A 125,860-nucleotide genomic window follows, 5' to 3' on the forward strand; every position below is an offset into this window, starting at 1 on the left:
TGTAACGGATGGCTGTGAGAATGAAAACTAAAAGGCACTGGTTTTCCCTCAGATACATCCTGTGTAAACATGTGTAGCTCGCGCTGAACGTGGCGTGGCGTCTGCTGAACTCTGAATGCGTGATCTGCGATGTGCATCTGCGTTAAAAAAAACAAAACAAAAAAAAAAAACATGAAGACGGATCCACAAGCTGCTCCGTTTTCCTTTTTCTTCCACTGATCGGGTAAATAGGTCCAGTTCGGGTCCGTTTTTGCTTTTCGTCCGTGAATCCAGAAGAAGTGAGGTTCTTTTGCATCAAAGCTTCAATCTGTCCCCTTCGTCTCTAGACTGTGAGCGACATTCACAGCGCGGAGAAGCAGAGCAAGGCCGGCAAGTTAAAATGATTTCAGCGATGTAGAGAGTAGGAGGACTTTAAAAAAAATAAATGTCTGAGTTCAAGAGGTGAGGGATTGAGGAAAACGGACAGATGCTTTAAAAACATTCAATTTGCTTCTGTGCAGACAGACTGGGGTGGCGACTATGAGGCTATGGGTAATTTCTGAGATTAGACTGAACAGGCAAGGGATGAAGGGATGAGGCTGACTTTCCAAAAATGAAAACAAACACCAAAGAACGGACAAGAATATTGGGGGGGCGGAATAAAGAATTTGAGCAGAAGGGCCTGAAGCAGGTTGGGGATTTAAGGCATTGATTCACATTTCAAGGCCGTCATTTCTGATGAAACAGCAGAGGTTTGACACTCCCGTCTTTGAATTTTGGTATCTGGTTGGTGATGATCTCCGTCAGCATCTCGGGGAATTCCACACTGAGGGTCTTATTCAAGAAGGTGTAGAAGCAAATCTGCAGGAGACCCTCCACCATCTGGAACGAGACAGTTTAAAAAGATGAGAGGCGGATTTCGGAAAGATGGATCATTTTCAAAGCATCTGCAGCTCATCACGAGTAATGAACATGACTTCAGAGGAGCTATAAAGAGATTTAAATGGAACATAAAAGCACCCATTTAAAAAAAAGGAGGAAATCTGTCAATATGAAAAAAAAATTTATTGTTCCAACCTATAAAATACAACTTAATTGAATAATATTACAAGCTGAGAAAATGTTTCTCCACCAATTTTCTACCACAAAGAATTTCCTATTAATTACCCTAATCCTAAAACTATTAGAGAGCACTTCCTAATTTAAATAAAAAGGATTAAAGTGACATTTATTACCGGCTAGTAAATGCTTCTCATTAGGAATTTTTAGTCTGCTAAAAGCGAACCTGATGCTATGGAAAAATATCAGTCCCCTCACAAATGTTTTATGTTTTTATTTATTGTTAAACTGTTTAGGTTAAACTGTTTGGGCTCCTCTTTCCTCCATTAAAGCCAGTTCATCCCAGCACTGCTAGTCCAAAGCACGTAAGATTATCAATTTTATTATCATCGCAAAAACAAAACAGATTTTAAGAGAGGATTTTTTTTTATTTTATTGAAATTTTCTATATTTTGGGACAATATAGTCTGGTAAAGAGTACATTAATATCAATGTTTAAGACAGAATAATTTTAAATTTAAATATGATTTCCCTACGACTTATACTTAAGGTATACTGTGCAACCGGTGTTGATTTTCCAGCGAGGCTCCCCCCAGAGGGCGAAAGTAAAAGTGCACTGTCGTAAATATGCTCAGCTGTTCTCCCGGTTTCTCCGTCAAGCCAGGTGCGGTTGTTTTGAGCTTAGCAGACAGGCGAACGCAACAAATCACCATGTCTACTGCGGTAAGTGACTATTTTGTTGCAATTTTCGAGTTTGAAAATTTAGCATGTTTTCATACATTATTTGTTATGCATGTGTCTAAATAACAAAGATTGTAGTTAGCCAAGTTATCGCCATAAAGCAAGACCGACTCTCACGATGCACGAGACGTCTGAGCCTGTGGGTGCGGGTCGGTGCTCCTGCAAATGCAAGTACAGTATTTCCCCTACAGACCACCAGGGCGGCCGAGAAAACCTTTGTTCGACCTGAAATGACTCATTTAATCATCCAAAACGTTATGGAACACATTAATTAACTGAAAAATGTTGCATAGTATGCCTTTAACATCTTAAGCCTATACTGTAAATGATTCTTTTCAAATATTTAGCGTTTATGTTTCCTTAATTAGTTATTTATTCATATCTCAAATTGGATGACATGAGTTTACTAATATTGTCACTGTTTTAAATGGAATCTCACTTTGAAGCTAAACAGGAAATATTTTATGTCCTTTTTTTATTATATTCAAACAAATATGTGGGAAATAGGCTGGCAGGAAATGCATCTCTAGGAGACAACTTTCACATCCTGTTTCTAGTTGATCTCAGTAGGAAAAATCCTGTAAAGTTGTGCCGATGTTACCGTTTGTGCATCACTAACCTCCTGCATGGAGTCCAGTAGCTTAGTTAGCTGGTAGAATCGCTGCCAGTTCTGACTTGTGTTCTCCTCTCGTTTCACGATGGCTTTTCCCAGCTCCTTGATGTAAGTCATCCTGATCTGATCAAAAACCGCCTGGCACTTCAGGCCTTCTTTGGGTACTGCACAAACGGGACAAGAAAAACACAGCGATGAATGAGGGTGTAGTTTAGGAGGAAAACTAAAACAACCTGAAGATAAAACAAAACTTCGTAAAACCTTTTTGTTTTGTTAAAAGTACTCCCAGTCTGAAGAGGCAGAATACAAAACCCAGCAGTTTGTCCGGTATATTCAATTATTTTCAGTCTTTTAAAGAAAGAAATCACATTTCTATGTTTTATATTATTTTATAATGACATTGGGGGGGAAAAGTAACAAATTATTCCTTTGATAAAAAATTTAGATATTTATAATATTATAAAGGATTAAGGGATAAAAGTATATTTTATCCAGATGTTAATAGAAATATGATGCCAGAAACTATTTAAGCCCTTTTCAATAGTGATTAAAATGAAATGTTAAAAATATCTAATATTAGTCCTTACTGGCATTAGAGTAATCTAACCCTTTTCATAACAGTTTGGGTTCTTATCTGGTTCAGTTAGTCTGCATGCCAAAAAACAAAAACATCTCTCTTTGCAGGTGATGAAGACAGAAGGCGTTTTATCATTCTTTCTTTCATCTTTTCCTGTTGTTCCTTCTCTAATTACATTGCAGTGTCCATATAATCTGTAATATTCCCTGCATGAATTATAATAAAGCTATTTCTATGCATAAATCAAGCGGAACTCTATGGCGATAGCCGTACTGCTCCACTTGTGAAAGCAAAATCTGTTGGGCTCTCTTTGTGGCATCAAGACAATTATTTTTATTGCCACATTGCTAGACACAGTAAAAAAAAAAAAAAGAAGAGTCCTCGTACCATAGAGACTGGAGCGCCTTCACTGTAATCTTTCCACAGATTCAATAAAAACTTTAAAACTTCTTCTGTAAGAATATTCTGGGGTAGAAATGGCAGTGGGATTTTCCCTTGGTTGTATGAAGAATTAAATCCTGTTACCCCTCCCCCACATATTTATAGGTACATTTGTCTGAAATGGGCTATTAGTGCAGTGATGGTGAGACTGTCACTACCTGATCCGTACCGGACCCACGATTCACACCATCAGCTTATTTGCACATGTGCAAGCAGATATTCATCCAGGTCGCCATAAACAACGTAATCTTGGTATTAAAACTACTTATATTTATCCTTAAATCACTAAAGAATGCTAATTTAAATCTTTAAAACATCTTTTTTATGACTTTCTGAGACAATTCGATGCTTTTTACATTTTCTGTGTTACATAGCTTGTCTGACATCATCGGACGTGCTCTGAACAGTCTGGCAAATTATGATTAAACCTTGTTTATCTGCATTTTAGTTTTTTCTTTCCTTAGATTACAAACTACATACCATAATATTAACACAAAAGGAAAAGATAAAACTCAAAAACACTAAATATATGTTTTAATCCAAAGCCAAAAACTTTAGCTCCCAGGAGTAGCGTATGATCCCATTTCCGCTGCAGACATGTGACAAAACAGAAATGGTTTTAAGGCATTTATTTTCTCAGGAAATACATTAGTAACCTTTAACCCATTATAGTTTAATGAGCTTACTATATTTAAAGAAGGTTAAAACATAATTTAGGTATCGGGTAGTGACAGTGATAACCTTCTGTTTGAAGTCTTGTTGCTAGGGCAGCTAGCCTGGCTACTAGCTGTCAAGCTAAAATAAAACTATTTAACATTACTTTGCAAGGGCCTGAATAAATACAAAAAACATGAATAAATAAGAAAATATCTCTGGAAATTTAACTTTCAGATATATTATCTTAGTTTTTTCCACTGTCTCTCCCTACTACTGCCATTTAATACAGCAGGTTAACATTTCTAAAATCCCTGTTCTAAAGGAACAAGTACTTCCGAAACCTGTCTGTAAAATTGGAGGCATGTTTGTGCAGAAAATTTTAAAAGCATTTTATTTCAACTATTAATACAAGTTAAAAAGTCTATTTTCACTTGAGAATTGTAGTATAAGGTTTACTTTTACAAACTTAAAGTAAACGGTGCTCAGACCTCTAAAGCGGCACTCTGGGACTCATTCAGTAATGGATCCGACCCTCTAAAGTTACAAAGGCAAGTTTAGTGAGATGACGCTAAGCACCGGCAGCTTGCTTAAATAACAAAACCTCAAAAGGAATATGCAGACAGGTTTGAAACGACTTTTAAAAACAGCAAGGGAGTCACCATGTTGGAAGCAGGTTAGCAGCTACCCAGAATAAGAGGAGACAGAGATATGGAGAGATATTTGTGCCATCGGTTTGAGCGCGCAGGAACCAATCCGAGCGCGCAGTGAGACAACACGCGCGCGCGCAAAACCGGTCTGGCGCGCGCTCAACCCTGAAAAACCCTCTCAACACACTGTTCTCGCGCTCAGTTTCATCTCTGCGCGTGCTCGAATCCGTCTCTGCTCGCGCTCGCTCGACCTGCTCTCTCTCCGCGCTCAACACCAGCTGTGCGCTCAGCTGTTTCTCCGCTCGCTCGACTCTCTGCGCTCGCAACTTCAGCAATGTATGTAAATGAACCATACCATCAGCCAATCACACTCAGCTTCTTTTCATCCAATGAAAGCATTCCTTCCTTCTTCTTCTTTTCTATCATGGCGGATCGCAAGCAACTTTAAGAGGTGCATACCGCCACCTACTGTTCATGAGTGTGTAGCAACATTGTTTTACAGCTATTAAATTCTATTTTTTAATTTTGCATTCTGAAGATAACTAAATAATGCTTTCCTTAATCTATAAACATCCTTTATATTTCCTTTATTTCCCAATAATCCTTTAAGACTCCATTCTTGGCCTGTCATTTCAACTACTCTTCTCAATTTTTCCCTTTCAGGTTCATATGTTTTACAGTTCATTAATATGTAAGCATTCGTTCCAAATACTACATCCGGTTAGATGAAAAAAAATACATAAATAAATAAAAACACAATCAGGAAAATCAAACAACTCTTACAGTTATTTTGTCAACATTCCTAAGATAGTACTATAAAATATCTTGAATTATCTCAAATAAACTTCAGTAAAACAGTTATTAGATCATTGCCTCATCCATCTCTTTTACCTGCTATTGACATGGATTTAAATTTGATGTTTTAAAAGAAAAATAAGGAGGATATTTCAGGTTCCAGTATGGTTCAACAATATATAGATAAAAAATATTATGGATATGTTAAATTTTTATGGATGCTTCAAAATATTCCAATATTAGGAATGGTGTTTTGTTTTAGTTTCATAATTTATTTTTAAATCGGGTAAAAGAATCAGTGATGGAATTCAGCCTACAAAGGAGAAATGTTTTGGATCATATTGGCCTTACAATGGATTGAAGAAATCGTTCCATTAAGAAGTTTAGTTTGCTCTGATTTTAGATCAGCGACTGTTATATTAATTTAAACGCAATTATTCAGACAGCAGACCTGATCTGAAATTTAACAATTATTATTTAGAAGACCTTTTACAGATGGACTCTAAATAAGAGGGTTATTCTTTATTATATATATTAAAAAGAATAATTTGATAAACAGGATTTTTCAGTTGGTGGCGGTAATTGTTGTTTGCCAACCTCCATAAAAAACAACAAAAAGAAGAAACACCCGCCACAAAAGCTAAGAGTAAGGCCAATATGATCCAAAACATTATCTATATACTGTTGAACCATACTTGAACCTGAAATATCCTCCTTATTTTTCTTTTAAAACAGCAAATTTAAATCCATGTCAATAGCAGGTAAAAGAGATGGATGAGGCAATGATCTAATAACTGTTTTACTGAAGTTTATTTGAGATAATTCAAGATATTTTATAGTACTATCTTAGGAATGTTGACAAAATAACTGTAAGAGTAGTTTGATTTTCCTGATTGTGTTTTTATTTATTTATTTATTTTTTTTTCATCTAACCGGATGTAGTATTTGGAACGAATGCTTACATATTAATGAACTGTAAAACATATGAACCTGAAAGGGAAAAATTGAGAAGAGTAGTTGAAATGACAGGCCAAGAATGGAGTCTTAAAGGATTATTGGGAAATAAAGGAAATATAAAGGATGTTTATAGATTAAGGAAAGCATTATTTAGTTATCTTCAGAATGCAAAATTAAAAAATAGAATTGAATAGATGTAAAACAATGTTGCTACACACTCATGAACAGTAGGTGGCGGTATGCACCTTGAAGTTGCTTGCGAACCGCCATGATAGAAAAGAAGAAGAAGGAAGGAATGCTTTCATTGGATGAAAAGAAGCTGAGTGTGATTGGCTGATGGTATGGTTCATTTACATACATTGCTGAAGTTGCGAGCGCAGAGAGTCGAGCGAGCGGAGAAACAGCCGAGCGCACAGCTGGTGTTGAGCGCGGAGAGAGAGCAGGAGAGCAACCGCGAGCAGAGACGGATTCGAGCACGCGCAGAGATGAAACTGAGCGCGAGAACAGTGTGTTGAGAGGGTTTTTCAGAGTTGAGCGCGCGCCAGACCGGTTTTGCGCGCGCGCGTGTTGTCTCACTGCGCGCTCGGATTGGTTCCTGCGCGCTCAAACCGATGGCACAAATATCTCTCCATACAGAGAAGGGGATGAAAGACCTGAGGGAGCGGGAGAGCTTGTGAATGTAGAGGAGCTGGGACAGGTACAGTGTGATAGGGCAATAATAGTCCTGTAAAATGATGAGAGGTAGTTTAAATTGGACAGTATTCAGGTAGTCCAATGCAGCTGTTTCAAAATAGACTAATGAGGGAAAAAGAGGGGATTAGAGACTGACCCTAGCAGCAGAGTTCTGAACCAAAGGAGGACGGATGGAGTCAGTTCATGGAGCGAAGGTGGAAAAATGTGGCAAAACTTTTTAGTTTAAACTCTAACAAAGGATATTTACTTTCTTATTATTGAAGCTTTTATTTTGACTGGCTGGTTTCCAGTCAGAGACGATCCTGGTGAAATATGCAAACCGACTGGTGCATTCTTAATTACAGGTGCTGGTCATAAAATTAGAATATCATGAAAAAGTAGATTGATTTCAGTAATTCCATTTAAAAAGTGAAACTTGTATATTATATTCATACATTACATACAAACTCATATATTTCAGATGTTTATTTTGTTTAATTTTGATGATTACAAATGACAACAAATGAAAATCTCAAATTCATCATATCAGAAAATTTGAATATTGTGAAAAGGTTCAAAATTGATGGCCCCTGGTGCCACACTCTAATCAGCTAATTAACTCAAACCACCTGCAAAAGCCTTTAAATGGTCTTTCAGTCTAGTTCTATAGGCTACACAATCATGGGGAAGACTGCTGACTTGACAGTTGTCCAAAAGACGACCATCGACACCTTGCACAAGGAGGGCAAGACACAAAAGGTCATCGCTAAAGAGGCTGGCTGTTCACAGAGCTCAGTGTCCAAGCACATTAATAGAGAGGCGAAGGGAAGGAAAAGATGTGGTCGAAAAAAGTGTACAAGCAAGAGAGATAACCGCACCCTGGAGAGGATTGTGTATGAAAGACATGGGTTTCTGCTGTCGCATTCCTTGTGTCAAGCCACTCTTGAACCACAGACAGCGTCAGAAGCGTCTTGCCTGGGCTAAAGAGAAACAGGACTGGACTGCTGGTGAGTGGTCCAAAGTCATGTTCTCTGATGAAAGTAAATTTTGCATTTCCTTTGGAAATCAAGGTCCCAGAGTCTGGAGGAAAAGAAGAGAGGCACTTCATCCACGTTGCTTGAAGTCCAGTGTAAAGTTTCCACAGTCAGTGATGGTTTGGGGTGCCATGTCATCTGCTGGTGTTGGTCCATTGTGTTTTCTGAGGTCCAGGGTCAACGCAGCCACATACCAGGAAGTTTTAGAGCACTTCATGCTTCCTGCAGCTGACCAACTTTTTGGAGATGCAGATTTCATTTTCCAACAGGACTTGGCACCTGCACACAGTGCCAAAGCTACCAGTACCTGGTTGAAGGACCATGGTATCCCTGTTCTTAATTGGCCAGCAAACTCTCCTGACCTTAACCCCATAGAAAATCTATGGGGTATTGTGAAGAAGAAGATGCAATACACCAGACCCAACAATTCAGAAGAGCTAAAAGCCACTATTAGAGCAACCTGGGCTATCATAACACCTGAGCAGTGCCACAGACTGATCGACTCCATGCCACGCCGCATTGCTGCAGTAATACAGGCCAAAGGAGGCCCAACTAAATACTGAGTGCTGTACATGCTCATACTTTTCATGTTCATACTTTTCAGTTGGCCAACATTTCTATAAATCCTTTGTTTTTATTGGTCTTCAGTAATATTCTAATTTTCTGATATGATGAATTTGAGATTTTCATTTGTTGTCATTTGTAATCATCAAAATTAAACAAAATAAACATCTGAAATATATGAGTTTGTATGTAATGTATGAATATAATATACAAGTTTCACTTTTTAAATGGAATTACTGAAATCAATCTACTTTTTCATGATATTCTAATTTTATGACCAGCACCTGTATAACAGCAACCCTAATTTAATCTGCAATGACACGTTTACTAATGTAACTGCATAGCATCGTAGGGCATGGCTATCTTGTGCAGTTTGCTCTAAAGAACTGGGAAAGCTGTAAAGCTAACATCTTATGAGCTTCATTTTACAGCTTCCTTTATAAGCCGCCAGTATAGTGCACCATGCAAAGAGAATAAACTCCATCAGCCTTTCTTTTCCTGGTGAATGATGAAATTCCAGCTTAGGGTTTAATATAACAGTGTGAATAATTCAAAAAAGTCCTTGTCTGTTTGCAGAGAGGCAAAAAGCCAATAAAAAGCAACAGGCACCTGCAGAGATTATGGGAAGAGGAGCTTACCGGCTGATTTACATAATCACACATATCAGAGACGCCAAGGGGCTATCTGGACTTTTACATGAACTCGTCTGAAACACAAAGGCAGATTTGTTCTGATCTCTGCCTATTTTAGGATTATTTTGTATTGGGCAACAAAATTGTTGATATTATTTTGGCATTATGCAAAAGGCTGAAAAATGTATAATTCATTGCATTAAAATCTTAATAAGTGATCTATGCATTAAGTGAATTTAAAAAGTGCATTATTTAATCGGTGAATAAATAAAGCCCTTCTAAAGGCATAGATCAGAAAGGTCAGGGTGAAGTGAGCAGATTAAAGCAGGTTCTGGTAATAAATCAGCATCCCTGCACATGAGAACAATGTATAACAAAAATGTAGCCTTCCTCATCAAGCCAGGCAAAAAGAGCGGGCTAACAATCCACTGTCAAGAATATGAACAGAAGCAGCTAAGAGAAAGTAAACTCGGTTAAGTCTTTTTGGGAAAGGGTGACTTTTAATCTATTAGAGATTCCATTACAACCAAGTTTGCAGTTACTGAATGACAACTCACAGTTTAAATGTACAGAGAAACAGCGAAAAGTGTTGCTCACAGGCCTAACAGCAGCAAAAAAAAGTATTTGTTCAGAGATGGCTGCCCCCACACAGGCTTCCTATTAAAAAATGGCTGTTATACTTTAAAGATGTTATAATGATGGAACTGTCTACTGCAAGAATCCATATGGTAAGAGTGTCAACCATACAAATGTGGGGAAAAAAAACTGCAAATGGAGTTTCAGGTGAATCACACACAATGAGATGTCTCACATGTTTGTCCTTTTTTATTTTTATTTATTTCTTTATTGATTTTTATGTATTGGGTCATGTGATTTGTAGCTAAGGTTGGGGTGGGGCGGGTGGGTATTGATCACTGATAGGGATGCACGATATAATCGGCCCCCTATCGGTATCGGCTTGTATCGGCCTTAAAACTGAATATCGGACATCGGACACCCCACCGATATTTAACCCGATATTTGATCAGCTTCTGAGTTTCTAAAGTCTAAAGAAAAAAAAAAAAGAAAAAAAAATACTACTACTTCTTCTTCCTCAAAGACTTCTTTTTTACAGACTTAAAAACTTCTAAAGACGAGGGGAAAACTATTGATACATTATCTTCATATGCTGATATATTGCCATTTAAAAACACCATATCAATCTCTTTTACTAATGAAGTATTGCTATATTTCATCGTTATGCTACGAAATCCCCCGAAAATTCACGAAATTTTGCCATATTTTTATATGTTGATATATTGACGCGGTATCGATCTATTTTACTAACAAAATCTCACAAGAAGTTGCAAAATATCACGAGTTTGTAACAGAACGATGAAATTTCACGAGATTTTGAAAGTAAAATAGATCGATACCGCATTTTTTAAAATCAATTTGATATCAGCATATGAAAATATATTTGAGTATATTATTTTTCAAAGTGTCAGAAATGGATAACAAAACTGCTATTTTCAATGACTACTTATTTTTGTCCAGCTTTAACATCAGTATCGATATCGGTTATCGGCTACATGAGTTTTAAAATGTCGGCATATCGGATATCGGCCAAAATCCCAATATCGAGCATCTCTAATCACTGACTTTGTAATGTTCCTGTTTCGCGGCCTGGGAATTAGTTCTTAAAAGAAAACTGTAAATCACAAAAATAAAAAAAATAAAAAAAGAGAAAGTGAACTCTGGAGGAGCTGCAGAGATCCACAACTAAGGTGGGAGAACTTTGATGAGAGAACTAGAACAATTGTGACGAGGTAATCTACGTTTATGGTTTGCCAAAAGCAATGTAGGGGTAAAATTTTTGGGAATTTTACCCCTACATTTGGGATGAAACTCACCATCATGTCTGAATGAGCTTTAGCTTTTAAAACAGCTCAGTCTGACGTAAAACTATACAAAATAATAAATCTCAAGAAACTACTGACTCAGAAAGGCTGAATATAAATGCACACCATAAAAACTAAAATAATAAAAAAAGTATCTTTCCTACCGTTTCAAAAATATGTATACCTTTGTGATGCTCTGCGACATAAAATCCTCATAACGCACATTTTAAATGCCCGTCGGAAGAAAAAGCCTGAGAGTTAAAGTGGTAGGAATAGTTTCGCACTGCAGAGCATACGGTCAAAATGCTTCTGTGGCTGTAATGGATAAAAACAAAACTGCTCCATAAATGGCTTTGCTTTTGACAAATGTCCCTGAGAAGTTATTGAATGAGCTCTTAAGAAGGCCGTCCTGACCTGATAGGTTCAACTGCATTGCAAGGAAGACAGTAAAATAGTAAAAATGCAACCTGCTCTTAGTATGGAAATGTAATCTGCAGGAGGAGCACGCTCCCTCCACAATTGCCCTTAAATGTCAACGAAAGAACAGCCTCTAACTCTGCATTTCACAGTTTACAAAAAAGGAACATTTCACCATCTGACATTTGGCTGTTTTTTAAAGTGAAGAATAACCTGTAAGGCCAACACTTTAGCATCTTTACCTCAACAAGAAGGCTGTTGACCCTTCACGTTTTTCTTCCAGTCTAGTGAAGGTCGTTCCCATTATTTACACCATTTCAACTCCATTCAGACACGATTAAGACTGAATGAATAAAAATGCTGCATCCAATTCATTATCAGGCAAAAAAGGACCGATTTAAAGCTGGGAAATGAGACTTTTGTGTAATGAGTTTCTTTCATGATGAGCTCCTATTTTGACAATTTATGACGATTACATAAGTCAGACAGCAGCCTGTTATTTATCTCCTCAGGAAAGAAACAAAATTACCTCCTTCTTGACCTCCTTTATTTCTCAAGGAAATTAAGTTTCTTTCAGGAAATTACTTTATAAAAAACCCAATCAATATAACATTTTTAAACTAAGATGTTTGGTTTGAACATTTGGCTTTTTCAAGGATATGTCTTGATGCATATCCTGAGCTCAATGCAAAAATAAAAAAACATTTATTCTATAAAGAGTATAAATTTCGTAGCCAAAGACAAAAAAACAAAAACAAACTCTGGCATAACACTCCCTCAAAATCCATTCAGAAGTTCCAACCAAGAAAAGAAAAGCATGATTAAAATACATAAACAGCTAATGGTTGGTCAGTCTTTCCAATTTTAATATATTTTGTAATTTCTGAATGAAAAGAAAACTAAATAAAAACACTTTCTCATCCTAAATGTGAAAAAAAGCCATCAATATCAGCCAGCACACATAAAAAAAAAATTAATTGCATTTAGATGAGTTGTCTCCATATAAAAGGATTCCTGCCGTCTAATTAAGTTTGCTCCTTTAGTATTAAACTCCAGAAACCAAAGGGCTTCATGTATGTGTTTCTGCAAAAAACAAAAAAACATGCAGCCTCATTTTTACAAGTTTAAAACAAAACAAGGGATGTAATGAAAATGAACGTTACGTGGAAGTGTTCAGCAACCGCGAAAACTTCCCGTCACGATAACAAGCTAAGAAACAAGACTTTCAAAATAAAATCAAATGGAGGATTTCCACGAGTTTGAGCTTTTAAAAATGAACAATAAAACCAAATCACATTTCTCCTCATATGATGGAAACTTTAAATAATTATTCGTTTATAAGCATTAAATCCATGTTTGTTCTCAAAGATTCTCCATCCTACCAGAAAAAAGGTGATGAATTATACTGTCAATTTCAAACCAGTCAGATGCTATAAGGTGGACAAGGTATAAACACACATACCTAAAGCTGCATGTTCACTGCTGGCAATACTGGAAAAAGTACAAATAAACAAATAAATAATATTCTAATAAAAGCAAAAGTATCACACTCACATTTGTACTAAAGAAAAAGTAACAAAGTACTTGCTTTTAAAAATACAATTTTTAAACATACTTTCTGGATGAACTGCAATTTTTCACGATTATTAAGTGCACCTAATGAACAATGCTGTGGATAATGCATTTTTTGGAAGCTCTTTTGTAGATAATAGCTGCGTTGGGAACGCTCTTTAAGTGGGCTGTGTGGAAGGATAGTTTCTAATTGTGTTCTATCTATTCATGCTATTCTGAATTGCTTTAAACATTAAATATAATCTACCTCACTAGTTTGCGTGGTGCCGCCGTTCCTTTTAGAAATCTATGGGGTTACGTTCAGGTACTAATACAGATTTATTAAACTTTACAATCAGGATGAAGTGAGGAAATTAGCTGGACTGAGCCGCAGGCAGCACCTTTTGGACTTCAGTCTTTGTAGAACAAAAACAGAACTGGCACATTTATTTTCGATCAATTGTTGGTTGGCTGTATTTCATCTCCCTCGGGTGTGTTAATATGTCTGTCTGTGATGGCCTTTCAGCTTTGTTGCCATGGTTATTTTGACATACGGTAGGAGCTTTTCAGCTATTTATGCTGCTTTACATATTTCTTTGCAGGCTGGAACTGGGTAGTTCCTACAACTTTTTTTTTTTTTTTCCACAAATTGGGATGTATAAAGGAAATGTGTGCATTAAAGAGTATTAAGTTTCTTACAGTATTTTAAAATTATAACTTTTAAGAATTCTCCCTACCACCATCTATTAGTTAAAAAACTTTGTTTTCTTATTAGCCCAGTCATGCATTGATCTAACCTGCTTTTGAATGTACAGAATTAAAAATAATTTTTTTTTATGGCAATCCTTTAGATTCATGCACATCAATGCATATTGCTGGTTAGTCATTTAAAAGGAGCCGCGCTCCTTCTAAATGCAATACATGCTTTTATGAGCATAAAATTGGAATACTACTAATAACTAATAAAATACACACTGAATGATTTATTTCATTAATTTATTTCTCGGTTGAGGGGAGAAGAAATCCCAAGTTTAGTTTTTCAGTTAAATAAAATAAAAAATGAATACAAATAAAGTTCTCTGAGTATTTGTATGCGTGTTTCTACAAGAATGATAGAGCTATGAAGGAAAAAATTATTTTCTTTTTTTATTTCAAAATCAGAGGTTGGACTCTGTGATGGAATTACAGCAGCTTTGTGGCTCCATGATCAGCCGGATCCATCTGTACCTGCGCAGCCTGCAGTCTCCCCCTCTGCTTCCCTAACCACCAACCAAGCGTTATAGCAGGAGCCATTCAGACTCTGGTAGGTTGAACATATTCCTTCCTCTTCACCAGATTGCTGCGTTTGTGTATCAGCCCACAGCCAACTTTGTTACTATTAAGTGTCGATAAGCTTCCAAGCTTTCCAAATTATTCTGCTTTTCCCGTCTGCCGCCATGAACTCACCAAAGTACAAAATGTTACTCTTTTCATACTTTATTATTGTGGCAGGCAGGGGAATTGATAAAGTTTGTTCTTTTATGAGAAATACATGATAAAGTAGGGCTGGGCGATAATTCAATAACGATATATATCGATCGATAGACGTGTGGCGCAATGGAAAAAAAAGAGGGTCGATAAAAGTTCGATAAAAAAGAAACGCAGTTTTCCTTCCTTCTCATTGTAGCCTAGCATGTAGGTTTATGCTAGTCACTGCTTCCTCCCAACCAATCACAATCGCGGACCCAGGCACGCCGTCACCAAGCGCCGCCCTCTCAAACCACAGCACAGAGCACATGAATATGTCGAAGCAAGGAGAGTCGGAGGAACGGAGGAAATTGTTTCAAAGAAGGGTTTTTGTAGTTCGGCAGTCTGGCAGTATTTCGGTCATGGCAAGTCGGACCAAAAACAAACCACAGTCATCTGTAAAATGTGTCGGGAACCAGTGAAAACCAAGTCTGATAACACAACCAACTTTTTTTTTTTTTTTTATCATCTCAGCCGCTCACACCCGCAGGAGTAAGAGCTGTGTAGGCCCCGGCGCGGCTCTCCTCCGAGGAATCTTCGGTAAATATATATATATTTTCAGTTCTGGGCAGTTTCCCACGTAGTTCTAACAATTGAGAGAAAAATGCTGAGGGGCCAGAAACTTCAAAGTAATAACTCAGGTTAAAGCAGGAAACGGGGGCGGCGGCGGGGGGGCATTTATTTATTTGTTATATTTATTTTGGTCACTTTAGTTTATTCTTTGTCAGTATTTAATAACATAACTCAGGTCTCTTAAGTTATTTTTCTTTAAAACAATTCTGTTATGGTTAAAAAAGTGGGTTAAATAAAGATTTAATTCGAAGTCTGTGTTTGTGTTTTTTATTAAAATTAAATCATTTAGCAATATTATAAAAAGTCCAGGCAGAGCTGCACATAAAATATGGTTTCAAATCTTTTCAATAATTATCGATATCGATCAATATGCATTTTTTTTTATCGATAAGCTTTTTTTCTATATCGCCCAGCCCTATGATAAAGTACCCATTTTAGAGCCATCATTACTGAATGCAAATAAACACAGACCTTACTCAACCCGATATTAATAATTGAAATGGTGTGGAGGTGGAAATAAACCAGAAATTCTCATTAAGCTTGCCAATAAAAAAAAAAAATAATAATAATAATGAGTGAAACCAAGGTAATGAAGGGCCCAATAATCATAAATGTATGTTAAAAATGAGTGAAAATTGTTGAAACTCCCCTTACTTTTCTAGTAGTAGTAGTTATAATATGCAGTAAAAACACTTTTTTATTTGTAATGTTTATCAAGCTAATAAAAAGTGCTTTACCTGTACCGAGGAGTAACAGGACCTTCATGCAGAGGTACTCTTCGTAGGAGACCTGCAGTCTGACAAACTCGTTGCAAATCTTCAGCATCTGCTCGCACTGGTCGCCCATTAAAGGCAGCTTCATACGCTCCCTACGACCGGACACAGGAAGTAAACATGACAATGGGAAGACAGGTGGAACATAAACAACATCAAAGTTATTCACTAATTCTGCCATTCTTTCCTCACACTGAAAGTTATTCAACAATACCGTATTAGAACAGAAGAGGAGGAACTTCACACTATATTTTTACTCTTAAATACCACATATAACAATTTATCAGCAACAATTCAAATGGCACCAGGTATGACTCATACCACTAAAACTTGTTTTCTTTTTCTTGTTGTTTTTTTTATCCGCTGTGTACATTTTAAAGGTTGAAAGACACTTGTGTTCTTTTTATTTTCATAGTTTTTAAGCAAAAGAACAGCAGTAATTGTGTGCTTATCAAGGATGATACCTTTCAAAACATTCCAGCATTGAACATGACTAAGAAGAATAATGTTACACAGAAGAAAAAACGCGTGATTTTAAATATTTCTTTCATGACATAAAAATCGGAGACGGTGTTTTCATGAAATAAATTTGAAGGTGTAGAAAAATTAAACCTGCAAACCAGCCAAATCATTGCTTTAGTAGCTTTGGATGTCCAGTTGATGCAAATAATGCCTGTTTTTCTCTAAAACAGTCCAAGCTTTATCGGATTAACTGAAGAGCATCTTTAAACAGCAGATTTTGCAATCTTGCTACAGTGACATCAAATTAAGATCTGGACTCAGGGCCATTCCTGTACATGACTATTGTAGCTCTGACTACTGTATGTTGGGATCCCTGACCTTCACCAAGTCTAAAGCGTTTTGCAAGGTTTAACATGTTTTCTTCCAGGATCGATCTGTTTGATATCATTCTCAGGACTTTCTTCTTCTACCGTTTTCTCATCAACTCTGATCAGCTTCTCTGTTATTGCATCCCCACAGCATAATACTGCCACTACCATTCTTACAATGAGTAGAGTACTTAAAATGCCCCATGTTCATCTGATATGAGTGCAGCAGAGGTTTGCTATATCTCATACTTGACTTGACAGCTATCTTAGAGATGCTTATAGTTGATGGTGGTCTTACTATTTAATTGGATGGTCATATCTTGGTTCTTTTTGGTGCCATACTACTTTATTTTTTTACTGATGAGTTCTCAGTCAGGCTTTGGATATTTTACACAGAGCGAAAGAAGCTAAAACAGATGTTGAGACACTTAATATCTTGTTTAAAAAAATAAAATAAAATCATGCAATACTTCTTTTAAAAGACTAAACAAGGACAAAAGCAGACTTCTCCTAAAATCAAATGTGTTGAAATAGGTTTCTAAGGTCTTGTTGTATGCCGACTGAGATGACAAACCCAGTTTTAGAGTGAGTCTGAAAAATCCCGTCTTCCTTCTGCATAACGTTATTGTACTTAGTCATGTTCTATGGCTGAAAGGTTTTGCAAGGTATCGTCCTCGATAAGCAGACAATCACTGCTGTTCTTTTGCTTAAAAACAATGAAAGTAAAAGCAGATCTATCTGATAAAGTAGTCTTCATACGCACTCATTTATGACGAGATCTGGGGCAAAACAGAGCATCCTGCCGTTACACTGCTCATAGGATCTCCAACCAAGACCAAAGGACATCAGGAAGAGCCAGGAGCACTGCAGCAAAGTCATCTGGTCATCAAGGTGCAGTTCACGGAAGCCTGGCAGGGACAGAAATGCATAAAGATCAGACCTGAGCAAATAAAGGGAATTCCTGCATACAGTATATACATTTTAATAAAACACATGTACGGACCTGTACATTTGTTTTGCATTAAAATATCTGCAGTAGCTATAATTAATGTAGTGTTCTGTTTGTTTAGAGAAACCCCACCACCCTCTCTTAGAAGGTGTAGCAGGGATCTGATGGTAGATTTAATCTCTAGGAATTCCCCTAAAGAAAAACCTAAATTACAACCAATAAACTAGTTTTATTCTATACTGTGTTTTTCTTAAGGTTAGATCCGGTTTTTTTTTTTTTGGTAATTTATATATTGTCGAGCATTTTATCCAGTATGGAACATGAACCATCGAATGCCTGGAAAAAATATCTTACTAATGATGTTTACAGCATGCTTAGTATTTGCTTTATCTTTTTTTTAATTTTTTTAGTACATATTCTGATGTAGTAACATTAGTGGGGATTAGAGCTGGACAATTTATTGCAAATGAAATATAATCACGACTTAACAAAACGTTTTTTTCCCATATTACAGAAGTACTGTTATGATAGCATTACATTTACAGGCTTTCTAACTGAAGCCCTTTAGATGGCGGTAATATGTTTAAAGCAGGCTTGCTGTTACAAAGAAATGGACAGAGAGTTGCAGCTAGCATGCAAATCAATGTATATGGGTAGAAGTTAGCATTTGTCCACACAGCAGGAACAATAAAGTCCTGAAAGAAAGGGGTCTTGACGTCATGAAAACAAAATGGCTAAACTGATCAGCTCTATTTAAAATTAAAATTTAAGTTCAATCTTGGTGCAATTTCCTGCAATACAGCTTAACACAAAATTAAAAAAAGCAACATGTGAAGCATATTAATGAGCAACAAAAAGAAATAACAGAGTGAAATATGATTTTTCTTGTTTAGAGAATACATTTGAACACCTAAAACATCAACTTAGTTAAAAAGGTCAGCTCAAACGTCATCTAGATTGATAGTTTAGCTTCTGTAATTAAAACTTGGTTTGAGCTCCTTTGCAATAATTACTGCATCAACACGGCTTGGCATGGAAGCAAGAAGCTTGTGTTATTGCTGAGGTATTAAGCAGAAAGAACTGTTTTCTGTCACAGCAACATTCAGCAGGACAGGCATTGAATAATACTAAAAAACAGCAGTATTTATACAAATTTGCTAAGATGCAAATTTGCTTAGAAGTTATAAAGATAAAATTCAAATAAAAAAACAAATATTTATCTGGCTTTACTAAACAGTTTATACAGAAATCAGTATTCTGCATTTTATATCTAACAATTTCTTTTATCATTAAGTGCTTTTTATCTTGAGTAGAACATGTTTTTTTCTGGTTTTATGTAATACTTCAAGCCTTTTTTTACTGAATCGACCTAAAAAAAAAGGTTTTCCCTACTGACAAAAAATAAGCTGTAAAACATCCCATTTGTTCACATTTACAGAGGAATTAACATTGGCTAAGATGCTTTTACCGTCAAATCGCTATTAGTTGGCATTGTTCTGATCAAATCATGCTTTCCTGAGCCACAATTACTCTGATTTCATGCATCTGGTGCAAATCAAACATTTTGTTACTTAGATGCTGAGTTTTTTTTTCTTAACTGCAGAGTAGAGGCATTAAAAACATGTCAAGTCTTACTAATGAAGATAAACTGAATAAATGCAGAGTGAGAAATCAGTGTTCTGTGTACAGGTCGCATTAACATCGGGGGACCTTTAAAAGTAAAACAACTAAAACAAATTGCTTATTTGGGCTTTTACATTGAAGGACACATTAAAACAAACATAGCTGTTAAGAAGACGTCGGTACCTGGCAGCGACTTGGCCCATTTGACGGCGGAGATGACCTGCTGGCCTCCCAGTCTGTTGAGGGTGCTCAGGAGACGGGACGAGGTGTCTGGTAGCGTGCTGTCGTAGCCTGAGAAAATTATCTCAGGCTCGATGGCCTTCAGGACAGAAAGCATGGTGGGAACCAGCTGGGGCATGCTTCTGGGTATGATGGCCACAGACATGTTGCCGGTTGGTTCTGGGGATCGCTGCTGCACTCTTATCTTATTCTTCTTGTTTTTCCTCGCTATGGAAACGAGATAAAAAAAAAATAAATTATTGGTTGATGTTTAGAAGGACGAATTTCATTTCAAACACAACTTCAAAATTGCGAGATTATGTATCATAGCTTTTCAGGTTTATAAATTGATAACAGTACATTTTAGAAGCTTATCAGAGTTAAAGTACATTTCTATTATCCTCACTGTTTTACCTTCATGAAACATTGCTCACTGTCATCTTACTTTTAGGGAAACAGAGTTCTCGCAGTGAGGGTTACTCAGAGTGAGCTCAGTTGCAAAGGAACCACAAAACTAATTAAAAGTTTTTCCACCACAAATGTGCAAAAAGAAAACCATGATGCACCTGTGACAATAGACAAGAAAGTAATCAGAAACTGTCTGTCAATAGCAAACGCCTTCCGTGCACATAGCCAAAAGGAGCCGATGTTAGATACAGATCATTATCACTGTAGGTAACGCAGGGTAATTCATACTGAGGAGTAAAGCATCATGGTTTCTTTTCCATCAAGAGTAAGATGTGGCAGAAGATAGATAAAAACACAGAGGGCTTCTTCTGCAGATGCTGCTCTGGTCTGCACATAAAGTTCTCTATGTACTGCTCAGTCTAAATTCCCAGGCTCCCCGATAGTCATAAGATATGGATCATGACACAAAGAACAAATTCTTTATACAAGATAGTTAATCAGCTCCTCAGAAGTTACTGTCAGAATTGCTCATCGCCTCTGGGCTGTAAATGCCTTGGAATTTTGCAGAATGAGCTGGTGTGTGCGTCTATAAAAACGGGCGTCTGCGTTCCCCTGATGAAACGCCTCTTTTGGATAAGCAGAAAACAATTGATCGATGACAGTCTGATTGCTTGAACTGCCAAAAAAATGTTTGGCTATCTGACACTTAGCCAATACTGCAAACAATCACATCTGCATTGCAATATGTAGTATCCAACAGCAACAGAGCTGTTAAAGATGATGAAATATTAAATGCAAATGCATCAACTAATACAATAGTTTGTGTCATATATATATATATATATATATATATATATATATATATATATATATATATATATATATATATATATATATATATATATATATATATATATATATATAAATGAAAGCCTTTGGCTTGTGTAATACGGATTTATTTATTTAGAATAAAAGAAATGAGGAAATTGAGTCAGGCAGGTCATGTAGCTGCCTTCTATCCACTGAAAATGTGTACTGTCATATACACTGATAAAACTAAGATCCTACTCTTGCTATTTCTGAGTTTCTCTCCATTAATGCAGCAGTTTTTGCCCGCGCTCTGTACATTACTTGTTCGGCATTTTGACATTTTCTGTAACTAAATGTGGAAAAACATATCAAATGCTGAGAGGTTACCACCAGAAAAAAAAAAAAAAACAAGCTTTTACTACTCTCTGCCTTTCTTTAATTTCCTCTCCTGGCGTTTCTATGGCAACAGCAAGCCTTTCAATACGAAGCCTGTCTGTTGATGTGCTGACGTCCATCAAATCCCACTTTCGGTCTTCCTGCCTCTCTTGCAGAACGCTGGTTTGTACAAAGTACCGTGAGCAATTTAATGTCCTGAAAGGAACATATGCTTAAATACAACATCTAAGTTTAACACAATCAAAGCAATTGTTGTGTTGGACTCCCATATGCAACCTTTTTTAAAGACTCTCACCTAACAGCACAAACAGTGATAATGAAAATAAATTACTTTAATAGGGTTTAAGCAATTTCTTTGTACATGCTCAAAAACTGAATATTAAAACTGTAATAATAAACATTCCTTTAAAGAGGAACTCTTTTATGGTCTTAAAGAAAAATCATAAAAACATTCAATTTAACTTTTCAATCTGCAGTCTATACGAAGGTTTTCTAGTCCAAAAACCAAAGCCTGATATTTTTAGTCTTAGAATAAGCAAATATAAGGATAAACAAATAGTTTTGAATTTACACATAGATGTATATATTCATTCATCTAATAGGGATGCATTGATCAGGTTTTTGGTTAGCAATACTTCTTTGACCAGCCTTTTATTGATTTTCATAAATAGGAGAAAAAAGTGCTTCAGGTTCTTCATTTAAGAACTGACATTTTGTGATAATGGATTCTTGAGTGGTCATCTGAACAATAAGCTCCACGGAAGCAGCAACTTTATTGCTGTTTACAAGGAGAGTCAAAGCAGACTCTACCTGCTAAGGAGGCAGAGATCTTTTATAAAGCAGGGGGGGCTACTTAAGACCGAACCCCACCTTCTATGGTGTTGGAGCAGCTGTTTATTTACAGCTGAAGGAAAGCTGTTAGATCATTTCATCGGAAAGCCTACTCTGTTCTATAATGCCCCCTAGACACAGTGCAGCTTATTGTTGACAGAAAAAAAAATGATGAACATCACTGTTGGACACTGTCTACATTCCATGCATGAAGCTGATGCAGAGCTGCAGAGATCCTTCGGTCAGTGTGCTGCACCTTAGGTGCAGGAAAGAATGTAGAATGCAGATCCTTCCTTCCAGTAAACTGAAGGAAGCTGTTTTGCATCATTGCATCATTTTTATTGCAAATGCATAATGCATTTTGATCAAAATCGTGACACCTCTTCATTTTGATACAATAAATATAAAAGAACTCCCAAACACTTCATCCCCCTATTTTTAATTTTTGTTGGGTTTTTTTCCCCGTTGAACCTGAAGATCATAAAAAATAAAGCCAGATCAAACCTCTGGCTGTGTGATTTATGCACTTCTAAAACCAGCTTATTAAAACAGTGGTTCATTATTTTGTCTGTGCAACAGCATGCTATAAAAATAGCACCAGTGTATCAGGTTTAGTCTCAGTGCTTTGGCAAACAAAACAGGAAAAGAATCGCAGCCAAGAAAGGACAAGCTCTACTGGGAGCCTTTTTCAAACCGTTTTTAAACCGACCAATATAAAAACAAACAATGTCTGTTGAAGTAACATACTGACAGAAATATAAATCTTTATTTTCATAAAAATGCAATCTAGTAAACCACCTCTCTGAATGTAAATTTTCTTTCAAATCATTTTTTTCATTTCAGCACTTTACGCAAATTATTATTATTTTTTTTTTTTGAGTCAGATTAGGTTAGGTTACATTCTGGACAAAGTCACAGAGTCCTTCCTAAAAGTGTTTCATCATTTTTTTTGCATCAGTACTTTTAGTGAAACGAGGGATTTTAGGAAATGTCTTTGCCGAAATTATTTTGCCTTTATATGGCAAACCATCATTAAATCTTTCCCTGACATGCCTTTGTTGACTCTTTGCAAGAGCTGGTAATTTATTAATAGACTCTAAGGTCTCTTTTTAGACAACCCACAGACCATAGAATGTTTATTATATCAACTTCAGTTTAGATTATTTTCTAATGCATTTCAAAACTGTCTTCAATCAGCAGAAGCCATCATATGCATAGATTTCCACAAATGTACTAAAGGAATGTGAATGTTACCTAATCTGAAAAATTTGCAATACACCTTCTGCAGAATACATTGCACACTGCAGCTTTTTTCAGTGCTATGCAAACATTCTAATCAGCCCTAAATATTCTATAACTTATTTAACCAACATGCCTATGCATTCAGCTCACAGTAAGCTTTAAGTTACCTTAATCAGGTCATAGTAAACCTATGCATGGTTTGATCTCAGAAAATCTATTATTTGTTCCGTTTGTTTGAGAATATTAGGGCACAAACAGCCTTATATAGACCAAGGAAAACCTGAAACCTACAGGTCAATAAAGAAAAAGCTGACTTAAAGAAGCAGCCAGGAGGCCTGTGGTGACTCTGGAAGAGTTGCACGTCTCAGGTGGGAGAATTTTCAACATGATCTCTGGTCATGCATAATGAGGAGGAGGAGCAAAAAGACAGAAGGTGGGTGTAAAAGGAGTAGGTGGAGGGAAACGGTCCTACTACTAATCCCTTAGCTTACCATTTTAATCAGGCTATGTGAGGTCATGCCAACATTTCAGTGAGTCAATGAGTTCAGTCCTATACCTACAGTAACTGTGGCCAGGTAATGTGTTTAATAATAAAGATGAAGACTAGAGCAGGTCTCCTCCTCTTACCTTCCAGATTCATTCCTGCCTGGAGACATTTCCTGAAGCGGCATGCCGGGCAGTTCTTCCTGCGAATCTTATCAATGATGCAGTCGTTTCTTCCAGCGCACAGGTAGTTGTGCTGACCTGTACAGAAAAAAAAAGAGAGAAAAAAAAAGGAGGAAGAGCAGAGTGGATAAGGGGAGACAAATTAGCCAGCTAAGACTGTTTGAGGAGGATTAGCTTGAGCAGCCTGCAAAAACCACACTCGCCACCTGTTGATTTTACAGTAAGCCTCCACAAAGTTGTTGCATCCCAGCAGTGTTGACAGCTTCACTCTCAAAGTTTGTGTTCCTACCACCAGGCACAATGGTTGTGTTTGAAGATGAGGGCATAGCGCCACCACTTCTACAGCATTTTGACCTGCTTTTTTTTTAGCAGACTTAAGATGATTGGCCTCTTTATAATTGTTTTCCTACACAAGCATTGTGCCATAATCTCTACAGATGTGGGGGGGAGGGAAACGGAACAGAATCTTTGATTAGATGCAAGTTAATAAGAAACAGAACCAGTGATAGATGTGTAACCAGAAGGAAGAAATGCAATGAATACCCTTTTGCTTATGTGATAAAATAAAGCCAATCACAGAAATGTTTCTACATCAGGATGTTATTATGGCCTCTTAATATCCTTTTATGATTTGATGCTGTGCAAACAGTTAACTCTTAAATCCGTTCCCGTTCAGGTCAGCTGTAAAGCAAACATATGTTGCTTTTAAAAATGTAGTTTGGTCTAGGATCAACGGCTCCTCGCCGGTTTAAATGAGGGGATGCCCTGTGAAAGATTTCTTATGGGACTCAATGGATGGCCCGCCGTCTTCCCGCCTGTCCTAACAGGGTTTGCTAAGAGTTGTGGATCAGTAACATAAAGATACAAAACAGATGGACAGTGATAGATTTATATACAGCGTATAAAAAAAGGAAAAAAAGAAACCTCTTTTCTCATTTTTCCTGTTTCTGATTAGAGGTGTTAACCCACGAAAAAGAGGGTGACCCTGTTTTTTTATTTCAAAGGTTTTAAAATTTCAATTTTAAAAACACCATTACTTAAAAAAAAAAAAACGAGATGGCCCATTATTTGTTCCAAATTTTAATTAAACTGGGGAAAACCTTTTGCAAGTATTTAAAGTTAACACCCTTAAAATCCCCTGTTTTGGTGTTAATGCCATTGGGGAAAAAAATAAAAATGTTATTTATCCAAAGGGAAACCCCGGGGCATAATTTGGAACCTCTACCAGTCTTTATTTTTTCCCAGGGTACAAATTTTAAACCCCGAAGCCAAAAAAATTCTTCTTCCCTTTTTTTATCCACTTTCCTTTTCAAACAACAAGTTTTTTCCCTCAGTTCAATGTTTGGGTTTTCTTGTCTTTACCCCTAATATTATATATATACTATATAATAATATTTTTTATTTTATACCCATATATATTTAAATATATATATATATTTTACTTAATTTATATTAAAATACATATATATAACTTTTTAAAATATTATAAAAACCAAAATACATTTATTATATAATTTTACAATAATTTTCAAATACATATTTCATATTTCATTTATATATATTTACATTTTACCCTATTTCATTTTTAAAATATTTTTTAAAATTTTATATATTCTATTTACAAAATACATATTATATATATATTTTATAAAACATATTATTAAAATTTTAACATAATTTTTTAGAATAATTTTTAATATTTAACTTTTATATACATTTTTATACATTTTTTATAAAATTATATACCCAAAATTCCCCCTTTTATATATATTTTATAAATAAAATTTTTATATAATTTTTTATAAAATTAATATAAATTTATATATTTTTACATAATATACAACATTTTTTACATTTTTATACATTTTTATATATATATTACAATTTTATTAAAATTTTTTATAAAATATAATATTTTTATACTTTTTGATTTTTAAAAATAAAATTTCATATATAAATACATTTTTTTAAAACATTTTATATACCCTTTTATATTATATATAAAATACAAAATTTTAAATTTTATACAATATATATACTATTAATATACCAAATATATATAATATACACCCCACTTTTTAAAATATTTTATACACACATATATATATTTTTAAAATTTTTATATTATATATATACCCTTTATTTTATATTTCAAAATTACATTTATATACATTATTATTTTACTAAAATACATATAAAAATTTTCATTAACTATAATTAAAACCAAAATAATATATATACATTACAATACATATATATACATTTTAAAAAATTAAAATACAATTTTCATTTTTCAAAATATATATTATATATTTTTTACAAATATAATAGATAAATTTAAAATTTCATATATAAGTATATTTTAAAACATATATTTAATTTTACAAAAAATGATTGAAATTATATTTATTATATTTACTTTTTATTGTATATAAAATTCCCTATTTTTTTTAAAATTTTTAATTATATCTTTTATTTTATTTTATTAAATTTTAAAAAACATATATACCTATAAAATTTTTAAAATATATATATATTTCATTTAAAAACATATAAATTTTTATATATACATAATTTTTTTATTTATTAAACACACATATATTTATATATAAAACTTTTATATGTATAATATCATATATATAACCTATACATATATATATACATATAAAAATATATATATACATATAATGGTATATAATTACATATATATCATTTTTACTTTTAATACTTATACATATACATTAAAAATACATTTTATTTTACATAAAACACATATATATATATACTTATAATATTTTTATATATATACAAATACATATCCATTTTATATACATATACATATAATACTTTTACATTTTACCTAATATTTTTATATAAAATTCAAATATATATATAATTTTAAAATAAAATATTTATGTATATATATTCCCTATTATAAACAATACTATGCATTTTATATAAATAATTATATATCATATATATGTATATATAAACATATTTTATATATGTATTTTTATAATTTTCCCTAAATATTTTTTAAAATTTTATTAAATACAAAATACTTTAAAATCAAAAAATACTTATATTGTTTTTTACATAAATACAAATTTTTAATATAAATATACATATATGTATATATTTTTATTTACCCCCCATATAAATATATATTTACATATATTATGTATCATATTCTTTTATATTTTACATAACATATATATTTTTAACCCAATTCCCTATATATATACATATAAAGTTATACAATTTTTACATTTTTTTACATTTACAATTTTTTTATACATTTTACATTTTACCAAATTTTATTAAAACTAAAATATTTTTCATATAAACATTTATATATATATATTTATAAAATATATTATATATATAACATATATAATTACATTATAATTTTTATCATATATATATTAAATTTTAACCCCCTTAAAATATATTTTAAAAAATATTTTATTATAATACATATATTTTATACATCATTTTTATATATATTTTTAAAATACCCATTTATATTATATATAAATTATAATTTTTTATTTTATTTTTAAAATTTTATATATATATTTTAAATTAAAATTAAACATCTTTAAAGGGCCCAAAAAGAATTTTGTATAAAATATAAATGAATAGCTTAAAATATATATAAGAAAATTTGTCCTTTTTTTTTTTTTTTCCATTTATCACTTTTTCTTATCTAACTTCCTTTTTTCTGGGTCGGATTAAGTTTTTTAGAAGTGGTTTTTTCTGCCTCCCGAGAAGCCGGGGGCATGCTGCAGAGGAAAGTCATCTTTTCACAGAAACAAGGCCCGCTTTTTAAATACTGCTTGCATTACAAAAAAGCCCTTTGGGGGGCCCCAATGACTGCTCTAATTTAAAAACATTCTCCCCTGCAGATCTTTGATATTCCCCTTTGGAAGGCAATGTATAAATCAAATGGCATTCTTTAATTCTTTTATCAGGATGTGAACTATTTCTGCAGTTCTGTAGTGTAGAGGTGTAAATATTGTAAAATCATAAAGTTTGGCAATGTACAACCTATTAAAATTTAATAGTTAATACAACCAATGCCAGGAAGGGGGAAAAAAAAACAAATTTGTGTTTGTTGTGAACCGTGAATAATTGAGGGTTTTTTTCCTAATTTTTTTAAATTTTCCCTTTTTTCAACAAAAGGAGGAAAAAGAAAAGGGAACCCCTTTCCAAACGGAAATGTGTTTTTTCACAGGGGAAACGTCTAATACATTTGTAACCCACCCAAAAATTTCTGTGTTACCAAATTTTTATGGTTGGGGTTTTGTGTTATGTACCGTTTTTTTTCTTTTTTTTAAAGGTCTAAATGGCTCCCCAAAGTTTTGGTTTCCCGGAGGGCCCACTGTCCAGCCCCGGGTTTAAAAAGGTTCCTCTCTTTAGCACAGCTTTCTGGTTTAATTTCAGTTTTTAGCCAAAAAGCCTGTTAAAACAAAATATTTAATTTTTTTGGGGTTGTCGGGCAGGGGGAAAACCCCTAAGACCTGGGAAAGGGCAAACGGGCCCCCTTTGGGGGAAGCCTGGTCTAGAAAAAATTTAAGGGGAATGCTCTTAAAAACTGGAGGTTGATTTTTCCATGAGGAAGGTTTGCCCCACAGAGGGTTTTAAATGCGAAAAAATTTAAAACAATAATTATTGATTTAATTTTTTACGGGGGTTTTTTTGAATTTTTAGACTATTTTTGGGCTGAAATTTTTGCCCAAATTTTTAAACACCACCTCTGGGAAATTGTTTGAATTTTCAGTTTTGGGCTGTTGCTTTTCCAAGGGAAAAAAAAAATCAAAAAAACTTAAAAAACCCCCCTTAAATTTAACTTTTGGGGACTTTAGGGCCCAATAAAATTTTGGGTTTTTTTTTAATTGGTTTTGCCAAAAAAAGAAATTTATATTTAATTTTTATAAAAGGGAATCAAAAGGGTTTCCCGCCTCAAGGCTGTGAGCTACCTCTGAGTAAGAAAATAAGAAGTTATACCAGTTGTCTGCACATCAAAGTGCCTACCTACACTGTGGGTGCTTTGAGAAAAAAAAAAAGAAGAAAAAAAAATCTTTGTGACTGATTAACCATTCAAACAATGCTCCAAGGGACATGCCAATTTACATACTTATATAATTTAATGGAGCAATGTTAATCTTTTAATTGTGTACATTATATATCTTTGCAATCACTGTTCAGTTGTCATCGGTTATGCACAGAACGTACAAAGCATCACAGTCAGGGTTTTCGGTTAACCAGGATGAGTCACAGCCATCTTTGTTTCCTCTAAATGACGCATTAAGTCATTTTCTTTGTGAATAGCGACTCCAGTAGCGCTGCATTCGTGATGCCCTGATCATCAACAAACACTGAATCTGGGACATAAAGCAAATGATTAGCTCAGCCTAAAAGGATGCCATCTCCTGCCGTGAAGGTTGCTGATATGTGGACATTTGTAGATGGCAAAGCAGATTTTAATATTTTTAGTTTCCTATATTTGAGTGTGTAAACATATAATTACACCACTTTTCATAAATGTGAAAAAAAAAAAAATATATATATATTTCTCATCCTTTAAAAAAAAAAAGAACAAATTTTACCATATCCATGACAGCTCATTTATTGACACCCCTAACTATTTGCTTTAAATTATTCAGCGTTTTAGGGAACTCATGTCCAACTGAGCATAGACAGAGTCAATATCTTCAATATAACATTTTTGTTTGGACATATAAGACTTGTTGTCTTATATGTGTTGTCTTATTGTTGTCAAATATGAAACCAATACAATTCCAGAGAGACATTGATTTTCTCTAACTACATAGAATCCCTCTTCCACATTCTTTTTTCTTTTTAACAAACTAGGTCATCCTGCTTGGAGGGTTATGGAGTGAAAATCTAAAGAGGTCAAAACTCAAGGACTGTAATATTCTCTTAAAAGTAAAGCTGCATGCTAGGAAAGTAGTGGCATGCCTATTTGATGCATGAAAACAGAGCCAGGCTAAAGTGCCTCTAAATATCCAGCTTGTTAGGCTCCCAGCATTATTTTGTGAAGAGTACTAAAAAAAGGTTGAGGTTATATTTTCTCAAATCTTCCACCAAAGTGCACATCTCACAAATATAATGACAAAAAAAAACAGAAATGTACCTGACAGTGGGCCTCATGCAAGCGTTTTATACAATCAAAATGTTCTACAAGTGATTTAGGAGAAAATTTAGCATTCACCATTTTTCTCCTAATTCTAATCTGCTCTCGGGTACAAACTAATTTTAAGAGTGCTTTAGACTAGACGTAAGTACGGAAGAGGATTAGGGCCACTGGAAAAAAAGAAAAAAGTCTACTGATTTAAAATTTTTATTTCAATTTAGTATTGGAAAAAAAGTCAGAATTCTGACTTTAATTTCAGAATTCTGACTTTTCTCAGAATTCTGACTTTAATCTCAGAATTCTGACTTCATTTCAGAATTCTGCCTTTTTTCTCAGAATTCTGACTTTAATCTCACAATTTTGGATCTTAATGTAGATGGGCACCATGAAGGAAGAGATGTGGGAGCACTCAGCTTCACTGACAAAGATGTGAGTTGATTGAGAGTGCCATTGACACATTGATGGAAAATGACGGAATTAGGCAACTTTCACGTCCCCTCATTAATAGAGGAGCAGAAGGTCATTAAAACAAGACAGCTAGTCTCTAAAACAGACATGGCTATGGCTTGATGCTAACATGTTTGTTAGCTGTCAGAATTCTGAGAAAAAGTCAGAATTCTGAGATTAAAGTCAGAATTCTGAGATTAAAGTGAGAATTCTGACTTTTTTCCCCATACTAAACTGAAATAAAATTTAAAAATCAGTTAACTTTTTTTTTTTTTCAGTGGCCCTAATCCTCTTCCGTATGTAAGAGACGTACAAGTCCCAACCCTAGTTTTTTACTAAACAACCACATTTGTTGTTACTTAAAAGGAATTGCCAATTTTATAAGGCTACATGTCGTTATCCAGAGGTCACTGCTTTAATTTGCTGTAATTTCCTCAAAAGAAAGAGCAGTCAGTGAACTCTTTGCGAGATCAAGCTATTAATGAAATAAAAAAAGGAACAGAAAATATAAAGTTCAGCAACATACTAAGACTTGCATTCATTTCACTGCATGGCAGCTCCTTGGCTTTGTTATTACACTAAATGTGAAATGTGAAAAAAAAACTTTATGTAAGAACAACAACTTTCTATTCAATGCTTTATTTTTAATTCATGGTTTAATTTTGATATATCTGTCAAGGGGTTTGAATAAATTCCATTTTGGCTTTTAGTTTTGCTTTTATAAAAACCCTGGAAGAGCAACAACCTTTAAAAACCCATTAAGAAATTAAATGCAACTAAAATCTCCTTTTAGGATTTCCTTATTGAAGTTACCAGTGTGAAGGGGATTATAAATAGTAGCTAATATCCAGACTCACTGTGGTGCAAACGAAGGTGACGTATACAACCTTTATAATCTTCAAAATTGGGATGACAAGAAAACATACAGCAGAGATTTTACGATTTCTAACACAGCTTCAGCTACTTCCAAGGAGCAGGGATATGCAAAGGGCCGAGTAATGCTGATAATACTGGAAAACACAGAAAAAACAGGCAAAAATCCCAAAACTTGGGTGAGCAAAGCTGAAAAAGGGATCAAGTTATCCTACTTCACACGCAGTGTGGAGGATGGGAAAGGAGAGTAAATTAATGACTCCAAAGCTCTCTGGTAGAGAACTGCAGCAGTGTGATAATACTACCGTAATAAAATATGAGTTAATATGAAGCCTTTAAACCGGGGGTCTCAAACTCAAATCTTCTAGGGCCGATGTCCTGCTACTTTTAGATGTGTCCCTTGCCCTTAACACCTGAATCAAATAGCTTAACTACCACATGAGCAGCAGTCAATCCCTGCTAAAGAGCTCATATTGGAGTCGGTTGTGTTGAAGCAGAGACACATCTAAAAGTGGCAGGACATCGACCCTGGAGGATTTGAGTTGTGACCCCCCTGCTCTAAAATGTTTAGATGTCCAGAGACCTTTGTAAGGAAATCCTAAAAACCATATTTAAAAAAAAATTAAATAAACTAAAGCCTAGAAAGCTTCAAAACTGGAGAGTGATCTTGTTCAAAACAGACAAGTTATTAGTGTGTAGCGTGAGTGTTATAAACACAAAAAGACGATGCCCAGGCTGTCATCTGAAGGCATCACTAACACGGCAGATCATCCAAGCAAAAAAACGTAAACAGCCATCTGTGGTGTCAAATGTGCCAGCTGAGTGTCTTATCATGGTCTGATCTACTGACCAGAGTTTAGAGATGTGTCAAGTGATGGAAAATGGGGTCGATGAATGGAATCAATACTGAACGAAAAAGAAATATTACAATATAGGTCAGTTTACTGAACATCGAAATATAGTTCTTAGATCAATTTAAGCAGTTAAATGACTAAATATTAAAATAATCTAAATTATTATGTATAATAATAAATGATAATGTATGGCTGGGCTGTAATTTAATAACCAAAGAACAAAAAGCATGAAAGGGATTATTTATTGCAACCAATGTACCTCTAAAGTCCCACCATCACAGCTTGTAAAACGATTCCTTTAAACACCTGAGCATCATAGTGGAATATCAGGAGATAAAGTGGGTCAACGGATGAGGATTAAGCAAAGTGGAGGGTGGTTGTGACATCAAATTTGAGATTAAAGATCATTAGAGAAGAGGTGAAGTAGGTGAAGTTAGAGCTGAAGAGCACAATAATCAATCAAAGGAAACCAGCGCTTTTTAACTCATCAAGTCAGAGGATCTGCATGCATTCAGAGACAGTTGGCAGCAGAGGCTTGAGTGCATGTGTAGGCAGACTGCTCATATTTTAGTGCTGAAGGAATGCAGGGACATGAGCGAATCAGAAATGACACAGTTTTCATCATAATCACAATTACAATGATTGTTACCATTATTATTATTAATGCAGTTACAAAGTGCATTTATTTACCATCTGTGTTTTGCCGTGCTCTCCATCCTTCACCATAGAGATGATGAGAAGAGAACAGACAAGGGGGAGAAAAACAAAAATGACAAAACATAACTTTCTCAGTGCGATTTCTTTTTCAGATAAAGTGACAGTTCAGTTCTGTCTTATCCGTGAGGACATCAGCACAACATTGTAAAAGCAGGTAAGCAAAAGAACAACATAAACAAAGACATGTGTTTAAAATGCGGTTAAAAGCTCTAGTACTATGGAAGAAAAACCAGAAACCCAACTCTTATTTAATGCTCATAATCAAAGACAAAAATAGGACCTTTTTCTTGTGTTTCCTCCCACATACAGTAGAAAATGTCAGTAGCATAAAGTAGTTCTGGTTGCATCAAATCCCGTCTAAGTGGAAAATGTCTTAAAATGTTGACTTATTGGCTCTTTAAATGATTAAAAAACTAGAATATTGCCTGATCACCATGAACATTTTTAAAGTATCTTATCTTTTACCAAATAGATAAAAATGTCCATGATTACTTAATAGAAACATAATAAGCTATTATATAATAGAATGGTGAAACTTAAGAATTGAATGTATTAGATCAAAAGCTATATAAATTTAATCAAAATACTATACAGAAATGGTTGCGCTTCTTATTTTTAGGCAATCTTTTAAATGCTTTATGGCCTTTAGAAGCTTTTCAACAATTAAATGCAAGATTTTTCATAAAGCCTTTCCAGTATTTCTTGCGGGGAGAAAATAAAAAAGGCTTTATTTCTTATTATCAATCGAGAACAGCTTTAGCACATGTAGTATTTTGTATTCTTCCTAAAATTTGCGTAAAAATTTAAAGACTGCTCTTAATTCAAACTATTCTTCCTTGTGCCGTTTTGTTTTGCGCTTTTAAATAAGACTGAAAAAAATTTATTTTCTTCATTTTTCTCAGTCTTTTAGCATTCTGAAAGCATTCTCAAAACATGCTTTAGCCCTAGTCTCTGTCTTTCACCAATGTTTATAATGAACCTGAGCCATCAATTAAAACATATTTAATTTATCAATTTTGTGTGAACAATATTTCATGTGGTTAATACATTTTTTAAGTCTAATAAGCATGAAGAAAAAGTATACTTCGGTCTTGCAAAAGCTAGACAAACATGTAAAATAAGGAGTAATGATTTGTGAAAGCAGGTTTGTTCATAAGCTATTACCTCACCCTGAATGGTAGCTGTGGTTACAGAGGAAGCGGACAGAGGTAGCAAATGAAATGGAGAGAAAGCAGGAAAAAGCTACTGGTCTCTCAACCAGGGAGAAAAGGATTAGTGAGGGTCATCTCTTTGCAGTTGGTTCTTTGTTAGCATTGGATCAATACAAATTAAGAGACTAGCTTATTTATTATTCACCAAGGCTTTGCAAGCTGATGAGTGCAAGCAATGATCAATTGTGGAAAAACAAAACATCCAGAAAGTAAGAACATATCTACAGGAACAGAATGTAAAAAGACAGAAAGGGTAAAACAACAGGAAAGAACACAAGAGAAAAAAAGCATAGACCCAAAAGTTATTTTGTCCATCTGCCGCGTTCCTTTTGTCGCCAATATTATTTCAGGAAAAAGAAAAAACAGGCAAATTGCTTGCCTGCATAAAATAAGTTAACACTCTACTGGATGATATAGAGGGATTTTGTGGCATGGAGAATAAAAAGGCTGTGTTAATAGTCTACTGTACTGCAGGAAAGTATGAGGGATGGAACGGTTCGTTCTCGGTATGAAAAAAAAAAAAACTATGCTGCACAGCTCAGTCCATTAACTTAAAAAGGCTTGGTTTTCAGACTTAGATTTCGTGGAAATGCAAACAGCAACGCTAACTAGTATAAAGCAGATCTACATCAGAAAAGGATACAGTATATTAGGTGATATATTCATCAACAGTATCCAATACTTGATAGAACTTGCTAGCATTATTTGTTCCAGCTGGCCGAGGCACATTTGTTTAGAATGTCAACAAGACGGATAGTTTATGGGTGCTGAAATGTTGCACTTATAAACAGCCATATGTTTTTCAAAAGCAACATGGTTTACTGACATTGGCAGTGATACGATTAGCTCATACAGGTAGTAATTTTCTCAATGTTGCAATCTTAGCGATTGTGTTGCTTCATCAACTGAGTAATCAGACCCTTTAACAACTTAGAAAAAACTCAGAAACTACTAGCTAAATGACGCCGTGTTACTTGAGACTTTGATGGCTACATGTTGAGCACCAATTATTATCTTAAAAGAGCCGCCGTGAGCCCATCGCACTTCCCAAGCACTGACAGGTGGTCACAGCAGTGTGCAGCACTGCATTCAGAGCGGAGAGGAGACAGTCGACTCCCCGACTACATTTCAAATAGATTATACAGCTGATCCCGCCCTTTATTAACACACTATAAAACCATAATGTAAATAAAATTTCTACAGTTATTTTCTACTGACTTTATAATACTGAATTAAACTCTTATATATGAATGTCATGAAGTAATTGTATAACTGTAAGGCTTTGTCTGAACCCACAATTCATAATTCATAAACATATTAGTATATAATCAACTTTTAGGGGGAAAAAAATGCTATGTGTATTACTTAAGAGTTTTTGCCACAATAATTGCTCAAGCGAACGGGAACAAATTGCTCAATCTAGCAAAAACAGGTTAAATATGTTGGCTTTAAAAAAATGTCAGGAGTTTGTGATTCATCAATAGTTCAAGGATGAGGAAGGAAAGAGATTCTACTTCTTTTGAAAAACAGTAAACCTCAGTAAAATGTTAGAATATTAAGAAACCAAACTAAATCACTGAAATGACTATGTATTTGTTGTGTCAGAAGTGGGCCGATATTGGCTCTGCAGTGAAATTATATTTGTGATGAACATCCTACATTGCTGTTGAGGTTGAGATTAAGTGACTAAGTTTTTCCTCTTTAATGAAAATTGAATGACTTCCTATGTTCAAGGCTACAAGGTGAGGCAAAAAATATTTTATATAAACACCTGAAACATTATCTATTCATAATGTCAGGTATTTCTAAACCAATTACCCGATACAAGGGGTGAATTCAAGTGAAAATCTTTGGTCCCTAATCCATTACTTCAACGGTAACTTTTTCAACCGTTCCACCCCTAGACAATCCATAATTACTTTGGAGGTTTTTACTAATAATTAAATATGACTAGTCAATTAATCTCTGCAACATTGAGAAAGAAATACAAACGGTGACCAGATCTAAACAAACACTAAGAAAACAGTCCGTCGACAACAATTTAATACTTTGATTTAGAAAAATGAATTTAAGGAGGATTAAACAAAGAAACCAAAAAGCTTAAGATGGAATAAAACCGTAAAAAACTGACTCTTGCAAAAATGTATATTTTATGATTGCTGCTCATTTAAAACATTTTGACACCTTACTAAAGCTGCATTAAAGGAATAGTACACCCAAAACATGATTAGCCTTCATTTTCTAATCACCCCGAGGCCCTTATGGACCTTTCTGCGCCCGAGGCAGAAAGGTCCATAAAAGTCCACAAAAAACGAGTCAATATTCCTCCATACTGCTCGTCCAATGTATTCAAAGTGTCCTGAGTGGGTAGCATCCAGAATTTACTCGAAACGAAGTCATTTAGAATGTTTTTAGAGCATAAACAGTAGTGTATAGGAGTTCCTAAAAGCGCGTTCATGACGCTACGGAAACCGCGGCAGACCAAGCCAGATGAAAGTGCGCATTCAGCTCGGCAAAGAACTCATGCTCTTCCTCAACACTGAAGTCCTCAGACATTTTTCTTTCGTTGTTTTTTTCTTTGCACAGGTAAACAGCACATTTCTTCTTCTACGCTTGCATTATTGGCAGAGCAGACGCTGAATGCGCACTTTCATCTGGTTTGGTCTGCCGGCTTCCGTAGCGTCGTGAACGTGCAGGCGCGCGCTTTCAGGAAATCCTATACACTACTGTTTATGCTCTAAAAACATTCTAAATGACTTCGTTTCGAGTAAATTCTGGATGCTACCCACTCAGGACACTTGGAATACATTGGACAAGCAGTATGGAGGAATATTGACACGTTTTTTGTGGACTTTTATGGACCTTTCTGCCTCGGGCACCATAGACCTCCATTATTTGAATGTCAGCAGACAGCAAGAAGCCTCCCAGATCTCCAGATGCATTTGAGATATCAAAAAAGTACTCCAGAGTGTTGTTCAGCATGGGGGTGAGTAGAAAATGAAGGCTAATCATGTTTTGGGTGTACTATTCCTTAAAGGCCACGCATTTCCATAGAAGCAACTTGTTCCGCCACTAATGGAAATATTAACCGTTTACAAAGAGTGGGTCATTTACAGAAATCAATGAACTGTGATCGCAGTGGAGTGGAAATCTAAGACTAACCTTCGACAGCCCTCTTGAAGAAGACCTTGCAGCTGCCACAGGTAACAACCCCGTAATGGCATCCAGATGCCTCGTCTGAACACACCAGGCATATCTTATGGGCTTGCCCGCCAGGCTTGGACTGGCCGGTCGCTGAAGTGCTGTTGTTTTCTCCAGTTCTGGCTGATGGGCTGGAATAAAAACAGAAAAAGATATTAGGGTTTAATAATAAAAAAAAAAAACACATGCTAAGAGTGTTTAACATGAATGGAAACTTGACAGAGTGACGGAAAGAATGTAGCTTGCAGAGGCCTGATTTGCAGTATAAAAAGTTGTATATTGTATTGTTGCTAGGAGACACAGAAGTCGTTTTGAGGGGCGCAAAGGAAAAAAAAGGCATAATTTTATCACTTCCAAGCAGACCGATGTAAAAAATGTACATACTATATTTTAAAAATTTATTATAAAATAGAAGAAAAAATACATTTGGAAGCACATTTATATAAAAAAAAATAATTTAAATGTTTTATTTGGTTTAGCATTTAAAAAAAATATCGACTCAGATGAAGTGATATACAATTAAGAGTATTTGTTGTAACAAGCTCTCCGCTTGTGTTTTCACGAGCACAAAAGCAAATAAGCCAAACCGTATACAGCTTATCCCTGGCAACAGTTTTTTTGTCCGGTGACTAAGCTCGAAATCTCATGCCATGCCTCCAGTTGTACTATAATGCCTATTAAACCCTTGCTAAATCCTTCTGTGTACACACTTGTGGTTTTCGTTCTCCCTTTCCTTATAATTGATGTTACCATAACATCTAAAACGAAGATTAAAGCCAAAGTTACAGCAATCATTTGTACTGCAATTGTAGATGAAGCAGAAACGAGTACCGAAGGATTATGACAGGAATTTGATCGCATTAAACAAGCCTTACTCTCCTCTGGTATTTCATAGCACACAGAATGGAATGCACATTAAAATTATGAAGCAATCCTTTTGCTAAGCTTGCTTATGAAGAAAAAAGTAGGTCTATATGTACCCCTATAGGAGCACACAAAGGCACTAAAACCCACTTTTTTCCACAATACTACTTCCTAATTATTTTCAAAAGTTGTTTATGGAGTAAAAAGAAAACATTAGTGTTCAAAATGTTTTTCAAATTAAATATGAAGAGCGTTGCATGAATTTGTAATCGCCCCCTTCTACTTTGATACCCCTGAAAAGGCTGAAACTAAGAAATGACCTAAATAGTAACCAGAATTAATCTGTCTACTTTTATCACTTAATAATCTCAGCTTTTGTTTAAAAGAGCTATTTTAGAGAACATTAGAAAATAAAAATGAAGACCAAGGACCAAAGCAGGACGGTAAGAGATGAAGTTTTGCAGAATAACCTCTCAAGGCAATTAGCCTCCTAATGGTGCGTTCACACAGGAGGAGGTGAACGCATTGATTTCCGTGAGCGCTGCAGGGAGTTCACCAATCTGCATTTCAGATGCACAGTGTTTACACTCTGGACCTCATCATCTAATAGGAGGAGCTTCAGCTGCATGAAGCTGACACCCTATTGACGACAAAAATTCTCACCAAATAGACTAAAAGGTTATTACTTCTAGTGCAGGTTTGTGCACTTAACCCTGTAATGCCAAATGTATCATATTTGATACATACGGTTTCTGAAACGTTTTGCGTCTGACACCTTTTGCATATTTTAATGGTAAAAACTTTGCTCAAAATCCTATTGTACACAATCAGATATACCTGATAACAGAGGGCAGAAGACTACACAAAAAATAATCTTGACTTATCGCATAGTAATAAATTATTAATATCAAAAATGTATTTCTGTTTTTCTTTTTAAATATTTTGTTAAAAGGCCAAATAAGGACTTCAAACCAAAAAAAAGTAATTTTCTGTTTTGTTTTATTCTTGGACCGGGCTTTAAAGGGTTAAAATAGTCCTTTGTATAAATCAATGGTCACATGTGCTGCTGTCGTTTCAGAGATATAAAATATTATATTTTTAGTTCATCCAGAGGTCAACTATCCCCTCATTAAGCTCCGATTTGAATCATAATTTCCTGGTCTACTTTTTCGTTTTGCTGACTGTCGGCATTTCACAATAAAAGCACAGGTGAAACTTAACATCACCAACTATTGTTAATTTATTCCTTATGAAAAACTTTATAATTGCCTCAGCTCTATCTGGTAGCACGAGGTGAGAGAGGAGCAGTGAACGCTTTCACTGAGTGGAGTTCACCGCTGGTCGCTTCACCATGCGATTTATATACGCATTCTGTGAATCCAGTGCGTTTACCGCAGCCACCGCATAGAGTCTGAATGCACCATAACGAGGGGGCTTGTCCTGTTTAACAACAACAACACGCTCATAGCTGACCAGCTGAAACACACTTGCATGTTTAGATCTGTGAGAGGCAACAAAATCGTCTTCATTCTTACTTCCACTAACCACAGGTCAAACATTATGCAGAAAAGCACACCACTAAGTACTACTTATGACCGTCCGGTCAACTCTTATCGCCTTGGCCTGGGGTGTCTGATCTCCTTGAGATTGGTGGTTTTCCATCATAACTGAATGCTTCTGTAATATGATCAGAGAGTCATCTTGGCTAGGAAGTCCTACACTCTATATGTGACACAAACACAAGGTAACAATTGTAGCCATTTCCCGATCCAATATATATATTTTATATTGGTCCGATATTAGCCGAAATCCTGACATCGGATTTTATCAGCCAGCATCTATAGTCTCCGTTCTGTTCTTGAATTTTGTTTCTCTGTTTAACTAATATTACTTTATTAAGCATTTTCTAACATTCAAAAGTATAAAACAAGTAATTAAAGACGGTACAATTCATACCAATCTCATATTGGGTCAATATTGGTATCATACAAATTTTAAGGCTGCGATATCGGTATCGTAATTGAAAAAGTTGCATCAGGACTCCCTTAAACAATACAAGACTTACTGAAAATTTATGTTTAAGTCTGATTTATCGCTGGATGAGTAATCAGTTTAATGAATTCATTGAATTTCCTGTCTTTCGTCTTCATAGAGTTGAAACCATTTCCACACAGGTACAGGAACTAGCAATGGTCTCAGATAGCCATAAGAAGTAATCTATATGATAACAGGCTTCTATGTTAGATGAGCTGGTCAGAGTCCAAACAGATCAAATTTAAAATATGTTGTCCGACTTGGACATTGATGTCCATAGAATTCATTCATTTGATGGACTTTTTTAACAAAGATTTTTACAAAGAACAATTGGTAAAAGGTCAAGTTTCTTGTGTAAACTAGATGGCAACTAAATGGAGCAGAGGTGGGGGATCTTGGAAGGCATTCAGCTAAATATGTTTGCTTACCAGTAAATAAGTCAAAATTTTACTTTGGAGATGAAGACCAGATAAGGTAAGGAAATTGGTAATAAAAATATACAGATAGCAACAGAGTGGTAGAAGCGAGAGCAGAAAAAGCAGCTTAACCAATGTATTAATCAGATATAAATTCCAATACTTTCAGTTTTGTAAACATGAACTCATTTAAGAAGAACAGTTTCTTCTACAGAAAAGTTTCATTATGTTACCTGTTTGTTTACTTTAGTGGTCTGTATAGACGATGATTCAGAATCAAGTTCATTAGAACAATGTTTATAACTAACCAGAACATAAAATATAGGTTAAACCTGCGAGTCTTCAGTCATTAACAGTCGCATGACTAGGAACTTAAACGACTAAATGTGGCTTATATCGAAACTTTGAAAACCACAACCTGTAACAGTTTGTTCTGTTTGAGCTGTGGTTAAGTGTTTCACTAAGAATCTGGGTCAAATTTACAAGTATGTTTTTCATAACTAAGATCTACCATCTGATACTTAAGAAAAAACCTTTCCAATATCGCCGTCATATAAGCCCTATTTATGCCACTCAAAAGATCATTGTTTTGACATCGCCATCTTACGTTAAAACCACAAACTTAAAGTACAATTTACTGTAATTTTTTTATGTTAAGCTACTGTATCTCATATTAGAGCAAAACTGCGGGGAAAAAAGAAACCTTACAATTTCAAATATTTTCACAAAGTCTAAAAAATACGGGGTACATTCGTATTAAGCCTCTTTTACTTAGATTCCCATATAAACCTTAAAATATCTGCCTCTAGATGTAAACAAAATCTACCTTTATATAATCTAACATAAATGTAAAAACAACAGCTCTTGTATGCCTTGAAGTTTTGATAGAAACCATCAGTAAACAAAAAGCAGCATTTAGACCAGACGGGGATAAAATCGTTTGCAGGTTTAAAGCCAGATTAGCGTTTAAAAAATATCTCAAGCTTTAAACTTCCCACCACTTTATTCAATAATCTGAAATAGACTGTCTGGCAAACCAGCAAACCTATGATGACAAGGAGAGTGGTGAGAAGAAGGAAAAGCCTAAGACAGGCCTGATTAAATTTAAGCTCAACTGATGTAGTAGACACTGCAAACATGTGGAAAAAGGGGCTCTGATCAGACTAGAATAGAGGTGACATTTATAATTTGCATGCAAAACATTGCATATGGCATAGAAATAACGCTGCATCATGCTGCGGGCTGATTTTCTTCATCAGGAACAGGGAAGTTGGCTGAAATACAATAGGATAGAAATATCCGTCCCTCCGAGGGGAAATTCAGTTTGGCCAGCAGCAATGTGACAGATAAATACTTCTATATTGACGGGGGGGGGGGGGGGGGGGGGGGATCCAAACACAGGGGCAATCCTGGTCATGACTTTTGAAACTTGTTCACAAAAATTCTGACATCTCAATGAGTTTGAGCTGTTTTGCAAGGAGAATTGGGACAGGAATTTCTTTCTCTAGAGGTCTAGACATGGCAGTAATCAACCCCCAAAAATATTGCACGGCTTTATGTTTGTCTCTCATCCCAATTAAAACAAGTGGCACAAGGCATGTCCGACATCTGAAAAAGCTAAAGAGGTTAGAACAGTTTTGAAGGACAATCTAGCTCTGAAAGCACAGAGCCTTGGACTTTGAGCTCTGCCTTGTTGGGCTTACATGGACTGAACTGGTTTAAAGGCTGCTTTATGGAATTGGAACCTGAAGAGATCATGAGCATGTACAGCAAACAAATTCCTCGAAATGTCATTTTTCCTCTGATGCTCTTCTAGCTTTCCCAGACTAACATCATTGTCACAACATAACTGATACAGTGTTTTAGTTAATCAGTGCATGTGATACCAGTAGTAATACAGCTATTTTAAATCATGCAAATATTAAAAACCCATGGTAATTGCACACTGTGCCAAAGCATTGCCTCATTCAGTCAAATCTTTTCACGGTAGATGCAAACTATGCTCAGCCTGCAAATGCAACACCATGTATACAGACTGTGAATGTTGGCGGCTGCCTTCTGCAATGTCCTGGTCCTAAGTTTGGATCACCAGTCTGGCAGCGGGGTATTTATAGAAAATATCCTCCTTTAACCTCTGTAATGAGGAGCAGTGATATTACACTGTGACAGTACAATCATGTCTTCATGCTTCCTTATTGACAACTGAGGTCAGATTAAACGGAAAATGCTGGGAAAACTAACCCCCAGATTCTACATCCTTGCACAGTCATGTTAATCAATGAGAACCCGTTCCACATGCACTGCTACTCCTCTGCACGTCAGTGTCCACGTACGTCTTCTCCGTCAAAATACAGAGCCAAGCTATTCTTGCTCCACTACAAGATCTGCAATTGCATTCGCACGAAACGTAGAGAAAATCTGCTAGAGTTTGCTTTTCAGCCCCTTCCTGTACACCTCCTTTCTCTTGTCCTTAAGTTGCTTCCATAACCGATAAACTGTCTGCCTTCCTCAATACTCTCTTTCTTCTTTAGCAGTTCTTTCATATGGGAGGTTATCCAGGGTTTATTACTGAGGAAATATTTCCATATTCTAGTGAAAATGGTGTCATCTACACTGGGAGGCACTGTGTCAGCCATTTTAGTAAAGAGCTTAACTAAACATCCCGTTCAAGATCATTTAAAGCATCAGGAAATAGTTAATCAAAAGTGCAAGCCATCTGAAGCACTAGTCTTTGATAATATAGTGTGACTTACTGTAGCTTACATACTTTCATCGTATAAAGGCCAAACATGTCAATGATGACATCTATTAGGCTATAAGCCAAGTTTCATAACCCTGTCAGGATAATTATCATTGGTAGAGTGTGAAGTTTTTTTACACCTTATTATTAGCTAACTGTAGCGTGTCAGAACTGATGTTTTCCCCCAGTAGTGTATCTAATTAAATAATTCCTCTGTCCGGATACACAGTTATAATCTTCATTCTGTACATGGCAAAGATTTGGGAATGGTAGTGAGCAGTGTCCTTTAGGTAAAAACAAAGGGTAATATTTTGCTAAGGCTAGAGCCATGGGTGTCTCCTCATCTGCAAATGTGAGTGATGTAAAATGTGATGATGTGGCAGACTGGAGTTGTATAATATGCTTCTTTAACTGTTAATCATGGCCACTTCCCGAGAAGTGAGCCCGGTTGGTAAGCAGCTGCCTTCTGTAACTCGGAGCAACTTCTCTGATCTGAGTAAGATTACAATTCCTATCAAAATCTGTTGTCATGTCTCATGGTTTTTTAATACATATACGTTATGAAGTGTTATTTAAATAGTTTGTCCCGAGTGATCTCTTTTCAGGAAAACAAACCGGAGAGAGAAATCTTCACGGTGCAGACACAGTTTTCCTTTAACAACCCTTTGAGAGGCTTTGCTCTTGTTTTGAGGGTCCAAAAGCCATTCAATTAATTGAGAATAAGACCAATTTGAAAAGGTTTACGGTCCCAGATATTTATTAAAGGTACATGACTATATAATTAGACCCCGTCTTAGTTGTTTAAATTTAAAATTGGTAAAAATCTAAAGCAGAATAGGAATAAAACATCCTAAAATTAGTTAGACAGGCCTTCATGACAAGCTATAACTAATAAGGTTTCTGCAAAAACTTAAGAGATGCTGGGAACTGGGTTCACCTGTTATGTCACTGGAGAATCATTTATTGTAGCAGTTATTACAGTGGGAACCAATACAAGCCAAGTTTTTTTTTTTTTTTTACTAGATCAAAGCTTCAGATAATTAGAGCGAACAGAAAGTATGGAGTGATCGCAGGAGAATAAAGAACTAATTTACTGAGGAGAAATGTAGCTTAAAAAAATACAGCACTAGAGACCGAGTCGAATATGAAAATTCAGCTTTGTTTTTGTGTGTTCTTTTTAACAGCGGCTGATTGCATAAAAGTTTAACATTTGTTCTAAATGTTTATCATGTGGGGAACAATAGTTTTGAGAGATAGAACTCATTTGCATTTTTTTTCTAAAAACAGGTAATGTATATGTTCAGCTTTTAAAGATTTATCTTTTCATGAGTGTCTTAAGGCAGCCTTAGCATTAAAATGTTTTTTTACATTTATGCATACTTTATTGTAAGTAGCAGGTATGGAATAATATGGAAATATAATTTAGATAAACTGGTTCACGTTCAAGGGAAAAAAGGGGGATCCTTACAGTAGGTTTGAGTTTAATGATATTAATTAAGCTAAAAATGAGTTGAGATCAACTGAAATTTTAAAAATGAATAGAGCTGAATTTGGTTGTAATGCATTTACAACCAGTATCTATATCGCATGTGCTTGTAAAATGCCTCTTTTGAATTTAAGCAAATGTTTTATTCCTCATCTTTTAGTGTGAGGTAACTGTTTCTTAACTTGCTCAAAGTTACACATCTTTGCAAAATACTTAAATTGGTTCTTCATATTTACTGAGAAAAGGAGTTTCCCAGCGGTGGCTCTGCTGCATAACTAAGGCTGATAAAGAAAAGAAAAAAAAAAACTTGTAGAACAGCTAGCTCACTTTCCCACAACCAAACGGCCAGCCTTCTGCCACATCATTATGTGACCTAAAATGTCTCAGCAAGTAAATCTTTCCTCCCTCTGATGATTTCCAAATTTTTTAGATGACTAAAGTGCGGAAATGCCTCGTTGTGGGAAAGTGTCCTCTGGCCCCGACAAAGAGTGTGCACAGGTTTCTTCAGGTTCACTATTCTAGTGCTGCAGCTTGCTATCAGCACTATAAACAAATAAAAAACAAGAAATAACTGCCTCTGACAAGTGGAAACTAGCTGGTTAAATAATTTAAATGTTACAAGTTCAAAGCTTAACTATATATTTCCTTTTCTGAGAATTTATAATCCTCACTTTGTCTATCCAAGCTACTGTATATCTATTTCACCAAAAATCTCTCTCTTTCCTTTTGTTCTGTATAAACGCTCCTTCCTCCCTCTTTTTCCTTCCTCTTCCCCCCCCTGTGTCCCGCCTCATCTGCTAGGGGTTATATAACACGGGCATTACTGCTACTGGAGCAGACGCCTCCTATCCCCACCCCCACTCAGCTCTCCTGGCCAATCCTTTCTCATTGCCAGCAGGGAGTTTGGAGGAGGTCAGACAAGTCATAAGATTATCCAACTCACCTACTTGGAGATAAGAGTGTATGTGACACCAACAGGGAAACTTGCATGTGCAAACAAACATGTCTGTTTGTTGATTTTTTGTTTTGTTTTCAGGGAGCAGAAATGATGGATATTACAAATCACACTGCATTTGTGTAACACTTCATTCCTTTGCTTTTCTCTAATTCCTAAACACGACACTCAGACGCCTACCTGTCTGAAATACCAACATTTCTGCATTAGCTATTCTCTACTGTTAGAGCAAAATCTCTTAGGTTTCTTTTCTGGGAGAAAGTTTGGTTAGAGGAATGAATTAATGATAAAAAAAAATCATTGACACAAATAACTCAAATCAAATGAGCCCTCTTTCATGGGCTATATAAGATAGAGAACTTTGCGCCAGATTCAACATCGCTTACAATATTACTCATGCAAACTGCTCTATAATATGTAATAATAGCCTCTGCGGCCTTGTTGCGAGCTTGTGAAGGTCAACAGGAGTGAGTCAGCCTCGAAAAAGGAAAAACTAGTATTTCCAGGAAGTGCTTTGACTTCCTCTTTCACGACGAGGGACAGTTGTGCCATCCCACTGGCCCTCCCCGCCTTCTTGTGCTCAAAAATACACGCTGGCAACAGGCAGACACTCATGCAGAATAATTAACCAAGCAGCAACAACGATAACTCCATAGAGCAAGTTTCCAACATGCTCACGGTAAATTGAGGGAGGCTTTCGGTCTGCTGTAATTATATTTTTATTGCTTTTTTTTTCTCTGCAACAACAAAAGAGAAAATGAAGTAATAAAAAATAAAAATAGACTATGGCGTGTGAGGCCACACGTTAAAAACAAAGCTATGGTCATTCGGAGGACTAATAAGGGTTATTTTACATCAACTCTTATGGGAGCAAAGGAAGAAAAAGTGAAACAGAGACAATCGAGTTGCAGAAAAGACCCATGTAGTAACTCTGCATATAAAATATAAAGTCAAATAAACACAAACTGGAGAAATTAAAGCAGGGAAGCTGCAACACAACTATTTAAACTGCTTTTGTATATGTTGCAACAGAAAGGACCTGATCTGCAACGATTCCCTATAAATTTCATGTATGCTAAATTGTAAATGCTTTCTTTTTTTTTGTACATGCAATAAAAGCCCATGTTGCAGGCGATCGAGAAGGATTAAGGGGCAAATGTCAAGACGTGCAAACTGATCTGGTTGTGCCCATAAAAGTGAGCAGATTGCATGTTCGACTGGGCATTTAAGAGTTGCTGTAAAAGAAAGATGAGGTTCTAAACCATGGAAATGGAGGCTATAATAATAATCACTTAAAAAAATGGAAAAATACTGAATTACATTTATAGTGCAGCGGGAATAGATAGTCAATGTTATAGTGCTACAAACAAAAGTAAAAAAAAACTAATATACCATAAAACATTTGTATATTCTTTGTTTTATAAACATGCCACAATATTAAAGACTTTTTTTTGGTTAAATTAATGGATATTGTCTGCCATCCCACTGTATTTATTATCTGTAAGCCTGGTTACTTTTTTTTTTAATTAATATTATTTTATGAATGTTATTTATAATGGTATTCAGCCCAAATATGTTTACATGTGCATGGAATATCTCTCCGTCGTCTGTCAATAGCTACGTTTACATGCGCAAAATTTCCCCGATCCGATCCAAACCTTGGTTGATCGGAAATTCAAAATCTCCGTTTACATGGACACTAAATGATATGATCCGATCATGACGTGTGTATACATGTACCAAGCGTTGGATCAGATTAAATCTTTTAAGCATGCGCAGAACTTCCTGCCAAACTTGGCAGTTCTGTCTGCGTCTGGTTTTTGGGAGGCCTGACAAACGATGCGCTCGGAGCAAGCAGAAAGAAAAACGGAGAGGAGGAAAAAAGCGCTTGGCAGCGAAATGTACGAGAGAAAATGTAGAGAATGAGCGATTGAACCGGCGTGGGAGAGCGAGTGGGCTGTGGAGAGAGAAAAGAGGAAGAGGAGGAGGATAAATTCCTGCTTCCTGCAGCTTTAAATGAACTTGAGTGTATAAGTCGGCGTTCCTAGACTCCTCCCGCCATGTTGTTCACAACAAGAGCGAGAGCGACCGGTGGTTTCCTGTTGTTGACAAGGTGGAAAAACGTCACGCTGACGTCGCACACATGCGAAGTGAAGATTATTTTACTCTTAAGATCCGAATGGGTGTTTACATGGACGCCAATCAGAATGGCGATCGGCAAAAACCACCTCTCTCTTTCGGAATTAAATTTATTTCCGATCGGACCGAATCGGATTAGAATCTTCAGTCTGACATGTTTACATAAAACATTTTTGATCTGATCAGGCCTTCAATCCGATTAGTTGTGTCCATGTAAACGTAGCTATTGAACCGATCCCTGTTCCGTTGCAACTATGACTGCAGAGTGTTGTGTGTGGGAATTTGAACTCGAATTTCTGCAGCAATAGTTGAGTTTCTGATTTGGAAAAAAAAAAAAAAAACTTTTTTTAATCGCTTTACAAGTGGTAAATGTTTACATTTGTGCATCCTCCATAAATAAATTTGTCAAATCCGGTCACTAGAATATGACCTGCATATTAATAAAAGTCAATTACGCAACAAAACGTTTGCAGACGCTGTCTGCTGAATTGCAAACGTATATCATTTTACACCTTTGAAGATGTTCTCTACAAACATATTCGCACTCTTATATTAATGTTCTTTTAATTACATGTGTGAATTTTGACAATCCTGCTTACAGTTGATGAAAATCTTAGATTTTTTTTTTAAGAATTTGCATATTGTACAAAAGCAATCAAAAGACCAACTTAACAATATGTCTTAACAGAAATAATATGGCTGACAAAAAGTAGAATAAGGTCAAGTTATTACTGTAGAGAGCAAACAGATTATTCCACATTATATATCTGTGCTTTTTATAAATTAATGTTTTCATGCAGTTATGGAGAAATTAAAATACTTTTTTCACCCAATTTTTTCTAGGTCTTAATTAGCTGTAAGACAGAATTTTTAAAATGTACTAAGCTAATCCTTTAATATGCGTCTCTACTAATTTTGAATTTCTTATCTCTTAACAGAAATATACTAATTGTATAATAATTTATAAGGATACTTTATGACTTTTAAAGACAATGCAGAAAGATCATTATAAAAGTTATATTTAGTTCCATTTCATAAAAGTTCTGTTTATGAAATCAAGCATCTCGACAAATAAAAAAAGTCAACTTTAGACATACATCACTGAGCTAATACATCAGCAAGACGCTCAACCAAAAGACATGAGCGAGCAGAGACCAGCCACAAAAGAACAAATCTGATTGATTACTAAGTATGCAAACAGGAAGGCTGAAGTTATTTTTTTCCTGCCACTTGCACAAAATAGCACCGAGAACAAAAGTAGGCAGTGAGATGCAGCTTCACAAACCGTCTACTGATCCTTCCTGAGAATGGTTGTGTTTAGGCTAGATGGGGTCACATGTTAGATCCCTGGAGTGAAGTTATGCTGAAGTGGAATGTGGAGCATTACAGGAAACTGGGCCACATGCTTTAGACCAGAGGGAGCGGATCAAGTTTATATCTGTTTAAATAAATATGTACAGTGGAAAGCATAAATGATCAACTCATTTTAGTGGGGGAACATTTTATGGCACCACTGGCTAAACATAGAGATAGCTTGAACAGATGTCTTTTATATAGAGAGATATTTTATCTCTCCAAAAATAATAATAATTAAGCCTAACTTATTTTGTCCACAGAAATGCTTTTAAAATACTATTAAAAACTGTGTATGGTAATCAAATGATATGCATTTCTGCTTCATCATCCCACTAACTCCTTTGTAGATCTGTATGGTTTAATATGGATGAATTACAGTTTGCAGTATTTCCTCCTCTCCTGCAATCATTACAAAGCAACACCTCTACGCCGGTTGTTAACAGAATATAAAAAAAAAGTTGGGCAAAGGTCTGGTTTAACTCTTTCTTTACTGATGCCCAGAAGACATGCTTTTTTTTTTTCCCCTCAAAACTTTGAAGCTGAACAACATTTTCTATAGTTTTTCAAATTGACTTTATTTTTTACTTCTTCTGATTTTAGCTCAGCTTTAAATCATATGTGCTCTATGCCACACAACTGTTAATTATTGTTAAGGATGCTCGATATTGGGATTTTGGGCGATATCCGATATGCCGATATTTTAAAACTCATGTAGCCGATAACCGATATCGATACCGATGTTAAAGCTGGACAAAAATAAGTAGTTATTGAAAATAGCAGTTCTGTTATCCATTTCTGACACTTTGAAAAATAATATACTAAAATATATTTTCATATGCTGATATCAAATTGATTTTTAAAAACGCGGTATCGATCTATTTTACTTTCAAAATCTCGTAAAATTTCATCGTTCTGTTACAAACTCTCGTGATATTTTGCAAATTCTTGTGAGATTTTGTTAGTAAAATAGATCAATATATCAACATATAAAAATATGGCAAAATTTTGTGAATTTTCGGGGGATTTCGTAGCATAACCATGACATATAGCAATATTTCATTAGTAAAAGAGATTGATATGGCGTTTTAAATGGCAATATATCAGCATATGAAGATATTGTGATATTTTAATGTATCAATATTTTTTCCCTCGTCTTTAGAAGTTTTTAAGTCTGTAAAAAAGAATTTTTTGAAGAAGAAGAAGTAGTATTTTTTTTTTTTAGATTTTAGAAACTCAGAAGCTGATCAAATATCGGGTTAAATATCGGTGGGGTGGCCTATGTTCGATATTCAGTTTTAAGGCCGATACAGGCAGATACTGATAGGGGGCCGATTATATCGTGCATCCCTAATTATTGTAATTATTAATAGTAATTTCCCTGTATTTTATCTTCAAATAGGTGATTAGAAACAGTTATAGATTCATTTTACACACTAACAAATTGACTTAATTGTTCAGTTTTGACAACTTGGAAAACAAAGTCCAGTGGATTGTTTTTTTTACTTTTTTGAATGGTTATATGTTGAATGCATATTTGACCTACTATGTATGGATGGAGATTCAAGCATAGCTCTAAGTTTAACAGCTGAGGTCACGAAAACATTAATGTTGAAGAGACGGTGAAATAAGATTATTTTGGCTTGACCTAAGAATGTCTGGAAGGCCATTTTGAAGCGACTAGCTGGAAAAACACAAAGTCAAAACTAATGTGTTCTTGTGTGCAATATTTGTCTTTCCTTGTTACTGAAGGTGCATGCTGCTTGGAAATGTTTTCATTTTATCTGAGAAATTTGGTTAAAATATTAAAACTGCCTCGGTCTTGACTTAAAGGTTCAGATCGTGGAACTTTATGCTTTTATGACAACGATCAATAATATTCCTTCTGCTGTGATAAAGCACTCAGCTGTGTATTTGCTTTAAATTCCTGCTGCATCCAGAAACAAGAGAATTGGCTGCACAAACCTCAGTTGCCCTTATAAAAACTGTAATTATGACTCCACTTTAATGCTGCTAACATGATTATGAGAACGCTGGTGGAAATAAAGCAGTTTAATTAATCAAAAAATGGGTTGAGAGTAAAACGCTTTTTATCACATGAAAGCAAGGCAGAAAAAGTGGGTGAAAAGAGGAGAGAGGACGTTTCTTCTTCGTAATTCGCGGGGGCTAAAGCATTTAAAGTTCTAAATGAAAGCTAATTAAATAAGAGGAACTGGGGAAATGGGAGCTCTGCACCCTCAGGGTCCTGGTCATTTATCTGATTTAAGACACACAATGTGCCAGCACCAAATCGAATCTGCTGGGAGCAATTCAAGGTTCCCTGCACCACACACACACTTACATATATATATATAAACACGCACATTGACACACAGTCAAGCATTTCCTTGTAGCTAGATGAGGTGAATAACACTAGCTATATTGCAGCACTGGATGAGTACATTTTTCATTCATATTTGGTATCGTTATGTCTTAAAATGGCAGTTTTGAGCAGAGTTAAACATAAACTGAAACATGAACTGCAAACAGTGAAAGCTTTTTTTTCTTTGAAGAACCGTTCTTAATTAATTGGAGGATAAAAGTAGTAATCAAGAACTGGTGCTGAAAGACATTAAGGAATCTTGGAATGGCAACAATATTAATTTAACTCTTCCTTATCTGTGCATAAGTTTTACACCGCTGGAACCTCTAACATTTTAGGCGAATTCAAGTGTGCACAGTTCAAAGACATTATCTTAAATTTATGTTCAAAGCATTTGGGAGATATTAATCAACAATTATTGGACTCCAAAAAAAAAGAAAAAGAAAAAAGCACACACACTGATATTGCGACGGCACTATATTCCTGATATATTTAGTGCAGCTTTAATGCAATTGATGAGACATTCTCACAAGATTTAGTAACCAGCCATCATGTCCACACCTGCTAAGCTGTACATAAATCAGATGATGAGCAATAAGACTGCTCGACACAGTTCACATTTCAGGAAAGGGAGGTGCAAAAAGGCTTAGAAGGTCACAATGCCCGCTAAATCTGTGTGTAATTGGAAAACAATCTAGGCAGTTAACACAAATTACTAGTTCAGTACCAACCCATGGCCAAAAATGAATTTGCCTTATAATTAAGGAGTAACAGAAACCATCCCATGGTTTGGAAAGCCAACAAGCCATCTCCAGACATGTAAAACCATCCATCAATCTCTTCCTGCTTATTCTGTCAGCGTCGCAGTGATGCAGGTGCCCATCTCTGGCAGTCTATGGGCGAGAGGTGGGGTACACGCTGAACGGGCTGGCTGTCTGTGGCAGGCCAACGCAGAGACACACAACCACGCACACACACACACACTTAAGGAGAATTTAGAGAAGCCAATTAACCCAACATTCAAGTTTTTGGTCTGTGGGAGGAAGCTGGAGTACCTAGAGAGAACCCACCCATGCAAAGGGAGAACATGCAAACTCCATGCAGAAAGATCACAGGCCAGGAATCAAACCTGGAACCTTCTTGCTGCAAGGCAACAGGGCTACAAACCATGCCACCGTGCAGCCAATATGTAGAACCAAGGATCCCAATCTAAAGAGGTAAGTCATGCAGACCTGCACCTGAGAACTGACAGCTGCCTGTGACAGAGCAAAATTCAGGCAAACAAGTTTTACAACAGAAACGGAAAACATGGAGACCTTCATCTGAAAAAGACAAGAAGCGGGCAGAGACACCTGCCCAGAATGAAAAGCTTGTCAAACCTAAAGATTTATTTTATTCATATTTCAGGCCGTTCTTGGGTTAAAATCTTTTGGGCTTAAGGTGCATCCTGGTCTTTCTCCCTTATTTCCATTTTTTAGTATCAAACATAGGAATTTTAGTGCAAATGTTATCAAACCCATGACAAAAGTTACAACTCCTAGGATTGACAATACTTTGACATTTGACTTCCCTGCTAACATAATTCCCCCTTTAGCTTGCAGTAGTAGTTTGAGATTTTTTTTTTTTTTTTTTTTTAATGCAGCCTTCTATGTTATAGAAAAAAACTTTTTAGAAATTCCAAACATACTGCTAACAGCATGTCTCTCCTCACACTGAGTACTGGATTCCACTACATATAGAAAGCTATATCACAGTTACCATCCATTTCATTGCAATAAAGTGTTTCAGACAGATATATCTTTAAAGGATAATCTGCATCTATTTACAATGAAAAATCAGAAGAGTTTCACATGTTATTAATCTTTTTTCATCGAGTAAACTAATCTATTCCTGTTAATTTAGAAATTAAGTTTAATAATGTGTTAGAAAACATGTTTGTGTTTATTCAGTCAGTATTCAAAACATTTAGCAGAAAAAAAGTTATATAAGAAATATAATGATGCACATTTTTTTTATTTCAGTATATTGTAAAAAAAAAACATATATATATATTCTTCTGATACAAGAGAAAATTGATTTTTAGCAAAATGGCCGCTTATTAATTACTGGTTAGGTGAGTGATGAGCTCAATTATCTTATGATTTGTTGATTAATGGATAACTTGCTTCTGTAGTTTAAACAGGAAAATGTCATCCTTGATCCACTTATTACATCCTCTAGATAATTTAGAGGAGTCTGTCTATTTTAACTCTCCCTCTCCTTTTGGGATTCTTAATAAATTATCCAGCTATTGCTCAATGCAAAGGTCAAGATGAATTTTGACAGATTGTAAGGCTTGTTTATCTTAAAAATGAATATAACTGCAAAGCTAACTGATAAAGCAAATAGAGTAAAGATCACAAGAAATATTCAAGTGAATAAAAATGTTGTTTTTCTGCCAGTAGACAGAATTAAAGCAGAAAAGTCTAGGAGATTTGTTTGGAATTACCTTTATTCTTCAACTCTTTTGAGTTAGAATCCGAGCTTGAAACAAAAGTAAAGCATCTGATCCACTCTTCAAAGTCAGCACAGCGTTGCTACAGGAATGCGCTTATTTTGGTAACCTTATGTTCATCCAAAGCTTAACAATATGTTTCAGAACAAGAGAAGAAATGGACCAAAATAAAAATAACTGTTGGCATCAGGAGAACAGATGACAGCGACTCCTGTTGTTTAGTAGACAATTAGATTACAGCCTGTTAGCATCTCTCTGTTACATCTATGCTGATACATTGTCATTGGGTTCAATGTGGGGATGGCCTGCAGACTTCTGATGACCGACTTTACATTTGTCTTCATTAAAACCTTGTTTTGAATTTTGTGGCTGCAGCCAAGTTCGTGTCGCAGAGCAAGCTGTTGGAGCAAGTGGGCTAAGGTTCAAAGGAACGTCTAAGACAGCAGCAAGCAGCAGAGAAAGCTTAGGCTTACTAATGGAGGGTTACATTTACATACGCCCACCATGTCTGTCTGCAAAAAGATTAATGGCGTTGAAGATGCAAACTGAATTCTGCTGACATACAAGGAAGGAATCATGTGAGGGCAGGAGGCCAACCGTGTGGGTGCATAGGCTGCAGAATGGGAATGAGCATGAAGAAAGCATTTTTAGATTTTACACAGAGCCTGATATTTTATTTTTTTTTTCAGGGAGCTACGTTTTACATTTTCTTGAAACATATCAGGGGTGATGCAGAGGTAAGGTGTGTGACCCGTGAACAGAGGCCTCTGTCCTCATAGCAGCCGTCACGGGTTTGAGTCCAAGCCTTTTGACTTTTGCGGCATGTCTCCCCCTTCTCTTTCAAGCCCGTTTCCTGTCAGTCTACTTGAAAACAAACAAAAAGACGCAATTATCTAAGCTTTTAGGCTGCTGAAAAATATTCAAACCCGGCCCAACTGGTTGTACTTGATAAAGACGTGATGAATGACAGAGCACTCAGCGATGTTGAGGCAGGTTTCAGTGACGCCACTCAAAAATAGAAACCAAATGTATCACAGCCAAAGTCAATTACCAATTACGATTTCTCCAAAACATTTTTTTTTATTCATCATCAACGACTATAGGTGGAGTTTATAACGGAAATATGGATTTATTTATTCTTTTAATATTGGCGAGCTAAGTTCCTTACGACCGTTTACTCATCATGCTAGCATGGTTCCTCGCCTCGTAGTGCAGATCTACGGTACTACTGCTCTCTAGGGTTGAAGGAGGGAATCAAGCAAATCAGTATGGCAGCGCCTGTAACATTCATAAAATTATCTTTGGTTATAATTGTGATATTGCATTGTTTGCGGAGATTCAGGCGAAGAAGGCAGCCTTTGGTGAATTTATTTAACAGCTTTTGGGAATTGGATAAGACAAATGATAAGTCTAATCAGGGCTTACAGATGAAGGAAATAACGACAGACGTTGAGGTTCATCACACTTCTAAGCAGAATCATCACTGGAAATCGTGTGGCACGGTAGGAAAGCTAGTATTTTTATGATGTCTGAGATGACGCGGTGTGCTCTTTGTTATCAGAGAACCAAGCAACAACTGAACCGTCCCGAGTACTACTGTGGTTCGGTTGTGTCTGGCACGGTCCAGTTCAGTTGCATGACATTTACACTCAACCGTCTTCGGACTGTTCTCGGCACGCTTCAGAAGGTAGCATCTTGTTTCAGGTCAAGACTTTGACTATGCCACTCCAAAGTCTTAGCGTTTTTCTTCAACCACCTAGAGTCAGACTTGCTGATATGTTTTCGACCATTGTTCTGTTGCAGAATGCAAGTTAGTGTCTCCCTTGAATAGACTGATGAACATTCTACTTCAGTGTTTTGTGGTTGACAGTAGATTTAATGGTTCCAATTATAACAGCATGTCTTCCAGGTCCCGAAGCAGCAAAAAACATCCCAAGACCATCATAATACTACCAACATATTCTACTGTTGGTACAATTTTCTTTTTCAGTGAAATGCCGACACTTTTACACCAGATGTAACGGAATAAACAGCTTCTGAAAACTTAATGGTTGTCTTACAGCCCACAAAATGCCTCCCAAAACATTTTGAGGATTATCCAAATGTGTTCTGGAAATGTTAAGACGAGCCTCACGGTTTTGGTTTTAATACTCAGCCATGCAGGAATATATTGCCCAGTCTCTTTTGTATAGAAGAGGCTTGAACACTGACCTTAAAGATAAGTGGAGAATCTCTCTATGGGTACTTCAGGTTAGCCTGCAGTTAATTTAGCTAATTTGGCTTTGTTACCCTTTCAAGAATGAAATCTCTCAATATCTTTTGTTTCTTATTTGTTCTCGATTCTTTTTATTTTTAGTATAGTTTCTAGACTTTAAGATTTTTTAGACGTACTTTACTCTCTAAGGCAATTCCTATACGTGATTACTTGATTAAGAACAGGTTTGGTAAATTAGCCTGGGAGTGGCTAAACGAAGTAAATTCCATCCATTCATGCATCTATCGCTGATTATCCGTCAGAATCAAAGGCAGCTGTTGTATATCTCCAGCATGTGTGAAAGGCAGGGAGGAAGCCATAGTACCCAGAGAGAACCCACACATGCAAAGAGAGAACATGCAAAGACCATGTAGAAAGACCCCAGACTGGGACTTAAACCAAGGACCCTCTTACTGTGAGGCAACGGTGCTACAAATATATTCATATACAATACATGTAAGATTCCTGGCAGAGTAAGCCAATATTTTACAACTGTGTTATAAATGTCCAAAAGAAATATGCTTTCATGCAGCATCCTTAAGAGTTTGCAAAGACATTCCAAGCCTTCTCCACTGGCTGATGCTGTCTCCTATGTCAGCCACTTCAATAACGGTTACTTTGTTTCCCGTACACGTATGAGACTGATTTAACTGTTCAAAACTATCTTGATTTTGAAAAATCAAGATCAGTCATAGATAGAATGTAAGGATCCAACACCCAGTGATTTATTTAATATAGCATTGATTCCAGACTTTCAATTGGAAATCTCCAAAAAATCTATCAACCCATGAACCACATTGGGAACAGCGTTTTTGAAAACATGCGAGTCTTATTTAATATAGGGGATAATTTTAGGCCTGTACTACATTGGTGAGGGCTCTACACACCATGTACTGTAAATACATACTTATTTCAAAAGGTACAAACATTTAAAAAAACGCTTTCAAAGAAAGAATGCTGCAAAGGAGAGTGAACTGCAATCAAACAAAATAGAGACCTGCCAAAAGGAAACATGCTGCAAAAAAACAAAAAAAAACGCTGCAAATACATAAAAGATGCCAACACAAAAACATACAGAACACAAAAGCGCTAAAAGAAAGCTGTAAATTACTGCATCATAATGGAAGTGCTCCATACCACTAGTGGGAGATGATTACCACCTTCTATGGGCCCAAACCCTTGATAAAAGCATGAATGAAATTATTCAGGGGAAACGCACCTTTACTTTCCTCTAGTTGTTCCCTGAATGGATTCCCATTTATGTTTTTGCTAAAGGTTTATTCCATAAATATTTGATTCGTAGTAATGTCTATTTTATATATATATATTTTGTTTAAATCCTAGGACATAGCTCTCACACATTTATTATTTAAATTATTACACAAAGTTATTTTATTCCTCTCAGGTTAGAGGTATAGTAGTGCAGTCCTATACTTTGCTGCTGGACATAGTTAAATATTTATCAATAATTACAAACTTGATGCAATGTTTGTTTGACTGTTACAGCAACCTCTGATGAGAGTTATGTTAACTTGGCCTGAAATAAACTTGGAATAAATTCATAAACCTAATATTGATAGAAACATGACATTATGACAGAATAAGTGAAAAAAAGGGATTTTTTCTGTTTTGATCTCCATAACCTTTAGATTCCAGTTTTTTCTTGTTGCTGCATCTGATGTTACTGACAATAAAGGCCAATTCTATTGTTCATGTCCATCTGTAAACAGACACACATTTGAGGAAAGAAGACAATCATTAACTAGAAAAAAACACAATAAAATTTCCTCCAAGAAGCTTAGAATTCGTTTCTCCCTTGGGTGAAGACCAAACGAGTTTAAAGGAATACATATGCCAGAGATAAGGTAAAGAATGAGATTATGAACATATTTTTCACAGATTTCGTAACTGAAATTTCGTCAACGCTGTCGGTACTTTCATAAAAACTTTGAAGACAGATGAGGTAGTTAAGATAAAAATAACAGAACAGCAGGATGAAGCAATAAAAGCTGATCTAGCAGGGGCCGGTGCAACTAAAAAGAGAGAAAGCCGGCCAAGTTTTTTTTTAGATCCTGACAACCGAGGGGAGCATTGCAGGCCAAAATACCTCCCATGCTAACATGACTGCTTCGTATTGGAAGCCTGGTGATATGATCCCCACAGTGGTGATCTCAGACCTTGCTGAGGGAAAAAAAGGCTCTTTGATTTGAGTATTCTCTCACATGAAACCACAAACAGCTGACTTGGATTATGTACTTTTGTTATTGTGATCTACATATGCACAAATCCACAAATACAAATAAGCCACAAGCTTGTACATAGTGACAGGCATGTAATTTTGCTGTCAACAAATTAGAGGATATTGCACCGGCTGAATTAAACATGATTGGGTTTGATGTTAGACCATAGGAGGTCATGTTTGTAGGGCTGAAACTATCGGATTAAACGATTATTGAAATAATAGTCAACTAATTTAGTAATCGATTCATTTTTAACTGGAGTATATAGACTCTAAAATATGCCTTTAGCTGACAGAACCCGCTATAGCAGTAATCATTAGAAGAAAAAAAAAACTACTCTTGTTTGTCAGTGTGCTCTATTCAGAACTCCTTAAAGTAGACATGTTTTAGTTTCACCTGGTAAAAAATCCTCCTTAAATAAGTATTAAATGAAAAAATACAATAAAAAAAGTGATCGATTTGCAAAATAATCGCTAGTTTCAGCCCTAAATGTTTGTAAAAATAAATAAAGAAATCAATTTCTATTTTTAGAGATAAAAGGCTTATAAATCATCTCTTATTTTCGTAAGGGTAAACCTTTACAGCAGCAGAGAAAATGAAAATCCAAATAAGCACATGTGCAGTCAGAGAACACAGTTTAATGTCAGCAACTATAAAAAAAAAAAAAAAGAAAGAAAAAAAGCCCATCATCTGCCGCATTGACTTAATGGAGGTAAACAAAATCATTAGTGATGAAAGTAGCACTTTTTTTTTTTTTTAAACCACGGGTTAACAATAATGGATCAAACATAATAAAGCACCATCTCTGAGTAAACGCTTCAGTGGTAAGCTCCAGAGAGGATGCATGTATTAACTTGTCCCTGACACAAACACACCAATATATTTACTTCTCCCTTCATCTCCACAGGAGCTCCTGCCTTCTGAATTTGGAGCTAATCAGAGCTCGCCGTTCCTGGGGTCTGTTCGTTTTGGTCAACACATTTGGCTAAGAGGAAAAAGGCTTCCGGCTCTGAGACTGAATCCCAACTGAGAATCAGAGCAGTTACATAGCGTGGTTTGATCATTTCAAAAATATTTATAGGAAAATTCTGGTCATATTCAGAATTGATACTTCTGAAATTACTTTAAGTATGAAATTATGACATACTGTTCAATAAATAAGTGTTTTTAATTAAGAGTAATTCATTTATCTATTTATTAAACTCAATGATATTCATTTTCTAATTACTGCAGTATGAATTAAGGTTCTATGTAGCATAGGAATGGTTTGATTTAGATTTCAGCACATTTAGGTAAAAATAAAAAAGTTTATTGATCCAGTAAAAAAGTATATAAATAAAACTGCTCTGGATTAATGCATCTATGAATATCACTATTGCTCAAAATGCACAATTTGGAATTTTGTGGCCATATTCAGATCTGTGGTTTCTCCGGAAATTATCTTAAAAAAGGAAAGATAAAATTCTAATTTCTATGATCAGTATTTAACATAAAATGCAGATTTTGTAGAGACCTGTCCTACTTATGTTCAAAACAAATCCTGTGTAAGAATAAGTACACCATGGAATACAGCAAGGTTTTGCTTTTAAAGTAAATTCAAACATTTCCAAAAAACATTAGCATTTGTTCAATAGAAGGTAACATGTGAGAATGCTTTACTTGAACGCACACCCGCTTTGAATAGCAACAGGTTGGGGAGCACCACTCTACGCTACATGAAGATTCAGGTTTTTTCCTTCTGTATATACAAGCAAGTCGTTCATGCAAGAGGCCTGAAAATAATCCTTACATTCTTTCCATAAAACCCTCTAGCAGATATTTTCAAACTGCTCCGAGTTTGCCTCTTAACACTACATGGTGGATTTCACCAAACCTCAAGGATTTATAGACAAAAATTGGAAAACTATGAGAAAACCTCAAACTATGCTTACTTTCTTAAAACTACTACTTTAGGAATATGGTTTAGTGAAGAGTTTCACACCAGATGAGGTTTAAAGAAGATTATTCTGTGTGTGTGCTTTTGTTTTTTTCAACAACCACTACTGTTATTACAGCTGGTATTCAGATGTTACCAGAATGCAGCTAGGTCTTCAAAAACATGTCTGGTTACGCACCAAAAAAAAAAAAAAATGAACATCATCTGGCACTCATTAGTTTTGAGTTTAGAAACGTTAATGTTTGTTAAAAAAAATCTAACTAAAACAATACGTTCTCAACTTTAATGTAATTTTATGAAATGGTGAAATGAACATTACCATTTAAAGTGCAGCAGTGATCATCATGTAAATGAGAAAAAGAAAACCAGTTTAAAAGTTCATGGTGAAAAAGGGCATTAATTAGGAGAGCTTCAGTGCAGTGCATAATAAATATGGTGCAAAATGGACAATTACATTGAGTTGTGTCTTACTTAAAAGGATTATAAAAGTTTTAGCGACGTCGGTGGTGCAAAATAAAGTTATGCTATTATGGTTTATCCTTCTGAATGTAGCTTAATCTGCAATGCACAATATAAAATTAATCATACCCTCATCTTGACTCGTTTGCTGCTAAAACGATGCGGAAAAGAAGAGAGCCCCCAGTGTCCTGCACACTTAAAAAACATGTGCCAGGATGCCTTTGCAAAATCTACTACTGTAGTTAATCTGATACTGCAATAATAATGTTATGACACCTATATTTCTCTTGCACTGTGCTTTGGAGAACTTCCTCGTTCACTGTGTGTCTTGGTCAAATAAAGGCTCTGCTCCAGCTGTAAACGTTCACAGTTTTAAAAACAACTTATAAGATGCTGTCGTTAGAGATGTCAGCAAGTTTAGAAAGAGATTTTTTCTTGTATTCATTTTCGCCCAAATCCTCCAACTGAAGCTGAGAGGAACAAGGCCTATAAATCACGCTTTCGCAACAAGAGGAAGACATTATTTCAAATTAAAAGTGTCACATGCAAGATGTTGGTTTATCTACTGAAAATACCCAAAAATATTTTCCTCCCATGTGAAGTTTTGTAACTGTAATAAAATACTACGGTAATATCCTGGCTCATTATCAAATGCAAATCTCTCTATAGGTGGTAATGAAAACATATGTGCTCAAACTATTTACTAACAAATTGACTTTGTCATCTACATATGCTCTTACTTTGAAATTCAGAATAACAGACTCCAAAATAAGGCCATAGTAAGTCACTGATATAAGAGACAAAAAATAATTTATTCACATAAATCTATTTAGTTGACATAGAAGCTTTAGGACCTCATCTATGTTATATTCTTAGTATTTTCCAAAAGGCTTCAAACCGTTTTCCTCAGATTCCCATTGCAGCAGGAAGACTGTGCCTTTAATTTTGGCTCCAGACGACGGCTGCCTCTTTTCACAATAAACATGGCGGACAGAGCATCCAACTACTCTCCAGAGAGCCTCGTACCAGTTTTTCAAAGTCAAAGCATTTCAAAGGTGGGAAATACTACAATGGAAAATAAATAGAGTTTGAGTTGGCTTTTTGCAAGAGGATTTTATTTTTTCTTTTATTTTGAAGTCAATTCAGCAGAGCTGCTGGATGCACTCTGAGGGCAAGAGTCCTCCGCACTTTTATTTAACTGCACTGAATTATGCTGTTCCTGAATGTTTTACTATCCAGACTTTGTAACAGCCAAATTCATTTGACTTAGGGCTACAACTAGTGATTATTTTGCAATCATTAATCTGTCAATTACGTTTTTGATTAATTGATTAATAATCAGATAGCCAAAAGGTTTTTAAGAAATTAAAAACAAGAGAAACTAAAACTTTTCCACAAGAAGAGTTCAGGATAGAGCATTTAGACAGACAATTATACCTTTACAATTATCTTTTTTTCACAATTTTAATACAACTACTGCTCTAAGTAGGTTTCTCTGTCAGCTAAAGACACGTTTTACAGTCTCTATACTCCATTTAAAGATTAATCGATTACTAAATAAGTTGCTGATTATTTCAATAATTAATTAATCACAATTATTCCAATAAATTGTCTTTTTTATGTAAATATCTCATATGCATCTACTTTGTACCTTTGAGGTTTTCTTCTTAGCCACATCCAAAAGATTGCATCAATTTGTGTTTTTCCCATATCTAAACTTTTCAGAAAAAATATGGAAAGTATTCCACCACTCAGGCAGAACTATTGTTTTCCTGTTTGTTTTTATTTTTTTTAAGATAAACTTTGAACTTTGCTTAACATTAGGGCTGCAACTGAAGACTATTTTGCAAATCTGTTAATCTGTCAATGATTTTTTTTTCGATTAACTAGATAGCAAAAGGTTCTTTAAAGCTACAGTGTGTAACTTTTAGCGACATCTAGCGGTCAGACTGCAGCAACATGAACATCTCCCCCCCACCGCTTCTCCCCCCCAACAGTACGGCGAGCGTTACGGGACAAAATGTCTTCCACGACGTCCGCATCACCTACCTTCTCAAGTGATGAGGTTTGTTTACATAGATAATTTTACAGATAGTATTTCATTAGTCTGTGTAGGGTATAGATTTCATGTAGACTTAAGATAATAAATATACCCGTTATTTTTTCTACATCGTTGTGACGTTTTGGCGATCTCGCAATCGCTAGTTTGTTGGCTCTACGCTGCCGTAGCGCAAAGATGTCTGCCTCCATGGCTGCGAGACCCGCTCTTATGTAATTATAAATAACGAATTCTAAGGCAACGCAAATATTAGGGTTAAGAGGCTGAGCTCATACATGATGATAAATAACATAGTTATGTATAATATATTACATTTCTGACTGTATATCCCTGTAATTATTACACACTGTAGCTTTAAAGAAAACGTATTGCTAAACTAAACCAAGAGAAACTAAAACTTTTCCACTTGGGGAGTTCTGGATAGAGCATATTTACAGAAAATACTTTTTTTTTTTTATATTAAATGAGAAAATGTTTATATATTTTTCAAGTTTTGGTATGATTAATGCTCTAAGTGGGTCGCTCTGTCAGGCTAAAGGCATGTTTTAGAGTCTCTATACTCCAGGTAAGGATTAATCGATTACTAAATTAGTTGACAATTATTTCATTTAAGGATTAATCACTATTCATCTGATTCATTGTTTCAGCCCTACTTAACATATAGTTATGTAAAAAAAAAGGTAATTTTATTTAAAAAAGGAAGAACAAACGAAGACTTACTCTCCACCAACGATTTTCTGCCCAGCTGTGCAAAAAAACATAAAAAAAAAACACAAATAAATTGGTAAAACATAAAACTTTTAAGCTTCTAACTGGTCACTGTTCTCAAGTATACAGCAAAAGGAGCAGTCCATCAAACCTGATAAATATTTCAACACAGTCTGTCTGATTTTTGAGTAAGAATTATGCATGAAGTCTTGAATAAAACCTCCAGGATTATTAGCCCTAATTCTACACTGATGATTGATGGTTGCAAACATTTTGTTAATCTGCATGAATCTTACCATTTATACTTTGTGCTTTATAATACTACTTTAGCCCTAGCATTTGACGTAAAAATCCGCTTACCTACATCTAAAAACAAATACGTTATTTTGCACAAATATGTTCTAATAGACGAAAAGAGGAGCCGGCGTTCTTTGATAAACATAATTTGCTGCTCTGCTGCTGCGAGATGGGGGTAGATAGACAGGAAAGAGCGTTGAATCAGTGGTGAGATAGCACTAAACACAGAGAAGAGAGAGGAAAGCGAGCATATTGAGAAAAACCAGGGAGAGTGTCGGCTGTAATTAAGAGCTGAAAGGCTGATGTACCATGTAGTAAGGAGCAAAGTGTGGTGGAGAGGAAACGGCAGACAGTAGAACAAAGCCTCACGCCATCACAGTGGGAGCTTCGTTCACTTAAAGAGCAGAAGCAGAGCACAAAGCAGCTCCATCAAGAGCATTCATCATCATACAGCAAAAACAGAACATAAAATAAAAGGCACTGAAAGCTAGCTTGTATTTTTTCTATGTAAAAAAAGAAAAAAAGAAAAGACATTTGTATTGATAAAACTATTAGGCATTAGCTTAGGCAACTGATGTTGGTAAATTTCGACCGGTGGCATTTGTTAAAATAAAGCATCCAAGTTTCAAAGAATGTTTGATGCTAAAGGGAGGCAATAATCAACAATTCAAAAGGCTTTCCTGCTTCCAATAATGGAGTAAATCACACGTATTCTCTTCATTATCTATCTTAAATTACATATAAATAAGCAAAAACGAGAACGATTCCAAATCTGATCAAAATCAAAGTTAGGATTGGACAATATTAGACAATCAAACCTCATTGATTATGTTGCTAAATAATAAAGTGGGTTGCTGTCTCATCCATTTCTCCCCGTGTGACTTTAAGCACCTTGGGAACTACCAACTGTGTCCGCAATACGACTCCATCCCAGGCTGAATATAAACCAAAGTGTGTATTCTTGGCACCTAGATACTACCAGCAAATATAGCAACGCAACTAGTGTGAAGGTGCTTTTAATGTGCACATTGATAATGTGATGACAATTTATTTTTGATATGCCATGTCAAAGTTGTCTGTAACTGAGATGACCTGTAAAAATAACTTATATTTAGGAAACCAGTTCATAAGCAGACTACTAACTCTTTACAATCCATCCATCTTGTTCAGCTTATCCGGGGTCGGGTCACGGGGGCAGCAGCTTCAGAAGGAAGGCCCAGACGTCCCTCTCCCCAGCTACTTGGGCCAGCTCCTCCAGGGAAATGTCAAAGGCGTTCCCAGGCCAGCCGAGAAACATATTCCCTCCAGGATGTCCTTGGTCTCCCCCCGGTGGGACGTGGCCGGAACACCTCACAAGGAAGACGTCCAGGAGGCATCCTAACCAGATGTCCGAGGCAACTTTACTGGCTCCCCTAAACGAGGAGGAGCAGCGGTTCTACTCTGAGTGAGCACCTCACCTTCTCTCTAAGAGAGATCCCAGACAACGGAGAAAACTCATTTTGGCCACTTGTGTCCGGGATGTTGTTCTTTCGGTCTTCACCCTAAGCTCATGACCTAGTTGAGGGTAGGAACTCTCTTTACCACACTGGACCGGTCATAATCCATTTATGAATCCATTTAAGGGCATCAAAACTGGTCTTAATTATGACTATAAACTAGAGGTGAGTATTGGCATGAGTGTTGCGATTCGATACATGTCGCGATACTTGGGTCGCGATACGATGTTATCACGATATTGCAGTATCACTATATATTGCCATATTTTCCCCAGCTATCAATATCAAATGATGAGATAAAACAGCAAGTGCTGTATAGTTTCATCGGAAAATATTGATAAGGTATTATTATCCATGTTGTTTGGGGTTTTCTTCCACTGTGACTGCCTCAAATACAGATTTGGTGCTGCACGCACAGTTAAAGGGCTCCACAGCACTTTCTGCCAGAGTGGTGGTGCAGAGGTAGCCCATTTTCCCATCAATGTTTTATGTAACCATTTTTTTTTTTTAAATCGATACTAAGAAGTGAAAGATCGATATTATATTGGGCAGCTGAATATCACGATATATCGCCAAAACGATTATTTCCCACACCCCTACTATAAACTGTACATAAAATAAACACTGTTTAAGTGGGTCGTTTAAAGACAAAAAGTGACATTTCTTTATAAAGTAGTGAGTTTACTTTCACATAATGAAGCTTCCGATGATAGCCGTTTAGCTGCTTCATTTTCCAGGGATCATCTTATCATTTGGTTGTGCTACATGCCAGTATTGGTAACACGCTTTTTATCTCCTTGCTGCACATGAACCCTTCAAGTGTTTATATATCCAGCTGTGGTATCGGCCATTAATGTTAGCTCTCCATCATCGTAACCGTATGTTTTGAAAATGGCTTGAAGTTGCAAGAAGCAAACTGTCTTTCAAGTTTATGAAAAGTAAAGGGAAGCCTCATAAGACAGTAGTCTTTCATACGATGTTGGAAGAGCAGATAGAAGATCTTCTGCATGTGCAGTTATTCAGAAATTAGTTATTCCTGACATCAATAAAAAAAAAAACATTTTTACCTAAAATAATGAGTGAAAATGGGCTACCTCTGAACTGCCACTCAGCTGGATAGAGCTGTGGAGCCTGTTTTCTGTGCGGGGACGCACCATTTCTGTAGTCGAGGCGGTCACAGTGGAACACGTGGACTCTCTCCAACCTCAAACAACATGGATTCCAAAATGACTAAATTATCATTATGTTCTGATTTTCCGAAATGCCGCTCTGAGTGCTCAACTAACCAATTTAAACCCGCCAGTCTGGTTCCACCTATTAAGAGATTAAGGTTGATTTAGTTTTTGTCAGAGGTTCTCTTCGTAGTTTTGAAAGGAATCATAACACTAAAGCAAATAGCAAATAGCCTTTAAACCAAGCTTCAATTTTTAGTTTCAGTTGCTTTTAGCCATAAAGCTGACAAGTCATTCACTAGTATACAATTCCTACTACAATAACACCTTCTTTACACAGAATTTAAAAAAGGTTAAACATGACTTGACTCCATTTTAAAACTAAAAAGCATTTTTTTTCCCGTACTGCTGCAAATACACCATTGGTATAATGGCCGCATTTGAAGTTTCAGGGTTCAAGGTTTAAACCTGTAACAAAGTAATAATTTGCGCTTATTTTGCATTTTTTATAACTTTTAGACATTCTGCTCTATACAAAGAGAAGGTATTGAGTCATTATTAAGGTATTTCGAATTATGAACATCTACAACACTTGCTTTTTTATTTTTACATCTAATTTTGATAGCTGGTAAAAAAAATATTGCAATTTTGTGATATCGTAATGATTTTTTACACTTTCATACATTGTATTTTCCACATGAAGTGCATCACAAACGACATACTGGGTTAATCAGATGAACTTTCACTGTTCTAAATGAAACCGCCAATTTATCTGAGAAGCAGTAGAGACACCTGAAGAGTGAGTACCTTAATTACCGGTAACTTAAAGAAAACAACATCCTTGCCGCCACAATAAAAACAACACTGCACCTTTAAGGTATCTTAAAAAAAGTCTACTTAGCCAATCACTCTTGCATTAACAGTTATTCCTTTTAACATCACAAAAAAACAAAAAACTTTTGACTTTTCTCAAGCAAGAGGAAAACCTCACAAACAAAGGGTATTTTTTTAAAACAGGAAAGGCTCTACTGTGGTGAAACTACAGATAAGGGTGAATATGTTTTAACAGATTCCAAGATTTTTGCTCATAATTTACAGCCTTGGAGGAAAATTAAAGCTAAAACTTTTTTAAAGCCATTTATCTGAGAAATTAATAGATAAATCCCAATAATATATTCAAATGTATAAATATATATATATTTAGCTTTGTTTTACACCAGCTCATATGTTTAGTAACAATAGCATCTGCTTGAAAGATTGATTTATGGATATTAAAGTTTTGAAAATCATTCCTTTGGTTTAAGCCTGTTCAACCAGTTCCTCGCAGGCCATCAGTAAAAGGCCTCTGGGGTTTTTTCCACTCTTTCTGGAACCACCTTAATCTGCGAAACGGACGCAGAATACGTTCAACCCACCTACAGAACATGACCTGTGAAGTAGGAAAGTAATGCCTGGTATTGAGACATAGTAAAAGGTCTTTCTAAAATCTTTTAAATTCATCTGTGTCTCTCAGCTGTTATTGTTTCGTCTGCGTTTGAATAAATGGGTGACCCATAAGTGATGAACAGGAAGCCCTGCTTAAATGCAGCTCCAGAACAATAGAAACATTATATTTGGTTTCTAAATGGCACAAACTTTTACTCTCTTAAGAAACAAAAAGAAGTATAAGGGAAAAAAGCAGACAGAAAGGATAAAAATAGAAAAAGAGGGAAAAGCTTCAGTCAGGGAAAGACTTTGGCCCAGCTGGCATGGAGTCAATTTACAGTGAAGCTACTCCTCACTTTATTTTTCTTTATAGTCTCCACACAGAATGACCACTGAAGATTTAGACCTGTCCGGGGAATAACGCCTCTCGCCTAATCAATGCTGGGGCACCCGCTTCCCTGTAAACCCTTCCAACAAATAAAGGTATAAGCAATGGATGCATAAAACAAATAAATAGATTTCCATAGCTTTTCTTATATTGTTACCAAACAGACTAGAAGAGTAATGCTGCAGAAGATTAAGTGAAATGCGCTCTAAGCGCTGAACTAACCAATTTAAACCCGCCAGGCTGGTTCCACCTATTAAGAGATTAAAGAGATTAGAGATTATTGAGATATTTTTTGTCAGAGGTGGAGGTTCTCTGTAGTTTTGAAATGAATCATAACACTAAAGCAAATAGCTTGAGTAAAGCAATATACTTTGTCTTTTTAACACATTCAAAACTGTATAAATCATATAAATAGTAATTTTTCACATAAACCAAACTTAAACCAAGCTTCAATTTTCAGTTTCAGTTGCAAATTATGCAAAGATTTAAGCTCACGTGTAGTAAACGTGCAACAGAGTAAAGCAGATTTTTATAACTTTAAGACATTCTGCTCTTTACAAAATAACAGCACGAAGATAAAGAGAAGGTATTAGGTCATTATTAAGGTATTTTGAATTGTTTAGTCAGACCATCTGCTCGGCCCACATGCCTAACAAGCAGTGGGGTTTCAGTGGATGTGGAAGAGGTGCGTTAAGCGCCGTGCTTTCTGCCAGGCCCCAAATTCCACTGGGAGCATTTTTAGAGCAGAGTGACTCTGCATCGTTGGACTCTGAGCGTGCCAGGATTGCATCATCTCACTATAGTAGGTACATACAGGCTGTAAATGCAATAAACCAGTGAAGTGGTTATTAAGTCAGTAGTAACAAGGTCTCACCTTACCTTGTTTACTTTGGATCCAACATGAGTAATTCAATTCAAATATTTTTTTTATTCACTGTTCTGCTGTTGAATAGAGATTCTGTATAAAGATTTTTTTGTTTACATGAATGTCCAGAAAATGCAAATCAAAGTCTACACATGCAGTCTTTTATTTGTAAACTAGCTTTAGATTAACCTTTACATGCTTATGGGGAGAAGGCAAAGTTGTGTGTCTCTGCAAGTCATCTAAAAATCTCCTCTGTGATTAGAGATGAATACAAACTAAACCCATTAAATATATGTATTAATTTATATCAATATTGTGCAGAATCATCATCAATTAAAAGGTACAGTGTACAATTCTTCCGGAAATGTAGGTAAGAAAGGCCCAAGTCACTTTTTGAGGGACACATACCATTTGTGACACTTCCTCCTTCACCATTCTAAAAAATAATCTCCCAAATAAAACCTGGTCTCATTACGTTTTGTGAGGCCTTTACTTTCTTCTCATGAACTTGTAAGACAGCTTGCAATCTTTAACCTTCAGCCATTTTAAAGCGTACAGTGAAAGCAGTGGAGCTACAATGAAAGGTGCCGCAGTACCCATGTATGGAGGCCTTAGTCCTCGACGCGGGCAACCCGGGTTTCGAATCCGGTCTGTGTTCCTTTCCCGCATGTCTCTCCCCCTCTCTAATACCCCCTTTTCTGTCAGCCTCCTGTTGAAAAAATGAGCAACTAGTGCCGTAAAAACTGAAAAAACTGTTTTGTTTTTGCTGTACAAATTGGGTTTACCTGGTTGACTGTATGATAAAACAAACGTAACTACTGCAATGGACTAGCGACAGTGTACCCCACCTTTTGCCCAAACACTGATGGACACCCAGATGGACGGAGCGGGAGAAGATGCATGTACGGCTGGATGGAGGTACATAACATAATTAACCTGTTTTTAGTAGTAAATGTAAATATGAAGTTATAAAGCAGAAACTATGGCCAGAAGCATATAATAAAAAAAATTCAATGTCAAATATTTCTTATTTTTTGCTTACAGATTTATTTCCACCTCATCTGCAAGAGAGAATAGTAAAGAACCAGCTGTGTGTTCTTATTACCGCCACCCACTGGGCTGGAGGTGTGGTGCAGTTTTCCCTCGGAATTAATATCCTGAGGCTTTTAGGGTAATGGGAAACCACACTGAAGAATTCCTTGGGATTCCTGTTACTCAGGTAATAGAAATCATGGGATCCCGGGGCTTTAAACAGAAAATGGGCTAAGCACGTCTAAGAGATTAGCATGTGGGACAAACAGTTAAGATGATCCCAGCTGAACTGGTGAAAATCTAGTCTGATTTCAGTGTTTCATTTAGAAGACATAGTTTTTGTACTCTGTAATTTCCGTGGTGGTAGAGTGTAGATTGATCCCGAATCAGTTCTGGTGCCTAAGCATTTTCAGCCACTTGTTAATAGATATTGGTACCTGCCAGGCCAACCTACTGAATTTGCCACTGAATTTGACTCAATTTTAATCATATTAGTACATTAGTTAAGGTACCCCAAACTAGGCGGAAAAACTGAGTTTGTAGGAAATTGTATAACTTTAATGTTTGGCATATCTTGTTTCTCAGTCATCCAGGTCATAGCCAGTCCAAAAAAAAGAAGGTTTTATGCACTGTATAAAACCTCGAACTCAATGCCATTTCTGACTATTTGAATTGAAAAAACTTCCTGGATGGGAAGCGAAACATCCTCAAACTTGGGAAAAAGTTCTAGTGGATTGTTTTTCATTTTCTTTTTTGGTTTGACATATCTTGATTAGAGTAACTAGCCATGCCTAAACAATGAAGCCAAATACAGATATATATTTTGGTGCATCACAATTTGACCTTTAATCATTTTTTACTTGCACAGATTAACAATTACTTTTTATAAAGAAGGACCCCCCTAAGAAACGTGCTTCTTAGTCAATTCATATCTAGAGCACAAAAAAAAGTCTGTCTGCTTTGCAAAACAAAAAATATCACTCATGAATTTGCCTCATTTTAATGTATTTCATAGGAATTGCTGTGGACACCCTTTAACTGTCTCCCTTCAATTAAAGGGGCTTTTTTATACAATTAAAATGTAATTAAATTGAATGATTGATTTTATTTTGTTTCAGCAGCTTATACTGTTGATCTGTTGGATTAACTGTAAGGATTTTATACAACATACAGAACATTTTATTCTAAAGGTTCAACTACATCAACACAGAGGTGTGAAGTCAAGTAGTACTCTAATACCAAGTTCTTTGTACCATGCAACTTTGCAGAATAATATGAATAACTAAGCCGGGGTGGAAAAACTCTTTTTGTGGTGAAGAAAGGGCAACAGCAAAGTCTTCAGTTCTCAAGACCTAGTAGATGGTGACGTGATAAAACGGTTCTTGAGAAATAGAGACCACTCCCTTCAATCGAAAGACTGATTTCCAGAGATGAGCAATGACCACACCAATGCATGGCCCTTCATGTTGCAGCATGTAAAAGGTGACTAGTAATACATTCCACTTCTATTTGAACCATTCACGCAGACAACGTTCCTGGAAAAATTTAACTCGCATAAACATTAAATAAGCAAATTAAAACAGATAAGTCTTTTGGTTCACATCAATACGATCCTTTTAGCACATGTGTTCTCCTTACTGTAAAAAATTAAAAGCTGAAAACAAGGAGGGAAGGGAGTGTAAATGAGCCATACCTTACTGTTGTAATAAATGTCAAGACGTTGATTTATTGCGAGCAATAATAGAAGCTGCCTTGCGTGTTTAAAATGGGAAGGAGCAGTCTGAGAAAATATGTCTCCTGCTGAGAGGAGTTTCATTTTTAACCCACATAAAGAACGCGTATGTTGCAGTGTTGTGTTCACTGCAAATACATCAACACATAAGGGCGAAGAAACTTTGCCAACAAGCAGGAGACCTGCACTGCTTTTAGTCATCTGGGCTGGGGAGAAAAATGCAGAAAAAATAAGGGAGATGAACACAATTAAGCTGGTGACGTAGCTTGCAAAACTGAAGCCCTCAGATAGCAAAAGTAGAGGAACTGAAGAAAACAGAGAAAAGAAGGAGGAACTGTCCAAAGCTTTTACGGTAGTTTCAAAGCACCAAACCCTTAGCATTTCTTTGTTCAAACAAAACAAAGCCGCAATCTTTGACCATTAATTTAAAGAAAGGCAGTAATGCTTCAGTCCACCCGATAGAGGGAACATACAACTCTTTAAAAGCAATGGTTTTAGTACAAACATGATCAGGTGTTTGCCAGTTTCAGAAAGCATTTAATTCTGTCCTCAAGTTTACAAAAGCAGGAACCTGATTGCTCTTTTAAATTATTCCTCTGTATGGTTTGTTTTCTTAAATAAAGATGAAACAAAGCAATGGATGGGCTCTCTTTAGTTTGATTGCAACTTTAAAAATACGGAATGAAGGCTTTAAGCCTTTAATTGTCACACTGTTAAAAGAATGAAATATAACATAATAAATGTCATGTATCCAATTCATCAAGAGTATATACTGCTAGCAAAATAAGAAATGGGTATGAAAAAGCAACAATGAAATTAATTAAAATACATTAGAAGCAACGCTACCCTAATGACAGGTGGATGACTTTTCAACTGCTTCTTCAACAAGTCTGTGGAGTCCAAACAACAACATTATTAAAAGCTCCACAAAGCATAGAGATTACAACTCTATCAAGCCTGCAGAGGCCCTGTCACCTTTAGGCTACGTTCACATGGAGGGAGCTGAAAATGAGAAGAAACGTTCGAGTGTAAAAATTCAAATGCAAAAAGACAGTTTAAAAAGACTCAATATCGAAGACCACGAGGTAATTCGCTTCAATTTCAATACAGAGTATCTTGATTGTGGCTTGAACTCTGTAATTGCAAACAAAGGCTACTGTACCAAATAAAATTGGTTTATCTGGTGTTCAAATACTTATTTGCAGTTGTATCATACAAATAAATAGTAAAAAAAAAAAATCATACATTGTGATTTCTGAATTTTATTTTTTTTAGGTTATGACTCTCACAGTGGACATTCACCTACGATGACAATTTCAGACCCCTCCATGATTTCTAAGAGGGAAAACTTGCAAAATAGAAGGGTGTTTAAATACTTATTTTCCTATATATATATATATATATTAGGGCTGCAACTAACGATTATTTTAAAAATCGATGAATCGGACGATTATTTTTTCGATTAATCGATGAATCGGACAAAAAATATTTTTTATATTAACCTCTTTATTCCAAAATAAACATTTTAGACATAACACACAAGCACACAAGTACAGGTTGCTCATTAACTGTACTGGTGCAATATGAAAAATAAATGTTTGTGTTAAAACTACGCAAACTTACATGAGAAATGTAGATGTACATCCACAAAATATAGGGTACTTTGTTTCATAAAGCGCAAAAAAAGACATTTTTGTTTTTAAAAGCCTCTAAGGGGTTCAAACAATAGGCCCCCCCATTTCAAAAAATGAGTTTTTTTTAGACTAGAAGAGTTCTGCCTTTTAAGACAGGAAAGTACAGCAGTTAAAGTTGCTACTTGAGAAAATACTGAACCATAGAGATAAAAATAGCCCTGTGATTCAAATTATAAATTGTATTTGGAATAAAAATGAGAGAACTAGGGGTGCTAAAAAACACATCCTCCAAAGACAGATATTTACATGGGAATGTGGCATATAATTAATTGACATTACTGATCTTGCTGGATTTTATTCTGCTTTACTTCTATAAATTGCAGGATCATCTTTACTTTATCTTTGCCAGATTTAAACTTTAAAAGTCTTGCCCTCATAATTTGCAAGTTAATTTATTTATAAAGTAAATGTAAACGCTGCTTAAGCTAGTTCAAATGAAATTTAAAGTAAAATAAGTAGCCAACCTTATCACTGTCTGTAACCTACTAACAAGATAAGGAAAGCATCAGATGAGCTACCTGAGAAACTAACGTAACGTTTCCCCACTTTAAAACCAAACAAACATGGTGGTTCCGTGCCATGTTAATTTCTTTTGAAAAAAGTTGCATGTTATCACTTTTTTCACTTTACAAAGCGCAGGCTATTTTAATTATTGTGATCAATTTGCGCCGTCAATCCCGGTGCATGCGCGCTTCATTTGCAGTCTGGACGCTGAGGCTCTGACTGAGAGGGACTCCTGCGGGAAAACGCGGTTGGGGTGGGGGAGGCGCCCAACGGCAGAGTAGGAATGATACATGCTTTCACGTAAGAGTCTCCAAAAGCCACCAGTGACACCGAAAAAAGTCGCCAGATTTGTCGCTAGTCGCTTTTTTGAAAAATAGTCGCTGGAGGGGTCTGAAAAGTCGCGGAGTTGGCAACACTGCTCCTGCGGCGCTGACTCGCTCTGCCGTATTTTTTTTCCTTCCTCTTTCAGTCAAGAGGCAGTGATGACGGTGCAGCGGATGACGCAATAATCGCGCGACACAACTAATCGATGATGAAATTCGTTGCCAACGCTTTTAAAAGTCGATTTTTATCGATTCGTTGTTGCAGCCCTAATATATATATATATATATATATATATATATATATATATATATATATATATATATATATATATATATATATATATATATATATATATATACACACATATTATTATTGGTTATTTATTGGTTATACAGCAATATAAGGCTAAAAGCTATACTGTGAGATATATGGAAACTTTTGCTTTCAAGTTTTTAAAATAAAACTGTTCCTTTTCTTTTAACCAAGTAAGGTTTAAGTTATCCTGAAATGTGTGGATGCTTTAAACCAGTTAAAACACAAAGCAAGATCAGTATGCTAAAAGGTATTAAGTTGTGTTTGAGAAACACTGATGCAATTTATATGACATACTTGCAAAAGAACAACTCTAAAAATATTTTAACTCTATTAACTAAGTTCCTGGCCTCTATGATGCAGTAGCTCTTCTGTATGTCCCCCCCACCGTCCTGGCTGTCACGTAAACAGCCATCCAACCTCATAACTTTTATAACTTCGCCATGGAGTACCAACATGCTATAAAAATCTAAATTTACAGCCATTCTGTCATTCCAGCGTTGCCTCATTATCCTTGGAGCTTTTGAAATGCGTGTGGCAGTGTTAGCACACCGTCAGGAGGCCCACAGCTAAAAGACAAACAACAAAAACTAACCATTCTTAACTAATTTATATTAGTCTCTTATAATGATTCACCATCAATGAAAACCTTTTTTTGACAAAAATTCTTCACAACCATCCATAAAAGTGTATTAAAGCAAGCAGGACACTTGTTACATTTTCTATAAAATAAATATTGGTGACAAGACAAGCAAATTGATTATCTTAAAATTGTGTTTTGTTTTGTTTTTAAGGAAGGGAATAAAATACCGTTCTGGTACATGTGGAAGAATCACTCACTCATTCAGGTAAAAGAACTTAATTTTTTTTTTTTATAACTTAATCTGCTCTGATTATAGTTTTTCCAAAGTTGACCAAATCTGAAAGTTGCAAGAGTAGTTCCTGAATGGTAATTTATAAGAAAAAAAAAAAAAAAAAAAGGAAATCTCCGTAATACTTCTTCAATAACTAACTAACAAAGGCCTTTTAAGTTTATTAATGAATTGACCAAACTTCTGTTGTAATTAATAGAAATGAACATAAATACAACAAGCTAAGAGATTCTGAAGGAAATGTGGCCTTGCCTTACCACTGGCTGAGCTGAAAATAGAAAAAACTTCAGACATAGAGGAGTGTCTATTTTAAAGGATAACAGAGAGCCGATTGAGAGGTGCCTCCATGTTCCTTCATCAATAAATGAACCAAAGTAAAGGGATGCCAGAAACCTGGCAAATAAAAAAAATAAAAAACATTTCTTTAGCTTTATCTTCCGTAGACACCAGTCAAACACCAGTGACCAGGCGGGTCACGCAGCTGCTGTCTTAGTTTGTTTGAGAAAGTTTAAACTCTTTCTGCTTCACAAGTACTGACACCAACATATGGTGGATCCACATAACGACCACGACACTTTAAATCAAAGCAGCTTTAGGAGCTCAGGGACTGAGAAACGTATCACAAAAAGAGAAGCATGAACTCTTATAAAGAAGCACGACACCTTTAAAGTCATAGGAAAACGGCTGTTCAAACCGCTGCATTTACGAATTCTCCCCAGCAGTGACGGACTTGACACGAGTTAATAAAGTGATTGGTCGTTTGTCAAGGGGAAGGGATTGTTGTGGTGGAAGGTTTGTTGTGGTCGGTTTCTCGGAAGCATCTTGCTAACCAGTTAGCAACTTAGTGCTAGTAGGTTTTCAATGGGAAATTCCATTGGGACCAAGTAGCACTAAATTGGTGACTTAGAAACAACACTGTGGCTATGGACAGTGGAAACATGAAAGTTGAGTGTTGTTTTGTGTCGGAGGTCGTGGATGAGTCTTCTCCGTCATACTTTTTTTATTTAGAGGAGGAAAGCGAGGATGAAGATGTTGTGGAAGAGGATACAGGGCGGCAGAAGCTTGGTTTGGTGTAGAAGGCTTACAGCCGTAGATGTTTGAGCCCTTGCCTCCTAACTCTGCCAGTTCCGTTAGCTCTACGCCTGCCGAAGACACAGACGTCCATCCCCGTGAACACTGGGACAGAACTTAGTGGTAAAGTAAATGATTCTTATTTCAACCGTTGCGTATATTAGCTGCGACATATGAATCAAGATGCTATGGCCAAAAAAATGTGATTGACAGATGATCGTTGATATATGACTGGCTGAATTTAGGTGTACAAGCTGACTTATAACTTACTGGCTTGCATAAGATAACGAAAGAAACCCCCACAGATTTTAAGACAGGATTTCTTTTATAGAAATGTTCTAAATTTTGGGACGATATCATCTGATAAAGAGTACATTTATATACATGTTTAAGACAGAATGATTTGACGTTTAAACATGACTTCCCTACCAATTTAAAAACTATTTCAAACCATGATTAAATGATGGAGAACACATGTCCCTCAATCAACTGGTTAGTTATTGCTGGTGGTTCTTTTCTTAAGAATTTTGCAATGAGTGCCAGTAAAACTGTAACATTGGTTTATTTACGGAAAATGTAAGGTTTTTTTTTGTGTGTGTGTCATTAAAAAACAACAACATAAAACACCAAAGTAGGACTACAAGCAAAGTTTCTATTGTCCCAGAAACTGAAAACCAATTCTGGCAGGCGTTTCTAACGGTTTTCCATTTCAGGTACAGATCCTTTAAGTGGGCAGACACAAACAGCCGGCAGACGGAGGAGAAACACTGTACCAGCTACATCAAACACGAACTGAAACTCCCTATATTACTTATAAATTAGGCCACTGACATAATTTTTTTTAAAACAACCCGTCATGGATCATATAATTACGTAAAGAGCGAGACGGGCTAAGAGCTTCAGAGGTTCAGTGTTTGTTCTCTGCATGTACAGTAACCTTGCTCAGGTAAATCATTTACTCACCAAGGGCACAAGGTCCGCTGTGCTGCCTGCCTGGTGGCAACATATATTATAACCAAGGCTGATCAAAGATCCATCGATTTCGTTTTACATTCCACCCCACAAAAACATAGAAATTCATTAAAAAGTGTTGCAAATATATGTATAATACCCATTCAATACGGGACTATAACAATGTTTACAAACTTTTGCATGAGGGGCACATACCATTTGTGACACCCAATGAAAATCTCTTAAGCTCTGCAAAGGACTTTTATTTTGTAAAATCAACTAAACAAAAAGATTGGCAAAATAAACATCAGCATAAAAAAGTGGCATTTAAAAAAATAGCATGAAAACATTCTGAATTAATGTAGCTCATATTAAATAAAAAAAACTATTTTCTTTCTTTAACTTTATCTGTTCAGAATAATAATAAGACAAAAAATATTATAATACACTAGCTCCAAAATCATCTCTCATTTATAAAGACATTCAGTACTTTTAGACAAGTTACATGCAAAATTCAATGCAGTTTGCTCCAATTTAAAGACATAGCAAATGGTCTCCAGGTTTCACGAGCTTGCACAAAGATAAATACAAAGAACAATGGCTTTTAGCTGGAGCGGCTGGTTAAGTTTCTTGGACTTGAATAGGTGGCAGGTTGCTGTTCAAAGGGCTTGAACCTGTGACCCCCTGCTGACAGTCTCCTTGGTAACACTGTCATCCTGCTCACACTGATCATGTGTCAAGAAAACTCCTTAACCCTTGTTGCTAGAACAGCAGGGGTAGGAAAAGAAAGCCCATAATCCTGATCTAGGCCTCTCTCTCACATGTTGGGATACAATTCTCGGTAAATGCTGAAATCTGCACAAAATGCTATTCTTGCAAAATGGCCATGAGTTAATCATGCAGAAAATCATATTTCCACAGTTTGCTACTACATTTTGGAGAGCTCAAAAAAATATGCAAGAACCCTTAGGAGGAATGAAAACCCTTTTAATTCGAACTGCTTCTCCTTCTGGTTCTGCAGTGGAAAACAAACTGCTGAACCCTGAACTCTGGCTGTCAAACCCGGACACACCCAGACGAGTTTTCCTTTATTTCAACGTGAAACACTGCGAGGGCAAGTAAAGTGTGTAGAGAAAATATTTAGTTTTCCTCCTGCAGTCTCACAGGTTTCGCTTCTAGCTGAACACATGACCCTTAAAGCTGGCTACCCAAAAGCCGAGAAAAGTAGAGAATGTCTGGAGTTTTGTGAAAAACCAAACAGCATGGCAAATTGGCTGAAGAGGAAAAAATGAATTTGTAGGAAGGCAGAAAGCAATGCTTGCTTGTTTTTTTTCCCCCTTTTGCTTACAGGAAATTCCCTCACTTGACTCATGATCTCCAAAGCAAGTTAAATCACGTTGGAGAATTTATTAGAGTTGTGATAATGCCTAGTTAGTATGAAAGTCTGTTAGTGTTGTTGGACTTTTTCTCAGAAAGCATAACCAAAAGGATAACATTTCTGAAACTTTGGTTTGTTTGATCAGAATGAAAACTAATGGAAAACAGTTCTATCGAGGGAAGTCAAGACAAGTAAATGACTAAGAAATAACCACTTCAGAAATATTGTTTTTCCCATATTGAGAAAACATCCCACTGTTTGAAAAAAATTATTGTAGTTCTCCTGAAATAACAGAGCTTGGGATGAGTTACCAATCCAGGAACTATGAACCCAGCAGAAGGCAATCTATCTGCTGCACGGTGCAGCTAATTGTTCAGTATTGTATTTTTAACCTAAAGTTATCATGCATTTTCTGCTCATTGGTCATTAAAATTCACAAACAAAAAATTTAGTTTTGACAGCTTTTAAACAGTTTTATTGCTGTTTTGTGGTCGAAAGAGCAACAGAAATGCCAAAGTGTTTTCACCTTCCAAACACTGCCCATTTATATTTAGTAGGCAAACAACTAAGGCTACGTTCACACTGCAGGCCTTGAGGCTCAATTCCGAATTTTTTGTGAAATCTGATTTTTTTGCGTTACTGTAAATTTCCAAATACATGTGACTTTTATATGATCTCCTGTGTGAACTGCAGTCATACAACGCAAGCGTTCCTATGCGCAGTAGAGGACGCAATGACGTCACAAGCAAGCGTGTTCTGTGTTTATGCAAGTAAACATGGATGATAGTCCCAGAGCGCATCTAGCGATCTTTGTTGTTGCGATGGTTGTTGTTGTTTTTCTTGTCTTCATAGCAAGAACCACAATAGTGACCTTTGTCGGGTATTAATGGTGTTCCAAGTCGGATTGATGTGACCTGGCCGTTCAGACACAGGTCGCATCTGAAAAGATCAGATTCGGATTGGATTCAGGACCACATAGCCAAGCGGCCTGGGTCGCATTGGAAAAAACGGATCTGCGCTGTTCAAACTGTAATGAAAAGATCAGATACAGTCGCAAATGGGCCAAAAAAAATAAATAAATAAAAAAATCGTATTTAGGTCACTTCAGGCTGCACTGTGAACGTAACCTAAATGGCAATATTGAAAAAAAGAAAAATGTTAATTCCGAAGCCTATTATGTAATTAAAGATCTTTTAGAAATATAGTTGCAGAAATGGGATAAAACAGCTATAGAAAAGGTGTAAGAAAACAAAATGTTCAAGCAGTTAACATTCCTGACCTTCAGGGCCACATGTGCTATGCACCAGATGTACCAAAAAGGATTGCTAGGGGCCATTTGGTCCATGGTTTGCGATCAAATTCAAGGCAGACATGTTGCCACGTTGGACCTGCCACCTGTCTTCTCCATAACTATTTATGGAGAGATTTTTAAGCACATTTAAGGGCCGGTGAGGTCTAGGAAAAGAAGACAAAGACCTATAGTGTGCAGTTAGAGACTTAACAGCAAAGTTCCCCCAGATCCTACCAGAGGTGTCAAGTAACAAAGTGCAAATACTTTGCTTTAGTACTTAAAGGTATAGTGGAAAAAGTTGTTTTAAAGTTGCTATATGCATCACTCAAAAAACTTTACTTTCCAAAAGAAGATTTGCAAGTTTTCCACTCTGTCAGACTCACCACTAGTAAGGGAAAATTGTGACGAGCGCATAGGACAGCCTCACGTAAACATATCACCAGAATGATTGACAATTAGGAGGACCACTTATTTTGATGATCCACCTGGAAAAAGAAAATCCTCCACTATAACTTTAAATAGACATTTTGTTAAGCTTTACTAGACTGCTTTTAAGACAACATTTTTCTCAAACCCTTACTTTTTTGCATTTATCTCTACTTTTTATTCATTCATTTTAAAAATAGACTTGTTAGTTTAGTTTCATTTAAGCTCATTTTCGTTATGGCCTGTTAGTATAAAAAAAAAAAAAAAAAAAAATTTATGATCAACATAATTTGTTTCATCCAGACCATTTATTTCTTTGTGGTTTGACAGGGTACTGCACCTTATTGTTGTTCGCCACATACCAAAATAAATTGTTTTTCAAGATGAAAGTGAAATTTGAAACCAAGTCAAGTATGCAAACCACCAATAAAGCTGTCATTTTCCTTGGACTTCACATTTATTAACAATAAAATTAACATATGTTGGTTTTAATCTCAGAAAATATTAAATCTGTGTTTAAGTTGACACCTGTCCAAGGTGTACCCTGAAATTCACCCCATAACTGACGGAGATAGGCAACTATCCCAAAGCTACTCTGCAATGATAAGTGGGGTATTGACAATGGATGGGTGCAAGTTATCCAAAAGTTTAAGAGGCATTTGAATTTTTGCAAGGCACTGCATTATAAGTTGTTTTCTGATTGAGTGTTTTTATGTCCAAAAAATGATTTTAAAAATAATTGGCTTTCATAAATGAAGTTTAAATAAATGAAAATATAACATAAATATTAATATTCAAAAACACACTGCTGAAACATAACATAATTTATTTAATCTAAAACTTTCTTGTTTTATGTTGTTGATCTTTTACGTCTCTGTAAAGTCCTGAACAAAAGAAAGCAAAACTTTGTTAGAAAACATTGCTATTAGTAGATATTTTACTCTGATTTGAGACCCAAAAAACTAAAACTTGGCTTCAAATGTAAAGAATTTACTTTGTACAAAATTGATCAACAATGACAGAGTCTGTATTTTTATGGCATTCTGTGAAAAAAAGAAGTAGGGGTTTAATTTTGACGGTATGAGATAAAAAAAAAAAATTGTATTTTAAATTTAGGTTATTTATTTTTCAGGGACCATGTATAAAACATGACAGTGTTTTAAGATAAGATATTGTAAACCAGACTTAAATCTAAGCTATCGACATGCCGTGGGCACAATAAAACTATTCACAAATAAAACAATTCAACATGTAGTCACATAAAAATACTTTGTAACTTATTTAAAATGCAAGACACATCTTAAAATGGAAAATTAATGCACTTATATTGATCAACACTAAAAATACTTACGTTTATAAAAACGTAAACATAGAATTAAAGGAATTCAGCCTCAATAATAAAACCATTCTTCATTTGTTTTAGTTTCCTACAGAATGGTCGTTGGCTTTTTTGAGTTTCTCTTTTTTGCCATCGACCCAGTAACAAAGGCAGCGTTTCATGAGTGTGTGTGGTGGTGCGGTGATAGGTTGCACCGACACCTCCACAAAACCAGTTTCCTGTGGAAAACCCTCAGACAAGCTCATGTCTTTACTCCAAAATCTCTTTTTAAAACTTTATGTAAAAATGTCTGGAGAAGTTTCTGTTTCAAATATTCCAGATAATCCTAAAACAAGTGTGTACCAGGCTAAGCATTTCCTGTATATAAAACAAAAAAGAAGAGGATCTGATGCAATGCTGCAAAGTATTAAATAGTAATCTTAAAAGCACAAGTGAGGCATCAAAACTTTCTGACTGAATGTAACTTTCCCATCCCGATCTACTCAGATTATTACTACTTTTGCAAATCTGCCGTGGCAAAGAGATGGAGGGCCCATCAGACAGAGCCACTACAGCCTTTAGACTCGACACTTCCTGTTTCCTGATCGATTCATTGCCAAACACAACAAGCCCAATCCTGTTTGACGTACAGTGAGTGACTTGTTATATTTATGCTCACTGCAGACATATCCAATCACAGTTTACTTTATATACATTTTCTTTTCATATCAGCATAGTAGAGGAAGTCAAATACTTGCTGCAATTAGGTAAAAAAAAAATTAAAAGTACTATTGAGGGGAATATCAAAAAACGTCAGAAAATTTAAAGTTTTCTGAACAAAATAAGCTTTTTCAGTAACAGCTTCCATACATATTCATACACATATATATATATATATGCAGAATTTCTGCAAATGCAGAAAACGTGATTGAGCTTGGAGGGATTATGACAACAGATCTATCACACTCCACAAATACTTTCTTCACAGGACACACATTTATTTTATCCTTTTTCTCCAGGATTACGAATTACCTAGAATCTTTGATTCTTGGCAACAAACAACAGGAAATACTGTAAGGGATGATGGAAACGTAGTTAAAGCCTCAGCTTCAACAGTAAAATCAATGAGGCATGAAAATACTAGCCTGACGTAGTCCGACTCAATTCTAGGCAGAATATGAGTCTGATACTGCTCCATAGAGCTGTGATTATGGGGCGTGTTTCAAACGAACCAGGAAAAAAAATGCCTCTGCACTCAATTGGATAGACCTACAACCAATAAGAGCAACGGAGTGCGTGACGTATGTTAAGCGAGGCATAGTTGTTGTCCACAAAAATCAAAGCGTGCAGTTTCACGCCTATAATAAGAATATGAGACTTGATCGCGTTTCTCTGTTCCTCTTTTAAAATTAATTTGCTGTCGATATCTTCTAGAACAGACCTAATAGCAGAATCTACTCACCTCAACTCTCCAGCAGCAGCCATTATTGTTGTCACCCAAGCGCGCATTGGTCACGTGGTTGATTACGTTACTGTTTGTCATCTGTCCATCATCGTATAAAGCCCGCCCTGACAATTTGATTGGATCGCCTGACAGTGGGCGATAATACTCGCGCTACTATGGAGCAGAGCCAGACCGAACTTCCCCGACCTCAAACTTTGTGGGCGGGACTAAGTTCGGAATGGCACCCAGGCTATGAAAATACTGTCTTACAGCAATAATTAGTGGCGGCAAAATATAATTTCTCTGTCTCAGAGTCAAATGAAGGAGAACCTTTTACTGCACCTAATATCTAAATATCAAACATTTCTATAGAACCGTTACAGATGCACAGTATGTAGATGTGTAATAATAAATATAATTTTCCTTTGTACAATATCCCAACTGTAAAGGATGCTTAAGACATGTATTATATAATCATATATTTATTCTTTGATAAAAGTCTCATATACTAATATAGTTAAGGCATTTAAGCTTTGCCTGTTGATCATATACTTTGCCAGATACATAGACTAACTATTCTTAGAGCCTACACTAGAAGCATATATATTTAGACTAAAGAGCGACAAAAGAACTGAGTTTTATTGAAAAGAGAAAAGTTTAAACGAAAATGTCAGCACCATGACAATATAGTACAACAATTAAGTGTTTTTCTGATATCACGCAGCTCCAAACATCATATTAGTGGCTTAAAGTGACTTAAGAGACAAACGAAAACGGACTTATAGAGTTGAAATGGAAAATAATCTCTTTAAAGAGAAATGTACAGTTCTATTACTTTAATGCAGTTAAATCCTAAGGAGCAAATATAATTATAATGCAGAGAAAATTTTGCTTGCATAATCCTTGAACAGCTCTATAACATCTAGTGCTTTGGTGTCAGGTGTTAGGGGAAATGAGGGAGTGAGAATCAGAGTATGGAAAAAAGCTGGTCAGAAACAGAAGGAAATGCAAATTAATAATTCCAGCAAGAATTTGTTTGCATTAAAAGCCTCTTTTCTCTGACAAGCGTGACTTGTCCACTGTTGGGACTTGAGTAGGCTTACAAAAGTACGCTTAAAAGCTTAAAAAACAATCCATTGACTTTGTTTTCCAAGTTTGAAGATGTTTCGCTTCCATCCTGAAGGTTTTTCCAATTGAAAATGCCTGGATTAGCGTTGAGTTCCAACCTTTATAGAGTAGCCCAAACAAAAGCTTCGTTATCAGAGGCATAGGCCAGTATGGGGTATTCTAGGCCAACAACAACCTCAATGACTCCCGATTACTAAGGGGTGGACCTGTTTTTTTCGGTTTAATTTGCATGTTTTCTAAACCATAACAAGGCTGTTGTTTGTGCCACTCTATAAGCCTGGAACTCAACACTAATCCAGACATTTTGATTTGAAAAAGCTTCCTGGATGGGAAGCGAAACTTCTTCAAACCTGGAAAACAAAGTCCAGTGTTTTTTTTTTCTTTAACTTTTTTAACCTTTTTTGGAATGACTATGACCTGGATGACTGAGAATCTTCACTAGCATACGCTCTTAATTCTGTCTTAGAATGCTGGTTTGTTAGATACCCATCTACTTCTCCCAAACATCACTTCTCCTGAATATGTCGTCCTAACTGGATAAATCATCATCCAAATCTTAGCTTTACTAACTCAACTCATAGCTGGTGACATCGCTGGTTTTACTTTTGTCCTAAGTGGCTATTGTGTTAGGCATTGATGTTAAGTTTGGCATTTCAAACCGAATGTTTCAAACCAAATCAGTGTTCTGTAATCATCACCCTTTTATTGGATGCATCAGGCTGATTTAACATTTTAAATATTAAATATTTGCCATTACAAATACATTTATATATCATATAATATACATTTCTTTTAATTGTCTATTTTCAAAATTCAAATAAAACACATAAATGTCCTACAAACTTTTAAAAAAGCAAATGTAAAGTTTTAAAAATTACGAAATACATATTTTTCAATGACATCTCACTTTTAATTAAATACTATCTGTGTCCCACTTTAGTGGGCATGCTGTATTTTGATGGCTTTAGAAATAACGTGGTATGATATGCGAAGTGCTACTTAATAACTATGCAAACCACTTGATTACTAAAGATATCTGCGTAATAATCCAACATGTCCATTGTGGGTTTTTTTTTTGGTTTTTTTTCTGGAAATGGTAAAAAAAGATCGCTTTGTCATGTAAAGAACCTTAAATCAGTCATATGGCCTATACAAAAGAGGTTAATATGAACACAAGACCAAACAAGGTGATAAACAAGCCAGCAGGCAACAGAACAGCCTTATTAAAGGAAGCGGCTAGGCTGCTTAGAGGCCTCAACCTCCTTTGACTCTCTAACCTCTGACCCCAAACCTAAGCCTCCTTCAAAGACTCTGTACATGCAGCTCAAAAGAGGGAGGGTGGGTCAACTCCACAGAGACAGGCGAAAGATAAGCTTCAGAACAACAAAAACAAGAGCGGACCTTTTCATAAATAAAGGGCTGTGTATGAACGTAAATCGAAACAATCCTTTTAAAGCAACTATGAAAGACTAAATAATCACTTCCATGGCTCCTTTCGGATAAACTTTAGTTTGGATCAAGTTGGGCTGAAACAATCAATCAGATTAATCGCGATTAATCGATTATTGAAATAATTCATCAACTAAGTCAGTAACTGATTCATTGTTAACTGGAGTATAGAGACTGATTAGCAACCCACTTAGAGCAGTAATTATATCAAAATTGTTTAAATATATATATATATATATATATATATATATATATATATATATTTTAGGGGTGGAACGGTTCACAAAATCCACGGTTCGGTTCACGGTTTCGTGGTCACGGTTTTTTCGGTATATGTTTATTGTTACACCGAAAATAACAAAAATTATAAAAAATTTAATGAGAAAATTAAAATGAAAAAATCCCCAAAAATGTATGAACTGTAACTATTTTTAATGATCCGCTGAAACCATGGTTAATTTCCACATGTTTTGCTGCTTTGAATTTAATCATCTTGCGCATGCCCTCTACAATCTGGTCTGGAGTGCAGCGGGGCGGAGCGCTGACGGAGTATGTGGGATTTCGGGGTTAGCATGACATGTTGGTCGTGTTGCTGTTAGCATAAACAATACGTGTTGCACAATGCTTGCACACTGTTGCACTTTTATCCACAACTTTCTTTCCGCCGTCATCGTAGATCACTCTAAATGCAAAGTGGTCCCATACAGCAGACCTATAAAGTGCTGCTGGCGCGTCTTCCAACTCCTGTTCTTCCCCACTCACCATACCCACACAATTCTCCACAACAACTGATTTTTTTCTGCTACACCCGGCTAAGCTGCTTCGCTTCTTCTTCTTGTTTACTAGTGGTGGTTGGCTTTAGTCGCAGTACTGCCACCTTCTGCTCTGGAGTGTAAACGCTTCCTCTATGAGAAAAAGGAGCAGCACATGAACCGAACGCAACACACACGAACCGAACCGAGACAGTCGAACCGAACGGTTCAGACGGTTTTCATAAACCGTTCCATCCCTAATATATATATAAACATTTTGCATTTAAGGTGGAAAAAAATTGTCTGTCAATATGCTCTATCCAGAACTCTTTAAGTGGAAAAGTTTTAGATTCACCTGGCTTAATTTAATAAAAAGTCTTCTTTCAGGACCTTTGGTTATCTGATTATTAATCGTTCAATTAGGAAAAATAATCAACACATTAATTTGTTTGCAAAATAATCGTTAGTTGCAGCCCTAGATCAAGTTAATCTGCTTACAGAGAACTAACTTCAACATTATGGGGCACCTTTTGGATGGAATAAAGCAACTATGAACACATGCCTAAACCTTGTGGAGGCTGTTTTTAGAATATTTGAGAAATCACTATTGGAAATTGGACACCACAGACTGGGAATAAGCTGTCAAAGTCTCATCCAAGGGGTTATTGGTAAACTTAAAAACTCTCAAAATGTGCTTTTTTTTCTTGATTCTTATACTGTCAGGATAGGTGATATAATACTTAATTCCTAAAATGAAAATGGAAAGAAAAAATGTCTGAGTAATAACATTCACAATAAACAATCAAATAAAACACATATAAAGGCAGAAATGGATATTTGGAGCTGACAAGTGAGTAAAGAGCAGGTAAAAGTGAAACTATAAACTAAAACACAAGATTTAATAATGGGCAATAAGCGGAGTATTCCAGCATACAGTGAAGGCAATGCATTAACATATCACATAACAGGAACTCAAACAACACGGGTTAACTTTGGCAAATTCTATGAGATCCACAAATCAGGAAAGAAAGTTAAATAAACAAAATTGACCTAGTTCTGCCAGCACAGGGTTTCCTGATACTTTGCTTGGAAGACCTACGATAAAATTACAATAGATTACATATAAAAAAGGGTTTTACGTTTTTTTTTTTTATCTCAAAAAATTTAAAATGGTGTTTTATAAATCCCTCCTAAATTGTAATGATAAAATAACTCAATCAAAGGAGATATTTCTAGCAACAAAAATTGTGATTGAATAGATGCCATCTTAACTGTCTTCCTCAGGTAGGCCTACTTTATCATTCCATTATAATACAACGTACAAACTCTGAAAATACAGTTGCATGGTCTTACAAGATGACATCTGCAGTCTTCACAAGCAGCAACATGTGAAAATATGCAGCATTAGATGTTTCGGCTCAGAACTACAACAAAAACGAACAAGCGGCTCCGAATGCTGCCAAGGAAATGTTTTTTCAAATGCAACAGTTATAGTAAAAGGCAACAGTTCCCTTCATTGCTCAACCGTACTGCTTTTTAATTGCTATTGTATCAAGAAATATTTTTATTTCCTTCAAAACACACAAGACTAAAAATGGTACAATTATATTCCAAATGTCATATGCATACTACCATGTATGCAAGCAAAAATCCTTACACCAAACATCTGTTAGACATAGATTTAGAGCAACTAGAGAAAAAAAAAGCATGCAAAGCTAAGAGCCTGTTTGGATACTTTTAATATTTCCTCTATTCTGGGTTAGCTACTGAATTAACTGAGGATTTAAGGTTTAAGACATAAAAGCCAGTTGTTTCTTTTAGGATAAATATATATCTATTGTTGGTAATGTAGGATTGGGAGACATTTTATAGTTTATACGCCTTAAGTTTCCGTTTTTGTAATATTCGATGACTAATATGGGATTTGTTTTAGCTTCAGGAGCAACCAAATGGGAAGACAAAATAGTCTAATAAGCATGTCCTTATAGCAGCCTTGCAGACTACTTGTAAGAAAGGAAAATTATTTGAGTTTCTCAACATGATGGCATATGAAACAAAAAGTAATGCAGAAAGTGATTTTATTTGTTCTTTATTACGTCCTCTTTTTTAAAATGCTGTTTATGATGGTTAAGTGTTACATTCTACCATTAAAGATCTATTACGAAACGAATGTTTAACAGTTTCCCATTCCATGCAATCTTAAAGTTACGCAAAAAGAAAAACTTATAATGGGTTTTAAAGAGGTATGCTGAAAATCTGCTCAGGTAGGTGCTCGTTATAACTGGGAAAATAATGAACAGCAGTTGACAGTTTGTAGAGCAGGAGGCAGCTTTTACTTTATTGTAGGCCTGCACACGTGGCCATGCAGGACACGTTTGCGCACAAACACACACAAAGTCCCTTTTAAAGCCCTCAACGATGCAGAAAGCAAAGTAACAAGAGTCTGGAAATAGCCTGAATATTTTGACACTAGATAACAGAAAAGTTAAGAAAATAATAATCATTTTAAGCGGATTTCAGCTGCAGCACGCCTTAATGTTTACTTTCATTAAGCATGTATTAAACTCCAAAACTCTATTTTACTCCAAAAATCAAATATAATCAAGGCTTCTGCTAAGCTCATTCAAATTTGTTTTATATTTTTTGATTTCTTTGTATCAACATACCTAGATCAGAATACATTTTGTCAACAAAACATTTATTATGTTTCTACTTTTCTGTTTACGTTTCTAATTTAAGTCGAGCAAGGCTTTTTTTATCCTTTAGCTAATGCTTGATGAAATGACATGCAGCAGCAGGAAATCAAAGGGCTTTTAAATGTAATAAAGGTTTCTGTTACTTTTGTTTTAGTTCCCACATTGAGTTTAATTTGATGTATTTTGAGAGACGCATATGACATATAACGCAAGTTAGAGCAGATTATATTGCATTTGATCTTAACCTTGCAGGATTAAACCAGATCCCCCCCTCCTAATTCCACACATTAATACTTAAAACATCTATACGCTTAAGTTAATTATGTGTTTGCATTCACAGAGCTTTCCCTAGCATTGGGATCAAAGAACAACAGCTGGGAAATGACCAAACTACTAGATGAAGGTATTAGGAACGGCTCCATGAATCAAACTCAAGTACAAATATTTTTTCTTATTTTCCATTTTTCTTCATGGCTATAAATTTGGAAAATGTTGAATGGCGGACCTATGATTTTTAATGTAGTTTCATCAATTTATCCATAAATTGCCTCTCTATTATCTGATTTAAAGTCAAGCTAAAGGGTCCAGGAGAGACACTCAGACATCTCTCTGTGATCCTGTGATGTTCATAGGTTAGATTGTACATATAGTCCCTCCAGCAGTTCTGGGTCTTGCCCAAGATCTCTCCTCAATGGGACGTGCTAGGAAAAACCATCAAACAGAGGCTCCAACTGACTGATTTTGATGTGAAGAAGCAACAGTTCCACTTTGAGCTCCTTAGCCTTTCTCTAAGGCAGAGGACCGTCACCCCTGCAAAGAAGCTACTTTTTTTGAGCATGCATTTTTATTACTTTTTTAAGTACATCTGTTCTCATGCTAAATGAAATGCACAAAGCAAATCATGGTGCAAGCTTCTTCAGGCTATGTCCCCTAAATGCACCATGCATTACAACATTGCGTGAGTGAATGTGTGATTTCTTGAGACCAGGACTACTGCAGCTAGCCAAGAGCCAGAGACTACCGAGGTCTCCTTTTACAGCCCTTGAAATACATGATCTCAAGTACATTGGAGAATTTGAGTTAACATATTGATGCATGATCTCAATATGCCCACCAATAACAAAGCTAATTTGATGGTCGAAATAACCTTTTGCTTGAAAGACTCAAACATTTTTCCTGTTAACTCCCATTAGTTCCAAAGAAAGGTCTATATATTTTTTTTTTATGTCTTTAGACAGTCTACTTAATTAGCAGATAGCTCAAGTAATTGCCCAGCAAGTATGAGCATGTTATACACCTAGTGTTATACTGCACAGAGCAGAACGGCAACAAAATACAACATTTAATAATAAGTACTTCGAACCTAAAACTACAAGTTGTTCATACAGTAATGCATTCATACTTTATATTGTCTGTCTAAGCCAAGGCAACAACAATAGATCAGTAAAAGAACATTAAAAAAAGGGAAATATATGGCTTTCGAAGTAAAAAAAATAAATTGAATTTAAATATATAGAAGCTAATAAATCAGGACATAAGCGACTAGTTTAGATTTCTTTTGCAAATGCCATTATAAAGTGAAACTGACACTTTTCTTAAGTTATAAAGTACGTTTCCCCCCTTGTAGACGATGCAACGTTACAATCATTTCTATTCTCTGTATGCTAGATCTTGTATCACGAGGCTTCCGTTTAGCACATGAGTGACATGCATGCATGCATCAAAGAGACAATGTCATACCTATGATCTGGAAGTTTGACACAGCGGCAAATATTAGCCTGATAATTAAGAGCCAACAGAAGCTGAGCGCTTTGTTCATCTACTGTATCACTTTGTCAAACCTAAAGGAATGTAGCAAGGCATTATTACAGAGCACCGTTTAAATAACATCTCGTCATCTACTCTCCTCGACTCCGTCACAAAATGCCTCATAAAGCCTAAAATGAGTCTCTCTCTTTTCAAATGTTCCACTACAGTGTTTGAAAAGTTATTAAACAGGGCTGAGAGTGAGGTGTGCCCACCAGACACCTCTTAATGAGTTGCACTTCCTCAACTTTCTCACAGAGCTCATTTCCTTTGTGTTAAAAAAAAAAACCTTGCTGCATCTTCACCAATGTCAGAAAAATATGATTTAAGAAAAAAAGGCCTTTCACTTGTACGTCACGGTTTATGAAACTGTTAAATCTTTCAAATGAAACGGAAACTCTTTGTTTGGGTAGTATCTAGGCAGAGTTTCGAATGAATTTAAAACAATGACAATGAAACACAAGTAAATCCTAAGCAAAGATTAAAAAAAATATATATTTTTTTTTTCTGTAGCCAACTTCTAATCTGTCTGCACTAGTTCTCCGACTATGCCTGACCTCTGACATTACAAAAGGGGAAAAAGGGCCTAAAGTTCATCTTTGGCATTCCAAAAATGTGACACAATGGGAATAAAGCAGAGGAATGTGTGTCAAACTGGCTCTGCCCGTTGGGAGGTGATAAGCGCCAGATGCCCCGCACCCCAGGAGTGATCGGACTTTGCTAAAGAGTGTCATAAGCTGAAGCAAAGCTGAAAAAACATTCTTCATTGATCGAATTCTGAGAAATCAAACCTTTCCTAAGCTCATTAATGCAAGATAAATCCAACAGAAAACAGACAAACCAAAGGTGGACTGGAGAAATAACTCTGTTCATACCTTGGAAATCCGACAGAAAAATTCCCCAAAGCTCCAGGAGAGGAGAGGCGATCACTAGTGCCTTGAATTCCAGAGGAGTCTCCATACCTCTTCCCACCTACCCAGCTCTCTCCGACTCCTTGCAGGTTTTGGTACGTGCCAAAAGGCTTCTGGTCTTGTATGCCTACTGTACCAGGATTGGCTCTGTAGTGGTATCCAGTTCCTGCTCCAACATCCATGGGAGACATGTTTCCCACTCCATGCAGAGGGCTCATGCTACTCTGCAGACACTGGGACTGGCAGTAACCGGCACCGTCCTGCTTCTCCTGCTTAACCACACCAGGGGTATGGATGCGGATGAAATCGGGATCCTTCTCTTCCTTTATGATGACACTGGAAAGCATCGCCGGAGGTTGTTGCTGCTGCTGAAGCTGATGTTGTACCAGGGGGTGTGGAGACTGCTGCTGCTGCTCAGCGCCATTCAAACCGATACAGTTTGCCCCGTTACCCAAAAGGGACTTTTCAGGACCACCACCACCACCACCGCTACTCTCCTGGAGGATAGTATCCAAATGTGCCACTTCTGAATCCAATTCAAAAGCGCTGATTTCTGGCAGAGAGTTCGGAAGGTCCAGATCTTGCCAGATATCTGCATCATCCAGTACCGGAGCGCTTCTGTCATCCAAATTGTAAGCAGCAGCCCCTGTCTGTCCACCAAAAGTTCCTAACTCCTTATGCAGAGAGAAGGTCCCCTCCTGCTTAATTTGCTGCGAGAACAGGTCTGGCAAAGGTAGGTTGCCCAAAACAGAGTTTTCTGATGTGTTAATGACAGCGGCAGGCATCTGATCAAAGTCAGAAATACTCTGGTTCAGCAAAGGCAAATTGTCCCCATAGCTGAATAGATCCTGTTCTTGCTTATGTATCCTGCTCATTTTACCCTCCTTATCTGACTCAAAGAGTCCTGAGTGCTCCCTCTCGTCTTTGGTTCCCCCTCGTCCATTCGGTGCTACTGTGCTCTGATTCATAGACCCTGGACCGGGTAGATGCATTGCAGATTGAAGCCGTAAATCGGGTGTGTCCACTGTGTCTCTAACTACTTGCGGTCCAAGTCCTACAAATGTAAGGTTGTCGTTCCGATTACCATTGTGCTTTGGTCCTCCCTGATCCATGTCGTCATTCTGCGAACAAAATAATCAAAAAGCAGGTAACTTATAAGGAAGTGAAAATAATGAAATATCTTTGAAAATGACAACAGAAACCTGGAAGTGATCAATAAAGTTTCAATAAAATATCTGATTAGAGTTCAGCCTCTTGTCCATTCATCTTTACCTTAACAAATAAAAATGACAACACAGAGTTATCATTGCTATAACAGCGTTAAAGTAGGGCATCAAATGGGTCCTATGGGACTATTATAGTGCAGAAATGACTAATGTGTGCATGTTTGATCTTAGAACTGCAACCTCTTGTCTGGTTTAAGAGTCAAGAACTGAAAGACATGCCCAGGCGCAAACTTGCTTTGCAAGTGAAACTGCTGACTGTACCACTTACAGTGAGCGTGTGTGCAATAGCATGCATCTGTTGGAAGAGATTAACCAACTCAGGGGCCTTTTGCTGCAGGCCTCAGTGGGTGTCTATCTCCTTTAGCAAACAGAAGCATAACAGTCAAATACAAACCAATTTAGGTGGCATATCAGAAACCGAAGCTGTAGAACAGCGTGTCGGCGAAGGCAAACAGGTCTCATTCAATATGTTCTGATTTTTCCCCTTTGACTAATGGGGGATCATGTCAACCACTGTGAATTCATATTTGTTTAATACCAATGTTGCCTTTACTCCCTTGAATCATAATGAATCTTATAATTAATGACAGCAGAATAAAGAGAGTCCTGACATCTTTTTATGCTCTTTTAACATTCAGGTGATACTTTTGTTTAGGATTTTGATGAAAATATCTACTGTGACTCTAAGGACATCCCAATCACTGCTAGTTGAGTTAATTGGTTAAATTGAGGGTCTTTCAGAGCATTAAGATTAGTAAAAATACCCCCAATTGGGCAAAGATGTAATTATTTGCACTTTGCAGTAAAAAAGTATAAAATTGTCTTTCAAATATTGCATCACACACACATCTAATATATATATATATCTATATATATAGATATCTATAGATATAGATATAGATATCTATATATATCTATATCTATAGATCTATATCTATAGATCTATATCTATATATCTCTATATCTATATCTCTATATCTATATATATATATATATATATATATATATATATATATATATATATATATATACATATGAGATAAGTGCCTGGAGGAGCAAATAAAATGTACCATAACTGATTTAGTTGAAACAGAACAGACCATCAGAAAATATATAAGATAAATTGGATCTGTCAGCTAACTTAAATAAAAAAAAATAAAGAGAGTTTTTGCCTTTAATTTGTCTTCCTTCCTCCCTGCCAATCTGAGACAATATTACCAGCCTTCTAGTATGAATTTTTTTTTTTTTTTTTTTTTTTTTTTTTTTTTTTTTTTTTTTTTTTTTTAAGTATAAATTAAACCAGTGGGATAAGGGACAGACAAAAAGTTAAAAGACACAAATTTGTTTTAATCTAAAATACAAAAAAAAAAAAATAATAATAATAATACATAAATAAATTAAAACAGGGTGCATTTTCAGAATTTTTCCAGACTTCAGATTAAATAAATAATTAATAACAGTTAAAAAATTCGGATTTGAAAACAGCAAAACAAAAAGTCACATTTACAGGATCTAGTTTGTACTGTTTTAAGAATACACGATTAAATAAATACAAGATGGCTATTTTTGCAAAGCAAACAAAGCTATTACATAAGGTACAGTTTATAAATAAACAAAAAACAACATTAAAATAATACAAATAACTTAAAAATAGCATTTTGCGGGAAAGAGAGTCACGGAAAAGCGGTGGTTTGTAAAGTTTGAGGTTTCCCGTCTTTCCTACTGTACTTTTCCATCTAGCAGAAAAACCTTTTCTAGATTAGTGCAACCTGTTGGCTGCGGAGGGAAACTGCAGTTAGGGGGACGAACAAATGCTCAGAGATGTTGTTTTACTTCAAAAAACTAAATTCTACTTCGAACTTCAAAAAATAAATAAATAAATAGTGACTTCTGTTCCCCTGCGTGTTTAAGTGTGCCACTCAGCGCGCGGTCCTCAGTGCGCTTGTCACGCGCCACTGTGGACGCTCCTCATCGGCCTACTTGACAGTTTTTAACCCACCACCCCCCCTCCAGAGAGAAAGAAAAAGTAGCTGCACCTGAAAGTAGCCCTTACCTGTAGTAAGAGAAAAATATTATTAGGTCATCTCCTGTCTGAACAATTTTCCCCGAAATGAAACATGTTAGGCGGTAAAAATCGTCACTTCTTGCAGCGCTGGTGTTTCACGCTGAAATGCCACAGCAGTTCGCAGCGGCGTCTCTGACCGTGTGACAGGAAAACAATCTCCGCAATATTTTCTAACTCCGCCGCCGCGTCGCTTGAGCGCCGCTTCTTGGATCCGTCGACAACTTTTAATACGCCTCGTCAGCAACAGGGGGAAGAAGGGGAGAGAAAAAAATAAGAGCAATAAAAGTCAGTCGCTCCCGATCGTTTGGATTAATCCATAACGAATCGACAAAAATGCGACTTGCAACGAATTGCCGCTATGAGCGGTTAACGAGCCGTGAGAACATTAAAGTTATATAACAGAGCCGCGGAGCAGTGGCCCACTCAGCTGTAAACTCAGACAGGGCGATCTATTAGTGTAGTGGCAGCAAGCTAGCCGAAACTATCGGTGCGTTTCCGCTTTGGTATTTCAAAATAAAAGTCGAGTGACTTACAGTGTCGTTTAAATACTTTATTCACGCTCGTAAACCCTATCGTTAATCCTAACTGTTATCAATGTAAAACAATGACCACATTCATATTCACGTTTTGCTGTTTTTTCACTCTGATCAAGATTAGGTTATTTTACTTTGAAGGAGCAAGACAGATATCCTGATTTGTTTGGAAAGCCTGTCGGGAGCAGCTTTACCTCACTATGAGTTTGGCACTTGGCGGTTAACGCCCCTTTACCCACTGAAGCTCAGTCTGCTGCGGAATCTGTCATTGTCACCTCTAACCTAAGAAGGTGGAATTTAGGAGGCCGAGCGCATTCAGTCAAACCAGAGCCCTTTCTGTCTTTTAAATTTTTATTTTTATGAAATAAACTGAGGCTGGGGATTCAACTGCCTTTGGATGAGGTCACACACATACTGTATTTCCTGTTTCTCCATGTTGTATTTCTTAAACAAACTATGAAGAAGATTCTTTTCACAGATAAGTCCATAAAATCTTAGTCTGTGATATTATATGATTCATAATGTAAACATTTCGTAGTGTTTATGTTTTTCTTAGATAACACTCAGTTTAAAAGGAGGTGGAGGAGTCAACTTTTCTTACCAAACATTCCAATTTCAAAATGTTATAGAGATTAATGCAATATAGCCTACCATAATTGTTATTCACAGTGTTTTCACTGCGGATCCAGACATTAGAATTGAGAAAGCTTCCTGGAGGGGAAACGAAACATCTTCAAACCTTGGAAACCAAGCCCAGTGGGTTGTTTTTAAACTTTTACGGAATGACTATGACCTGGATGACTGAGAATCTTCATCAGCATAATTGTTATTATACGGTTAGATTAAATCTTAAATGTCTAGTGAAATTGTGAGCAGAATCAATCACTCCTGTTTTCTTTTTGTTTGTTTTTTAAATAAGAAATAATCAAAATAGCTATCTTTATTTTTTTGCTGACGTTCTTTAGAAGTGGTGTAGAATTTGTAGCAGTGGTTCTACGCATCAATACATCAGGTGGAACTTGAAAGTTACAAGGTTCTTTACAATTACTCTGAAATCAAATCAAATCATACAGATAATTACTGATAAGTCATTTTAAATGCATGTACTTTTGAATACATAAGTATTTTCAAAAATGAGTATTTCAATACTTTAACTTGAGTAGATGTTTGACCGATTAACTTAAAGTTGAGTAAGATTTAACTATGAGTATCAATGCTTTTGCTCAACTTCTACTGTTGTGTACTCCATCCACCACTGCTACTGTTTCATCAGGCAGTTGCTCTGACAGAAATACTTTACTTGCCCTGTTCTCATTAGGTGTTTCAATGAGAAAGATCAACTGGTGAATGACCTCACCGTTTCCCACATAAACAATTATCTTCTCTATAAATAACCATACAGTGCAATGGACTCAAACTTAATCCTCAGGGGTCAGAACCTGGCTTGATGAGTCTCGGGCTGAACTTACCCAAGTCAAATAGCTGAATTCAACATGTAGCTGAGTCCTACAAATTCCTGCAAATTACCACTAAACTTGTCAAGATCTGTCAAAGCAGATACAAATCTAAATGTTGCAACACTCCAGCCCCCCGGGGACTGAAGTTAGAGACTCCTAGTTAGAAGGTTCATAGTTGTGCATAGCGTTGGTATAAAACTACTGCTCCATTTTTAATATTGGAGTTTGTTTACAGTAGCATTTTATTTGTCTCTTCCAGCGCCTGTTTTTAAGCTCCATATAATCTGGATTTAGATTATATTATCATACCAATAGAGCCTTCTAAGGTCAGATTTCAAATGATCATGCACATTTTTTTAAGCTAAGATTTTCAAACAGATAAAGGTACTGAAGGGTTAATAAAGCCTTTTTAGGCCTCCAGACTAAAATATTTCCTCAATGCACCAGATAGTATTTAAAGCTGATTTATATATATATATACCCTGGTAAAAAAAAAATGTGCTTTATTGTATTTCAAGTATATTCATATTTCCTATAGTTTACTGAAAATGTACTTAGACAAATTGTACTTTTTGTAAATATATAAAAAGTATACTAACATTACGCTTTCATGCTAATACTTTTAACACACTTTAACATAATTACACTATGTTACACTTTATAGAAATATATTATTAAAAAAGTATACTTTAAGTGAAAGTTATGTGTAATTTCTAAAGTGTACTTATTTTAAATTTGTTTTTACATATATTTTTGCTATATTTTAAATTGTATGCTCAAAGTTGTCATTGTAACGTACATTGAAAGCATATTTTAAAAGTACACATTTTAATATCGACACTGTAATATTAAGTTTGAGTGCATTTTAAGTTACATTTGAATCTAATTATGAAGTGAAGTTATATACGCTTGTACTTCAGGTAATTCTTTTGGAAAGTGTTCAATAGTATAACTACAAAAATGCACTTAAACCCTATTATGCAATTTTGTGCTGTGTGTAAAGTACACAGATAGCAATTATTGCAGTTGTTATGTAATGTTTAATAAGTTTTGAAAAAGAAATATGATACAATACATCTTACACACAAAACCACATTGAACAAAACACTAAATGTTCACTTCAAAAGTACAGGTGCACAAAAATGTGTGTTCTGCTGAAAAGCAAGTGGTTTAAAGCTGGTGCAGTGCTACATTATGATCTAACAAATAGCATAACCCACATTGCAACAGAAAAGTTAATACTGGCCAAATGCAAAAGAAATAAACTTAACACATTACAATTGTCTCAAGTGTTCAAAAAAGAACATTTCATTAGTATTGTTTAATGGATCAAAGCAGGGCTACTGCAAACAAGACCAATTGGTGAGTGCACATATTTAAAAGTCGCTGACAGCACTTCATGCATATAGGAGTGATATGTGGAGGTTGTTTGGCCTTGATGTCTGTAAAGTAGTAGCTCCCCAAGAATTTTAGTCTTGGGGAGTTTTTGGTTCAGTACTGATATCAGAATTCCCATAGACTTTGAATGCACCACACCTGCACAGCAGTTAGTCACGGCTCCTCCCTGCTCAGAGCTAGCGTGCTTTTCTTTTAAGGCCTTGGTCTGCATGGAGAGAGGTAACTTTCAAAACATTCCCATTTGGTTTTGAAATCTTAAGATATCTGTATAAAACGCGATTTTGATTATTATATTTGTATTGTAGAAACAGGAGATGTAATCGGTTGAGCAGGAAGATTTGCTGTATTATTGTGTTGAAGAATATCCTGGTGAGTTCACATGAACCTGTGAATGAAATATATATATTTTTTGAGATGTAAAACCAGTCAGGATATAATGTTTTGTAATATATGTAATTTTACTAGCTCTTTTGATTTATTGAATGCATTAGCACAGTGAGAAGGAGGCTAACACACCCCCCATGTGCTCTTCTAAAAAAGAAAATGCACTTTCAAGCTAGCTACATCTTGTGTGATGTTGCTGTAAAACCCCCACAAGGGGTTAACGTAAAATTAACCCTTCATAGGTGTCCTGGATTGTTTTTTCCAGATACAAGTATTGACTACTGACCATAATGATTTCTTAGACAGTGAACCACATGTAAATTGATAATTTTACTTTATATTTTTGTCTGTATAAATGTGGTAAAAACCAATTTATATTATGGTGATTACATGATTTATTTTCCAATTGAAGTAATTGCTCTGCACATTTGTGTGCAGGCTGTTTTTTTTTTTACATAGTTGCAGAATCTGCTGTTACAGCTGAGCGGTTCATTGTATGGACTGGACTAGACTCCACCAGAGATGTTGATGCAGAATGTTCCCAATGTGAATGCCATCCGGTTCCCTGGAGGGTGGTAGGAAAAACAAGGAAACTTAAGGATTTTTCTTCCCTTTCTTTCTGCGGATTCATAATTTTTTTCTTTTCTGAGATCTCTGACAATTTTTGTTGTTACTTTGTTTAATTTTTTTGATCAGATCTGATAAAACCACTTGATGCATCAGATTTATTTAAATTCAACTGAAATGGACAATTTTTTTTTCTGGTGCACTTATGGACCCTGGTATATCATACTGATACAATTTGTCAGACTTTTCTGATGTACTGCTCAAAAATACTATGAATTTACAGTATCTCTCTGTTTGGTTAACAGACGCTGTTCTTCTGGAGTTTCCGTAGACAAGTGTCTCTGATGTGCGCACGGCCATCAGACGAAAATGTAACAATGAGCAGTTCAGCCAAAAAAAGGAAAATAATGTGTGGTGGGCGTGTTTTTGTATGGTGCGAGGGTTTAGGGGTGCAATAATAAGGAATGTTGTTTTTCATTGTTCAGTATTCCTCTGCGTTCTTTAAAGTTTATTTGTAATGTTTAGGTCTGCTGCCTGAAATTGACATATTTCTACAAAGTGTACTAAAGTACCAATATTTGAAAATGTGTTGTAAGTTTTATAATGAAAATGGTTAACGTCGATATGTAAATGTTTATACATTCTGAGATAGTACAAGTTATATTATTTGTAATGTACTATAATTTGGACATGTTTCAAATACATTAAAGTATATTTTTTCATCTGCACGGAAGTATATCCACAAGTCTTTCAGCATTTAGTATACTGTTAATACATTTGCAAGAATGTGCAAGGTAGAAAGTAGTATAGCAATGTAATGATAAAGTATATTTACTATTAACTGCAAAGTATGCTTTTTTAGTAATTGGAATAAGCCAACAGTATAATTAAGCATATTATTACCACAGTAAGAGTATATTAAAAGTATAAAGCTTATATATTTTTAAGACACTAACAAATCATTTTTAATGTAGTTATAATACAACCATAGTGCACTTTAATTTGACTAATTAAGCATATATTAGTACATATAAACTCATATACTTAAAGTATACAAAATATACTTTAAGTTGTTCCACTTTAGCACATCAAAGTACACTAAATACACTTCAAGTTGAGCTTGTCCACAATTTAATTACAATTAAAATATATTTAGTACAAAATTAGTTGTTCCAAAATAGCATCCTTCAAGTTAACTAATCATAAACACACTTAAAGTATAGTAATGATTAGTGTGCCTTCAAGTACACAAAAGTATGCTAAATTTTAGTACACTTAGCACATTTATTTTTCAGCAGGGTATATTGTGAATATTGTTGTGAATTAATTATTACCCCTATCTAGGTACTGTCCTGTAACTTAATGCTAAGTTTATGTTTGAGGGGTTTGTGTTGGCTTTTTTTTTCTCCCTTTTATGCTGGAGTACAGGGCGCAGGGTCAAAGGGTAGGTGATCAGCAACCACCATTATGGAAACCTGAAACCTTATCCCTACAGCTAGTCCTACATGGTAACTCCCTGCATAGATAATTAGCTGATAGGTATGGTTTCTGACTGAAGGAATCTTCCTTGAATAGTTCTACATTATTCAGCTGGTTAATAAGTGTAAGCGAACCAATATTGAAGATGTACTCTGAATTCCCTCTTAGTTGCTTATTTACAAAGAGAGATCGGACATTATTGAAGCTATTGTGAAGATGCACTTTTCTAAGGTATCAATAACCTACTATCTTTTTTTAATGTAGGCCTATGACACCTTGCACAGGTATTTAATATTCTTTGTCAAAACAAAAGATTTAGGGGGACTTCATGAGATGGAGAGACAAAAATTAGTGAATAACTGAAGTGGAAAGAAAATTGTACAATAAAGCTTGAAATATATTGGAAATCATCTGCCAGTAAATTACATTGAAAATAACAAAAGTAATACTAAATAAAAATGATTTTAGAAAATGGAAATCATGACATTGATTTTGAATATACTATATATACCTGTGTATATAATAATAATAATAATAATAATAATAATAATAAAATGAAAATGTATAAAATTAAATTACTGAAAACGTTCAGTAATACTTCTGCATCTGTTGACAGGACAGTGCGGATTTTTTGCAAGTTCTCCCACTTAGAAATCATGGAGGGGTCTGAAATTATAATCATAAGTGCATGTTCACTGGAGAGACATAATCTAATGAAAAAAATCCAGAAATCAAAATATATGATATTTATCTATTTATTTGTGTAATGCAGCTGCGAATAAATATTTGAACACCTATCAGCTGCAATTCTGACCCTCAAAGATCTGTTAGTCTGCCTTCAAAATGTCCACCTCCACTCCATTTATTATCCTAAATTAGATGTACCTGTTTGAGATCATTAGCTGCATAAAGACACCTGTCAACCCTATAAAATCAGTAAGAATCCATCTACTAACATGGCCAAGAGCAAGAAGCTGTCCAAAGACACTAGAGACAAAACTGTACACCTCCACAAGGCTGGAAAGGGCTACGGGAAAATTGCCAAGGAGCTTGGTGAAAAAAAGGTTCACTGTTGGAGCAATCATTAGAAAATGGAGAAGCTATACATGTCAATCTCCCTCTGACTGGGGCTCCATGCAAGATCTCACCTCTTGAGGTCTCAATGATCATACGAGAGGGGAGAATTCAGACCAGAAATACACAGGAGGAGCTGGCCAATGATCTGTAAAGAGTTGGGACCATCATTTCCAAAATTACTGTTGGTAAAACATCAAGACATCACGTTTAAAATCATGCATGTCAAGCAAGGTTGCCCTTCTTAAACCAGCACATGTCAAGGCTTGTCTTAAGTCTGCCAATGACTATTTGGACGATCCAGAGTCATGGTATAAAGTCATGTGGTCAGATGAGACCAAATCTACAGGAAACGTTTGACTGGAATTGCAAAAACAGGGCTACTGTACCAAATATTAACATTGATTGTTTTGCCGGTGTTCAGATACTTATTTGGAGTTGTATCACACAAATAAATTGTTAAAAATTCATATATTGTGATTTTAGTTTTTTTTTATATACACTATATTGCCAAAAGTATTTGCTCACCTGCCTTGACTCACATATGAGCTTAAGTGACATCCCGTTCCTAATCCATAGGGTTCAATATGACGTCGGTCCACCCTTTGCAGCTAGAACAGCTTCAACTCTTCTGGGAAGGCTGTCCACAAGGTTTAGGAGTGTGTTTATGGGAATTTTTGACCATTCTTCCAGAAGCGCATTTGTGAGGTCGCACACTGATGTTGGACGAGAAGGCCTGGCTCTCAGTCTCCGCTCTAATTCATCCCAAAGGTGTTCTATCGGGTTGAGGTCAGGACTCTGTGCAGGCCAGTCAAGTTCATCCACACCAGACTCTGTCATCCATGTCTTTATGGACCTTGCTTTGTGCACTGGTGCACAGTCATGTTGGAAGAGGAAGGGGCCAGCTCCAAACTGTTCCCACAAAGTTGGGAGCATGGAATTGTCCAAAATGTCTTGGTATGCTGAAGCATTCAGAGTTCCTTTCACTGGAACTAAGGGGCCAAGCCCAGCTCCTGAAAAACAACCCCACACCATAATCCCCCCTCCACCAAACTTTACACTTGGCACAATGCAGTCAGACAAGTACCGTTCTCCTGGCAACCGCCAAACCAAGACCCGTCCATCAGATTGCCAGATGGAGAAGCGCGATTCGTCACTCCAGAGAACGCGTCTCCACTGCTCTAGAGTCCAGTGGCGGCGTGCTTTACACCACCGCATCCGACGCTTTGCATTGCACTTGGTGATGTATGGCTTGGATGCAGCTGCTCGACCATGGAAACCCATTCCATGAAGCTCTCTGCGCACTGTTCTTGAGCTAATCTGAAGGCCACATGAAGTTTGGAGGTCTGTAGTGATTGACTCTGCAGAAAGTTGGCGACCTCTTCGCACTATGCGCGTCAGCATCCGCTGACCCCGCTCCGTCAGTTTACGTGGCCTACCACTTCGTGGCTGAGTTGCTGTCGTTCCCAAACACTTCCATTTTCTTATAATACAGCTGACAGTTGACTGTGGAATATTTAGGAGCGAGGAAATTTCACGACTGGATTTGTTGCACAGGTGGCATCCTATCACAGTTCCACGATGGAATTCACTGAGCTCCTGAGAGCGACCCATTCTTTCACAAATGTTTGTAAAAACAGTCTGCATGCCTAGGTGCTTGAATTTATACACCTGTGGCCATGGAAGTGATTGGAACACCTGATTCCAATAATTTGGATGGGTGAGCAAATACTTTTGGCAATATAGTGTATGTCTCTCACAGTGGACAAGCATCTACAATAACAATTTCAGACCCCTTCATGATTTCTAAGTAGGAGAACTTGCAAAATAGTAGGTTGTTCAAATAATTATTTCCCTCACTCTGTGTTGGTTCACTGTTTATTGTTCATAATTTAGATCACTTCATTTTCATTTTGTAATTTTTTTTTTTTTTTTTGATCACTTTTTTTATTTCAATTGCTGTGCAAATTTAACTTTTCCTTTAATGGGGGTGCATCTAAGCTTTCCTGCTCAATTGATATGATTTTCAACATTATTCATGCATAAAGAATTTAGAAATGAATTTTAAATGGAATGCCTAATTTTACGATTGCACTGCTCAAGGTAGCTGTACCTTTAAGTAGATCTGTTAGCTTTATTCGGATATTTTTTATGTTATTTTTTTTTAAAGAACTCAGTTCATCTATTTGTGGATCAAAGTTTATTTTTCCCATTTTTTTCCTCTGCTTTTGAGGATGTGCTGCTGAAAGAATTTTATCAATATCTTTTCAATTTGGGGCATTAACATCTCAAAAGCTAAAATAATACCGTATTTTCACGACCATAAGGCGCACCGGACTAAAAGGCGCACTCTCAGTTATGTGTCCCATTTCTGTATTTAACACACACATAAGGCGCACCGGACTATAGGGCGCGTTTTTTATATACAGGTACATGTCCTCTACTACCTTTAAATACCTCTACTGCGTATTTAAAAATACAGCGGGGGCAAAACTGAGTATGATTGTGCTTTATTCATGTATTTATTACAAAGTATTAATCAAACCTGGCAGCTGGCCGTGAGACAGACACATCGCAGATGACACAGCGCTGTGATCACTCCTAAATTAACTTAAAATCCTAAAACCTGCCGACGGAATATGTTCGCTTTTATTGCCGGTATCCTGGTGCCTGCAGTTTAAATTATTTAGATGAAAAACACCTGCCAGCAGCCGCGGTGAGGCTGCTGTTGAAGGGATTTACTGTCGGCGCACCGCTGGTATGTGGGGGTCTGAGCGCCTCCGACAGAAATAGATAATCTGGATGAACTGACTGCAATTATTAAGTTTTCAGGTGGCCTTTCTCACTTAAAAACATATTAAAACTACTTAATTCCCACTGATCACAGCAAATATAGCTGCAAGATTTAGATTATTTAGATGAAAAAACACCTGCCAGCCACCGCCGTGAAGAGGAGGAGACCCGGCCCAGAGGCTGCTGTTGAATTAAGTTTTCAGGGAGAAAAATAGAGCGGGAGCAAAACTGAGTATGATTGTGCTTTATTCATGTATTTATTACAAAGTATTAATCAAACCCATCAAAGTCATCATCCTCTGTTTCTGAATAAAACAGCTGCGCTAAATCAGACATGCCAATTTCCCCTTCTTCGCTGTCAGTCACTTTCCGTGCAGCGCGGCTCCTGAGAAATAATGCCTGCTTTTGCAAAAGCTTGAAGAACAGTGCCAGCAGACACTTTAGTCCAAGCATCTACAATCCATCCGCAAACGGTGGCGTAACTTGCCCGGCGCTGCCTTCCACTTATCCTGAAACTGTGGTCTCCGTCTGTCATCCATCGCTCCCACGCCGCTCGCAGCCTTACTTTGAACCCCCGGGATAACGGCGAGCACAGCGTTCATTTGATTCACCTTTTTTTCACATCGGCTGTGAGATGGGCACGCAGCAATGGTGATGCGTGGAAAAAAGCACCTAGTCTTCTCAGATACACCTGCCTCAGCCACGCATCCACCCAGCCTTTTTCATTTAATATCATATGTCATCAGAGCGCTGTGTCTGTCTCGCTGTCAGCTCCCAGATCAGCTTCTCTGATTGGTTGATGCGGCGCGTCCAGCAGCAAAACTTACATTTTTCCATCTCGAGCAGCAGCAGCGCGTTGGCGGCGCTTCAGATGCTTAAACGCTCCCGACGTGCTGCACCAAAACGCGCTGCGGGACCTTTTGCTGCACCTATATGCGCGTCAACCATTGACTTTGCATGTAAACTCGCTGCTTCTGCTGCACCTGCTGGGTCCGGTTCACACCGATATCGAGCGGTTGAACAGCGAGCACAGCGTTAATTTGTTTCCCCATGTTTTTCACATCAGCTGTGAGATGGGCACGCATGGAGTTACATATTAACAGCGATGGTGAGGGGTGGAAAAAAAAAAACACCTGGTCTCCTTACATTCAGCCACTCTTTCATCATCTCCTCAATGAGGTGGTCTCAAAAGTCGCACTTACAACACACATAGGGCGCACCGCACCATAGGGCGCACTGCACATTTTGAGGGGAAAAAAAGACGTTTAAGTGCGCCTTATAGTCGTGAAAATACGGTACATTAACTACCTGCAAGTCCCAGCGAGTTGAAAAGGAGGCACCAAAGGATTTAGAACAGGAAAAGCAAGAGAAGGATGAAATACAAGCCATCTCGACCACCAGTCATTGTGAGCAATGTGAGATCTTTTGGGAGAACAACAAAAAAAACCTCAAAGCCCTAATGATGACCCAACCAGAATATTGGGATTGCAGAATTATGCATAAAACATTGCTGCAGAATCATATCCAGTGTCTGTTAGGCTTTCTGGCCATGTGAGTAGATAGAGATTTAAAGAAGGATGGAAAACTTGAGGGAGGTGGTTTGGCCTTGTGAACAACAGATGGCAGGATCCAGGACATGTCCTCTCTGCAGCCCAGATATTGAAAGCTATTTTCACCCTTTTATTTACCAGAAAAGTTCACTGGTGCTGTTCTACCAACTGTTTACATTCCACCTGTTGTTGATAGTCTACAGACAGAACAGATAAATATATCTGAGGCAATAATTTAGGTTTTAATAACACCTCACTCTGATTTGCTACTGTAGTTCCAACAGTTTGTCGACTGCTGTAAAAGAACAAACTTAACATGAAATTTGTTTCATGCAAATGCAGGAGCAGTCAAAGCCCATTTCACACCTTGGGCAAACTACCCAAAAGTACATATAAGAGCAACCTTTATTAACCCTTTAGAGGGTGAGTTAGCGTTTTTGATAACTTGCATACCCCTTACAAATTGAGCCCCCCCGTCCCTCTGTGATGCCTAGAAGCACAAGATCTATATCCAGCTATTCAGCAAAGATACTGCTACATGACTGTACATCTTATTTGGCATTTGAACAATTAGATGAGCCCTTGAATGATATATATTACCTACTGAAAATTAAGTTGGAAAAAAAGTCAAGAAAAAAGGTAAAAACCTCATTGAGAAGTTAAAAAGTAAAGTTAAAAAGTTAATAAGCCTAGTTAATAATTATATTTAGGTTTATAAACTAAAAAAATTTACCAGTATCAGTATTAATGCCTCGAAGGTTAATTTGGACCAAAAAAAAAAAAAGTGTTTTTCATGAATTTCTTATAGAAGTACTTTTCTTATTTTTCTTAATATATTCGGGCAAGTTGGTGTTTCTTGTTAGACATTAATTTTTGCCATCAAAATATCCATATTTTCCAAATGTTACAAAGGTCTTGTCCTGGATTCCAATAACAGTCTTGGCTTGAAATTTGGATTTTCAAAGTATTTCACTAAGTGCACTATAAAGGGTTAAAGGTAACTGTAGGAAGATGATCACAGGGAGCTAAGGAAGCAGTGAAAGGCAGTTTGAAGACAGCAGACTGGGATGGGCTGTGTCAGCCACATGGAGACCTTAATTCAATGACTGACAGTTTAACTGCCTATAAAAACTTCTATGTAAAAAAAGAAAACCCCATCCCCAATAGAACACAATGATGCTTCTCCAATAATAAACCCTGGATCACTATTTATCTGAAAGAACTACTAAACCAGAAATAAAGAACCTTCTATAAGGAAGACCGTGAATTATTGAATAAAATACCAAACAACTTAGAGTCAAGATAAGAGAAAGCAAGAAGACATACAGGAAGGAGCTAGAAAGCAAGCTCCAGCAAAACAATATCATAGATGTCTGTTTAGTGATGAAAAAAACAGGCTCCAAGCATAGGGAGGATCAAGCATGTGGAAGTCTGGACAGAGTCAATGAACTGAACACCTTCTTCAGTAGGTTCTTTTTAGGAATAATCTCAGCATCCATCTCTCTTGCCCACAGTCAGCTAGACATCCTGCACTACTTTGACCCAAAGCTTCCATCTAACACCTAAACTTTTTGATGTTCTACATCTTCCAAGGAACCTCTGTTTTTATGCATTTGTTCTTAAATAAAACAGAAGACCCATTGCCTTCCACTGGTCTCTCACTACAAGTCAAGGAAAGAGACAACTGGAGAGATAACAGGGCATCAGGGCTCTGTGGGATCTAGAACGCCCCTCTTGAAGTTTAGCCTGACCCTGGAGACGGTTGTAGTGACACCGAAGACCATCTGTCCTAATCAGGAACCAAAGAAAATGCAGTCATTAATCCTTAATGACTATAGACCTGCTGCCCTGACACCACAGCTCATGAAGGTCGCACAGAGACTTGTTGGTCCACCTTTGCAATCAAACAAGCAGTTTTAAGGACCACCCTGCAGAGGGCTTATTACTGTGGAGTTGGAGTTAAGGATGCAATCAAAAACCTGCTTTAAAAAACCCACTGTCATTGAGACAAGGCAGACAGAAATGTGAAGATAATGCTCTTTGATTTTCGAGTGTGTTAAAACCAATTCAGCCTCATTTACTTTGTCAGAACCTGCAAAAGCATCTACAGATGCCTGGGTGTAAGACTAACACCCAAAAATGTCAATTTCTCTTAGCCACTCTTCAAAATAGGAAAGACAAGTAAACATGTGATTCAAGTAAGGCATAAGGGTGTTATGATCCTGAGATTTCACTGAATGCATTAAGTGCTACGTACGCACCTCGCTGCCATGGTTGATTGCAGCCACTATAGACGCTTCTCTAAATTCCGTGGCTGCTTTTAGCTCTACGTCAATCTTGAGCACAACCAATCGTTCAGGCAGTAAGTCAGTTGCTAAAAAGCAAATAGACCGGATGAAGTTTCAAAGTTAAACACTACACGTTCAGACTGTAGATCGCATGTTTTTCTGAACCATCAAAACAACATAACAAGTAGGTCAAACACAGTCACTGGAGAATCACTTTTCATGCAAGCCATAGATGACAACATTTTTATTTTGGAGGTGGAAAAACACAACATTCTATATGATCTGTTTTATAAAGACAACACCATAAATGAAAAGGCATGGACTGTAAGGCAAGGTAAAAAAAACAGTCTTGCGAGACATGGGTGGTACAGGCAAGATAATTTGTTGATTGTTCAATTTAAAGCATACATGTTTACAACAATTGCAAGTTGATCAAATCCTTGGGTGATCTAATCAACTCCAAGATGCTCCGCTCATAAACACTTCCTGTGAAATAGGGTGTTTGGAAGAAACCGCGGCGCATACGATCCGCTGATGCTCTTTAGTGCTTGCACATTCAGTGGAACTATTGGGTAAGAAAACACCCACTTATGTAACCATACTGACATTAAAATACGTGATAAAGACAGCTGAATTTGGACTAAAGTTTGTAGCATGAAAAGAATTGGTATTTATCATTTTTACACTCCCCCATCAATGATGCCTGTAAACGTAGAAGATGATGTATTTTCTCCAAAATTGTTCAGTGGATGTTAGGAAAAAATAAGTTGCTTCAGATTAAAAGAGTTTGTGTGTGTGTGTATTATGGAGGTTAAGGGTCCAGTCTGTGCAGACAACCAAAATAAACAGATGAGCTGACTGGGACCAACAGCCAGAAGAAGAAAGGTAAATCGGCGGCAGGGGACTGGGGGGAGGGCATGGGTGGTGTTGATGTTGAGGTGTGGTCCTCCATCCAAGTCATTTGATTAGAAGGAACAGAATGTGTCCTGGGCATGCAGATGTCTCATTAAAAAGCAGTGGAGCTGGAGAGAGGGAGGAGCTCCCAAGGGCCTGTAAAAACCATGCTGTTCTCAAAACATCACAGAGAACACTGTGAGTTTTTAATGCCGAGTAACAATGGGTGAACCTATTTACCAATAAATAATGAAAACATTGGACGTGCCGTGCTCCATGCTTCTCTGGTTTTATAATACAGATTACATTTGAATGCCTGGAAGAACTCATTGGTTGAGTGAACGTGCTGCTGTAAAGACAGCTACTTATGCATATCAACTTATAACCATTTTGGCTGCTCAGGCTTGAACAAATTGGTCAGTAATGATGACGAAAATGCTAAAAGAGCTGAAACAATGCCATGTTCAAAAAGGTTCAAACCACTGAAACAGCTGAAAGCAGACCTGCAGACTGGTCGATATGAATATATATCTTCTCAGAGGATTACAGGTAGGTAAATAGACTACAGATGGAAATTTTAAGGTGACTATTAGGACATATACTGAGGTGGCCTAACTAAGTCCCTTGCATGTTGCTTGATCAGTTTGTTGAGGATGTGCAGTGGTACTAGGGTTTTGTGAAGTTTCAGTGAAGTAACCAGATATTTATTGAGGAGGAGCAGCAGCTGTGAACCGAGCCTCACACATCTGACACTCAGCCTGTAATTTAGGACAAACAGAAAGCAAGACATGCAGCAATGAAGCATACCTTGCAATAGTACCATATCTCCCATGGCTGCTCCTTGTGGCAAGAAATTAAGCATTGGGATGTAGGTAAGATAAATCTTGAATCTGAATATTGAATCGGTGTTGTGGCATACAATTATTTAGACCACAGGAACTAAAGCAGATATTGCCTGGGTTTCAAAATGTTATTATAAACAAATTCATCCCTTTGATTTACAAAAAGTTGAAGATATTTGATGGAAGTCTTGTTGAAGAAGGACAAAGTGGGCTTCCTTCCATACTCAAAAACATATTTTCCATACTGATACTCATAATTTTTGAATTTGAGAACATAGGTTCTAAGATGGAGCTGTTTTCAGAACTAAGCTGCGAGTAAATTGAAGTACAAACGTCTTGTTGTCACTAAGTGGTGAGTCATAACACTTGAATGACACATAGCTGAGGTCATTATCTAATTATCTCCTATATAAAAAAACATATTTTACAAAAGAAGTTATCCTGTTTCTATTTAACTGTAATATGTACAATTTTCGACTTGTAGACTGAAGATAAAGATTTGGACTTGAATTTCGTCAAAAGATTCTGCAGAGTGGTAGAGGGACCGCCTTCCCTGTCCAGGCTCAGCAGCGTCGCACAACCTTCCATCCTGAACCACCAGCACCGCACAAGGGCTCCAAAACTGACCGACAGCCTTCACGCCCGACCTCAGCCGCCACAGAACCAATCCGAATCCCGTGATCTCCTCTTCAAACAAAAGGTTAGACTCTGGTTTAAACTAATCAAAACACAGAACCATATGGAAAATGTTATGAAAGATAATGAACTTCCACTGACTCTGCGTAAGATTAAAAAACATTTAGCAGCAGTTAGTAAACCGGCGTGCATTAATAAAACCTCTGATTGCTTCATATTTGTCCTCTTTAAATGATAACTGCATCACAAAGGTGAATAAATATTGAAGCGCTATGTAAAATGACTACTTCCTGTCACGGCAGTGGGTCACGTGGCCGAATGAGGAATTTTGTGTTGTCTGAAACTTTTTATGCTATAAACAACAAAATGCTTGAAATTTTTTCACTTGTGATGCATTTAATTTTGTACATACTATCAAACTAGAAAGTATAGGTAAATGTTTTCTATTTGAACTTTTCTATTTGAACATTTGAACTAAAAGGACAGTGCGTAACAAATTTTTGCTCTTTATAAGTTGAAATCTAATATTGGTTTAATAAATAAATACATACTCTGTGATAATTAAATAATGTAAAAACTGGGAGCATTCACATAGTTTAGAACAAGTAGTTTCTAAGTACATAAAGAATGGTGCACCCGATGGGAGATGCCATGTTGTGTCAGCAAATTTTGATTAGAGAAGCCGAAAGGGGACAAACTTGGCCGACAAACTTGTCGGCCTTATGTGTTGTTGTGGGACGAACAGTTAAAAACAACCAAAAAGAACTCTATGATTCTATCTTCCACTTTCTATTGCAATGGAGGGAGATCCTTGCTTTTTGTCAATTGAGAGGCACAAGAAACAAATCAATAAAAGAAAGAAGACTTAATAACAAGTAAAAAAAAAAAAAATTGGTGCAGATTTTACAAGTTAAAGCTGTGTCCAAAAGTCTGCTCTAATCACTATACAAGGCACTATAAAGTGGTTACGACATTTTAATTGAGTGTCTGATCATGTAGTGCAGGGGTAACCAATAAAAAATCAGTGGGGTCCGAATAAAGAAAATCAACAAGCAGTAAAGGTCTGGAGACATTTTTAATTATAGTCTGTTACTTTAAATAGAATTTAACACTGAAATAAAATGAGCTTTTTATGCATCCATTTTATACATTGAATAAAAAAAAAATAAAAAATAAATAAATAAATAAATAAATAAATAAATAAATATATATATATATATATATATATATATATATATATATATATATATATATATATATATATATATATATATATATATATATATATATATATATATATATATATATATATAAAGATATAAAAAGGGCCAGAGCCGCCTCCACCTCCTGAGGAGGCTGAGGGCCTTTGGAGTCAGCAGGCCCCTGCTTAAAATCTTCTATGACTCTGTGGTGGCCTCAGCCCTCCTCTGCGCTGTCGTCTGCTGGGCCCCTGGCAGCTCAGAGCGGGACAGAAAGAGACTGAATAAGCTGGTGAGGAAGGCCACTTCTGTCCTGGGCTGCCCTCTGGACTCGGTGGAGGAAGTGGCTGAAAGGAGGATGCTGTCCAAACTCACATCCATCATGGACAACACCTCTCACCCCCTGCACCAGACTGTAGAGGAGCTGAGCAGCTCCTTTAGTCAGAGACTTAGACACCCTGTCTGTAAGAAGGAGCGCTACCGCAGGTCATTCATTCCTACTGCCACAAGACTCTATAATAATGCACTATAACAACAATAACTCCGGTAAAAACCCCTGTGCAGCTATATTATAGTTTTTTATTTATTGACTGTGAACAATATCCTGTGCAATATGCTGAATGTGCAATATTTCTCCACCTGTATATAAGCCATCCGGATTGTACATATTTTCATTTCTTATTTTTTTTAATTTCTTATTTTTATTTTGTTTTTCATTGTGTGCAATACATGTACACTTGCACCTTAATCCTATTTATCTTGATATACTGTATATACCTGGATATACTGTATATATATTGCTTATTCTTAATGCACCTTTTCCCTCCCTGTTTGCACCTTCTGTAACTTCTATGCCAATATGTGACGAGTGAATTTCTCCGCTGTGAGATCAATAAAGCTCATCTAATCTAATCTAATCTAATCTAATATTTTTCCATTTTAAAATCTAAAGTGTTTTTTCCTGGGGGCCATCTTTCCTCCTCCCTTGGTTGGGGGTCGGATTTCCTGGGTTTCTTGGCGGCTTTGCTCTTTGGGTCCCTTTGGGCGTCTGGGGCTTTGGGTCCTCCCCTCGGTGCTTGAGGCCTTGTAGGTTTCTTGAAACCACAATGATACTTTTGCAGAGCCACCTACTGCCCAGAAAGCTGCAGACAATTTTTATGCGGCGGATGTAAGTAGTCTCTGAAATGTGAAGAGGAAATCCAGCTAAAATTAAGCTGAAATTAACTGGGTGGCAAAGATTTTTTTTAAGGTTTTCTAAGAAATGTCAAACAGGGAATCCTTACTGTTTTCCTCCCAAAAGCTATTCATTTGTCAAACACAGTTATGCTGGACAGGAAGCACAGCAAGGAAGGAAGAATTTCATTTAAGACGGAAGAACCAAAAGGAAACAATGAGTACTTATTTAAAGCTGGCCAGGTAGAATAAAACTAACTGCCCTTCTTAACTGTGAGAAGGGGTAACTCTTTGTTTAATGGGTTGGAAACAGCTGAAGGAGGAAGCATGAAAAGGACAGCATGACTTTCTAAACAGACCGCAAACCAGTGATTTCTTTCTGTGAGGCTTATGTGCAGCAATTGCAGCCAAGGCAGCGGCAGTTGGAGAATCCTTTGAAGGCATTTCCTCTTTTACATTTTAGTTTGTGCATTTTTAGTTGGCAGAACAATAACAGCATGGAAAAAAAACAATTGTTTGGTTTAATTTCACAACTAAAAGCCTAGATGGTTTGGTGTACATTCATATTCACCACAACTGATTTAGTTTTGTAGAACCACCTTAAGTTTCAACCACCGCTGCTAGTCTTTCTAGGTGATCTTTATCAGTCACGGCTGATAATCTCTGAAACAGGGGAGGCTCAGTGGTGTTAATTTAATTGAAATATAGTGTATTGCTTTAACAAATTGTAAAACAGATAAAACACATTAATACAACAGTTTAAAAAAGCTGTTGTGAAGCACTCAAAAATGACAATCTCTTGAAAGAATGGAAACCGTGTGGCATAACCGGTGTTGGGCACGTTACTTTGAAAAAGTAATTAGTTATAGTTACTAGTTACTTCTCCCAAGAAGTAACTGAGTTACTAACTGAGTTACTCCACAATAAAAGTAACTAGTTACTTGTAAAAGTAACTATTGCGTTACTTTTGCGTTTCTTGCCCCCGTAACCCTCACCACCTAGCCCCCACCTTCTCGCCGTGTGTTTCAAAATCCAGCTGAATAGAGCGGATGACAAAGACAAGAACCTGCAGAGAGTTTAGCATTTATTGCAACTCAACATAAATAACATCAGGGGGGAACGCGATGTGAAGTTTTTTAACAGGGCATTCAGATCTGGTGAGTGTATAAAAATAATAACTGGGGATGTCTAATTCTGAAATCCTGTGTGTTTGGGTTGTCATAGATACTGCAACATCTATCTATCCACCTATCTATCTAGATCAGGAGTGGGCAATTCCAGTTCCTGGGGGCCGGTATCCTGCATCTTTTAGATGTGCCTTTGTTTCAACACACCTGAATCAAGTAATCAGATAATTGGGAGGACTCTGCAGGAACCGACTGCATACTGAGGAGGTAACTCCGCCGTTTGATTCAGGTGTGTTGGACCAAGGATGGATCTAAATGTTGCAGGACACCGGCCCCCAGGAACTGGAATTGCCCAACCCTGATCTAGATGTATACTCTGTGTGTGACATAAAATATGGATCTCCATCCCTGCCACAAAGGCCATCAAATAATGTTTAAAATAAAAAATACAGTAGGTTGAAAAGGCAGAGTATCCATCCATCCATCCATCCATCCATCCATCCATCCATCCATCCATCCATCCATCCATCCATCCATCCATCCATCCATCCACCCATCCATCCATCCATCCATCCATCCATCCATCCATCCATCCATCCATCCATCCATCCATCCATCCATCCATCCATCCATCCATCCATCCATCCAGATTTCTCCCTTTCTCCATATAGGCTATCATTTGATAGTTCACGCTCTCCATAGTTCTCCTGTGGCACGAGCACAGGGCGACTGTTGCGCGCCTTTAGCGAGCATGCGCGTTTCCTGACGCTTGCTCTGTGAATCTTGCCGCCTGCGCTGTGCGGAGATGCAGGTGAAACCGTATGTGATGGGGAAACGCAGCTCGATGTAACACCGGTATTTCCATCTGGAAAACTCTGTTTTGCTGCTGGAGTCATCCTCACTCTCCATCTCTCTGTGTGTGCTGTACGTTAACACTCACCAGCAGAAACACCCACCTACCCAACTGACAGACGGAATCTCACTATACATCAGCCATTCTCATCCTCCCCTCTCTCATGACAAGGCAAGCACAAGTCCTATCATGAAAAAAGGTTCATTGTGCGACCTGAGTAACGCGCAGTAACGGGGTGTCTGCAATGGTAACTGCGTTATAGTTACAGTCAAAGTAATTAGTTAGATTACTCGTTACTAAAACAAGGTAACGGCGTTAGTAATGCTGTTACTTTCAACGCCGTTAGTCCCATCACTGGGCATAACACGACTGTTCTGACTGTTTTTCTCTCTTTTTTGAGTTTCACCTGGAAAAACTCCCCTAAGTCAAATCTTTAGGCGTTTCCTGCCAGTCAGCATGGAGCAGCCAGTTTCCCAACCCGCCCTTAGCCCGCCCCTGCTCCATAGAGCCCATAAGAGGCTTAGCCTCACTGAAAGTAATGGATTTTTTTGTTTTTTATCCAATCAGGGCCCTACTTTTTTCACTGGTTGCTTCAATGCACAGAGGCTCAACCCTCAAAGCCTGTCAGTCTCCTATTGAGTGGTCTTTACCGAGATTAAGCGTATTATAAACTATGTTTTATTAAATGTAGTTGAATGACTAAATTTAGGAACTAAATAAATGCATATTTGACAAATTATTTTCTGAAATTTACAGGGGAGGTTTAGCATCTCTACTATTCACTGAGAAATTGCAGCTGATCTATATTTATGCTTTGCACATCTACTGACTGTACCTTCTGCCTTTTCTCCATCACATATTGTTTCTGAAGCTCATTTAAATTAGCTGGAGCAAGGTGAGTTTGTAAACAGCAATTTCTTGAAACAGATTCTCAAAAACATTTAGGTCTAGATTTAGACTATGCAACATGAGGCCATTTAATTAAATTTATTTACATAGAACCAACAATAAAATATTAAGATTATTAACCAATACACAATAATGTGTATTGTGGACACATTATTGATTAAGAATATGTACACAACAAAGTTATATAAAGACTTTAAGTAAAAACAAAAATAAAAAAAATATATATATATAAACTTCAGAAGAAAGGAGGATGTATGTACAGCCATTTATTTCTTATATGTAAAACAGTAGGCTGTGCTTGCTATGTTTCTCTTACTCAATCTGGGATCCTGCCCATGATGTGTGGGATCTGCAGAAATGTTCGCTGCTCTTGTTTTGACCTTAGACCTGTACAAATCTTGGATGGAGAGCAGGTCAGCTTTGATGGTCTTCTCTAGAGACCTAATTGTTCTTGTTGCAGTCTGGCACTCTCCTGCTTTGTGCATAAGGTAAACTACACAGTAATGGACAAACTAGATGGACTGTTGCCCTCCTTCCAAAGGGTGTCTATGGGTGAGGACAAGCATAGTTCCCTAGAATTGGTACTTCTAATCTAGTTGTCCACAGTAGAATCAGTGATGCTAATGCCCCATTCACACCAAAGGCATTTCGGGCATCAAAAATTCTTAAACGCCGAAAAACTGTATGCTGGACAAGTCGCTGGATCAATCTGTGGTCGCGTTGCTTTGATGATTCACTGGATGCTCGGCACTCTGGGGTTGTCTATCTGCTCCATTCAGTAGCTACAAGCTAGAGATGTTGCAACAGAATGCCTCAATACATAACCTGAACTTTTTTTTAGATAAAGAAGCTCATCGATTATAAGGAAAGATCAGGATTGATGACTCTGGCATTAATCTGCTAATGTTAGACAGTGAGGGAGCCATACCACCACCAGTGATTTGCAATTCATTGAGAGAGCATAGGCACCTGGAATAGTAAAATCAGGTTGAATGAAGGCAGGCTAAGCTGAAGATGTCCATATGCATAGGGGCAGAATTGAAGCCAAGAAACTCTAAAAAGGCAGAATCCTGAAGGATGTTTGGCTTATATGGGGGTGTGGAGCTTTGCCGATATTATGGAGCAGCTAATCGGGATGAATAGATCAGTGGCAGGTAAGGGCCTCCCAGTGTGATTTTGCACCTAGGCTTCTTTTAACATAGTAGATTAGAGCTAAATGGATCAGGAAATGTTAATGATATATGTTAGTGTTTATGAACCTTTTCTTTTTTTTTTTCTTTTTTTTTTTACAATTTTTCAGGTAAAACAACAGATTTTACTTTTTGCTTTATTGTATGTCTCGTACCATGTCTTTCGGTTGTGCGGTTCTTTTTTCATCTCGTTACAGGTGATGAAGCAGACTGAAAATGTTTTGTCATTGTCTCCTTTCTATCTCCTCTTTCTTTCATCTTTTCTCTTTTTTTTTTCTTTTTTCCTTTTTCTTCTTCTGTTTTTCTGCTCTATTTACATTGCAGTGTCCATATAAACTGTAAAACTCCCTGCATAATTATAATAAAGCAATTTATATGCATGAAACAAGTGGAGCAATAAAGCAATTGCCATACTGCTACACTTTTGAAAGTAAAATCTGTTGGGCTCTTTTTGTCATCAAGACAATTATTCTTATTGCCACATTGCCAGACAGGACACTGTAAAAAAAAAAACGACTCATGAAGTTGGACCAGCTAAAAGAGCGAGGCGCACAAGAAAGCTGGGACCCTTTTTCCTCCTGGATCCCAGCTCTTTTTTGCCCTCATGTCCATCCGTTGTTGCACAAACTTGCCCCCACTTCCTCACGGACTCGGTCGTATCTAGACCCTACAGCTAGTTCGTGATTGTCCCTCTTGCATTGTGGTATATTATAACATAGCGTAGACAATGCTTCAATATTGGGCATAAATCAAAAATATCAGCGACAAGCTCACTGCGACACATTGCTGCGGGACGATAACCAGCCCTTTAGAAGTAATTGTACTACTATAGGATGTTACTCATCAGTCTCACAATAAACTTGCTGTCAAAGCAGTTTATGTTGGTATTCATATATTTGGTTCTAATGAGGAAAGGTCTTACAGATAGGCAGTTTGCAAAATGTTTAGCAACAACACCAAAAAATTTGGAATTATTCAGCCTATTTCATAATTCTACCCATAAATAAAACCCACCTAAACCATTTTCCTTCTAAATATGTAAGAAAAATCCAAATTGTGCAGATTAATCTCCCTCTTTTTAGATCGTTAGTGAGTAAAAAGAATCATGAAAACCAAGCAAAGGTCAGAAAACAGCCAAATATATAAAACATTTATTAGAGAAGCAGTTAGGATATGACTGGTACCTGTGGGGGAGCTGCAGAGATCTCAGGTGAGAGAATCTGTTGAAAGGACAATTATTATTTGTGCACTCCATAAATCTTCCCTCAGTGGCAGAGTGGGGTTTTGTGGAATTGCCAAAATAGTGACAAAAGAATTCATCACATCCGTAAGCCACAAGTCGAGGGAATACATTTCTTAGTTTAGGCTCTCAGTACGGATGTGTGCATTAGTTAGACTTGGTGTGAGCATGAATGGGGACAAGAACAGGAAAATTTGGGAACCAGACCTGTTAGAGCAGGGGTCACCAGCATGGTTCCCGCGGGCACCAAGTGGCCCTCAAGGACCACATGGGTGCCTTCAGCGTCTCCTGAAAAGAGCAAAACCCACCAATGGTCTAAGTTTGAAAAGTTATTTTATTCTGATGCTCCTCTTTTTAATCACACTTACATTTATAGAGCATTAAAATGGAAATATCTGTAAGAAAATTAGAAATGAAAAGAAATATATAAAATCTGTTTATTATGCGTAAAGTTTTGGTGAATGTTGACTCCTCCATTCATAGGTCCGTATTAGTAGCTCTTCCCATGAATCAGTACCCATGAAGGAGCTCTAAGCCTTAAAAAGTGTGGTGATTGCTATGTTAGAGGCTACAAAAGACTTAAGCATTGTAATAATAGTAGATATTGACAAGTTTTAAAGGTGAAAAGGATATTTATGGCATTGCATCAGTTTATTATTTCAACAAAAACTAAAATAATATATTCAAAACTTGCAGAATATTGTATTTAGTTACATTTCAATAAATGAATCGAATTTTGTCTCAAATTATTATCATCCTGCTGGTCCTTCAGTTATTAAATTTTTTATTGTGCCCCTGCATGCATGAAATCATCTCATATGACCAGCAGTCATGAGAGTTTGTTGAACTTTCTAAATGCTAAGGGGTTTAGAAAATCTAGTATAGCCACAATGCATTCATTGAGCCTCAAAGACACGTGTTAACGACATTCGAGTAGAACTGCTAATAGATAAGGGGTACATCTTACTTAATTACTGTATAAGAAAAAACAATGGGATACCAAAAAGTTTACCCAGCACCCATACTATTTCCATTCTTTCATTATTGTTGATTTCCATCTTTCCCTTTCTCTCCCTCTCTTTCTTCCTCACACCCTCTCCTATTTCCTTTGTAGAAATAAATGTCCCAGTGTTGATCTCCACACTGAACACAATTTCTCTTAATGAGTTGAAAAAAAAATCTAAGCAAAAAAGATTTGGCTCCCCAATTTAGATCTCTTTTGCATACAGAAAAGAATGAGGCCAGCAGTTAAGTAAACTAAACAGACTGACTTTTGGATTGAACAGCTGACAAGGCAATATGATCTATTAGCTGCAAGAAAGGCCTTCAGAATAAAACAGCCTTACAAACAACAATTATCTGACTACAAAGTAGGTGTACAGTATAACAGAAAAGCTTACTAACCAACATCTTGATTCAACATTTTCTCGTTTTAAGCAGAAATTGTGGCATTATTTACTCTCATTCAGACTTTTCATTGCATGATAACATTACAACATTACACTCCCCTATATTATATCCATGCAGTCAATACATCGTAACTACAGAGTAATTTGATTAGAGACCACAGGTATTCACACCATTTTATGTTTAATTAATTTTATGTTTAATTAATTTAATTTACTCTTTTGAAGGGTAAATGGATAATCAGTGGTTTTACATTTGGTCAATGTACAATATCTAATCACACCCACAGACACTCATACAATTAGAACTGTTAGGAATCCAGTTTGTGTTGGTTGTTTTTTTGTTCTCTTTTTCCACCAATAGATGGTGCCCTGTCCTTATTTGGGCCTCCTCGCACACCTGCGACTCGTTGGGTCATCACCAGAGGAGTATTTGAGCAGCAGGCTGTCACCACCTTGACGCCAGAGTGTTTGCCAGTATTGGGTACTCTAGCCAAACTGAGATTAGCTGAGTCTAACCTTTAGCCTTGTCTTTCTGAGTCTACGCTTGCTTTGTCTTTGTTCTCTGGCAGGAAGCCTTCCTGATCCACTGGATAAGCCTGGACCTTCTACCCCTTTGAAAGGATAAACTGAGTCACAATTGAGCAAGGGGAAACCTCCACATATTCCGTTCAAGTCCTCTTCAGGAAAACCCGGTGAAAGTCCGCTCCATTGCTCCTCTGGTCCCAACGTTAGTCTGCCTGTCCTTCCTCCAATGAGTTCTTTTCATCTCTGGATCCAAAGATTAACCAAGAGTTCCCCAAACGTGAGTCCCGCTCCTGCAAATTACAAGCCTCAGTCACTTTTCCTACGGTCCCTGAACTGATCATTGTGATCTCCCCTTCAGAGGTTCTGGTTCACCAGTCTGCTGAGGTCCAACAGTGTTACCCAGCTATATATCTCTCAGTCTGTGTTTTTGTAAACCACAATAAACCTGTTAACTTTTTCCCTTGGCTTTGGAATGTGTTTCTGCATGTGGGTCAGATCCTTAAAGCCCATGATGACAAGAACTGAGGGTAACTCAGAGTTCAACAATCCTTATACGTATCTAAACAAAAAAGTAATTCTTAAGCATGTCATTAAACTGCTGCCAAATTATATCGTATTTCCACTTGTAATGTATTTTGCCTAAATTCATGTTTTATAGGGTTCCAAAACAAGGCATATTTTTCGAAATGTCATAGTCTGTATTTAACCTGGCTTAGGTTATCTGGAAAGGCTCCTGTGGAAGGTAAGGAGCAACAATCAGTGCTGTTTTCAAGCTGATTGGGTAAATAACCAGGTGGCACTTGCCTCCCATGTCAAGCTTTTAACCAATCACAGCAGCAGTAGCAGATGAGATGAATATACTTGTGGAGGTAACTGACAAATCATCCGCTCGGGAGGAACATGCAAACATCTTTCCCATCCACAAAGGCAAAAATCACATCCTTTTACTCTTTTTTAAAAAAAGAGATAGAGGGTGTTCCAGATAAAACCGACGCAGCCATGCTTGTGGTGCTTCAGCCTTCCTCTTCTGGTTAACATAATACCTTCACTGCATTTCATTGGTAAAATTTTTTGACTGAGGCTAATGCATCTACTAGCTTCTGTGAAGATGGATTTTTGGGACTTTGTGAATTCTTTAATCTCGCAACAATTAATCTTGCTTGCAAGGTAATATGAGCAAAACCCTGTAGTGTGCCAGTGTCCATGTTTCCATCCAACTGAAAACTTAAAAAGTTCAACAAAAATAAAGTGAAAATTTGTGGTGTCTCCATTTGGGTTGAAAATAATTCGACCGACCATCCATCCATCCATCCATCCATCCATCCATCCATCCATCCATCCATCCATCCATCCATCCATCCATCCATCCATCCATCCATCCATCCATCCATCCATCCATCCATCCATCCATCCGTCCATCCGTCCATCCGTCCATCCATCCATCCATCTTCTTCCGCTTATCTGGGGTCGGGTCGCGGGGGTAGCAGCTTCAGTAGGGAGGCCCAGACGTCCCTCTCCCCAGCCAGTTCGGCCAGCTCCTCTGAGAAACATAGTCCCTCCCACGTGTCCTGGGTCTCCATCTGGGCCTTCTCCCAGTGGGACGTGCCTGAAACACCTCACCAGGGAGACGCCCAGGAGACATCCTAATCAGATGCCCGAGCCACTTCAACTGGCTCCTCTCGATGTGGAGGAGCAGTGGCTCTACTCTGAGTCCTCCCTGGATGGCTGAGCTCCTCACCCTATCTCTAAGGGAGAGCCCAGACACACTACGGAGAAAACTCATTTCAGCCACTTGTATATGGGATCACATTCTTTCGGTCATGACCCAAAGCTCATGACCATAGATGATTGTAGGAACGTAGATCGACTGGTAAATCGAGAGCTTTGCTTTTTGGCTCAGCTCTCTCTTCACCACAACAGACCGGTACAGCGCACGCTTCACAGCAGGCGCCGCACCAATCCACCTATTGATCTCCCACTCAATCGTCCCCTCATTTGTGAACAATAGGAAAAATGTGGAACATGTAAACCAATACTGGTAATGTTGCTTCCTGTTAAAGCATTTTAAGGATTTCGTAAAATGGATTTCGCAAAATTTAGCTACTATAGCTAGGAATCAGTAAAAATACATGATCTATAATATTACCAACATTTGCAGTGTCAAATTTAATTTGACCCCATTATAAAAGCGCAGCACTCTTCAACACACCATTCTCTGGTGCGGCCAGAGCAGGACTGAAAGATGCACCAAGAGCTAGAGAAACAAAATTTATTGACTACAGTGTTTACAATACTAGAGAGGGATTAAAGATCTTATTAGGGAGGGAAAAATTAGTGCGTTTCTATTTAACCTAATTACATTTTTAGATTTTTCAGATCTTTTTGTAAGCAAAGAACTTAGAGTGTACCTTTTTTTATCCATACATTTAACTGGTGTATCCATTCTGACTGGGAATGAGGTTAGCTCAGGCTTAGCTGCTGTTTACATTCTCCTTGAGCACACAACAGATTTCACAGGTGGTGTAACCTTTAATCAGAAATACTGCGCTGCTGGTGCAGCAGACAGTTCAAAGGTGCAGAAATGCAGCACACTTGGCAGGAAGAGGAACAGGTTTCACTTTCATGGTGCCCTCTACACCACTTTTTAGAAATTATTTTAAAAAAAAGTCTAAGAAACCCAAGTAATTTATTCCTATACCTTATTATGCACTACTTTGAGTGAATCTAAATTATAGAATGAAAAAAATATGCACACAGGTTTGTTGTTTTAACATGACAAATATTAAGAAGTTCAAGGGGATTTAATACTTTTGCGATGTAGATATACTGTGAAAGCTTAATGCAGCCCTTGGTGTTAAACAGCGGATAAAAACAAATGAAATGATGTGTTTTACTGACAATTTGTTCCCCAGAGGCACATCATTTGAATGACTAGTATAGTGGATATTAATACATGTTTTTAAACTAAGTGCCATCAGGATTTCCAGACATGAACAGCTCATACAGAGTGCCTGCATAACATAGCATTAAAATTTATTAATGGTGTTATGAAGTTATTAAAATCTGTATAGATTGTATATCTTTCTGCTTGTGCAAATCTATATTCCAATAAAAGCCTCTGAAATGCTCATGCAATGTCATATTTCGATGTATCGGAAAAAACTTTGGAATTCTGAAGATCGTGTTGCACATGCAGCATCAAATGCATAAAAAGTAAGCCATCAGTAAAAACTAATGTAGGAAGGTTTGGAGGAACTTAACTTTTACTAGATGTGTTTTAAGGAAGTAGTTATGCTCTCTACTCATAGTCCTGACTGCATTTACATCACATTTCAAGAATAACAAAACCTATTCAGCATCCATCCAGCACTATTCACTATGCACTATTCCAGTATTTCTAAGCAGCATGTTGAATTACCGCCTTTCTATGGTATGCTCATTTTGCAGCTCCTGTGTGGAGGTTAATGGAACTGAAGGTAAAATAAACCTTGTGATTATTATTTAACTAGTTTCAAACTGACTAAACGTTGAAGCAAATTAGTCTTTTAGACTGAGTTTGATTGCTGTCTTGTTTTGTGACACTGAAAGCATTATTGAATAAAAATTAAACAAGTGATGAAGAAACTATTCCGACTGCAGTTTATCTTGTTTATTAATCGTATTCATGTGTTTCTGGAGCCTCATATTCCTCAATTTATTTGATATCCAAAGACATCGAAGCTGCTGAACCTATACAATCTTGATATTTTACAGTTTTAAAATAATCATGCATTGTTTTTAAAATCATAAAATCTAGTCTATTGGTATCACTACATGCAAAACTGAATCAGTAATTTACTTTGTATTAAAAGATAAATTCATTAATCTCACTTAGTGCTCTCACTGGTCGGATCACAGCTACTTTACACTGTTACTCGGTAACATGAATGTCAATGAATTTGTAATGAACAGTTTGTTTTGTTTCACGACAAATTGGAAAGGTTACACGCACGTACAACAGCTCACTATTTTTAAATCACCCCTTTGCTGCTAGCGGTTCTCTGTAGCTCCAAATAGCTTTTTGGTCTATTCTGTTTTTCCAGGGTTAAGACAGCTGTTGTTTTCACAGGTGACATGTGGCAAACAGATGTTCTATTTAACAGCCTGACTCACTAACCTGGCAATCAGAGAGGCAGAAGGAGAGGGCGAGAGAGGGAGATCTCACTCTCTGGTTCTTTTATGGAAGAGTAAAAGAGAGTGAAACAGGATCGGGTAGCAAATCCTCAGATTTATATAAATGGATTATGGAGGTTTGGCTGCCTTGCATCCAAA

At 36.5% G+C, this 125,860-nt stretch overlaps 1 protein-coding gene and 1 long non-coding RNA gene across 4 annotated transcripts; one reads left to right on the forward strand and one right to left on the reverse strand.

Annotated features, from left to right (window-relative positions):
* Nucleotides 1–219: 219 nt before the first annotated feature.
* Nucleotides 220–96,481, reverse strand: LOC119787958 (glucocorticoid receptor-like). Of its 3 annotated transcripts, none has more exons than XM_038292049.1 (10): nt 96,018–96,481; nt 92,703–93,859; nt 37,467–37,636; nt 33,067–33,093; nt 24,004–24,120; nt 19,654–19,917; nt 17,662–17,806; nt 16,033–16,163; nt 2,399–2,556; nt 220–861 (listed from the first exon to the last, which is right to left on the reverse strand). In XM_038292049.1, the coding sequence occupies exons 2-10, from the start codon at nt 93,848–93,850 to the stop codon at nt 709–711; spliced, it is 2,313 nt and encodes a 770-aa protein (XP_038147977.1). In that variant the 5' UTR covers nt 93,851–93,859; nt 96,018–96,481; the 3' UTR covers nt 220–708. The 3 variants fall into 3 exon arrangements, with proteins under 3 accessions (XP_038147977.1, XP_038147978.1, XP_038147979.1); XM_038292050.1 differs by having other exon boundaries at nt 96,001–96,481; XM_038292051.1 differs by lacking the exon at nt 33,067–33,093.
* Nucleotides 96,482–98,862: 2,381 nt separating this feature from the next.
* On the forward strand, nt 98,863–100,767 carry LOC119787982. Its single transcript, XR_005281404.1, has 4 exons — nt 98,863–99,636; nt 99,723–99,786; nt 100,240–100,376; nt 100,674–100,767. It is a non-coding gene; the product is annotated as an uncharacterized LOC119787982 (long non-coding RNA).
* Nucleotides 100,768–125,860: the final 25,093 nt, after the last annotated feature.

The sequence above is a fragment of the Cyprinodon tularosa genome, unplaced genomic scaffold, assembly GCF_016077235.1.
Source record: "Cyprinodon tularosa strain WSP-4 unplaced genomic scaffold, ASM1607723v1 ctg307, whole genome shotgun sequence".
Classification (NCBI taxonomy): domain Eukaryota; kingdom Metazoa; phylum Chordata; class Actinopteri; order Cyprinodontiformes; family Cyprinodontidae; genus Cyprinodon; species Cyprinodon tularosa.

Coding starts and splice junctions, on each gene's coding strand:
- LOC119787958 (XM_038292049.1), bottom strand. CDS start 93,850: ATGGATCAGGGAGGACCAAAGCACAATGGTAATCGGAACGACAACCTT. Junction 24,121..33,066: donor AGCACGGCAAAACACAGATG/GTAAATAAATGC, acceptor TTTTCTGTACAG/GTCAGCACAACTACCTGTGC. Junction 19,918..24,003: donor GGCAGGAATGAATCTGGAAG/GTAAGAGGAGGA, acceptor TCGTTTCCATAG/CGAGGAAAAACAAGAAGAAT.